General features: G+C 43.5%; 1 protein-coding gene across 1 annotated transcript; it reads right to left on the bottom strand.

Moving 5' to 3' along the window:
- Positions 1–15,478: 15,478 nt before the first annotated feature.
- LOC144682966 (palmitoyl-protein thioesterase ABHD10, mitochondrial-like) lies at positions 15,479–81,150 on the bottom strand. The gene is made up of 5 exons (XM_078545899.1): positions 80,894–81,150; positions 67,435–67,615; positions 57,082–57,193; positions 25,148–25,285; positions 15,479–17,084 (listed from the first exon to the last, which is right to left on the bottom strand). Exons 1-5 carry the CDS (start codon positions 80,985–80,987, stop codon positions 16,743–16,745), a joined length of 867 nt encoding a protein of 288 aa, XP_078402025.1. The 5' UTR covers positions 80,988–81,150; the 3' UTR covers positions 15,479–16,742.
- Positions 81,151–135,238: the final 54,088 nt, after the last annotated feature.

Genomic DNA, 135,238 nt, shown 5'->3' with positions numbered 1-135,238 from the left:
AGGACTGAAGTGCTGATGACTATAGCATTTGGTTACGGCTGAGCTGTAGGTGAAGCGTTATGAGTCTTTCATTTATACAATTGGGGAGTTCCGGGACCACATCCAAGATCCTATCCTGGATGGCAAAGCCAACTCTGTGGACACGAGGGTTGTAGTCAGATTTTCCTTTGCAATACATGGTGTATTCTCCTGCCTTTTTTTTTCAGCTGCCTCACCTCAGGGTGGCAGGTCTCACCCCGTTTTTCCCAATCGTTCCATTCCAAACATCAGGGTGGCAGGTCTCACTGAGGTTGGTGAAGTCAATTTGGAGTCTTGATAGCTCACATGGTGCAATGGCAAGACCAACTGTGTTCTTTCCAGACAGACACTCTTCATATTATCCATGATTGTTCTAACGTTCCAAATGATAAAGTTTTCTTTCTTTGACCATAAAGATAGTGATTCTGCTGGATGTGGTTTCCCAGCTGGCAGAAGGTGGGGCAACTTATTTTTAGGGTCTTTTCTAGCCCCCTCCCCGTTTGGGGTGAGCAGAGAGTATCCTGAAAAAGACTGCTCAGTCACAAATGCTGCTGTCCAAAGACGCCTCTACCCTAACACAGGTGCCTAATGAGCTTCATGCATCTGTCACCTATGTACAGATTCTTGACTAGAGATGCCCATGATCACAGCCCTGTCCCCATTGCCAGTCTTTCATTGTCATAAGACTTGGTTGATGGACTGTGGTGGAATCCTGGACATGATTTCATTTAGCATGGGAACCTTGGAGCACCGCCATTGTACCCACAATCTTGATAGGTTGATGGTCAAATTTTGGTAATGTGTCAAACCATGATGACTGGGACGTTTTTGCTGCTGCAGCCTTCTTCCACCTTCGCAGCTAGTGAGACACATGGTCTTTCTTTGCGTGTTCTGCAGTTGAGGACTTTTGTACTGCACTTTGTCTGTCACCTCCCCCGATCTTGTTGCCATGGATGGCCCTATCATGAGCAAGGAGCTCAAGGGATCGTCAGAAAGCATGAGCATCTCCACTATGTCAAGGTGGCAATACATAAAGAAGGATCAGTAAGGGTATTAGGGATATTGAACAAAGCTAGATGAATGAAGTTGAGGTAAGGATCAACCATTATCTAACTGAATGGTGCAACAGGCTTGATTAATTGTATGAACTTTTCTTGTTGTTTTATTACACAGAAGAATATTATGGTCATCTGAATAAAGCTATTCATTCCTGTATGTGTGGAACTACTCCATAGCTGTTCAGATCAGAGTGGACTCCTCTGCATTGGTTGCAAGATCTTGCAATGTCTTCTCCATGGAGATAGGGGCCAAAACCCACTGGTGGGATCTTCCGGTCCCACCGAAGGCAACAGACATTTGAATAACTCGCCGCATTTTCCGGCCCTGCCCCACCCTCCTGTAACATGGTAGGAAAATTCTACCTAAGGTAACTTTTCCAGGTCATGGAACAGAGGGCTAAGGTATATGGCAGAGAGGTACCCTGCAGTCTTCCTGGCTCTCTCTCCAGAAGAACTTGGGCTGACAGACATGAAAATTTGTCAAAAAAGTGAATTGAGTCTCCAAAAACTTGAAAGACAAGAATGCAAGAAAGATTTTTTTTAATATGTCCTTCCACAGGATGTGGGCATTGCTGACAAGGCCAGTATTTACTGTAACAAAAACAGAATTACCTGGAAAAACTCAGCAGGTCTGGCAGCATCGGGAGTCATGAGGACTCGAAACATCAACTCTTTTCTTCTCGGCCGATGCTGCCAGACCTGCTGAGTTTTTCCAGGTAATTCTGTTTTTGTTTTGGATTTCCAGCATCCGCAGTAGTTTTTTGTTTTTATCTCAGTATTTACTGTGAATCCCTAATTGCCCTTGAGAAGGTGGTGAGCCACCTTCTTGAACCGCTGCAGTCCACGTGGTGTATGTACACCTGCAATGCTGTTAGGAAAAGAGTTCCAAGGTTTTGACTGAGCGACAGTGAAGGGATAGCGATATATTTACAAGTCAGTATGGTGTGTAGCTTCGAGGGGAACTTGCAGTTGGTGGTGTCTGCTGCCCTTGTCCTTCTGGGTGGTAGAGGTCGTGAGTATGGAAGGTGCTGTTGAAAGACCCTTGATGGGTTGCTGCAGTGCATCTTGTAGATGTTGCACACCGCTGCCGCTGTGCATCTGTGGTAGACAAAGCGAATACTGAAGGTGGTGGATGGGGTGCCAGTCAAGTAGGCTGTTTTGTCCTGGACAATGTCAAGTTCCTTGAGTGCTGTTTGAGGTGCACTCATCCAGGCAAGTGCAGAGTATCCCATCACACTCTTGACTTGTGCCTTGTTGATGGCAGTCAGACTTTGGGGAATCAGGAGGTAAGTTACTCTGCAAAATTCCCAGCCTCTGACCTGCTTTTGTAGCTGCAGTATTTATATGGCTGATGCAGTTCGGTTTCTGGTCAATGATAACCACCAGAGTGTTGATAATGGGGGATTCAGTGATGGTAATACCATTCCTTGGGGTAGTGTTGCAGGCTCAACCTTCTTCAGCTGCTTCATCAATGACCTTCTCTCCATCATAAGGTCAGAACTGGTAATACCATTGAATGTGAAGGGGAGATGGTTGGATTCTCTCTTGTTGGAGATGGTCATTTCCTGTGTGGCGCAAATGTTACTTGTTACTTATCAGCCCAAGCCTGGATATTGTCCAGGTCTTACCGCATTTGGAAATGGGCTGCTTCAGCATCTGGGAGTCATGAATTGTGCTGAACATTGTGCAATCATCACCAGTTCTGACCTTATGATGGAGGGAATATCATTGATGAAGCAGCTGAAGATGGTTGAGCCTGCGACACTACCCCGAGGAACTCCTGCAGTGATATCCTGGGACTGAGATGGTCGACCTCCAACAACAATCATCTTCCTTTGTGTTGGGTATGACATCAACCAATGGAGAGCTTTACCCCAGATTCCCATTGAGTCCAATTTTACTAGGGCTCCTTGATGCCACACTTGGTCAAATATTGCCTTGATGTGAAAGGGAGTCACTCTTACCTCACCTCTTGAGTTCAGCTTTTTTGTCCATGTTTAGATCAAGGCTGTAATGAAATTGGGAGCTGAGTGGGCCAGGCAGAACCCAAATTGAATGTCAGTGAGCAGGCTATTGCTGAGTAAGTGCCGCTTGATAGCACTGTAGATGATCCCTTCCATCACTTTGCTGATGATCGAGAGTAGACTAATTGGGGCTGTAGTTGGCTGGGTTAGATTTGTCCTGCTTTTCTGGACATAGCTGGGCAATTTTCCCATTGCTGGGTAGATGCCAGTGTTGTAGTTGTACTGGAACAGCTTGGTTAGGGTCTTGGCTAGTTCTAGAGCACAAACCTTCAGTACTATCACCAGAATTTTGTCAGGGCATATAGCCTTTGCTGTATCTAGTGCCTTCAGCCATTTTAAATAACTCAGCTTCAAATAAATCAGCAAAAGGTACTAGCTGTGTCCTGGGCACAGTGTGAATCTCGCTTAGATCACATTCTCTCTAATTGAGAATGTCATGTAAGAATTACATCCACAGGTAGTACTATAGCATGACCAGATCCCATCCTCAGCTTACAGATGACCTGAGCCAGCCAATATCACTCGCACATTTTCACTCATGCTTTGTGACACCCTGAGCTGCAAAGAATGGTTAGAGTTAACATTAATCTATGCTTTAGCAGCCCAGGACACAGATAGTATACTGTGGACCTATTTTTGCTGATTTGTTTAAATCTGTCATTTCTTTCTTGCATTCTTGTCTTACAGGTTTTGAAGACTCAATTCACCTTTTTGACAAATTACAGATGGGAATTGTGGGCATTGGGTTGAGGGTCCTGCTTTTCTGGACATAGCTGGGCAATTTTCCCATTGCTGGGTAGATGCCAGTGTTGGGTTGAGGGTGGGGGGGGGATAATTGTTTAACTGTGCAAGTGGCCTCAAGATGGGGAGGGGTGAGGTCCACATGAGGCACAGGCACGGGTCTATCAAACGGATATCCACCACAATCATGATGGGATCAAGGAATATAGGGGAAAATTGAGGTGAAGATTGAGAGGTCTTGGAGGGAGGGAAACCTGAACATTAAGTGCCTTCAGGATGATGGGAGGGATTTCCACACACACACAGCAAGGGTCCAAGCTAGTCTGGCACTGAGATCTTAGTATCAGCATCTCCCAAACTGCAGCCATGGCGTGGTATAAAATTAAAACAAGGAGAAACTCTGCTGGTGAGGGCCCTGAGGGCAGATTCGAGGGCAGGAGCATGCACTGGGGCCAATTAAAAGAGCACCCAACTGAACATTTCCAAATGAGGAGAGATGCATAGCTGAGATATTATAGGGGCCTTTCAATGACAATGCATGGAATCAGGAACGTGAAGCAATGATGCACATTTCACGCAAGACTAACCCACAGTAGCACTAATCGATCTCCTTGTATTAACCCCTTGTTCGCAGCATGGAAATTCCCCAGACCGATAGCGAACTCCAGGGTAATTGGGCGATTGGACGAGCTTCAGATGCATGTTAGAACCATGGTGGTGGCAGGTTCACAGAAGAGAAGCCTCATGGCCCCCTCAAATAATCTCATTTCCTGACTAGACATTTTCCCTCATGTGAATTCCAAAGACTGTAGTACTAGAGTGCAGTAAATGAGGATCCCAGCACGTGGGCTGAAAGCAGCACATCCAAGCACCTGGCCAGAGCAATCTCATATTATGGATCATGTAAAGGTGGGGGGTGGTTGGTAGGGAGGAGCACCTTGAAAAGCACCTGCGCTAGCCAGCATTTCCATGGCGAATAGTTGCCGACACTGGAACAAAGCTCTTGGACGCATATTCACTGATGAGTCATTGACAGGATGCTAACGCTGACTTGTCTGTTTCTCATTGATACTGCAGGGAGGAGACTATCAGGAAGATAGAGCCTGGATTTATTGCTGCCTGCATAATCGTATACAGGCAGGAGAATCAGGAGAAGATTGCAACAGAGGTGCCTGGCTCGCCAAAGGGAGGAGCAAAACCCTGAAGACCAAGGGGCAGCAGAGCCCCTTCCAGATGCAGAGCATGAGGCTCACAGCAATGTTGTGTGTGGGCGGCTTGCAAGACCAAGGGTGTACAGAACTCACCTGTCTTATCTGCAGATGAGTGAGAGATGTTGTCGCCAATGCCTCCGCACGTCCAGGGATCTGGTGAATCACATTCATCACATTCTCCAGGAATTGGCACCATGGAGACTGGGAAGGCATCCATTGCCACTTGCTGTGAAAGTAACCGATGCACTCAACTTCCACATGAATGGTTCCATCCAGGCTCCACTGGAGGCCTCTGTGGGATCTCTCAAGCGTCCGTTCACAAATGCCTACATGAGGTGACAGATGCCCCTTTTTGCCAAGGCCCACAATTATGTCAATTTTGACAGAGATCAAGCAAGCCAGGACACCAGAGCACTGGGCTCTGCTGAGATTTCCGGATTCCCACAGGTGCAGGGTGCCATAGACTGCACTCGTGTGGCTATAAAAGCTCCCTGGCAACAGGCACTCCAATACATAAACAGGAAAGGCTTCCATACACTCAACCTGCAGCTGGTCTGTGACCATAAGAAACTGAACATGCAGGTTTGCGCCAGAAACCCAGGAAGTGTCCACAACTCGAGTGCATCGCAGATCCTGGACATCTTCAAGGGACCACACAGGATTCAGGGCTGGCTCCTCAGTGACAAAGGGCACCTGCAAAGGACGTGGCTGATTGTGTCTGTGCGGAGGCCACAGGATCCTGCAGAGAGAAGATACAATGAAGCTCATGGCGCTACCTGAACATCGGTGAAGCACACCATAGGCAATCTTAAAAATGTGATTCTGATGCCTGGACAGATCTGGCGGAGCACTCCAGTACACTCCCCAGAAGGTCTCACAGGTCACTGTGGCTTGCTGTGTGCAGCACAACTTGGTGCTGCAAAGTGGGGAAGACTTTCCAGATGCTAACATGGAGGAGCTGCACATCTCCTCTAATGAGGAGGACATCGAAGGGGATGAGGGCGTTGAGGAAGCCAAGGCTGCAGGGGAAGAAGCCATAGCATGGGACAGATGAGGCAGACATGTGCATGAGGCCCTCATAGCCACCAGATTCCACTAGGAGGATGACAAGTTGCAGTGAGTACCCTCTTGGACAAGTGCCCTCCATCATGGGCCAACATGGACACCTATGTTCCTATTCCTCTCATTTCAACTATGCATTTCAATATGAGAGTGAATACTTACACATCAGGCTCACATTGTCCTGATCCTTTGAAAGATGAAGCAGCCTTGGGAGCATGTGTCCTTGTGAAGGTGAGGTGCTAAGTGGAGAAGGGAGTCCGGCACCAGGCATCAGAAGGTGCTGCCTGTTAAAGCATCTCTCCAGCATTACAGCTGCAACGACAGCATAAAAGAGACAGGAGCTGTTCCACAACCCTCAGTGGGCTTGTAGCTGTATGCCTTCAATGAGACCATAAGACGTAGGAGCAGAAGTGGGTCATTCGGCCCATCGAGTCTACTCCACCATTCACTGAGATCATGGCAGATCTGATAATCCTCAACTCACTTTCCTGCCTTTTCCCCATAACCCTTGATTCCCTTACTGATTAAAAATCTGTCCATCTCAGCCTTGAATATACTTAATGACCCAGCCTCTGCGGTAAAGAATTCCACAGATTCACCACCCTCTGAGAGAAGAAATTCTTCATCATCTCTGTCTTAAATGGGCAACCCCTTACTTTGAGATTATGCTCTCTGGTCCTGGACTATCCCACAAGGGGAAACAACCTCTCAGCATCTACCCTGTCAAGTGAAATCTGACAAAGCTCCTCAAGGAGATCCATCTCCAGCAACGGGACAACGCATTCTCTGACCTGATGATGAAACTGCTAGGTGATACTCAGACCAAGGCTGCTGAAGGCGTTCTGCAAGTATGCATCTAATCAGAGAAGACTCAGTCTCAGTTTACCTTCTTCTCTATCACATTAACGTCCGGCACTCTCAGTTAAGGATGTTGGCCTGCTTTTATCCTCACCTCACTAAGCACCTGAAGATGACAACATTCAACCACTTGCATGCCAGATAGTAAAATGCCTCCTCTTTAAGACACAAATTTTGCCGATGGCCAGCCCTGTTCCTTGAGAACTCCAAAATTCTCAGACACCTTGAGGCATTCAAGGTGACAAATCGTTGCTAATAAAGAGCAGGCTTCAGCTTCAGTACATCCTTGCTCCTATCCCATTGCTCCCCTCAACATTGTCTAAAGCTATGATGTGTGCTTCCAGATCATGCTCAAAGGCTCTATTGACCACCAACATTCAGTTTTTGCAATTAGCATCACACGTCTCGGCAAACGTTTAGGCAATGGGACACACCGTGCTGCATTCCCAACATTGTGACAAGAGCCTTTTGACCGCAGTACGGACAATTACAGGTTGAGAAACGCTCAAGGTTGTAGGTTGGAGCGCCAGGGCAATAATGTGGCTGAAAGTCGCAGCGCTTTAGCACCTTAAAGTGGCTAGCTGCTCCCACTATTTGGTGGGCTTAGCTGATGTACACTCGGAAAGTCGGAAACACGGCTGGCAGACAGGAGCGCACATGAGCTCAGAGTATGGGCTCATAACATGAAAACTCTGCCGGATGACAGGGAGCACATGAATTTGCACGATTTCTGACCCTTCTCCATGCGCTAACATATCTCTCCTTGTACGCTACACCTTCACCTTTCAAGAATGCAGAGATATTGGAGAACACCTCTGTCTCAATCTTACACAGCCAAAACAAACATGACATGACCCTGTAAAGCACGTGAACAAGGTTCCTTCCAATGACATGAAAAAGGGGCACACGCTGTGGTAATATGGAGGCACACTACATTGACAAGAGGTCCATGATAGGGACATCAGCAATGAGTGGGGGGAGGGACCATGGTTTCCCACCTGACTGACAACAATAAAGTTCATCACAAAAAGGAGGAATACACAAGAGGAGATGTGAAATTGGTGCGATTCTATTTATAGTTGTGAACATTATATATATGTTGTGAACACCAGTGCCACCGTTGTGCTCCTAATTTTTTTTAAACTTTCTTAGCCCTACCATTTAGGCCTGGGTGCATCCCTGACATTCTCAGCGGAGGTGGAAGCAGCCTGCTGACTGCTACACCCTGCTGTTTATGACTTTGGCAGCCATCCTCTGGATGGTCGCAACTTGGAAGGCCCCGGACTGCTTTGGGCGTCCTGCTATGGGAGTGGTGCACCCTCCTCGGCCTGTGGAGCTGAAGGTGATGGGGTCACAGGAAGAGAGGATTGGGGTCAGCTGGACAGTCCCCAATTCACCTGGGTGAATAGTCCCAGGGTGTCCAGATGCTGGTCCTCTTCCCCATGGGTGTCCGAGGGCCCCTGGCTGACTCTTTCAGGAGAAGGGCCAACTAGAGTGAGATCCAGGTGCCCACCCCCTCTCTCAAGTATCCATTGATGGATGCCACCAGTAGCTACAGCAATGCAGTGCAGGACCGATGTCCTGGACCAAGGTCTACATGTCAGCCACCTTCCTATCAGTGTTCATCTCGGTGCGTTGACATACCGGCACTATCACCTCCGATCTAACGCAGATGGACTCCTACATCGTCTGCTGCAATCTGAGGAATGCAGTTGAAATCCCTTCCTGATATTCCTGTGACTGTCGTGGCAGCTCTAGCAACTGATTTAGGACTGTGTCCAGAGGCTCGTCACCTGACTCAGTGTCTGCAGATTCTGGCCTTCAACAGTCCTTTGAGTGCCAGCGACCTCAGATATCCATGCTTCCACTTGCTGTGGACCAGATTCTGTGCTGTGCTCACCTGATTGTGACCCCAAGACTGCTCTAGAACTAGGACCCACTGAGGTACGAGTCTCTGTGCTGGTGGAGGGTGTAGGTCAGCGCTGTGATGGATGTCCAACAGAGCTGTCCTCAGGTTCCTCATCTGAGGTATTGTTGAGGCTTCAGCTAAGGTCTGACTGGCTGGGGGCCTCGGGTGCTTGGCAGAGGTGCCTAGGTAAGTAAGTAAAGATAATTAGTGCATGACAGGCAACTGTAAAACAGGACAATGCAGTTTGGTTGTCAGAGGGATGAGCTGGTGCAAGATCCTCATGTGGGTGTGTGCCGCTGACCTTGCCGTAGGCATGGTCCAGATCTCTCCAACCAGCTCAATGTCTCTGTTCTCAAAACCAGCCAGGACCTTGAGTTCCGGCATTCCAACTCCTGTCTGGGGCCTATTCCTCTGATTGTGTGCGAGTTTGTCCTGCATAAGGACAGATAGAGAGTGTGAGGAGGATGCATGCCAGGGTAGATGATAAGGATGCCTGGCATGTGTGGGTGGTGAGTGGAGCCATGGACGGAATGAGGAGGCAGTCTCCAGAGGAGATGAGCCTAGATGGAGGTGTGAAAATCTGCGAGAGAGTGAGTGGCGATGTCCCTTGAGCTGGCAGCATGTGAGGTGCCAGTGAATGTGTGATGGCCTTGTCAGCGTGAGAGTTCAGAGTGATGAGATGGTTGACTTACCCTGGTGGCATGGGTGAGATCATTCATCCTCCTTCTGCTGGATGACTGACCTCTTCTGTGCTGCATTGGCACTGATCACCACTGCCACTGCCTGCAAAACTTGAGTGGCAAGGATGGTGGCCCTCCTCCGGCCATCGCAGGGGTAGAGGACATTGCGGCAGATCACAATTGCGTCCCAGAAGGTGTTTCAGTGAGGCGCCACTAAATTTTAGAGCAGCACGTTTCTTCCCTTTGGGAGCCATGTCTTCCATGGAGCAGTCCTGGGCTGTAAACATTAAAGAAAGCTCTGCATGGGTGTCATTTAAATATGGCATCCAGAATGAGGAAGCGGTGAACTAATGGTGGGATGGGCGAATCAGAGGCCGCCAGCCCATGATCCGGCATGTTTCCCGTGCGTGCATAATTAATGTGGCGGAAAGTGGATGAGATGGTGCGAAAACTTGCCATTGCGGCCAGCAGGTAAAATGCTCTTTTTCACAGCCACCACCACACTTAGTGCACTGAGGGGAAAATCCTGCCCAGTGTTTGAGAGAGTGAAAGAGAGAGAGCTTGTGTGTGTGAGAGAGCGTGTTGGGTGTTTGTGAAAGAGCATGTTGTATGTGTGTGTGTGCGTGAAAGAGAGGAGGAAGTGCGTGAGAGAGAGAGATGGGGACGAGACTGTGTGTAAGTCTGGCTCATTCCTAGTCTCAGGGTTCTCATGCACGTTCACCACCACCACCCCCTCCCTCCACATCAACACACACTCGCACCCACTTTCACAGTGGGTGAAGGTGAGTGAGTGAGCATCCTGAGATTGGAGTTAGCTGGATACACACCCTCTCACCCACTAATGGTCATGTTTATTTATTACTCATGTTTATTTAAATTATCAATTCATTGCTTTGATTTTTTTTGCTCAGCAAGTTGTTTCTTTTCATACTTTTCTTTTGAAATTCACGTTTAATGTTGTGCCAAACCTTATCTTTCCGAATTTACTTATCAGCCCCTTGAGTGAGAAAAAAATTGAAATGTAGCTCCCTACACGAAAAGGTTGAATAAACCTATCTTAGAGAGTAATGAGGAAGAATCCCTTGCAGTACTGAGTGATCTCTTGGAGCTTGAGGTCCTAGAGAATGATTCATCTTTTCATTGATGGATGCAACCTATGAAGTCTTTGTTACCTTTCTAGAAGAATCAGGAGCCACATTAATTTTGTTGAAAAAATGTTTGACTTGGTAACTTTTTGGGCCGTGGTTAAATGGCAGCGAATGAGCAGGAAATGGTGACCTAGGCCCTGTTCAAAGCCTGGGCCTTTCCCCCGACTGTATCCGTCGTTAAAGTTCAAGTGCATTTCCTCAACCCTAAAGAGACACTGGACAGGAGTGTCGCCAATTTTTCACACAGTTTTGTTTTATTTGTTTCTTTCTAATCTTGAGACATTGAATACAACTTGTGTTGGAATAGAATTAGACATTTAAAAGTCCCCAAAGTGGTTGTTGTGGGATAAAGGAGAAACCAAAAAAAGAAATAAATGTCAAAAAACATAGTCTGGGAGAACGGCCAAGGGAAGTGGGGTGAGATGGTGGGGTGGATAAGAAATTACACCAGCGAAGAAATTTACCTGCTCGCACCAAGCCCTGACTTTCCATGATGTCACTTCCACTGGTGTCTCCAGGAATATGTCCAGCCAGAGTTGGCAACCCTATCTGTTCCATCACCTGCAAAAGTGCCCTCAGAACATATTAGCCTTAAAAGCTCTTTCTCCATTTTCTGCTCTCCCTGGGGTGATTTTGCAATCGGGCACTCATATTTTGTACAATTGGGGCTTGCAGCTTGTAACGTTCTATCCATTAAAATCAATGGGTAGAAAACCATAAGCCATATGTCTTCAGTTTTACCAGCTGTGTTCTCCATGAATTACACTCCCCATTGGGAATACCAAATCTCAGTAATTATCCCTCATGCACTTCAAAATTGCTAACCGTAATCAAGTGTTGTTAGCGCCTGCATCTTAAATAGACTGAAGATGTCTGTTAAGCTCCTTGAACTGCTGATGAAACACAAATTACAGCCACCATCTAAGTGGCTGCCTTGTGAAAGCACTAAAGTGCAGGCACTATTGAGCAGAAACAAATGGGCAGAACATGGGCTCAGGTGCTTAATACAGCTCATTACAAACAAACAATGTATCATTAGTTCCTCATTTGTGTACAGACAGGAATTATCAGCCTACAATGTCAAAAATAATGATAAATAACAAAATGGCATTCAACCGCCAAGCACAGTGAGAGACTCTCAAGCAAGCATGGCACAAAGCCAATGCCTCCATCCATCCCTCCAACACTGACTTAATATGCAGTATTTGCAATCGGCTGTGCAAATTGAGACTTAGACTAACGTCACACGAGATGACATCAACCTAGACTGTAAACCGATCTATTTTTGCTGAACATTCATCTGTAAAAGCGATGGGAGAATCCATCATAGATCCTCCCCAATTTTCCTTTCCATGAGAATCAGACAAGTTCAATAATAGTTGCCCCATGCATCAGCTTACTGCTCAAGTGGTGAAGGCAAATAATGGCCCCCTGCTACCTGTACCCTGAATTAAAATAGTTCCAGCTCTGTGTCAGCCATGGCTCAGTGATAGCTGAAATTGTGGGTTAAAAGATTGAGAGTTCAAGTTCCACACCAGAGAAATGAACACAAAATCTAGGCTGACACTTGAGCACTGAGGGAGTGCTGCACATTCTAAGGTGTTATCTTTTGGATGAGATGTTAAACCATGGCTCTATCTGCCTTCTCAGTTGAACATAAATGATACTGTGGGATTATTTGAAGAAGGGTCCTGGCCAATATCTATCCCTCAATCAACCTTGGAAAAACAGATAATCACAGACAGATCTTTTGTTGTATAAAGATTATGGAATAAATTATTAAATTGCACAGAAACTTAGGCCAGAATTTTAGGGTTATGATCCTTGGCCAGATCTCAGGTCATTGGGAGAGATCCGGTTAGGGACCAGTTACACTTTGTTTCAAGTAAATAAAGGTTGAGATTCCAGACACCAGCTTTTGGAATAAAGCCACAAGATTCCACAGATTTTGAACAAACCAAAACAAAATTTACTATACAAGTTCAGAAAGATAAAATAATTTACAGTATCTATCTTATACTCTCAACATTCAGGGTAAGTATGAGGCAACTGTGAATTACTAGACAAACTGTGGTCGAACACAACACTGTAAATGACAGATGCAACCAATGCATTTCTCAAGAACCCACCCAGACGTTAGCATTCACTGAGAGTTGCACAATCTCTTTAAACTCTGTCTTCTTCACAAGCGATTCCAATCCTGTACTTTCAAAGATCTAGCCTCAGAAGTCCCTCAAAGCCACTCCAACTTCGACAACCTCAACTACTGCCTACATCCCAGGGTTTCAATCTCATCTCCCGAGACTACATTCCTCCAGATTCTCGAGTCTACACTCGAGCCTTTAATTACTGGTGTAATTTCAGCTGTCCAGGGATTCTCCCAAACCCTCTCTGCCTGGAACCTGCTAACTCAGCTTCTCAGAGCTAACAACAGCACTTCAGCTGTGTGAAGCTAGCCATCTTCTTTTCTGAACTGTTCCTGGCTCACTCTGATTGACTAAAATTGACTGACCCCTGAACTGATCTGGGTGGCCACATTCCCATAGAATCCCATCCTTGTTACTAGGCAGAAACCACTGTAATAGCATTGTAACTTTTATGATACAGGATGTTCCAATGTCCACAGGGACATACAGATCAATGGATTTCCTAACAACAGGCTCTTTTGGAAAAGGAATCGGAGACAGCAATGACAGGTATAAAATCAGGACAGAAGCCACTGCATTGTAAGATTGATGTCTTAGTTTCTGCATTCTCCCAATGCAACCAGCATAGAGAGCGGACTTTGCACATGGGCATGGCGATGAGGATCTGGAAGAGGCTCCTAACCAGGCAATGCACACTGCAGGATCACAGGTAAGAGGCAATGAGACATGTGCAAGGGAGCCTTGGGACATGTTAATACACGGATATTTTATATAATGCTATCTGCTGCATGTATACCATTAAAGCCTTACCTTGCTGCTCCCTCCTTCACTTTCCAATCTATTGCCCTGAGCCAAGGCACAAGGGTGAAGCATTGACCGTACAAGGCATGGACTCTCGAAACCAGCCCCTTGAAGGAGCCAGGGTATAACTGAAATCCCAATGGGCATCAAGAATTGGAAGTAGACTTAACACAAAACATGTTAATCCTTTATTTTACAGTGCAACAGATGCAAGGCTTAACATTTACTCAATTCACCTGTGAACCCCAATTGCAGCCATATATTCTTAAATTTCTTACGCATGCTCTTCTAGAATTCCCCTGTGCCTGCAGCTGAGGTGGAGGCAGGCTACTGACCTCGCTGCCTGTGGCTTGGGATGATATTGGTGGTCCTCCTCTGACGCCCCCCCCACCCCCCACCCAGGTCTGGAGGGCCTAGGCACATTGAGGTTGTTGTTGTGGCTACGAGAAGATGTCACTGACAGGTGGGCTGAGCAGCCGCTGTCCACACCAGGAACACCCTGAGAAGAGCCCACAGATGCAGAAGGCAGCTACTCCTCCTCCCTTCCAAGGCACACTTGTACTTCCCTGCTGACCTGATAAATGAAAGGACCTGCTGGAGACTCCAGGCACATCATGCCTCTCACCTTGCTACTGCTTCCGTTTTTGGAGCACCCAAAGGAACTGGCATTTGACCGTGCATCTGGAACTTGCTTCGATCAGAGGGTCTGAAGGGACCAGGCTACAAAGCTGCCCACCCTTCTTTTCTAGCCTCTCATGGATTTTGGCCCTGGGGGCTCTCTACGTTCTGTTCTCGAAAAGTCAAGGACAAAAGGCCTGGGGGAAACCTGCAGCTTTCCTCTTTGTTCCCTCCTTATTTTTCAGCCAAGGCACTGCCAGGAACTGGCCCATGCCTTTCATGGGCAGTGGTATTGTTTGGCGTGCTAGGACCAACCAGATAGACTGCAGCGGTGTTTTCCATTCAGATATGCCCTTGTCCCACATGTTTACTCAGTTTGCATGTGTTGTCTGATGTTTTTAGGAACAGGATCAAGGTTATCTGGATATAAATGGGCAAAGGTCATTGAATCTTCCATTTGATCCATTAAATGCTTGACTGTTCATTTTTAATTAAAATAATATATTACAACAATTTCGCCTTGAAAGCATCACCAACAGTAAAATTACCCGAGTTGCTGTATTGCACAATGGTGGATGTTAGGATTCTAATTTTCTTAAATTAACATTTCAAAGGCAGAATACATAATTGTGCTGCAGTTTCCATTAACAAATGGAATTCCAATGTTATCACAGGTGGTGTCTCAAAACCAGCAACCTCAGGACTGAGTCCCTGCCAGATTTTGGATCCTGGATGGTTTGGGCCAGGTCGGGTCGGATCGGATCAAGGGTTGCTCGGACCATTCGTAGCATGGGGAACGACAAGTGTGCGAAGTTGGCGTGCCACCGTGCCAATGTAGCACCTAGCCCATCAAGCTGGTGAGTTATTTTTCTTATCCAATAATAATAATAAATCATGCATGGCAGCTTAAAAAAAAAATCTGGTTTTCAGGCATTGCCGGTTTTTGTATAGCTGGTTTTGAGACACTGCAGTGTTTTCTTTTTGTAATTTTAGCTTTCTTATCACTTGCTGTTCTCTGCACAACTAAAACTACAATTGTTGACTTTTTCCCTGTAGCTTGTCCAAATTTTGTCCTGGTGTAAAACATTTTAAAATAGGACACACTCTTCTCAGATTGATCACGTGAAGGCATACTTCATTCCTGAACCAATAAAAATCAATGCGCTACAAGGCAAACTGACCACAGCAGAAAACAAAAACAGCATCAGTGCAACTCAGAGGTCTCTCCTCCAGTTTAATTATTTGAAAATAGTAGCAAAACATCACAATTACCAGGGAGATGTAACAATAAACTTGCTAAATCTAAACTATAAACAAATTGAATTATTATTTTGACAATGTGCTTAAAATGGCATTGATTACTATCTATTAAGTTATGAAACAAGAGGTCCTTGAAAAATACACAGAGGAAAAAAATACTTGCATTCAGGACTGACCTGACAGTTTTACAACGAAGACTATTCAATCAAAGTGAAACAATGGGTAACCCTTGAGTTGTTTATTTACCTGTACTCGGGTGAAAAACAGAATCTAAGCCTCTGAATACAAGCGATATGTTATGCTGCAATATTTGATGTTACACGAGAGTTTTCATAAAACTATCAAATAAATTATGAAACAGAGAATCCATTAGGATAAAATATTTCCTCTCAATTCAGTAGTTCCTCAATATACTCCTGATGAGGCACCAACCTAATGTGAAAATAGGGGCACATTTCCAATAAAGAATTTATGAAATACTGAGTGTTTTTCAGACAACTTCTAAAATCAGTTTTACAGGATACCAGCATTACCAGTTTATTTTTTCATGGGTGTTCCTAGCATACTGTAGCAGAAAACACAACTATTATACAATGCAAATTTTGAAATTTACAGCATAGATATTATAGAAGTCAGTCACATAAGATTACTTTATCAAAATATTATATGTACACAAGATCAGAGAAATATAATACTGAACTGTAATTGGCAAACATGTCTGGCAATAGTAAGGAGCCTTTTGATTGAGACTACTAGCATACCTAACATTATCTATGTACAAATACAGCGTTTTGAGACATATCCTATTAATCACATGTGAGGCATACAGTTCAGGCACACACATTTAAATGACCAGAAAATGGAAAATTAAAATCGTTGTACAGCAGCAAGTCTTAGTACAGCTGTAAAAAGGAGCAGGTTTATCAGTACATCTTTACTAACTGGTTAAATGTTACACAGTGTTTACTGCTCAAATTGCATGTGATCATTCAATGCCTCATGTTGGACATTCACCAAAATGTTGGCATCATTTTCTGTTGATGATAACAGATTTTTTTGCTCTAAGGTACATTATCCAAAAACACCTGTTCAAAATGATTCAGCGTAGAGTACTGACATCACAGGAAATGGCGATGTAAACGGCTTCCATTGGTTCAGTGTACTGTTAATTATATACATCTATGTCACCAATTCTAACTCTAGCCATTTATGCCATTGTCGTAAGTTTGTCTATTAGATCGTCGATTGTGTTTACTAATAATTTGATATCGTCTTTCTCATTCATTTGATGCTGACTATCTTTGCGAAGGATAATGTCAACGTCCTTCGCAAGAACAACTTCGGCCACATTCAGCGAGACCTGCCAAGGAATATGATCATCCTTCAAACCATGAATAAGCCTCACAGGACAGATTATTGGAATGGCACTATGCAACACACAGTGATTTTCAGCATCTTTAATAAAGCTGTAAGGGATCTTGTGAAATCCTGCATCCTTGTGGCTGTTTGGCATATACCATTCACCTTTTGTTTCGATTTCTTTCTGTGTCTATGAGAAACAACAAACAATTTAGAAACTGCAGCAAAATATCACAACGGATTATCACAATAGATTGCCATCAGTCATGATTCTCATAATTTGATAATTGTCTATGTCACATAACATAAATACCTACAGTCTATTGGTATCTATCTATCCATCTTTATATAACTACCTGGAGTACTTAAACATCTACAGGACAGGAAACCCTCAACAAAAACAGAAATACCTGGAAAAACTCAGCAGGTCTGGCAGCATCGGCGGAGAAGAACAAAGTTGACGTTTCGAGTCCTCATGACCCTTCAACAGAACTAAGTAGAAATAGGAAAGGGGTGAAATATAAGCTGGTTTAAGGGGGCGGGGAGGAGAAGGGTTGTTGGGACAAGCAAGCAGTGCTAGGAGCAGATAACCAAAAGATGTCACAGACAAAAGAACAAAGAGGTGTTGAAGGTGGTGATATTATCTAAAAGAATGTACTAATTAAGATTGGAGAGCAGGACGAGCAAGGTAGCTCTAGTGGGTGTGGGGTGAAATAAACCATGGGTGGAATACATTTAAAAATAATGGAAATAGGTGGGAAAAGAAAAATCTATATAAATTATTGGAAAAAACAAAAGGGAGGGGGAAGAAACGGAAAGGGGGTGGGGATGGAGTAACCCTCATTATTTGCTGACTGGAATTAACTAGCCAAGACAGCTCTACATTATTGCATTAGCTCCTTACATGGTATTTCTAGCCAGAAAGTATCCAAAGCAAGTATTTAATACAGACAAACATCCATTTTTTGTCAATCAGCTTTTGCCAGTTTTCTAGGTTAGCATACGTGAATTAGTAGGGATATTCCAGACCTCTTACTGTCCCAAGTTGAACACAAGTTAACTGGATACAATCACTGATTCATTCTAATTACACAAGGGTCATTTTTTTTCTCTTTCAAAGAAACAGTATATCCCAGGATCACCCTCATATTTAATGGATTAATTTTAAGCACATCTTTTCAGAGACCACATTCTCTTCTGTGTATTATTGCTGTCCCTCAATAAATGTCTTTCAAACCATATCAGCCTTCTCCCTCCCAGTATCCTCTCTAAGCCAGTCTCTGAATAAAATAGCATGAGAAAGTCTATCCATCATCTTCCACTTTGATTACCTAAATTGGCAATCTGGGAATTCAAACTGAACAAACACAGAAGGTTTTTGGTAATAATTTGAAATGAACAACTTATATAAACAAGAGGTATTGATCCATTGTGATTTTTTTCTCTCAATATTACTGTATATCCCAGGGTCGCTCTCATATTTAATGGATCAATTTTAAGCACACCTTTTGAGACCACATTCCCTTCTGTACATTGGTGCTCATCAGAAGTGATGAAAGGTCATTGACGTGAAACATTGGGGAGAATCTTCGGCTCAGTGAGCGGGGGCTCACCGAGGCGTAAAATGACGCGGGATGACGTTGGGAGTGCGTCCTGACCACTCGTCATTTAGATTTTCAGTTCGGCAGGCGCACAGCCGAGTTGACCGTGCGTCTGCCGAACTGTCAAAGTCCTATTAAGGCCATTTAGCTAACAATTAAAATAATTAACAGAGTTGTCCATCCAACCCTAAGGTTGCTGGGCAGGCGAAGAGCCCAGTCGGCCTTCGCATTTTTCATGGAATCTCATCCACGGGCGGGATGAGGTTTCATGAATGATTTTAAATTTTCTCAAAAATTTTTATTGAAATTAATGCACATGTCCCAGCTCAAGTGACAGTTTCACATGAGGGGACATGTCATAAAAAAATTTTCAACACTTTATTGAACTGTTGAAACTTAAAATTAATCTCCCTGAGGCACCTCTGTACCTTAATTGGTCCACCCACGTAAAATGGCGGCACGGACCCGATCAGGGGCTCCAATTGGGTCCGCACCCGCCCGCACCCACCCCCGCACAAACCCCCCAACGGGGGGAAAATTCTACCCGTTAACTCTGCTCCTCATGCAACAGATGCTGTCTGACCTGCTGAGTACTTCCAGCATTTTCTGTTCCTAGTTCAGATATATATCCTTGTTCTGCTTTGCAATGCAGTTACATGTTGTGTTTCATGGAAACATAGAAAATTGGAGCAGGGGTAAGACTTTCAGCCCTTGGAGCCTGCTCCACCATTCAATATGATCATGGTTGATCCTATCTCAATGCCATACTCCCGTGCTCTCCCCATACCGCTTAACGACTTTAGAGTCTAGCAATCTATCTATTTCCTTTTTAAATATATTCAGTGACTTGGTCTCCATAGCCTTCTGTGGTAGAGAATTCCACAGGTTCACCACCCCTTGAGTGAAGAGGTTTCTCCTCCTCTCAGCCCTAAATGGTCTAGCCCGTATCCTGAGACCTCTTGTTCTAGACCCAACAGCCCAAGAAATATCATCTGTCCATCCCTGTCAGAATTTTATATTTTTCAATCAGGTCTCCTCTCATTCTTCTAAACTCCAGTGAACACAGGCCTAGTTGGCCAAATCTCTCCTCATACGACAATCCTGCCATTCCAGGAATCAGTCTGGCAAGTTTATCCTTTCTTAGGTAAGGAGATCAAAACTGGACACTACTCCAAGTGTTTTTTTTTTATCCGTTCATGAGATGTGAGCGTCGCTGGCTAGGTCAGCATTTATTGCCCCTGTTCAGAGGGCATTTAAGAGTCTGGAGTCACATGTAGGCCAAGCCAGGCCCTAAAGGACATAGTGAACCAGATGGGTTTTTACAACAATCGACAATGGTTTCAAGGTCATCATTAGACTTTGAATTCCATATTTTTATTGAACTCCATGGTGGGATTTGATCCCGGGTCCCCAGAGCATTACCCTGGGTGTCTGGATTATTAGTCCAGCGACAATACCACTACGCCATTGCCTCCCCTATAGGTGTGGTCACACCAAGGCCCTGTACAGCTCCAGTAAGACATCCTTACTCCTATTAGCATTTAAATAACACTCTGCCATTCTGTTTTTCCCACCGAAGTGGATAACTTCACACTTATCCATGTTATACTGCATCTGCCATGTATTTTCCCACTCACTCAACCTATCTAAATCACCTTGAAGCTTTGTAACACCCACCTCATCGCTCACATTCCCAGCAAGTTTCGTATCGTCAGCAAACTTGGAAATATTACATTTGGTTCCCTCATCAAAATCATTGATATATATTGTGAATAGCTGGGACCCAAGCAATGATCCCTGCGGTACCCCACTAGTCACCGCCTGCCACTCTGAAAAAGACCCATTTATTCCTACTTTCTGTTTCCTGTCTGCTAACCAATTCTCAATCCATGCCAATCTATTACTCCCAACCCCATGTGCTTTAGGTTTACACACTAACCTCTTATGTGGGACTTAATCAAAAGATTTCTGAAATCACATCCACTGGTTCTCCCTTATCTATTCTGCTAGTTACGTTGACAAAATACTCCAGTAGGTTTGTCAAACATGATTTCCCTTTCATAAATCCATGTTGACTTTGTCTAAACCCATTGATATTTTCTAAATGTTCTATTACCATGTCTTTTATAATACACTCTAGCATTTTCCCTACTACTGATGTTAGGCTAACCGGTCTGTAGTTCCCTGTTTTCTCCTTCCCTCTTTTTTTAAAAAGCAGGGTCACATCTGCCACCCTCCAATCTCCTGAGACTGTTCCAGAATCTACAGAATTTTGGAAGATGACGACCAACACATCCACTATTTCCATGACCACCTCCTTTTGTGCCCTGGGATGTAGATGATCGGGCCCTGGGATTTATTGGCTTTCAGTCCCATTAATTTCTCCAACATTATTGTTTCAGTAATACTAATTTCTGTTAATTTCTCCTCCTCACCAAGCCCTTGGTTTGCTAAGATTTCTGGGATGTTTTTAAGTGCCTTTCTCTGTAAAGGCAGAACTGAAGTAGTTGTTTAATTGCGTTGCCATTTTCTTGTTCTCTAATATAAATTCTCCTGTTTCAGATTGTAAGGGACCTACATTTGGCTTCACTAATTTTTTTCTTTTTACATGCTTACAGAAGCTTTTATAGTCCACTTTTATGTTCCTTGCAAGTTTACTATCATGCTCTATTTTTCCCCTCTTAATCAATTGCTTGGTCCTCCTTTGAATTCTAAACTGCTCCCAATCCTCAGGCTTGCTACTTTTTTTTTTAACAACTTCATATGACTCCTCTTTGGATCTAATACTATCCTTAATTTATTTTGTTAGCCACGGTTGGGCTGCTTCTCCTGTTGTGTTTTTGAGCCAGAAAGGAATGTATAATTGTTGCAATGCATACATTCATTCCTTAAATATTAGTCATTGTCTATCCAACATCATGCCTTTTAATGAAGCTCCCCAATCTATCCTAGTCAACTCACACCTCACACCTTTGTAGTTTCCTTTGTTAAGATTTAGGACCCTAGTTTCAGGTCGGACTATTTCACTTTCCGTCCTAATGAAGAACTCTAGCATGTTATGGTCACTGTTCCCTAAAGGACCCTGCACAACAAGATTATGAATGAAACCCTTCTCATCGCGCAATGCCAAATCTAGGGAAGCCTGTTCCCAAGTCCGTTCCTCGACATAGTAGTCTAAAAAACCCATCTTGTACAGACTCCAGGAACCTCCACAGTTTTATTGCTAACTTGGTTTGCCCAGTTTCTTCCTGTCGGGTGGGATGGTCTGAAGCAGGCGCGGGTGGGCACACAGCTGATCACCGCCTGAGATTGGCCCGCCCAGCGTGACGCGCACCCGGAAGCGGTCAGCGCTATTTGTACAGGCAGGGGGAGGAGGGAGAGTCAGGGCCTGCACTCATTCGCGTGCATCTCTGAGGCATGGAGCTGCCTCAGGGGGATTAAGGAAAGCCATAAAAATTTGATAAATAAAATAAAATTATTCAAACATGTCCCCTCATGTGACATTGGGACATGTTTATTAATTCACATGAAACAATTTATTAAATTAATAAAGCCTTTGTGAAACCTCGTCCTGCCCGTGGATGAGGTTTCTTGAAAAATGAGAAGACTGTCTGGGCTCTTCGCCTGCTCGCCAACCTTAAAGTTGGACGGGCAGCCCTGACAAGTGCCTCAATTAGTTGATTAATGGCCTTAGGAGGCCTTTCACAATTTGGTGGGCACACAGCCGACTCCAGTGCGCGCCCGCCGAACTGACGATCGGAATGATGTGCAGTGACGTTGGGACGCACATCCGACATCACCGCACGTCATTTTATGCGTCGGTGTGTGGGGCCCACCCCTGCATGCCGACCAAAAGATTCAGGCCTATATATAGATTAAAGTCACCCAAGATTACTGTAGCACCCTTGTTACAAGCATCTCTAATTTCCTGCTTAATGCTGTCCCCAACTGTTTGGAGGCTATAGACAACTCCTGCTAATATTGTCTGCCCTTGTTGCTTCTCAGCTCCGTCCAGACTGATTCGCTGAGCCAATATCCTCTCTCACTATTGCACTGATTTCACCCCTAACTAACAATGCCACGCCACCTCCTTTTCCTTTTTGCCTGTCTGTCCTAAATATCAAGTACCCTTGGATATTCAGTTCCCAGCCTTGGTCACCCTTCAGCCATGTCTCCATAATCGTAATCATATCGTACCCGTTTACATTTATTTGCTCTGTTAATTTGTCTGCCTTATTGCGAATGCTCCATGCATTCAGATACAGTGCCTTTAGACTTGTCTTTTTAACATTTTTATACATTTTTTTTGTATAACGGCTCTATTTGTTGCTAACTCTTCTTTCCTCTGCCTTCCAGTTTTGCTTTCTACTTTTCTGTCTTTCATTCCTATCTTTGTTTCCCTCTCTTGTGTTTCCCTGCTCAGGTTCCCAACCCCTTGCCATTCTAGTTTAAACCCTCTCCCACATTACTAGCAAATACCCCTGCAAGGATATTGGTCCTGGTCCTGCTGGGGTGCAACCTGTCCAGCTTGTACAAGTCCCATCTTCCCCAGAATCAGTCCCAATGCCTCAGGAATGTAAATCACTCCCTCCTACACCATCTCTCCAGCTACACATTCATCTGGTCTATTCTCCTATTCCTGATCTCGCAATCACGTGGCACTGGGAATAATCCTGAGATTACTACCTTTGAGGTCCTGCTTTTTAATTTATTTCCTAGCTCTCTATATTCTGCTTTCAGGACCCCATTGCTCTTTTTAGCCATGTCGTTGGTACCGATATGGGCCATATCCTCTGGCTGTTCACCCTCCCCCTTCAGAGTGTCCTGCAGCTGCTCACTGCTTTAGAATGCGCTATATAACATGATTATCTGAATGTTCTCTTTATCTTTGTGAATTTATGATAACATTTTCAAAATATAAAGCTTAATTAATGAATATCCTTTTCTGTCTTTCTTTTGAGTTTTCAAAGAAAGAAAAACAATATTTTACTAACAATGAGAGCCAGCCACAACTCATGACTGTCTGGGAGAAGTTATTGATGTGCCCAGTGGAAAGGAGCTTGAAGTTCCTTGGGATTCCAATGGGATATTTTAGTCTTTTTGATCTGTTTATTTCTGTTGTATATTGTGTTGAGACTCTACCTGAAAGAGCAAATATCAAACAGGCTGGTGTGTTGTACACATGCTTAGGAGCTTGTCATTGCTATGACCCAGCAGTTGGTAAAGCTGAGTTATTTAAAAATCCCAGAGGGAAACTTTAACTGTCATAACCTATATTTTAAGTGGTATGTTTGAGATGCAGCTCTAAATTCAGGAATCAGACCACCAGTTCTCGAGAGGTTTTTATATTAAACTAAATGAAACATGTTATTAAGTTACAATACATTAAACACACAGACATGGCTACAAATTACTATCATAACTTTTAACAAATTCCCAGACTAATCTCCACTAAGGCAACAGCAATCCATAGATTTTTAAGCAGATGCCAGGCAAAGCATTTTCACCTTACAAATTCAAAATGAGGTTCATTTCACTTTGGTTCCTTGCAGACACAGTGGTAGGCTTACAGACTTTGATGTTACATGCCTCTGCCCTTCACACACAAAACTTCCCTCTGATATGCCTAGCACATCTCATTGAATGTAAATTTTCATTGTATCACCAGCCGCTTTGAATTCCACCTCAACTGACAATAAAACTCCTTTCATAGTACCAATTTTATTAGCAATATAAACATATTGCTTAGTCTCTGATAGCGAGGTGCCAGATTTCACCCCACTTCTTTAATGCTGTATTCAAAAAAATGCAAATGCACCTCTACTTCTCTTACATCTCAAAACTAATACCTATCAAAGCACCTAGACCAGCTGGCTTTAATCCAATTAAGACACCACAAGCTAACCCTCTATTTATAAAAAAAAATTCCAATAACGTTACATACATTAATAGCTTCCTGACAGTCATCGGCCGAGATTTTCCGGCCCCATTGTGGGCGGGACCCGCCGCGAGCGAGGCAGCGTCCAGCCAGAATCCATTGACTTGCGGCGGGACCGGAAGATTGCAACGGCGGGTGGGTGCGGAAAATCCCGTCCATCGTGTTTGACGCTAGCCAGTTAAGCAAGGGAGCCAGTTTCAGGCAGCTTTATGTAGAAATACTTTACACACTCAAGTATTTCTATAATTCAGTTTCCCCTGTGTCAACATTCTTAATTTTTAACTGCTTTATGGATCTAAAAAGTAAGTTTTCAAAGACTTATTTTCTTTAAAAAAGTGTACAGATGGCGAATCAATTCTGAAAATAAGATTAAATTATTTGTTTTTTAAAATGAGACACAAAAACATAGAAGATAGAATTACAGATGCTTGCAGATTTCTCACCAGTAGAATTCACATTAGCAGCTATCCCCATCAACAGTTCCCTATTTTGAATGAATGATTGTTATAGTAGAAGGTTACAGATTATTCAGACTTCTTCATTTTGAAAAACCAACGATTAAGTTGGGTGATTTGGGTGAAGTGGGTGGTATGGAAGAAGAAAAAAGGATAAAGACAAATTGTTAAGGTTAAAGCATATTACAGTTTATGGATTTCAAATAATCACATGAATTAAAAATAATTATAGGACAAATTAAGAATGCAGTGCACTTACCTCCAAAGGAAGCTGTTTGAAAGCACTGACCAAATAATCAGCCCCTGTGGCTATGCCAACTAGCGCAGCTATCTTATCTGGGCGTGCTAATGCAGCTAGGAGCATCAGCCATCCACCTATACTGGAACCCACCACAACCTTAAAAAAAAGAAATATATTTACTATTCAGAATGAATGGGACACGTTGACATTTTCCCCCCAACTGCCCAATTACCAAAGAGAGTATTTAAGGGGGTTATTTTGAGAAAGAATGTAAAGGACTGCTTAAGGGGATGCTATATTAATAAATCACGTCTGTTTAAAAGTCTGGTTTTAGCTTGCAATTTGAGGGATAATTAGCGATTACCGCAAGCAAGGAGGCCATACAGGTAAATAATGCAGTAGAATGGTTGGGGGGGTGGGGGGGGGGGGGGGGGGGGGAAGAGGTCACTGAGGAGGTGACAGCGGGAGCCCTGCCCCCAGGGTCCATTCTCATGTTGCAGAAAAATTGAATCATTTGTCACAAGTGGTCAAGGGAAGATCCCATCTTAAACACACTGCTCAATAAATGCACCATCAACAGCATCACAATCTCAACACGCTTCTTCTACCACCTAAGGATGCATTAACATTCACACACACAATAGTATTATATCCTTCACAGGTTTTACTCATACTTCAAATGCATCTCAAGGCTCTTCAACCATGTGAGACATCACAGACAAAACACACACCTGTCAATACTTATTAACAATCACTACCCTCTCTTCCAGGATAAGATAGCTCATAACAGGCAGCAGCAGGAACTGACTCAAAAAGGAGAATAGTATTTGCCATGGCCACAGGCACAGCATCTTACCTAGAGGAATGTGGTCACTCCTATTTCCTCACTTATTCACAACTATTCCTAATTCTCAAACCTATCCTCACTCACAAGCTCCATAAGGTCTCATCATACAAATCCTCCTACAGTGGCCACACGCACCACATCCTAACCCTTCCAGATTTATCATTGGAGACTCCCAGGAGCAATATCCACTTTGACCACCCCCACTTCCCAGAATAACTGGAGGTGGAAGAAAAGCCACTTCAACCCCTAGGAATAAGATGAGGACAGCAAGATAGAAGATACTGTGTCAATCACTACCACTGTCACAGGGAACAGCTCAGAGGCCAGCACCATGCTGAGACAGAGAGGTTAGAATAGAACAGGAATCCTCACAATGAGATGCACTGTGCACCAGCAGCCACACTAGGTGGAAGGGACACCATAACTGCCAGCATGCCAAGGCAAACGATCATATATTAGTCCTGATGTAGAGGAGTCAGATGCGGACCTTGCAAAGCTAGGATTCAGAAGACGGCTGATGTTTTAGCAAACCAAATGTTTGGAGCAATGGACAGCTTCTCCTTATGCTTATCGGCTATGGCTAGCAGTATGAAGAAATATGCCGTCAGCTGGACCTGTGGCTCAATGGAAAGCCTTGAACCCACTTTCTCCAGCGTGGAAAAGCTGGCCATTTCCATCCAGTGAACTGTGGAGCCCAACATCTTGCAGCATCTGATGGCGGAGGCCACAGCTTCCACTGCAGTTATAGCAGTTTCCATGGAATGCCACATAGCTTTCCAAAATGCTGCAATAGAAGCCCAAACAGCTTCCACTACACTACTAGCATCTTTCACGGAACAATGAAGTGCTACAATGGAAATTCAGGCAACTTCCACAGTGGCTCTGGGCTCCTTAGTTGAAAGCGGTGTGCAGTGTCTCAGCGGTTGAGAGATTTGTTCCGCACCAAATCACTGGGCAGGCTGAACAGGCACTCCAAGGTAGTGGTGCAGGAATCACAGAATAGGAACCAACTAGCCTCTCAGATGGCAGCATTTCTGCTCAATCTCCTGATACTCCACCACTGTCCTTGAAGTTGCCAATCAGCCAGGTGGCCCAGACTGCTCAAGCCAATGCTGAGATGGTGCAGCCTGAGGCAGGGTGGGCATCATATCCTACAGTCTCTTTGTGTTCTTCATGGGGAAGAGGTTGAAAGGATTGAAAGTAGATAGTGGACTTTTTGATGGATCCTCAGATGTGGAAAGTAAGCTATATAACAGCAGTGCACCAAAGTCTGATGGTGGGTATGTCTCTCAAAAGTGGTCTTCAATTCGATGGTTCTGAGTGTCTTTCTTAGGTGTGCTCTGGAACCCTCTGCTGCTACCCCTGGTCACCCTCATCTTCCTTTTCCTCCTCTTGTGGCTTCTGAGCTTGACTCTCTGGCACAATTGCTGGTGGTGACATTGATCTCTCACAATCACTCAGATTGTGAAACATGCCGAAAAAATCTGTAAAGCTAAAAGTTGAACAGGGACTAAAAGCGAACAAGTTCCAATCCCCTACACTTGATGGCTTACATTCTTGGGTTCTAAAAGAAATGGCCACAAAAATAATGGATGCATTGGTTGTGATCTTCCAAATTTCCTAGATTTTGGAATAAGCCTAGTGAATTAGAAGGTGGCAAAGGTAACACCAGTACTCAAGAAAGGAACGGAAAGAAAACAGTGAACAGTTAACCAGACATTGATTGTCATGAAAATCTTGGTAACAGTGATCTTAGATAATCATAATATGATTCGGCAAAGTCAACATGGGCATTGAAACATTGACAGGTTAGAGACAGAGAAGTTGATTCTCCAATCAGGGAACAGAACTGGGCAGCACAGTCTCAGGATAAGCTATCAGTCACTTAGGACTGAGATCAGGAGACATTTCTTCACTCAGAGGGTTGTGAATCTTTGGAATTCTATATCCCAGAGAGCTGTGAATACTCAATTGGTATATTCAACAGCGGCTTGTATTTGTACAGTGCATTGAACATCAAGGTTCTTAACAAAAGCAGAAAATGGTAAACTATAGGCCAGTTAGCTTGACGTCTGTCGTGGGGAAGGTGTTAGAATAGTTCATTAAGGAGGTTGAAGCTGGGCACTTAGAGAAACACAAGGTAATCAGGAAGAGTAAGCATGATTTTGTGAAAGAAATATCAAGCTTAACCAATTTATTGGAATTCTTTGAAGGAGCAACATGTGTTGTGCATAGAGGGGAGCCTATAAATGTGCTGTACTTGGATTTCCAGAAAGCAATTGATAAGGTGCCATGACAAAGGTTATTGTGGAAAATAAAAGCTCATGGTCGAGGGTGTAACATATTAACATGGATGGAAGATTGGCTAGCTGGCAGCATAAATGGCTCTGAAGAAGTCATACGGACTCGAAATGTTAACTCTTGTTTTTCTTTTTTCTAGCATTTTCTGTTTTTGTTTCAGATTTCCAGTATCCGCAGTATTTTTCTTTTATCTTATGCATAAATGGCTCTTTTTCTAATTGGCAGGATGTAATGAGTGGAGTCCCACAGGGGTCTGTACTGGGGCCTCAACTTTTTACAATTTATAACAATGACTTAGATGACGGGAGTGAAGGCATGGTAGCTAAATTTGCAGGTAGGTAGGAAAGCATGTTAAAAAGAGGTTGTGGACGGATATAGATAGGTTGAATGAGTGGGCAAAAATCTGGCAGATGGGAGTATAATGTAAGAAAATGTGAAGGTGTTCACTTTAGCAGGAAGAATAAAAAAGCAGAGTATTACTTAAACGGAGGATGACTGCAGAATTCCAAGGTGTAGAGGAGTCTAGGTGTTCTAGTGCATGAGTCACAAAAGTTAGTATGCAGGTACAGCAAGTAATTATGAAGGCTAATGAAATTTTACCTTTTAATACGAGAGGAAATGAACATAAAAGGAAGATATACTTCAGTTATACAAAGCATTGGTGAGACCACATCTTGAGTAGTGTGTGCAGTTTTGGTCTCCTTATTTAAAAAAGGGTATAAATGCGTTGGTGGCGGTTGACTAGATTGATACCTGGAGTGAGCAGGTTAAGAACATAAGAACTAGGAGCAGGAGTAGGCAATTCAACCCCTCGAGTCTGCCCTGCCATTCAATACAATCATGGCTGATCTCATTTCAGCCTCAACTCCAATTTCCTGCCCTCTCCCCATAACCTTTCAACCCGTTACTAATTAAAAACCTGTCTATCGCTTCTTCAAATTTATTCAGCGTCCCGGCATCCACTTCACTCTGAGGGTAGTGAATTCCACAGTTTCACGATCCTTTAAGAAAAGTAATTCCTCCTCATCTCTGATTTAAATCTATCAACCCTTTGCCTAAAATTATGGCCTCTCGTTCTAGAATGTGCCACAAGGGGAAACATCCACTCCACATCTACTTTGTCTATCCCCTCTAGCATCTTATATACTTCAATTAGATCTCCTCTCATCCTTCTAAACTCCAGCGAGTATAGGTGTAAACTGCTCAATCCCTCCTCCTAAGACAAGCCCCGCATATCTGGAATCAATCTAGTGAACCTCCTCGGAACCACCTCCAATGCAACTATATCCTTCCTCAAGTAAGGGGACCAAAACTGTGCACAGTAACTCCAGGTGCGGTCTCACCAATGCCTTGTACAGTTGCAACAACACTTCCCTATTTTTATACTCTATTCCTTTAGCAATAAATGCTAAAATTCCATTTGCCTTCCTTATTACCTGCTGTACCTGTATACTAGCTTTCAGCGATTCATGCACGAGGACGCCCAAATCCCTCTGCACTGAAGCATTCTGAAGTTTCTCTCCATTTAAATAATAAGTCGCTTTTTTATTCTTCTGACCAAATTGGATAACCTCACACTAATCCACGTTAAACTCCATCTGCCAAATTTTGGCCCATATCTATTTGTAAATTTCTTATTTCTTTATTACAACTTACTTTCCCACCTATTTTGATGTCATCTGCAAATTTAGCTATAGTACCTTCTATCCCTGAATCCAAGTCATTAATATAGATTGTAAATAGTTGGCGTCGAAGGACCGAACCCTGTGGCACCCCACTAGTTATAGCTTGCCATCCAGAAAAAGACACATTTATCCTGACTCTCTGCTTTCTGTTGGTTAGCCAATCCTCTATCCAAGCTAATATATTACTGCTAACTCCGTGTGATCTCATCTTGTGTATTAATCTTTTGTGCGGCAACTTACCAAAGGCCTCCTGGAAGCCCAGATATACTACATCTACAGGATCCCATTATCCACTTTGCTTTTCACATCTTCAAAGAAGTCTAGTAAATTAGTCAAACACGATTTACTCTTTATAAAACCATGCTGACTCTGATGGATTGCATTTTGACTTTCCAAATGCCCCATTACTACTTCCTTAATAATGGATTCCAACAATTTCCCAACGACAGATGTTAAACTAACTGGTCTATAGTTTCCTACTTTCTGCCCTCCCCACCCGCCTCCCCCTCACCTTTTTGAATAAGGGTGTCATATTAGTATTTTTCCAATCCACTGGGACCTTTCCAGAATCCAAGGAATTTTGGAATATAATTACCAATGCATCCACTATCTCCGCTGCCACTTCCTTCAAGACCCTGGGATGTAGGCCATCAGGTCCTGGGGTCTTGTCACCCTTTAATCCTAATAGTTTGCTCAGTACTTTTTCTCTAGTGATGGTGATTATTCTAAGTTCTTCCTTCCCTATACCCTCTGCACTACCTGTTACTATTGGGGTGGTACTAGTGTCCGACACCATGAAAACTGAGGCAAAATATTGATTAAGCGTCTCTGCCATTTCTGCGTTCCCCACTATTAACTCCCCAGTCTCATCCTCCAAGGAGCCAACATTCACTTTAGCTACTCTCTTTCCTTTTATATACTTGTAGAAGCTTTTGCTATCAGTTTTTACATTTTGTGCTAGTTTTCTTTCATAATTTACCTTTGCTCTTTTTATTATTTTTTTAGTAACCCTTTGTTGATCGTTAAAAGTCTCCCAATCTTCCAGCCTGCCACTGACCTTTGCAATTTGGTATGCCTTAGTTTTTGCCTTTATGTTATCTTTAACTTCCTTGCTTAGCCATGGATACTTTTTCCCCCGCTTACCATCTTTCTTCCTCTTTGGAATATATTTTGCTTGGGAGGAATTGAATATCTCCTTAAATATCTGCCACTGTTCATCAACTGTCTGATCTTGTAGTCTTCCTGCCCAGTCCACTAGGGCCAAATCTGCCCGCAATCCTATGTAGTTACCTTTGTTTAACTCCAGAACACTAGTGTGGGACTCAAGTTTCTCGCTCTCAAACTGAACTTGAAATTCTAGCATGCTATGATCACTCTTCCCTAGAGGATCCTTTACTCTGATCTCATTAATTAATCCCATCTCGTTACACAAAACCAAACCCAGAATAGCCTGCTTCCTGATTGGTTCCGCAACATATTGCTTCAAGAAACAATCTCTAATACACTCTATGAACTCTCCCTCGAGGCTACCCATACCAATTTGATTAGTCCAGTCTATATGCATATTAAAATCACCCATGATTATTGCCATGTCTTTCTTACATGCTCCCAGTATTTCCTAGTTTATACTGTGCCCTACTGCTGAGCTACTGTTTGGGGACCTATAGATTACTCCCACCAGGGACATCTTGCCCTTGCTATTTCTTATTTCTAACCAGACTGACTCTACGTCTTGCTCTCCAGTGCCTATATCATTCCTCACTATAGCAGTAATCTCTTCTTTTACTAACAAAGCTACACCACCTCCTTTTCCTTCCTGCCTATCCTTCCGAAACACTGAGTACTCTTGGATTTCAACTCCCATACCTGTTCTCCCTGTAACGTCTCAGTAATCGCCACCAAATCATACCTATTTATCTATATTTGCGCTGTTAATTCATTTGTTTTATTCCGAATGCTACGCGCATTCAGATACAAAGCCTTTAAGTTTGCCCCATTGTCAAATTCCCCATCTCTTATATGATTCTTTGGTGCAATATGGCGTTCACATACTCTGTCCCTTTCTTTCACTTTTTGGTAACAATCAGCCTTGTCACTAACCTGCACTCTTACCCTCTCCTTAAACTTTGATTTTTTATATTTCCATGCAACTGAACCCTCCCTCCACTATTTAGTTTAAAGCCCTATCTACAACCTCAGTTCTGCGATTTGCCAGGACACCGGTCCCAGCCTGATTCAAGTGCAGCCCATCCAAACAGCATAGCTCCCTCTTTCCCCAGTACTGGTGCCAATGTCCCATGAATTCAAACCCATTTCTCCCACACCAATCTTTGAGCCACGCATTTACCTCTTTAATCTTATTGACCCTGTGCCAATTAGCTCATGGCTCAGGTAGTAATCCGGAGATTATTACCTTTTTGGTTCTGTTTTTTAATTTAGCCCCTAGCTGCTCGTATTCCCTCAGCAGAATCTCTTTCCTCGTTCTACCTATATTGTTGGTATCTACGTGGACCATGACAACTGGATTTTTTCCCCCCATTCCAAGTTCCTCTGCAGTCCAGATGAGATATCCTTAACCCTGGCTCCAGGTCGGCAACACAGCCTTTGGGACTCTCGATCCTGGCTACAGAGAACAGTATCTATTCCCCTAACTATACCATCCCCAATTACAACTACATTTCTCTTTTCTCCCCCGCTTAAATGGCTCCCTGTACCATGGGGCTATGGTCAGTTTGCTCATCCTCCCTACAGTCCCCGCTCTCGTCCACACAGGGAGCAAGAATCTCAAATCTGTTGGATAAGGGCAAGAGCTGAGGCTCCTGTAGTGCCACTTCCTTGATCCCTCTACCTGCCTCACTCATAGTCACACCCTCCTGTCCCTGACCAGTGGCCGAATTTAAGGTAGTTAATCTAAGGGATGTGAGTGTCTCCTGAAACACAGCGTCCAGGTAACTCTCCCCCTCCATGATGTGTTGCAGTGTTCGAAGCTCAGGCTTTAGCTCATCAACTCTGAGCTGGAGTTCCTCAAGCAACAAACATTTGCTACCGATATGGTCACTAGGAACCACAATGGGGTCCACCAGCTCCCACGTCATGCAGCTACAACACATTGCCTGGCCCTGCATCTCTATTTTATTTAATTAGTTTTCAATTTGTTTTTAAATTTCATACTGGTCTTTAATTTATCAATATGTAAAAAAATTCTCCTATTTACCTTTAATCTGAAAGCAAGTTAGAATAGAGATTCAAAATAAACTTTTTTAAAATCAACTGGAACTCGCTCTCTCTGCTGAGTTGAAGGTGAAGTGTTAGGCCTCCGATCCTGGGTCCCAGTAGTCACCTTTAATCTGAAATCAACTTAGAATAGGTAGTTCAAACTAGCAGTTACTTACCAATCAATGAACTTTTATGGTTTTCCTGTGATGTCACTCTTTGTGCTTTTTCACTCGGTGACAACGACTGCAGAGGACACTATTTCCAGACTGCTTCCCGGCGATGGTGACTGCAGAGGGCACTCTACCCAGACTACTTCACGGCAATGGTGAATGCAGAGGGCACTCTACCCAGACTGCTTCATGGCGACGGTGACTGCAGAGGGCACTCTTCCCAGACTGCTTCACGGTGATGGTGAATGCAGAGGGCACTCTTCCCAGACTGCTTCACGGCAAAGGGACTGCAGGGGGCACTCTTCCCAGACTGCTTCACGTCTTATGAGCAATAGTTAGACAGACTGGGCTTGTTTCCACTGGAGTTTAGAAGAATGAGGGTGACTTGATTGAAGTATATAAGATCCTGAACAGTATTGACAAGGTGGACATGGAAGAGATGTTATCCCTTGTGGGTGAGTCCAGACTGGGGGCACTGTTTTAAAATTAGGGGTCACCCTTAGAGGACAGAGATGAGGAGAATTTTTTTCTCTGAGGGTTGTGCGACTTTGGAACTCTCTGCCAGTGAAGGCGGTGGACCAGGGTCATTGAGTATTTTTAAGGCAGAGGTAGACAGATTGTTGTTAGGCAAGGGAATCAAAGGTTGTCAGAGGTAGATGGGAATGTGGAATTCAAAACATAAACATATCAGCCATGATCCTATTGAATGGGAGAGCAGGTTCAAGAAGCCGAATGGCTTACTTCTGCTCCTATTTTGTACGCCCATTAAGATAAAATTATGACACTGAGCCACATAAACAGATATGAAGCAGATGACCAAAAGTTTGGTCAAATAGGTAGGTTTTAAGGAATGTCTTAAAGGTACAGAGGTGGACAGGTTTAGGAAGGCAACTCGTGTTCAGGGCTTAGGCAATTGAAAACACAGCCACCAGTGCTGAAGCAATTAAAATTAGGGGTGCTCAATAGACTGGACTTAGAGGAGCACAGATATCTTAGAGTATTGTACCCTAGAGGAAATTTCAGAAATAGAGAGGCTGTAGACCATGGTGGAGGGGGGGTATTTGAAACGAGGTGAGAGTTTTAAAAACAAGGTGTTAACCTAGGAGCCATTGTAGGTCAGTGAACACAGGGGCGATGGGGGAATAGAATTTGGTTCGAGTTAGGACACCAGAGTTATGGATGACCTCAAGATTACGGAGGGTAGAATGTGGGAGGCTGACCGGAATTGCATTGGAATGGTCGAGTCCAGATTTCAATAAGGCATGGATGAGGAATTCAGCAGCAGTAAAGCTTAGGCAGGGATGGAGTTGGGCGATGTTAAGAAGGTGCAAATGAACGGTCTTAGTGACAGCATGGATGTCTGGTTGAAAGCTCATCTCCAGTTCAAATATGACACCAAGGTTGCAAACAATCTGATTAGCCTCAAGACAGTTGTCAGGGAGAAGAAGGGACTCAGTGGCGAGGGAGCAGAATTTGTGGCAGGGTCAAAAGACAATGGTTTCAGTCTTCCCAATATTTAATTGGAGAAAATTTTAGTTCTTCCAATACTGGGTGCTGCAAAAGTAGTCTGACAATTTAGAGACAATGTAAGAGTCAAGAGAGGTGGTGGCATGGTAGAGCTCAGTGTCATCAGCACACATGGAAACTGATGTGTTTTTGGATGATGCCGCTATGGGATAACATGTCGATGAGAAGTAGGAGGAGTGTAAGGATAGATCCTTAGGGGACACTGAGATAATTACAGGAATGGGAAGAGGAGCCATTGATGGTGATTTTCTAGCTATGATTAGATAGATAAGAATATAACCAGGGTGAGTGCAGTCTGACCCAGCTGGAGAATGGAATATAAGCATTGGAGGAGCATGGTGTCAGCAACTGTGTCAAACGTTGCAGACAGGATGAGAAGGGACAGTGTGCCTTTGTCACAGTAGCATTAAAGTCACAAATGACATTGTATTGGAGCAGTTTCATTACTGCAGCAGGGGTGAAAACCTAGTTGGAGGAATTCACACCTGAAGTTCCGGGAAAGATAGGCAAGAATTTGGCAGGCAACATGTTCAAGAAGTTTGGAGAGGAAAGGGAGATTGGAGGTGGATTAGTGGTTTGCAAGGATGGAGGGATAAAATGTGGTCAGTAGTTTAGTGGGAGAGAATAGAAAGTCAGTCTCATGGACAAGATGAGCCCAGAAACGGCAGGAGAGAAGATAGCAGAAAATCTATAGAAGGAAACAAGTTCAGAGCGGGAGCAGAGGGCAATCTTAGAGGAAGTTTGACACAATAGTCGAGAGAAAGGGAGCCAAGTCACACAGTAGATAATCAAATAGTCTCAATCTTGGTGACGGTGGAGGTAACAGAGGAAAGGACATAGGTTCCTTTTCCTTGAGGAATCATGTCCTAATAGGGCATTAGCGACGTTGAACTTCCAATGGATTGGTCCATGATTATGTTTGGTGGACTGTTGTGTTTACTGCAGTGGTTTGTCGTTGAGGAAATAGGCTGCAGTAGAAAAAAGGCAGGAGTTATGTTTGTATTCCTGGAATAGTAAACAGTTTTTGCAGGTGAAAGCAACGCTAAGGTCCATCAATTTTTGGTGAATCATGGAATTTAGGAAATCAGAGTTGATGTCGGACATCGGCCATGATCCTACTTAATGGCGCAGCAGGCCCAAGGGAGCATCTGGCCCAGTGTTGCTTCTATTTCTTATGTTCTGTAGTCCTCCTCATTTTCTCACAAATAGTCCTGCTCTGCCAGGCCTCATCATCTCCTCCAGATGAAGGGGGCTCCCAATAATATCCCCAATGCCAACCACTCATTCCACCAATCACTCACTTTCCCTTGGTGACTCCTACAAGGTCTCCAATAAGGTACATTAGCATAGCACTCAGTATCTTTAGATGAAGTCCTCAGGGTTTTCACAATAAATACGGATAGAGTGTTGGTCTTAACATATTCCAGGTTTCCCAACGTGTACCAGAGGTCTTCTTCAAACACAGTGGGCGGAATCGTCCCAGGTTTGCACTAAGTCCGGTAGCGGGTGAGAAAAACGTTTTGCGCGCCAGATGTAGTGGCAGCTTCTCACACCGTATCGTTCCAATCCCACCACATTAATTATGTATTCCCGGCAAACACACCATTTTGATGGCGGGTGGGCTCTGATTTGCCCGCCACGCCATCACCTCGCTGCTTCATCACACCAGGCACCACATTTGAAGTATAACCGCGCATACACCTCTCAGGGCCTCCAGTCTAGGACTGCTGCAAAGAAGACATGGCCCCAAAGGCAAGAAGACTGCAGCCCTCCAGGTTTAGTGATGCATCCCTCAAGAGCCTTTTGCATGCTGTGGAGGCCCGCTGTTGTGTCCTCTAACCCTGCTCTGGCCACAGGAGGGGCAGCAACATTACCACTCCGGCTTGGTAGGCGAGGGCAGTGGTGATCAGTGCCAATGCTGCACAGAAAAGGTTGGCCATCCAATGCAGATAGAGGATAAACGATCTCATCCATGCCGCCACATTAAGGTAACCATTTCATTACTCTAAATTCGCACACTCAAGCCCATCACACATTCACTGGCATCTCACACACTGCCAGCTCAAGGGACAGCACCACCAATTCTCTCGCACATACCCCCATATCCATCAGCCTCATCTCCTCTAGAGAATGCCTCCTCAGCCCTCACCACTTGCACAGATTAATACGTGTCCCCACACATACCCTGGGATAGCCTCCTTCCCCACTACAGCCCTCGTCCTGCAGCCTCTTCCCTTACCTGAGGCCACTTCTCCCCCTTCCCCAAGCAAGCCCTAGCCCTTGCAGCCCTTGAAATGCCACCCACGCCTTATGGCTAGTCTGGTAGATAGATGTGCCCGTGAGCACCCCTAAAAGTGATGTGGTACTGTCTGCGAAGCCTGGTGCTGATGACTGCGAGTGCTGCCCAAAGCAAAGTAGGTGAACCAACCTTGAAGCCCTGAGCGAAATGCAGCCTGCCAAGTGCATGCCTTATATATGTGAAACAGTACTTGGATGATCCAGCATGGGGGGGATGATTCTGGCGAGCTAGGCTTATAATAATATGCAGATACATTACAATGAGGTTCCTGAAGCCTGACGGCAGGAAATGCAGCACGTCATTGATGGGCAGAGCAGATGATTACAAACTGGTTTCACGATGTTGTGAAACCGATTTTTGGCCTTCTTGCCATATTGTCCGCTCACGCCGCTGAACACGCCCAACGCCAGAGTGCATGGAAAATTCCACCCAGTGTAGTTAGTTGACCTCCATCGCCAAACCCTCAAACTGTAATGTGCATGTCCGGGTCCAAATGCAGGTGCTCCAGAATTTCCTGTCCCAAGCCAACAACATAGTCTGGAGGAACCTCTGATACATCCCCCTAGCAGACTCTACTGCCAGCAACAGGAAAATTAAATTTGAGTGTGGCTGTGTTCCTGGCTCTCTGACAATTGCTGCTGTCCCCCACTTCAAATGTTTTGGTCTGAGGATATGTGCCAGCACAAGACCAATTCCAGCTTGATGGAGCACTTATATTTGGGTACCCTGCTGCCACAGCAGGAGAAAGAGCTGGGAAATTGAAAATGCCATCTCAGATTGGAGGGGGCAATGATGTCCCTATGCTTATTTCAATCATAGGTCCAGTTCCATACACAACCCCCTCTGCTCTGTAGCCTCAGAAAGCTCAGGACAATGTAACAGAGTATAGATCAGGTATATGTCCCATTTTTCTTATCTTAGCACCCAGAGAATTAACATTCTCCAAGGCAAATATCAGGAAAATTGGCTCTGGGGTACAGTCCCTAGTCTTGTGCTTCAACATGGTAGAGACTGAAAGAAAGGGAATCATCTTTCATTCAGTTTGCTGTAAAAGATCCATTGCACAATTATATGGGACAGTTTTGACAGTTTCAGTGAACCTTGGCTTTATACAACCTGCACATCTCTCAAAACCATCTGAAATCTCTATTCCTTCATTCAAATTATTTATATATATGATGAAAAACTAAAACCACTGTACAGATCCCTATGATTGACATAGAAATGCCTAAGGCTGACTCTAGGGGCCGGATTTTTAAAGTGGGGTCAGGAACCCGACGCCCCGATAATTTTCGGATCCTAACCTTGTGCCTCAGCTGCGCCATTCTCGCAACGCTATTTTTAAATTCACATGTCCTAATTGGCCAGAAGGCGAGTTTGATGCCTAATTAGTGATGCTGCCTGCCTGGTGCTGCGGCAGAGGCACCTATGTTGGCGGTTGCCGCTGCCTTGCTGAAGAGCATAGGCAGCTCCCTACAGGACAAGCAATGTTGATGAGGATGAAAGAGGCCATGCAGGAAAAAGGAAGACCCGACGCTAGCACCGGCGCAAGTAGATTCATTAAAAAAGTTTTAAGACAGAGACAAATTAACTTTGTTTGGCCCCACAGTGAACCCGACAGCTATGCAGTAATGTACAGTGACTGCTCAGATTCCCTGAAATAAAGCTTGAAAATTCAATTTTGCATCACCAGGCCACTTAGCAGTCTCCTTAAGGAGCTTAAGGTTGTTAGTTGTTGGTAAGCAGTCTTCTCGATCCCCGCCCCCCCCCTTACCGCTGGCCCATGGAAAATTATAAACAGTCCCAGAGGCTTCGGGATTCTGAGACAACCTCAGGGGCTATGATTTTGAAAGGGTGACCACATTAGGTCCCACCCCCGCTGTCCTTGGAAAATCCAGTCCTGGGTGTTGAAAGTTTCATTCCCCAAAGCCAGCAAACTAGTTTTAGAAGTTTTTTAATAAATCACCAGCTTATAAACATACTTAATTACATATTATCTGTGTTCAGCAAATAGAATCATTAATTTGAGCTGAAGTAATGGGCAAAACCTCCTGCACTGAAGAACTCTTTCAAGTCAAGCGCATTAAAATGAATTTGCAATTACTAAACAGGACAGTAGGCTCACGGATGATTAGAGCAAAATCAGAGAGGCTGGTGAATAGTTTGTATGACGTTATTTCAGCTTTCCCAAGCATCCTTCAATGCAAATTACGAAACTAATCACTCAATAACCTTGCATTGTATTATGGCAAGTTACTTCCTACTGAATATCTTCTACTAAACCATTATCCTTTTTTTATGGACACACACCATTTGGCCCTTCGAGCCCGCTCTGCCGTTCAACGTGATCATGGCTGATCCTCAATCTCAACGCCATATTCCTGCTTTCTCTCAATACCCCTTGATGCCACTAATATCTAAAAATTTATCAATTTATCGCTTGAATATACTCAATGACCCAGCCTCCAAAGCCTCCTATGATAGAGAATTCCACAGATTGACCACCCTCTGAGTGAAGAAATTTTTCCTCATCTCAGTCCTAAATGGCATGCCCTGTATCCTGAGACTGTGGCCCCTGGTTCTAGACTCTCCAACCAGGGGAAATATCCTCCCTGTTTCCAGTCTGTCTAGCCCTGATAGAATTTTATACGTTTCAATCAGATCCCCTCTCATTCTTCTAAACTCTAGTGAATACAGGCCCAGTCGAACCAATCTCCCCTCATACTACATCCTGCAATCCCCAGTATCAGCTGAGTGAACCTTTGCTGCACTCCCTCTATGGAAAGTATATCCTTTCTTAGGTAGGGAGACCAAAACTGCAAGCAATACTCCAGGTGTGGTCTCACCAAGGGCCTTTATAACTGCAGTAAAATATCCCTACTTTTGAACTCAAATCCTCTTGCAATGAAGGCCAACATACCATTTGTCTTCCTAATTGCTTGCTGCACCTGCCTATTTACTTTCATCGACTGGTGTACAAGGACACCCAGACCCCTTTGTACGTCCACATTTCCCAATATAACACCATTTAAATAATACTCTGCCTTTCTCTTTTTCACACTGGAGCATATAACTTCACATTTACCCACGTTATACTGCATCTGCCATGTGTTTGCCCACACACATAACTTGTTTAAATCGCCCAGAAGCCTCCTTGCATCCTCCTCACAACCCCGCCCAGTTTTGTGTCATCAGCAAACTTGGAAATATTGCATTTGGTTCCCTCACCCAAGTCATTTAAATATATAGTGAATAGCTGGGGCCCAAACACTGATCCCTGCGGTGCATAACTAGTCACCGCCTGCCACCCGGAAAAAGACCCATTTATCCCCATTCCAAAGAATGTCTGGTCTATCAACCAATTCTCAATCCCTGCCAGTATATTACCCAAAATCCCATGTGCTTTAATTTTGCCTACTTATCTCTACTTGGGACCTTATCAAAACCCTTCTTGAAATCCAAATACACTACATCTACTGGTTCTCCCTCATCTATTCTGCTAGTTACATCCTCAAAAAACTCCAGTAGATTAGTTAAGCATGATGTCCCTTTCATGAACCCATGCTGACTTTGTCTAATCCCTTTACTGCTTTCCAAGTATTCTGTTACCACGTCTTTTATAATGGACTCCAGCATTTTCCCCACTACTGATGTTAGGCTAACTAGTCTGTAATTCTCTGTTTTTTACTTTCCCTCTTTTTAAAATAATGTCGGTACATTTGCCACCCTCCAATCTCGAGGAACTGCTCCAGAGTCTATAGAATTTCAGAAGATGACCACCAATCCATCCAATATTTTCAGGGCCACTTCCTTTAGTACTCTGGGATGTAGATTATCAGGCCCTGGGGATTTTTCAGCCTTTAACCCCATTAATTTCGCTAGCACCATTTTTTTACTATACTGATTTTCTTCAATTCCTCTCTCTCTCACTAGACCCTTGATTCCCTAACATTTCTGGGAAATTATTTGTGTCCTCTTTTGTGAAGACAGAACCAAAATATGTGTTCAATTCTTCTGCCATTTCTTTGTTCCCCATTATAATTTCCCCCATTTCTGACTGTAAGGGACCTACATTTGTCTTTGTTAATCTTATTCTGTTCACATATTTATAGAAGCTTTTACAGTCAGTTTTTATGTTCCTTGCAAGTTTACTCTCATGCTCCATTTTCCCCTCCTTGATCAATTTTTTTGCCCACTTTTGCTGAATTCTAAACTGCTCCCAATCCTCAGGTTTGCTGCTTTTTCTGGCAATTTTATATGTTTCCTCATTGGATCTAATACTATCCCTAATTTCTTTTGTAAGCCATGGTTGAGCCACCTTTCCTGTTTTATCTTTACGCCAGACAGGAATGAATAATTGTTGTAATGCATGCATATGTTCCTTAAATATTAGCCATTGCCTATCCACTGCAAGGTTCCCCAATCCATCATTGCCAACTCACGCCTCATACCCTTGTAGTTCTCTTTATTTAGATTCAGGATCCTAGTTTCAGATTCAACTTTTTCACTCTCCTTCCTGAGAGTGTTGGGTTGGGAGAGGGGCTTCACCAAGTCTTCTGTCATCAAGGAAAATGGAGATCTTGGCTGAAGCCTCAGTGGCCAGTAACTGTTGCACATTGAGCTCTAGGCCTGTTCAGAAGCACTCCAATTTACCCCGATGCTGCCAGACCTGCTGAGTTTTTCCAGGTAATTCTGCTTTTGTTTTGGATTTCCAGCATCCGCAGTTTTTTGTTTTTATCTCTGTGGTTAATTGACTGCCACTCCTCTTCAAGAAATGCCTACCTTGAAGAAGTACTGCTCTGCTCTCTGACAGGATTTCGGTATCTCTCTTCTGCTTTGTTCACCAGCTTATATTTCACCCCTCTCCTAATATTACTCAGTTCTGTTGAAGGGTCATGAGGACTTGAAACATCAACTCTTTTCTTCTCCGCCGATGCTGTCAGACCTGCTGAGTTTTTCCAGGTAATTCTGTTTTTGTTTCCAATTTATACTTTCCCTGGGTTGGGAGAAGCACAGCTCCACATTCAGATAAGTTACTTACCTTGTGAACTAAATCCATTTTATTTTAAAGCTGTATTGTGTGTGACAGAATCCACAAAATTAAAAGTTTATTTGACTCATCCCACATTAAAATCAATAATTTCAGGATGGCCTTTAGGGAACCGTGGTGTGATACTGTAAAGATCTGTAATGCAAACAATTGTATATGCTGTTTTTAAAGGGCTCCTGAGTCATCCTGGCCTGAGAGTCTGTACACAGCAAGACCAGCTACCTCTTCCTTTGTGTCCAAGTGTTAAAACTTGCACCTTACTTTCAATAAGTTTTGACCTGGGCTCCTGTCCTCATGGCAACCAGGTCACATGGACTTGTCTCTTGGCAGATTTCGCAGGAGGTCACATCCCCCTCCCCAAACTACGAATTAAAAGGAGACAGTTTTAAATATTTAAATCAGTCTTATAAAGTTCAGCAGTCATAACGATGTATTATAAAGATCTATAATATGCACATTTTAATAATTATATAATGAATGCTACTGTGCTGCTTTAGTGTTTTGTTTTTGCTGGCATCTGGGGTCATGTTAATTTTCAAGTATTAAATGGGGTCACATTAGAAAAAAGTTTGGAAAACACTGGTCTAACATATGCAATAAAATGCATACGTGTAGAGAACCATCTATTTAAAGGGAAAACAGCAGAGAAGATTGCTTGATTGTTACTCTTGCAAGTAAACTCAATACCCACTCCCTCAACCATAAGCACTTTGTAATTCCAGTATAATCTACAAAACACGCTGCAAAAACTCACCATATTGACAGCAACTCCATCCCAAATGATCTCTACAAACACAAACCACAAGAAGCTTTATGGAAGCACCATGATCTGCAAGCCCTCTAGCATCCTGACCTAGATGTTCATTGTTGCTGGGTCACTCTCCTGGAATTTCTTATCTACCACATATTATTGGAGCACCATGAGGATTGTAGTAGCACCCATAGAGAAGGCCTATGACAATCTGGAGCAACTATGGATGGACAATACATTGTCAAAACCATTCACATTCCATTAATAAATATAACAGGCAACCTAGCTATCTAGACCATTTGCCTAAACTGCACCAACAAAGAATACAAAAGTTCTAGGAAACTCTTTCAATAAGACCCTGAAGATCTATATATTCAAGCCAGCTTGGATCATAGCAGCGAATATTCACCACTACAGGCAAATTAGGACAGCAATCCTTAGTGTCAATATGCATTGTGCACCAGGTTACTACCTTCCAGTAGTTTAAAGGGTTTCACTGCAAGTTGGCCATAGTGGATACTATTGCATGAATAAGATGAACTTAAATGGTGTACTTACTTTACAAAGGTAATTTCAGTGTATCACAATTTCACACCAGCGGTGGATCTGAAGTGAATATGGTTTTATTTTGCACTGATAGAATCATAGAACAGTACAGGAGCAGGCCAATTGGCCTCAAATCTACACCAGCGCTGTGATTATACAGTAAATGCAGCCTAAGCCTGGAATCAGAGTTTAATTTAATGCTGGAATAAAGCGCAGCAAAACTCCCCAGACAAGAGCATTTTAGCTGCTTCACTTTGGCAGTATCGGCCTCAATATCCATGTTAAACAATACATTTTTAATATTAGTGCCAAGTGAAAATCACTTCTCAACGGTGGCAATTTTTGCAGTGTGAACGCACCATTAATTTCCTTGTTAAGTCCCACTCCACTGTGTAATTACTGAACTTCTGTTCTCGGATAGATTTATAATATCTTGTTCCCACATAAAGCAAACGTTGAGATTGAGGATATTTTGCCAATCTACATTGACATAAAATGATAATTTTCTGAGGGCAAAGAAAATTGCTTCCAAAACCTCCACCCAAAATTCAAATAGGACAAACCAGCAGTTAATAATAAAAGTGTGATTCTGCAATCCAGTGCCAAACAGTTACGGCACTGCACGCATGATACTGCAATTTTCTGCCTATTAATTTTATTTGATAGAAAAATGACTGACTCTGCCTTGATATATGGGCTGGATATGAGAAACTGTAATTTGGACATTCCAATATAGAATTTAAACTTTTCAGTAAAGCCTCAACCAAGATGTTAGAATCTTCTCTTCATTTGCGTTGATTTTACTTTTAAAGAGCTGGATGAATATTGGTTTATGGACAGGTTAACTGGACTACATGCTATAAGTACAGATACTAATGACTATGAAAGGGGTTACTGCAAGTTTTACTAAATTATATGCACTTCAAGGTACTTTGATTCAAAATACATTCCACTGCTAGATTATGTAGGTGTACATGAACAAAAATTTCATTTAGTGATTAAATAGAGTAAACACTTCTGCAGCAACTTGTGGGAAATGCAGCAAGTATGATATACCTAAGATGGTCAAGGATGAACACTAATATGGAAAATGAAAGAAATTCATTATTTCATTTCTTAATTTACCTTTGGGGATCAAAAGGACATATTGCCTTACTCAAGGAGATGAAATAGATTGGACAAAGTATGTGGGAGAGTACATTGTTCCTTTCATGGATCATGCAAGATTTAGATGGTCAAAACTTGCATTTCCTCATTCCATGTTTACATTCTTACTTCCTATAGAAAACCATAATCCTGAAATGGAATTATGCATCTCTTGGGTCAGCTATGGCAAACCAGTTCTGAAACATACGGCTACTATATTCTACTGTTTAAAATCTTTCAGGAGCCTCCTCTGCACACACCAAGCTCCCTGTTAAACTGAGACAGAATTGCCAGTGAAAAGTCTGCCTTTAGTGTGGGGTACATGACTACGTTCAGTGACTAGTAGATTGAGAAGAGATTAACATTTTTCTTACTGAGACCTTAACTGACCTATTTAGTTACGAATGAATTTTCCCTTAATTTGTAAAAAAGCTGTTCTGCTGTGCCCTATAAAACAATTTAGATAACTTTGACAGTGACAATGGAATTATACCTTGGCCAAGGAGACTTGTATATTTTCTCTGTACTTGGGGGCAAGTTGGTAAGTGAGTATGCAAACTGATACAACTTAGAAGCTAGGGGAATTAAATACAGCCCATTAGGACTAGGGTGCACTGAAAGGTTTCTTGGAAAAATTGTTTATGCCACAATCCACATTAGGGGTTAGAATTAATCTCTGCCAACGTGCATCTAGATGAAATATCCACCAAGTCTTGTTCTTAGGTGTGTTTGGGCACCCAAATGAGAAACCATCTTTTTAAGTTCAAAAACATACTTGAGGAATCAACACCACAATCGGTCCCAAAAGTCGATCCTGGAATGGGAATCTTTCTCCAATTATAGGGCACCTTAGGTTAGTTTAGAGCTGCAGTCAAGAAGAGAGGAACAGATTCCATCTTACAGCTGGTGACATTGCATTAAGAGCCCTTAAAAAGTCTTCAAGGTGGGATCTTTTCAGTGAAGTCCTATTTCTTCTCAGGAATCACTTCTAAATAAAGGTCTGATTATTACAGTTAAAGCTAAGATGATCTTTTCAGATGGCACTGAAGCCTGTGGGCAGCTTGTGGGTAAAGGGGTCAGGGCAGGGGCAGGTTGTGTTAGAGGGCTGATGAGATCATGCAATTTCCAGTTACATATTTGGAAACATGTGAAATGAGCTAATAAATGAACTGAATAACTTGGATGATACATGACTGATGCTGGGGAAATGCAAGAGAATGTTTACAGGAATGGTGGCATAGTGGTAATGTTATTGAACTAATAATCCAGAGACCTGACCTGACTTGTGATCTGGAGTCAAATCACACCAAGTGGAATTTAAAATTAATTAAATAAGACTGGAAGGAAAAGCTAGTCTTCGTAATGGTGCATGTGTAACTACTGGATCATCATGAAAACTCATCTGGTTTACTGATGTCTTTTAGGGAAGATATCTGCCTCTTTACCTGGTCTGGCCTTCATGTGTCTTCAGGCCCACAGCAATGTGGTTCTTTCTCAACTGCCTCTGAAATGGCCTAGCAAGTATTAAACTGCTACACAAAGTCAAATAAGCACCACCTGGCATCAACCGAGGCACTGGGTATGAGACACATTCTGCTCAGTCAACCCTGCAAAGTCCTCCTCACTAGCATCTGGAGACATAAGCCAAAATTGGGAGAGTTGTCCCACAGACTAGTTGTGCAACAGCCATACTTACAGAATCATACCTTACAGCCAATGTCTCAGACACCATCACCACCATCCCTAGGCTTGCCCTTCCCACTGGCAGCAGAGTGATATACAGTCAGGAGGAATTGGTCCTGGAACTCCTCAACATTGATTCCAAACCACTTGAAGCCTCATGGCATGAGGTAAAACATAGGCAAGGGAACTTGCTGATTACCACCCACTGCCTTCCCTCAACCCATAAATCATTACTCCTCCATATTGAACACACCTTGGAAGAAGCATTGAGGATAGCAAGGGCACACAATGTACTCTGGGTGGTGGATTTCAATGTCCCTCACCAAGAGTGGCTTGGTAGTACCATTACCGAACAAGCTGGTTGAATGCTATGGGACATATCTGCTAGACTGGGCCTGCACCAGGTGGTGAGGGAATCAACAAAAGAGAAAAGCTACATGACCTCATCCACATCAATTTACATGTTGCAGATTTATCTATCAATGACAGCACTGATAGGAGTGACCATTGCACAGCCCTTGTGGCTGCAAAGTCTCTTCTTCACACTGCCCTCCAATGTGTTGTGTAGCACAAAAGCTCAAAACTGGACATCCATGAGACATTGTGGACCATCAGGAGCAGCAGAATTATATTTAACCACAGTCTGTAACCTCATGGCCCGGTATGTCACTCACTTTACAATTACCATCAAGGCAGAGAAACAACCCTTGTTCAATAAGTGTGGGAAAACATGCTAGCAGCAGCACTAGGCATAGCCAAAAATTAAGTACCAACCAGGTAAAGCTACAACACAGGACTACATGTATGCCAAACAGCAAAAACAACATGCTATAGACAGAGCTAAGTGATCCCACAACCAACAGAGCAAATCAAAACTCTGCAGTCCTGGCACACCCAATTGTGAAAGACGGTGGACAATTTAACAATTAACCGGAGGGGGCTCCACAAATATCACCATCAGAGCCCAGCACATCAGTCCAAAGACAAGGTTGAAACGTTTTAAATCACCTTCAGCTAGAAGTGCAAGTGAATGGTCCATTTCAGCCTCCTTTGGAGGTCCCCAGCATCACAGGTGCTAGTCTTTAGCCAATTTGATTAATTCCACATAATATCAAGAAATGGCTAAAGGCACAAGATATAGCAAAGGCTCTGGGACCTGACAACATCTCGAGACTGTAGTACGGAAGGCACGAGCTCGAGAACTAGCAGTGCCCCAGCCAAGCTGTTCCACTGCAGCTACAACACTGGCAACTACCCCACAATTTAGAAAACTGTCCAGGTATAGCCTGTCCACAAAAAGCAGGACAAATCCAATTTGGCCAATTACCACTTCATAAGCCTACTCTCTATCATCAGCAGAGTGATGGGAGGCGTGATTGACAATTTTATCAAGTGAAAATTTATTCAGGAATAACCTGCTCACCAATATTCAGCTTGGGTTCTGCCAGAACCACTTAGCTCCAGACCTCATTAAGCCCTGGTTTGGAGCAGAATTCAATAGGTGAGGTGAGAATGACTGCCCTTGACATCAAGGCAGCATTTATCAGAGTGACAGGCAGGACAGAGACAGGCAAACCGTACTTCTTTCCTCTCACCTGTAAGCAGAAGGTGTTTTGAATTATTTTTAAAGCGTGCTGTGTTTTCCCAAAGCCGCGGTTTATGTGATCCAATGTACTAATAACTCGCAGCAAACTTGTTATGATTAACTCAAAAAGTTAGTTTATTTCACATTCAAAACCCAGGGAAGAAGTTTTGCAACTTCTCACCACACACACAACACACAGACACAGTAAGGGGGGAGTAGAAAAAAAGAGTTTTACAACTATGGATAGTAACAGGTAATAGGGAAGGCAAATGGAATGTTGGCCTTTATTTCAAAGGGAATGGAGTATAAAAACAGGGAAGGCTTGCTAAAACTATACAAGGCACTAGTTAGGCCACACCTAGAATACTTTGAACAATTTTGGTCCCCTTATCTAAGGAAAGATATACTGGTATTGGAGGCAGCCCAGAAAAGGTTCACTAGGTTGATCCTGGGTATGGAGGGATTTTCTTATGAGGAGAGGTCGAGTAGGTTGGGCCTGTACTCATTGGAGTTTAGAAGAGCAAGAGGTGACCTTATTGAAACATATAAGATTCTTAGGGGGCTTGACAGGGTACAGGGTTGTTTCCCCTTGTGGGAGAGTCTAGGACCAGAGGGTGTAATCTCAGAGTAAGGGGGCACCCATTTAAGACAGAGATGAGGAGGAATTTCTTCTCTCAGAGGGTAGTCAATCTATGGAATTTTTTACATCAGAGTGCTGTAGAGGCTGGGTTGTTAAGTGTATTTAAGGCTGAGATAGACAGATTTTTAATCAGTAAGGGAATCAAGGATTATGGAGAAAAGGCAGGAAAGTGGATTGAGGATTACCAGAGCAGCCATGATTTCACTGAATGGCGGAGCAGACTCGATGGCCTACTTCTGCTTCTACATCTTATGGTCTTATAACAGTACTAGAAGTACAGAAATGAATAAGTTCACATGATTTCCAGAGTCCAGAGTCCAATGAGGAGTTCTTTCACGTAGGAAAACAGAATTGTAGAGTTCTCTTTACAGTTGATGTTGATGCCGCAAGATGAAGTTGGTACCACAGAGACTGCGTCAGTTCTGCAGGTGATGGTAGGAAATCTTACAGCAGAGACAGGCTTCGAGGGGCAGGCTGTTGCTCAGCCTGGAGTTCTACTGCTTGGTGTTCACAAATTGGATATCAAAAAGCAGACTGCCTGTGAGGCCAAAGATGTAATGTTAAAACTGTCCAAAAGGCCAGAGGCTTGGGTCATGTGACATGGCCCATTAATGGGTAAATTGCAGCTTAATAATCAGTTTCCATGCTTCTTGCGAGAATCATTAGGAAAGAAACGAGGTGGCTATTAGCATCTCTTCTGGTACAATGACTTTCAATCTCTTTCTTCTGTGATAGTTCAGGTTGGGGAGCCAGTTCATCTGCACTTCCTCTACTTTCATTGATTACAAGGGATCTGTGCAAAGAGGTGTCGGATTCCACTGGATGAGAGGAGAATTCTTTTGTTTTTGTACCTCCTGCTGGTAGCTTCCAGAACAAAGGCCAATCATGTGGTCATGTGACTCATAGCAGCCATCTTTTCAGTTCAGCAAAGGGTCCATTTTTTAAAAAATGGCAAAAGAATAAAGTTTTGGATTTCTTTTCGTGTCATATTGACCTAACAACATCCAATTACGCTACACCTCCTTCCCCCACCAGGGCGGTCTCAGAGCTCTCCACGTCTTCCTCAAATGGAAGCTCAACTGGACCCAACCACCACACTCTCTCCACCTGGCTAAGCTTGTTCTCACTGAAGAATTTCTCCTTCAACTCCACTCACTTCCTCCAAATAAAAGGTGTTGCTATGGATACCCACATGGCTCCCAGCTACGTCTATCTTTTTGTGGGATATGTGGAACATTCCTTATTCCTGTTCTACTTAGGCCCCCTCCCTCATCTCTTTCTACGGTACAAAGATGAACTTATCAATTGCTGCCTCCTGCTCTTGCCATGAACTGGAAAATTTAATTGACTTTATTTCCAATTTTGACCATTCCCTCATCTGGTCCATCTTTGACAATTCCCTTCCTTTCCTCAATTTCTGTCTCTATTTCTGAAAGTAAGATATCCGCTAATGTTCACTACAAGCCCATGGGCTCCCACAGCAACCCCAACAACACTTCTCACACCCTGCTTCCCTGCTTCCTGTAAGGACTCCATTCCATTCTTATAGGTCCGATGATGCAACCTTCCACACCAGCACTTCCGACATGTCTTTCTTTTTCCCTCAACCAAGGATTCCCACCCAGCGTGGTTGAAAGGACGCTCCAACGTGTCCAATCCATTTCATGCACCTCTGCTCTCACCTTCCACCCCAACAGCCTCTGTATTCAACAGATCATCCTCCACCATTTCTGCCAGCTCCAGTGTGATGCAACCATCAAACACTTCTCTCCCTGCCCTTGCTTTTCAGCTTTCTGGAGGGGCTGTCCCCTCTGCGACGCCCTAGTCTACTCCTCAGTCATCCCTAATAACTGCTCCCTTCCCCACCACACCTTTCTGTGTAAGTATGGGAGATTGAACACCTGCCATTTCACCTCTTCTCTTCTCACTGTCGAAGACCCCAAACACTCCAAGTGAATCAGTGATTTGCTTGTGCTTCTTTGAATTTAGTATACTGCATTCACTGTTCACAAGGTGGACTCCTCTATATTGGGGAGGCCAAACATAGACTAGATGTTCATTTATTCTGCAAGCACAACCTCGAACTTCTGGTTGCTTGTCATTTTATTTTTCCACCTTGCTCCCATGCTTTCTGCCCATGGCCTGCCACAGTGTTCCAGTGAAGCTCAATGTAAGCTTGAGGAACAGCACCTTATCTTTCGAATCAGCACTCTACTCAACAACTATAGATCATAACCTTTTCCTCAACTTTGCCTGTGTTTTTTTTTTCTTTTTTTTGTTTTGCTGGGTTGGTGTGGTTTTGTATCTTTCTTTATCCCTTCATATGGTTTTCATGTAGCAATTCACACCTTATTTTCACAAAATCACACAGTGCAGAAGAGGACCTTCGGCCCATTGAGTCTGCACCAACACATGAGAAACACCTGACCTACCTACTTAATCCCAGTTACCAGCACTTGGCCTATAGCCTTGAATGTTATGACGTGCCAAGTGCTCATCCAGGTACTTTTTAAAGGATGTGAGGCAACCCGCCTCCACCACCCTCCCAGGCAGCGTATTCCAGACTGTTTTTCCTCACATCCCCCCTAAACCTCCTGCCCATCTTGAACTTGTGTCCCCTCGTGACTGACCCTTCAAATAAGGGGAACAGCTGCTCCCTATCCACCCTGTCCATGCCCCTCATAATCTTGTACAGCTCAATCAGGTCACCCCTCAGTCTTCTCTGCTCCAACGAAAACAACCCAAGTCTATCCAACCTCTCTTCATAACTTAAATGTTTCATCTCAGGCAACATCCTGGTGAATCTCCTCTGCACCCCCTCCAGTGCAATCACATCCTTCCTATAATGTGGCAACCAGAACTGCACACAGTACTCCAGCTGTGGCCTCACCAAGGTTCTATACAACTCCAACATGACCTCTCTACTTTTGTAATCTATTTTGACACAAGCTTTTTGTCATTACTATATCCAATACCATGAAATCTTTTGTTATTTAACCTCCCCTGCCATCCACCATATCATAGACCTTTCTCCTTTGTTCTTTCTGCCCCCTTCTCTCTTCTACTGGCTTAAAAACTCTTATGTTTCCATCTTTCTTCAGTTCTGATGAATGGTCACGACCTGAAATGTTGGCCTGGATTTTCATCCTCTAGGCAGGTAAGGGGAAATCGGGAAAATTATCAGGTAGGCCCGCAGCCTTAAGAGAAAGCTTTTGCTAAGGTGGGACCTTCATTGCTGGGGCAGGTGTGAGCTGGAGTCAGGCCAGCCAAACTGGGAAGAAATGCAGAGGCAGCCACAGGGGCTGCCAGGTGCTGAAGTGGGCTGTTTAAAAGGCCCACCTCGGTGTCATGGGACTTTGTCTCCATGACAAAAAAAACGAAACTCCAGCTCTGTCCCCTCACACCCCCTTCACCCTCCAAACACTCCCAATGCCCCTATGTCCCGTTATGCCTCTTATGCCAGGCTCTACCCTTCCACCCATCTCCTCAGGCTCCTCATGTCCCCTATGCCAAGCTCTGTCCTTTCACCCACTGCATGTCCCCCCATGCCAAGCTCTGCCTTTCCACCCACCCCATTTCCCTTCATGGCCCTTATGCCAGGATCTGGCATTGGTTCTAAAAAGGTGTCCAGTGGATCAATGAACATAGTAGTGTAAAGCAGAATGAGTAAAAAAAAAAATCTTTGAAAAAATGTAATCCATTGATCATTTTATCATGTGAAAGAAAAAGTCTGGATATGATAATAAAAGTGTCAATCAGCCAGGCCTATTGAAGTTTCAAAAATCCACAAACCATAAACATGTAAATCCATCTGAGTTATGTCATCAAACATTGTGGAATTGACCACAGAGATCAGAGAGCCTGAGTTGTGAATCAAACAATTGCTCCTCAGAGGAAAGAGTGTTCTGTTATGCTAACAGATGGCTTGGCTCTCAGCCAAATGTACATAATGAGGCTTGGCTGAGAGCTCAGATATCTTTTAGAATAACAGAAACCTGCACCCCCCCCAGAAAACACTGTTTGATTGACAGCACAAGTTCTCTGATCTCTGCGGTCAATTTCACAGTGTTTGCTGACCTAACTCAAGTGGTTTCATGTGTTTATGGTTTTTGAAACTCGAAAGAGCCTGGACGATTGACACTTTTATTAACTTGCCGTCCAGACTTTTCTTTATAGGAGAAAGTGATCAATGGATTACATTGTTTCAAAGCTTTTTTACACATCCCACTTTAGACTGTGGTATTCATTGACCCACTGTACACTTTCTAGAACCAATGCGTATGAAAGTGCCAGGGTCTGGCATAGGTGACATGAGGAGACATAGGGGGTGGGTAGAAGGGCAGAGCTTGGCACAGAGGGCATGAGGCGTTTGAGGGGGTGAGTGGAAGGGTGGAGCTTGGTATGTGGGGGGTGACGAGATGTAGGGGGTGGGTTGAAGGGCCAAACCTGGTACTGGGGCATGAGGAGACGTAGGGAGAGCATCAGAGGGACCTTTAAACTTATCTTTTAAAAGATCCCCACTAGAGTTCACGACTCCCTGAACCATGGCTCTTTAAAAACCAGGCCCAACTCCATGGAAATTGTGGAGGAGGAGATACCTATCATCACAATGGAGCTGGCCAAGTCAGGGGTGCATCCTTTAAAGACACTCTCGAAAGTCATACAACCCAGGAGTGGGGTTGAGAATCCCGGAATCGGGACTGTCTGCCATTTTTAAAGGGGTTCCGAGTCAAACCGACAATCCAGGCCGTTAATCCAGATGAAAATCCAGACCGTTAACTCTGTTTCTCCCCACAGATGATACCTGACCTGCTGAGTTTTTCCAGCCTTTTTGTTCTTACTACAGATTTCCAAAACTTTTGCAAAAAAAATTTTGCAAAATTCCTCACTGTCTTGGATCATATTTAAAACAAAGGAGGCCCAATAACCATCTTCAGCTGCTTCAATGACATTCCCTCCCCATTAAGGTCAGAAGTGAAGATGTTTATGTAAAGTGTTCCATTCCATTCGTAACTCCTCAGATAATGAATCAGTTCATGTCTGCATGCAGCAAGATCTAACAATATTCAAGTTGGTTGATAAGTGGCAAGTAAACATTTGTGCCACAGAAGTGCGAGGCAATTACCATCTCCTACAAGACAGAATCCAACCATCTCCATCTGACAATCAATGGTATTACCATTGCCGAATATCATTTACATTCTTGCATGTACCATTCACCTACTGGGAATTCTGCGGAGAGTAACCTACCTCCTGACTCCCCAAAGCCTGTCCACCATTTTCAAGCACAAGTCAAGAGTGCGATGGAATACTCTCCAGTTAGCTAGATGAGTACAGTTAAGGTAAATCACTGAATGCGTCCCACGGCAATGACAAAGGGGAGATTCAAGGGATTCAGGGTAAACATGTTCCCACAAAGAAAAAGGGTGGGTTAGCCAAATCTAGAGCCCCTTGAATGTCAAGGAGCTTGCAGAGTAGGATAAGGTAGAAAAGGAAAGCTTATGTCAGACACTGAGAACTCAATACTACGGAAAGCTGAGAGGAGTATAGAAAGAGGAGGGATGAAATCAAAAATGAAATTAGGAAAGCCGAGGGCATGAAAGAATATTGGCAACCAATATTAAGGATAACTCAAAAATGATTTATCAATGCATTAAGAGTAAGAAGATAACAAAGGAAAGAGTAGGGCCCATAAAAGAACAAAAAGGTAACCTATGTATGGAGCTGGAGAATGTAGGTATGGTTCTGAATGAATACTTTACATCTGCCTTCACAAAAGAGGGGGACAAGGCAGACATTGTAGTTAAGGAGTAGGGGTGTGAAGAATTGTATGTGGTAAACATAGAGAGGAAGTATTAAGGGGCTTAGCATCCTTGAAAGTGGATAAATCACCAGGGCCAGATGTTAAAAGAAGCCAAGGAGGAAATAGCAGAGGTTCATTTTCAAATCATTACTGGATACAGGTGTGGTGCCGGAGGACTGAAGGTCTGGTAACGTACCTTTGTTTACAAAGGGAGCAAGGGACAGACCAAATGATTACAGGCCTGTCAGTCTGATCTTGGTGGTGGGCTAATTATTGGAATCAATTCTAAGGGACAACATAAACTGTCACTTAGAAAGGCATGGATTAATCAAGGACAGCCAGCATGGATTGTTCAGGGAAGATCATGTCTGACTAATTTGGTTGAATATTTTGAGAAGTAACAATGAGGATTGATGAGGGTAGTATAGTTAATGTGGTCTACATAGATCTTAGCTAGACTTTTGACAAGGTGCAGCATGGAAGACCGGTTAAAAAAATAAATGCCCATGGGATCCAGGGGAATGTAGCAAGGTGGATACAAGGTTGAATACAAGGTTGACTCTGTGGCAGGAAACAAAGGATAAATTGTTGATGGGTATTTTTATGACTGGAAGGCTGTTTCCAGTGGGGTTCCACAGGGATCAGTACCAGATTCCCTACTTTTTGTGGTATATATTAAGGATTTGGATGTAAATGTAGAGGGAATGATCAAGAACTTTGCAGATGACACAAAAGTTGGCTGCAGGGTTGATAGCGAGGAGGACAGTTGTAGACTTCAGGAAGATATCAATGGACTGGTCAGGTGAGCAGAAAAGTGGCAAACGGAATTCAACCCAGAGACGTATAAGTGATGCATTTGGGGAGGTCAAACAAGGCAAGGGAATACACAATAGATGGGAGGATACAGAGAGGTGTAGAGGAAGTGAGGGACCTTGGAGTGAATGTCCACTGATTCCTGAAGGTAGCAGGACAGTTTGTTAACGTGGTTAAGAAAGCATATGGAATCCTTTCATTTATTAGCCACAACTTGAGCACCGTGTGTAGTTCCTGTAACTTCATTACAGAAAGTATGTGATTGCACTAGAGAGGATACATAGGAGATTTATGAGGATGTTGCCAGGACTGGAAAATTGCAGCTATGAGGAAAGATTAGATAGATTGGGGTTGTTCTCCTTGGAATAGAGAAGGCTGAAAGAAGATTTGTTTGAGATATACAAAATTGTGAAGGACCTGTATGCAGTGGATGGGAAGGGCCTATTTACTTTAGCAAAGATCTCAGTGACGAGGGGGCATATATTTAAAATGATTGGTAGAAGCATTAGAGGGGAGATGAGGAAAAGAAAATTCTCCCAGAGGGTTGCAGGGGTCTGAAACTCATTGTCTAGAAGGACAGTAAGGGCAGAAAGCCTCAACTAAAACAAAATGTCTGGATATGCCCCTGCAGTACCGTAATCTGCAGCTCTATGAACCAAATGCTGGAAAGTGGAATTAGGCTGGGTGGCTCATTTTTCAGCTGGTGCAGATGCTACGGGCTAAATGGCCTCTTTCTGTGTGGTAAACTTTATATGATTCTAAGGCAGAGATGAAGACTGAGTGGGAATTGGTATAGGTTGAAATAGAGTTATGACTCAGTTGATAGCTATCTCACCTCAGTCAGAAGGTTGTGCATTCAAGTACCACTCCAGCACCTGGACACAATGATCTAGACTGATACTCTAGTGCAAAATTGAGGGAGTGCTGCACTGTAGGAGGTGCTGTCCTTTAGATGAGAAGTTAAACTGTTGCCCTGTCTACTTTTTCAGATGGACATAAAATATCCCAAGATACTATTTCGAAGAAGAGCAGAGAAATTATCCCTGGTATAAAAACACAAAATGTTGGAAATACTCAGTAGGTCTGGCAGGATCTGTGGAGAAAATAAACAGTTAACATTTCAAGTCTGAAAGCATTCATAAAAACTCCTTATCCCGAGTTATCCCTGGTATCCTGGCCAATATTTATTCCTCAATCAATACAGGTATCACACTCCTGCTTATGCGAGTTTGGTGTGTGCAAATTGGCTGCCATGTTTTCTACATTACAAAAGTGACTACACTTCAAAAGTACTCATTGGCTGTAAGTGCTTTGGGGTGCCTGATGGTCGCGAGAAGCACTGTATCAATGCAAGTCTTTATTTTTATACATGTAGTAGAGTATTGCATGAGCTGAACTTAACAGGATGGGAGGCAAGCCACAAAGGCTAGAGATGTCAAAGGCATGGATGGGGGTTTCAGCAGCAGATGGTCTGAAGTAGAAACAGGCGATCTGAGAGATGGAGAGGATATGCGGGTCAGGAAACGCACCTTGGGGTTCAATAGGACATCAAGTTGCAAATCGTCTAGTTTAACATGTGTTGAGAAGAACAACATATTTCAGCATATGGTACAGGGAAACTACATCAATGAACAGTAGCGATCATCCAAGGCAGGGATTAAACCCCTAATTTTCTCCACAACAGATGAAGTTTTTACAGTTTTCCTAGGTATCATCCCAAAAGCACAAGTGAAGTTGGCCAATATTTTTTCTGTATCCCCAATTTGACTGTATTTGGTTGGCAATATGAACATTTTCCCTTTACAGGCAATGGTAGTTCTCCTATATATCTCTGAATTTACTTGAAAGAAAGTCTGTTCCCAATAATTTACTTAGGCCATAAAATCTTACTTGTGGTCCTTCTGTGAGCTCATCAAGTACAGCCAAAACATCCTTCTTCCATTGTCCTACTGTACTCTCAACGAACCTTCCTTCAGAAGCACCACATCCTGTATAATCAAACCTTGTAGAGGCAAAGCAAATGTTGTAAAACGCAACGATTCAAACTACCAGGTTAATGAATCACTTTAAGAGACAAAGTTAGAGGAAGTTATAGCCACAAGAAATGCCAACTCCACCGCCTCCTAAATCATCAAACTCTTAAAATCAAGAGATTGGCATAAAGGTCATAAGTTGCTATTTTTTTCTTCAAACGTAAATAGATTGACAACTGATTTAAAAATCTCGATAGTGGCTCATTTAATCTTTAAGAGGCCAGAGCTCTTTACAAAACTATATTAATGCATTTTAAAACATTTTACAAAAAAAGTTTTCTAAATCCTACCCATTAGACCTGAATAGCCCAATCAGAGGAGAGGTTCAGTGTTATGTTTTCTTGTTCGAGGCCAATGAGCCAGAAGTAAAGGCACCGGATGCATAACTCAGGCCTCATAGCATGGCCTGGGAGAGGAAAGGGGTCAAAAATAAAATGCTGGAAATATTCAGCAGGTCAGGGAGCATCTGTGGAGAGAGAAACATTTAACATTTCAGGTCTGTGACCGTTCAACAAAAAATCTGGGGAAAGGTCACAGATTTGAAACGTTAACTCTGTTTCTCTCTCCACAGATGCTGCCAATCCTGTTAAGTATTTCCAGCATTGTCTGTTTTTATTTCAGATTTCTAGCATTCACAGTATTTTGCTGTTTTTGTACTGAAGGAAGGAAGAGGGTTCATTATCATATCTATGCATTTTTATATATTAATCTGTTAGATTGATGTATCTTTTACGTTTAGATGAACTGGGCTGCAAGTCTTAATTTTTAATGTCTTTCTGAGCATTTGTGTTAATTAACAATGTACTTATATTTGTGTTATTTATAAATGCATGCGTGTGTGTCTATTTATTCACTAAGATATCTGACTTGACCCGTGTGTGCGTTGTTTATAAATGCATTTATCTGTGTGTCATTAATCAGTGCATTTATGTATCTCTATCAGCTGTAATTACGTGAAGCTTCATTCCTTAATCATGTCCAGTTTAAACAGCTCTCATTGTTTGTGCACTGTCCTTTTTACCATTTTTTTCTTTCCAAGATAACTGGTCTACTACCCTATTTAGCATGTGGAACTTGGCACCAGTAAAGTACATTTATTGTTGACTGCTCCCTTTCCTTTTCAGCTTTTATTTCAAAACTAATAAGGTTCTGGCCATTGTGCCCTGGATGCACTGCTACAGAAAGCTGCAAATTCTCATTCCTCAAAGACATTTGGCACCAATGCTGTGTGTACAGTTGGTCATCAGGTATTTAAACAAGAAAGATCTAGTAGATCCCTGTCCAACAGCACCAAATTCCGGATCACTACCTACCCCCAACTTCCCATCATTCAGATGGTCACACAAAGTATGTCAACAGTAAACTTGCTCCAGCTTCAGTATTCACAATGGGCCCTGACAACATCTCAGCAGTAGTACTAAAGACTTGTGCTCCAGAACTACCTATGCCCCTAGCCAAGCTGTTCCAGCACAGCTACAACACTGGCATCTACCCAACATTGTGGAAAACTGCCCATGTAGGTCCTGCCCACAAAAAGCAAGCCAAATCCAATCCAGCCAATCCAGCCCCATCAGTCTTCTCTTGATTGTCAGCTAAGTGACAGTGGTGTCATCAACAATGCTACCAAGCAGCACACGCACGGCAATAACCAGGCTTTGATGCTCAGTTTGGGTTCCACCAGGGTCACTCTGCTCCTGACCTCATTACAGTCTTGGTCTAAAAATAGTGACTGCCCTTGACATCAAGGCAGTCAATCACCTCAGTCTGAGGACATCACTGCCTGGAAAAAAATCTCAATATTTTAGAGCCATCTCGTGAGATTGTAAGTGAAGCTCAATTTTACTGAGAAATTGCGGCCTTCAGGATAAATTTGCATCTAAAATATGAATGACCTACACTATCTAATTTCTGTTTGCTATTGGTTTAATTGAATCAATGTTCAAATTGCACAGAACATTAGGCTGCTTTGGTTTGTTGATTTTTGTTGTAGATAATTTTTCAGATTTTCAAAAGTCGGGTTTTCCCATTGAGAACTCACTTGTTCCACTGTAAAAATCTTTATGTCTAACCCACACATGCAAAGCATCTCACGGTCAACCTCCTGTCAATTAAGATTTCGATGGAGTAATTTTCTTTGTTTAAAAGGAAATAAAACAAATCCAAGGAACCATAGACCATGCTGGTGATAAGAAAGATAATGAAACTTTCACTCAAAAATGCAATAGCAAATACCTAGAAATCAAAAACTTAATAATGAATAGTCAGCATGGATTTCAAAAGGGAAGGTCATGCTTGACCAACTTTATTTGATCTTTTGAAGAACTATAGATAAGGGTAATGCAATAGATGTAATATACTTGGATTATCAAAGGCTTTGAGTAGACACATGAGTAAGGTCAGAACATTTAGAGTGTAGGGGGCAAGTAGTTGAATGGATAGCAAGCAGGCTACAAAACAGAACAGGTAGAGGTTAAATGTAAATATTCATATTAGCAGTAGTGCAAAGTCAGGTTCTACAGGAATTCACATTGAGACCACGGTTGTTTAGTAGCATTTATATAAAATGGCTTGGTCTCAGGAATCAGAGTATAATTTCAAAATTTATAAATTATACCAAATAAGTTAATAATAATGGCATAATCGGAACTTCTGGATTCAGGGTGGCATCTTTGCCAGCTCTTTGGTATTGATGAAGGTTACTAATGGCTTATGATCCATCTGTATGGTGAATTTGAGTCAGAGGACATAATCAGAGAACTTTTCATAGGTCCACGTGAATACTTTCTTGATGACAGCGTTCAGTATCCATTAACGCCCTGGAGGCCTAGTAGACTGGCTGTTGGGAGCCATTGCGCTGGGTTTGAAAAAAAACTGATCTTAAGCCAATGGAAGTGGCGTCGGCTGAAACATTGTCGGGAATTCCATGGGCCAGGGCTTTGGTAGAGATGAGCATGTGCTTGATTGTATCAAAGGCCCATCGTTGGTGTGTCCCAATACCAAGCCTGGCCCTGTTTAAAAATTTATCTCAGAGGTCCGTTGATGTGTGTCAGTTGGGCAGAAACTTGCCATTCCCATAAAGCGTTGGAGTTTGGTCAAATTAAGGTGTGGCAGAAAATTCTTTTCGGCCGCTGTCTTTTGGGGATCTACCTTGACTCCTGAGGCAGCGACAATATGGCCCAGGAAGTTGATGGTGAGTTTGGAAAACTCACACTTGTGGTTTAGTGAGGGACCTGCAGATGTGACAGTACTGCCCGTATTCTGGTATCATGTTCCATCGCGGTGGAGCCATGGATGAGAATTTCATCCATATGATAAATGACATCTTCAACGCCCTCTAAGCATTGGAAGCTTTCAGATGCTGAGGTGATTCCAGACGGAAGGTGATTAAAACCTAAAGGGAGTGATAAACGTAATTAAGAGTTCGGAATCTTCATCCAGTGGAAGTTGCCAAAAGCCACAGCTGGCATCTAATCTTATGAAGACTGAGTTGCCCATGAGCTTCGCCAAACTCACATTCACAGATGCCACTGGGGTGAATTTCTTTTTCTACCACCTTATTCAATTGCATAATGTCAACACAAATATACAAAGAGTTACTGGCACCAATACCGAAGCAGCAAGTAATGGGCTGGACGACAGGTGATATCACTCCCTGGTGTAGCATGACATCTATCTCCCTCCTGACCTTTCATAAGAGAGGGTGCGGAACCTTCCGCAGGGCAAATAGCACACTGGCTTAGCAGTTGGTTTCAAGGTGATATGGTATGTTATTTGTATCTTCCTCAGTCTAGTGAACAATTTAGAGATTTCTCTCCTGAACTCGTCAGATCTATCGTGAATGCCTAGCCAATCTATCTTGCAAATAAGGCAAGTCAGTGCAAGCTCCACGGCTCAGTAGGGAGTACTCCCGATTTTCGATGATGTAAAGGACTTTAGTAATTTTTCTTCCTTTATATCAAAGAGTGGCAGTCATCTGGCCTGGACCTTCAGTGGAGTGCCCCCTGGGCCATGGAGTCAGATGGTGGATGGCTGGAGGAAACCAGGTTTCAGGCAGGTGTGTTATCAGAGAGAATGGACAATCCCACTCCTGTATCCAATCTAAAAGTTGTCTTGTGGCAATTTACCATTATGTCGGTGTCCAAACATGCCCTTTGGATTCTGTGAACTTAGCTAAAAAAAAGGGGTTGATATTCACGAGGATTCTCTAGTGCTTTACAAGCTGTTGAGTGTAGCGTGCCTTTAAGTTTTTGACCTGAAGCTGAATGCGTTCCATCACAGCAGACTGTTTGTTGATGCCTACCCCTGTGTCAGGAGTGGCACTCTGCATCGGCTAGACAGGTGTGGCAGTGAGGTGGTCGCTTCACGCCACAACAGAAGTACCTAACAATGGCTGCAACCATGCCTAGTTTCTTCCTGCATCATCTGCCTCAGCCGCCTTCCACCCTTCCCAGCCCACCTGGCCAAACTTCCTCCAAGGTTCTCTGGCCTAGCCCAGAACTTGCATCTTTCTCTGCTTTCCTCCTATGTCCGCTCTAGCGCTCTCTGAACTCATCTTGTCTAAAAAACCCACCTAAAGCTCGCTCGATACTATTCTCGTTAAATGGAGGACCAGATAACCTCCCTAGCTGGCTCTCACGTTAGTTGCTATTGTTAACAGCTCACTCTCCACCCAGGTACAGTCTCCCACTCGTGCAAATCAGCTGTCATCGTCTCTCTCCTCAAAAGTCAGCCTTATCTCCTCCATTCTTGCAAGCCAAAGCAAATCTCCAACTTCCCTTCCTCCCCAAAGTTCCTGAATGTGTTGTTGCCCCTCAAATCTGTGCCATTCTTTCCCAGAACTCTATGTCTGAATGCTTCCAATCAGGCTTCTGCCCTTGTCACAGTACTGAAATGACTCTTCTCAAAGTCGCGTGTGATTGTGACAAAGGTAAACTGCCTCTCGCAATTCACAACTTGTTAGTATCTCTTGATATGGCTGACCACACCATCCTGCTCTAAAGTCTCTCCACTGTGGTTCAGCCGGGATGAACTGTACTCGCCAGGCTCCAATCTTTTCTTTCTAACCATAGTCAGAAAATTGTCTGCAATGGCTTTCCTTCCCATTACTTAGGGGTCCCCCATGATTTATCCTTGCCCTCCTTCTATTCCTCATCAACCTGCTGTCCTTGACAACATCTGAAACACAAGTTTCCATATGTATGCTGAAGGCACCCAGTTCTACCTCACCACCACCGTTCTCGACCCCTCAATCGTCTCCAAACTTAGTCCTATATCCAGTACTAGGTGAGCAGAAATATCCTCCAGTTAAATAGCCAAAGTCATTGCTCCCCCTCCACAAACTCCGTTCCCTAGCCACCGATTCCATCTCTCTCGCTAGCAACTGTCTGAGGGTGAACCAAACTGTTTGCAATCTTGTATCATATTTCTCCCCAAGATGAGCTGTCAACCACATATCATGCCATCACTAAGTCCACCCATTTCCACCTTTACAACAGTACCCAACTCAACCTCCACCTCAGTTCATCTGCTGCTGAAGCCCTCAAGTTACCACTAGAGTTTGTTATTCCAATACAATCCTTGCCAGCCTTGGATGTGCTACCCACTGCAAACTTGAAGTCATACAAAATTCTGTCGCCCACGATCTAACTCACGAAGCCCCATTCACCGATCACTCCAGTACTACAATGGCTCCCAGTTAAGCGATGCTTCGATTTTAAAATTCTGACCTTGTTTTCAAATTTACTTTTTAATTCATTCATAGGATGTGGGCGTCACTGGCTAGGCCAACATGTATTACCCTAATTGCCCTTCAGAAGGCGATGGTGAGCAACCATCTTGAACCACTGCAGTCCATGTGGTCTAGGTACACCCGTTAGGAATGGAGTTCCAAGATTTGACCCAGAAACGGTGATGTATTTCCAAGTCAGGATGGTATATGGCTTGGAGAAGAACTTCCAGGCGGTGTTCCTATGCATTTGCTGTCCTTGTCCTTCTAGATGGTGGCAGCCGTGAGTTTGGAAGTTGCTGTCTAAAGAAACTAAGTGAGCTCCTGCAATGCATCTTATAGGTGATACACACTGCTGCCACTGTGCGTCGGTGGTGGAGGGAGTGAATGTTTGTGGATGGGGTGCCAATCAAGTGGGCTGTTTTGACCTTGACGGTGTCAAGCTTCTTGAGTGTTGTTGGAGCTGCACTGATTTGGGCAAGTGGATCACACTCATGACTTGTGCCTTGCAGATGGTGGACAGGCTTTGGGGAGACAGGGGATGAGTTACTCGCCACAGGATTGCTAGCCTCTGCACTACTCTTGTAGCCACAGTATTTAAATGGCTAGTCCAGTTCAGTTTCTGGTCAATGGTAACTCCCAAGATGTTGATAGCGGGGGATTCATTGATGGTAATGCCACTGAAAGTCAAGGGGTGATGGTTAGATTCTCTCTTGTCGGAGATGATCATTGCCTGGCATGAATGTAACTTGCCACTTGTGAGCCGAAGCCCAGTTATTGTCCAGATCTTTCTGCATTTAAACATGGACTGCTTCAGTATCTGAGGAGTCATGAATGGTGCTGAACATTGTGCAATCATCAGTGAATATCCCCACTTCTGACCTTATGGTGGAAGGAAGGTCATTGATGAAACAGCTGAAGATGGTTGGGCCTAGGACACTAGCCCGAGAAACTCCTGCAGTGATGTCCTGGAACTGAGATGATTGACCTCCAACAACCACAACCATCTTCCTTTGTGCTAAGTATGACTCCAACCAGCAGGGAGTTTCCCCCGATTCCCATTGGCTCCAGTTTTGCTGGGGCTCCCTGATGCCACACTCGGTCAAATGCTGCCTTGATATCAGGGGCAGTCACTCCCAACTCACCTTGGGAAGTTCAGCTCTTTTGTCCATGTTTGAACCAAAGCTATAATGAGGTCAGGTGCTGAGTGGCCCTGGCAGAACCCAAACTGGGCGTCAGTGAGCAGGTTATTGCTAAGCAAACACTGCTTGATAACACTGTTGATGACCCATTCCATCGCTTCACTGATGATCGAGAGTACACAGACGGGGCGCTAATTGGCCGAGTTGGATTTGTCCTATTTTTTGTGGACAGGAGATACCTGGGCAATTTTCTACATTGCCGGGTAGATGCCAGTGTTGTCAATGTATTGGAACTGCTTGGCTAGGGGCACGGCAAGTTCAGGAGCATAAGTCTTCAGTACTATTGCCAGAATATTGTGAGGGCCCATAGCATTTGCAGTATCCAGTGCCTTCAGCCGTTTTTGATATCACATGAAGTGAATCGAATTGACTGAAGACTGATATCAATAATGCTGGGGGCCTCCGGAGGAGGCCAAGATGGATCATCCACTCAGCACTTCTGGCCTTACCTTTTGAACTGATATGTTGGGCTCCCCCGTCATTGAAGATGGGGACATTTGCGGAGCCTCCTCCTCCAGTGAGTTGCTTAATTGTTCACCACCATTCATGACTTGGTGTGGCAGGACTGCAGAGCTTAGATCTGATCCGTTGTTTGTGGGATCGCTTAGCTCTGTCTACGGCATGCAGCTTATGCTGTTTGGCACGCAAGTGGTAAAGTGGTCTTATGTTGTAGTTTCACCATGACACATGGGTTTCACCAGGTGGACCACATGGGTTTTTATGGCAATCGACAATGGTTTCATGGTCATATCAGACTTTTAATTCCAGATCTTTATTAAATTCAAATTCCACCATCTGCCATGGTAGGAAACGAACCCGGTTCCCCAGAACATTAATCTGAGTCTCTGAATTACTAGTGCAGTGATAATACCACCATGCAACCACCTCTCCCAAATATGCGAGGGGCAGCAGGTTAGGTGTCATTCCATCAAAGACACATTTCTCAGGTAACCCAACAAAGATGTTTGCAAAAGCTGGGCCTACGGGGATCCCATGGCAACACTATCTATTTGGGCATACATGGTGTCATTAAATCTGAACTCAACTGCGCAAGTTGCCGACTTCATAAGTTTAATGAATACGGATTCACGCAATGGTGGCGGGTCTAGATCACCATGATATAGTGAAGAAGCACATATACCTATGGCTTCCTTAAGTGGAACATTGGTGAACAGACTAGCAATGTCAACTGAACACATGGACATAGCATTGCCATTGATATGCAAGTCCTGTGTGGCCTTCGCAAATGTGAAGGAGTCCTTCACCGTGTATGTGGAAAGCTTGGTCAAAACTGGTTGTAACAATTCACCCAACAATTTGGCCAATTCATGTTATGCAGAACTGGTCAAAGTTAAGATGAGGCATAAAGGGACATCACCTTTGTTGCCTTGGGCAGCCCATACATATGCAGTAGCTCATCGCTCTTACACGTGACCAGCAAGCTCCAACAACCTCCTAGCCTCACATATTTCCAATTTGTGGATGATACGTTTGCTATATTTAAATCTGCAGCTCCATGTAACAATTTCCTTACATATCTTAATGGTTCCATCCTGCGCTCAAATTCATTATGAAATGGAACAGTCAAATGAACTCCCCTTCTTTGACGTACTAGTTGAGAAATCTGCCAGGGAATTCTCTATCACAGTCTACTGCAAGCCTACCTTTGTTGGTCAATATATGTGTTGGATTCTTACAGTTCCACACGCTATAAGTTTGGTCTTATCAGCAACCTCATAAATAGGGCCCGAGTCATTTGCTCACCATGCAAGCTTGATGTTAAAATAGGGTGCATCAAAGGCATCCTGCAGGATAATGGCTACCCTGATCAGATCATTTTGCGCTGTATATCGTGCAAACTCATAAACGGGCCTAAGGCCATCACTTTCGGCCCTGAAAAGTGTCTAGTCTACCTCAGATTACCCTGGAAGGGCAAGGTATCTCAAAAATTTGAGCAACAGGTAAAGCTAGCTGTTGTTAAACAGTTGCAACACAAGTGGTATTCGCCACTAACAGGATGCTGCCGCCAAGCCAAAAAGACGATCTGCCTATCACATAAATGAATAAGGTGGTGTGAATTCCAGTGTGATGCTAGGTATGTAGGCCGTATGCCCCTAAGACTGGCGGATCGTATCAAACAGCATGTTCAAGCCGCTGATCGCAATGGGCAGGGTACAGGCCATATCCAACCAGCCCGTGCTTGCAAAAGCCAAACACATTGTCAACATTAGATGTGATTCCGCGATTGGGCAACATTTGCTAAATAATCCTTAATGTGCTAAGAATTATGCTGACAACCAATTTAACATTGCCAGTCGGGCTCGCGGTATGGCGCATTTATGTGTACTGGAAGCTACCTATATTAATACACAGGGTCCTGTTCTTTGCAGACAGAAAGAACATGTATACACATTGCACCTGTTTCAGCTAAACAAAATAGCCACTTGCTGACTTAATCCTCAGGGCAATGCCTTGACCAATCAGGGTCAAGCTGCCTGGTTTAAATTTTAAATAATGCTTGCCAGTTAACTAACAGACACCATCAGTGGTGCATTCTCCATGGCAACAACACTTGCCAGCCAATCAGCACTCTCTTCACATACAGTATAAATTGTTGTTTTCCCATTACGTTGGTATTTTTGCGAGTGTCCTGATGAGTGCAAGACGTCAAGTTTAGACATGTCTCTTTTTTCAGCAATACTCAAGTTCTGTACTACCAAATGACTAAGTAATAGACTTGGATATTATTACTGTTTCTATGATACCCATTAAAAATAAGATTGCACTCTATGTTTGTAAATGGAATGATAATCTTAAACAAAAGAAAAAAATGCATTTATGTTTTAGAGGTATACAGGAAATTGGCTTGCACACACAATTGAAGTATAGCAACAAGTGATCTTTATATTTTTTGTAGTGGGATTGAAAAAAGCAGAATCCTGAATTATTCAGAAAGGAGGCTAGAACAGCTGACATCTTGTTGCATTCATATTGTTTCTGACACACTGCTTCCAGTTGGCAAAAAAATGCAAATGAAATCACGACTATACTGTAAAACATTGATTTTATTTCACATTTGAGACATTATTTCTAAATTAAATCACTGCAACAAGGTATAGAGGGAAAGATACAACCCAGAGGTGAAAATATATTGTATCCAAATAGTAAATTGAGATTAGTTAAGCGTCCATTTTGGAATAACGTGCATTCAATGTAAACAAACATTGTGCTTAAAAAAAAAAGCAGCAGTAAGAGATTCCATTGTAATTTTTCCATACAGTACCTTACAAATGAATGCCCAAGTGATTTACAGAAATCCTCAAGTGCCATCGCTTTCTGTGCCTTCATTGTTGAGGCAAAACTAGGCAGGAAAAGGACTCCAGGGCTTTTGCCTTTTATTTTCTGATATGCTAATTTAGGTTGATCTGGACGAGTTAGGTATTTGGTCGATTTCTTACGGCATCCTAGAACAGCAAAACATGAATCAACATACGCAGGCAATCTTTACACTAGTTAGGCACAAATCAGCTCAAATACATTGATAAGCAACATAGGACAGGATTTAACCAGACACCGGGGTCACCACTTCCTGGCAAAAAACATTGTGAGCACACCCCAGCTTTGGCAGATCACCCCACAGCTGAGCTAGACAGGGGATCTAGGAAGGAGGTAACCTGGGGAAGCCTCCAATGGGCCCAAGAGACCCATGGACCCATTTATGGAGGCTTCCCCCCCCACCCCCACATCCGACCCTGTCCCTTGCCCACCACCAGCCTGCACAGTGAAAGCTGCCCGGCTGGACTCTTGGTGTGAGCCTCTCCTGACCCTGGTTTAATCACAGCAGCAGGAGATGAGGACCTTAAGCGGCCATTAATCACCACTGGAGAATTCTCCACATTTATTACTACTTGTTAGCCCATTACACATGCACAAAATGGAGGAGGAAAATATTTATTTCCCCTTAAAGTTTCCTTCCTTCTTGGCTTTTGTTTGTATTCTAAGTCTTCTTTCTTTCCATCTTTCACATATTTTCTCCCATTGTTCTCTCTGTGACTATCTCCAACTTCTAATACCCACTTCCTCTCTTCCTAGTCTCTCCTTCTCTCATTGTACTGAACATAAAGGCCTGGACTTTGCAGTCAGTGGCCCAAGGGACAATGCTCACCGTGAAACCCAAGAAAACTTCCCACACAACTCTACCGTGTTAATTTCCTCTACTTCAACATGACTTGAATTTGACATCACCTGTGGCATCTAGCAACAATGCAAGCAGCAGGCAGGCTGCTGAGTCAATCAGATTCAAGAGTTCTCACAGGGCAGGAGTAAACAGAGAGGGAGGAAGGAGGGAGTAAAAAAAACAGGGCTATAATTCACATTTTAATCATTTTACAGAAAGCAAAATAAAAACTGGGGCAAATATATGGGTTAAGGAAGAAGCTGAATTATCACAAACATTAAGAAAATTATTTTAAAATTAATGGAAGCTTTTAATGTTCTTGAAGGAGTTACACACATGTGTAAAATTAACTTTTTCAGGGCTAGAGAGGTTGTTCAAAAGAAATTATGACTTAGAATGCCATTTAAAACTCAGTCACCCCTCACTCAACAAGCTTTAGCATTTTACATGTTTTTTGCAGTGACAATAGTGTGTAAAAAGCTGGTGATCACATTAATTCACTGATTCTGTGTTGATTGCATCTGCAATGACTGCAACAATGCATCCTCTATGGAGTAGCACAGTATCATTGGCAGCAATTCGGACTTTCACATTTAAAATGCAAGTGCTGTCACCAGAAATTGCTGTCAGTTTAACACAGTTATGCCAACAAATGCTGATAGTTTCACTGTCTTTACAGCTGCAAATTCCAGGCCCTGTATTTATACACACACGTTGCTATGGTATTGCTTCTAGGTAAATGTGCTCTGTGCAATGATAACTAGCATTTGCTGTGGTCCTGCTGCAAGCTAATCAAGCACGTTAATATAGCAAATGTACTCAAGCAATATTTAACATATCTGCTTCAAACTTACCGATAGATACTAAAATAAATAAACATGTCTATGCATCCGTAACATTATATAGAAATTTACAAAACTAGCTTAAAATGTAAGAAATTCTGTTTACCTCTCGCTAAAACCTGCTATTCCTAGTAATTTACATCATGGGTCTAGAAATTCAACTGTTCAGCACCTGTATTGAATGTTACCCATCTCCAATATGGCTGTTAGGCAGCACCCACAAAGTGAGTCAGCGCTGTATTGGCTAGTGTTTATGTTAGCATTATGAATGCAGGTCCAGAACATTCAAAAGCGTAAATAATAACTTAAAATGAAGGATCTACACAAATTGAATGCCCCAGAGCTTCACTCGCCATGCGCTGTACAGCACAATGTGGTGCCAACTGACTCCACATAAGAATGCAGGTCGCTCCCCATAATTCGACTATTAATCAGCCCCACCTAACCACTGATCTACCTTCCACCTTGCAAACACCCACCGCCCTAGTCATCAACTGGCCCCATTTTCTGACTTATTTGATGTTAGCAGTTGCCCAATCTTGAGCATCATTTCGCTGGTTAGCTGCTTCTTACACTCCTTGTTTCACCCACTTCATTGAAATTAGGCTAAAGGTCCAAAATCAGACAAGCCTCAGGCTTCACCATTGAGACACAGGGGTTATACCTTGCTCCAGTTTATGTTGCTTGGCTCAGTTGGAAGCACTCTTACCTCAGCATCAAACACTTGTGGGTTTAAGGACTTATCCAGGATTTGAGCACACAATCTAGACTTCAATGCATAGCGTGTGAGCTATCCTTGTAGTTACAGACACCCTCCAAGGGATTCTTTGGCCTTCTCAAAGGAAAACAGTGTTTCCATGGCAGAAAATTTTCATTAGTATACAACAGCAAAAATAATGGCCTTGCTATGAACTCCCCACTCCCAACAGGAATGGGAGGGTTGGGGGTGAGGGGTTTAAAAGGTCAAATATGCATAACCCATGCCATATCGGGCACATCTAAGTGTCCTGTCAAAGAGAGACAGGAATCTTATTAACATATTTAAATCGGGATCCTATAGCGTAATTGGGAACTCAATTCAAAATAACTGGTGCTTTATGGCTTTCCTGAGGGCTCAGAAAACTCGCCAGTGAAATGTAAGGTAACTGGTTCTTATAATACTGTTTATGGGCCAGGAGCTAGATCGCTTCCCCTGGATCCCTCTAGGAAGCCTACAGCAATTGCCAGCCCTGAACTTCAACAGCCAGCTCACTTCCCCCACCAACTCCTCAAGCCCTTCTAATCACAGGCCTCCTCCTTCCAGTCTACCAGAAGCAAATGAGATGTTAGCTTAGATTATTGCTCAAGTTTCAAAATAGCACTTGAACCCAAGGCCTTCTGACTCAGGGGAGAATACTACCACTGAGCCACAGTTGGTACCAGACATTCTGTATTTGTTTAACTGCTGGGACTTCAAATACAGTTTCTACAAGAACAGAAGGACTTCCTCTCAGAAACCTGACACTGCATGCTAGAATTTAGGATAGTGTAACAATACTTGATGTGAATCACCAGGGTCTTATTCACGTTTGCTCAGGTACCAGAATAAAAAAAGATTTAGAAAACATTGCTGTTAAAGAAAGGTTGCAATTGTTGTTTAGGCAAAACCACGTATTGGCACATTTCAAACAGATCCAATCATTATATATCTATTAGGTATGTATTATATTTTAATGTGCAATTTTCCTTCATTGATAAAAGTGGGAGAGTCACAAGGTGCCAGGCTTGAAGGAATGGTGAGCTCTAGAAGGGTTGTAAGGGTAGAGAGAGGGAATGGTGAGGCCATGGACGGATTTGAGCAAAAAGATTAAAATTTTAAATCCAGGCATGGTGAACTATGGGGGAGCTAATGTAGGTCAATGAGCACAGGATGATAGGTGAGTGGAACTTGGTGTGTGTTATAATATGAACAGAAGAATTTTGGATGAGCTCAGGTTTATGGAAGGTGGAAGATGACAGGCTAGTGCTGAATCTTCAACATCTGTTTGAACAGGAAGATAGGACCCTGGTTTAATGTCTCATCTGAAAAACAGAAACTGTGACATTGCAGCATTCCTTTAGTATTGTACTGAAGAGTCAGGCTAAATTAAGTTCTCAAATATTTAGTGAGACTTGAATCACAAACTTGCAGATTCCAAGGGAAGAATATATCAGAAACAACAAGTCCTCTTCACAGCATTAGGACTATATTCTTGGCAAATGTATGTTATTCTTGGCAACTGTATGTTATTTAAAACGCAGTGCAACCTTGATTATTTGCAACAATGGAGAGGCCTCCTTGGTGGTTAATGAAAATTGGCTGATTAACACAAGTTTCCATCAGCTGCCTTTGTTCCTACAGCACAGAAACACTCGAAACATAGTAATCTGGTTTATGAAATACAAACAATAAAAACAGATTGTGCAGTGAGGTGAACATTTTCTATGGAAATTCAGATGGATAAAGCAGAAAAAGTGAATTAAAGCGTAGAGAATGGCAATTCATCATCCACATGAATTAAAGTTCTGTTGAATAATAGTTTTGATGAAAAAGCAATATTCAAAAATTACAGCAAGAGCCACCTCAAATTATCAGATTAACAGTGTGCTGACTGGTTATAAAGGCAGTCAACATTCATATTTCCTCAATTTATTCAAGTATGTTAAAAAAAATTAATTTTCCAAGAGTAGAAATTCTTGTTCTTACCTCTTGGGGGTGGATCGGAACTTCCACACACCTCAGATGTATCCTTGATATCCCCAAACCTCAACTATCCCCAGCCACCGCAGCACCCACCCCCACCCCCTTCAAAATCTGCAGGCAGAGCACAATGTACAAACATGCCTGCATTACTTTAAAAGATGAGTGAGGGGTGGAAGAAGGTTGGTATGAAGCGTAATTTTTTTTCACTGCTGCGCTTTGCCACAGCTCAGATGAGTGACTATGTTGGCTGAAGATGTGTATATTTTTGTACTGTCAGATTCTGAATTTGCTAGTTTCCGCGCAAGCCTTCCACAATCAATCGGGATAGGGAAATTGGCCTTCTAAATTACAAGCAGCCCCACTTCTGCCAGATGTGCCATAGGGTACAACTAAGTAAAATAGAACTGCAGGAAATTCCCATGGATAGTGTCACCAGACCAGGTCAGACCAATGTCTTTCAATAATGTATTTTTGAAGAGAAAGGTTTGGGAAGGGGAAAAATAAAGTAGAAATCTAGCATATCCAGATTATCTGAAATCAAAATTTCAGCCCCTGCCCCCTGCACCCCGTAATGGTCTTACTGATGTCTCCTCATTTGGCTTTCTTCAACCACTTGCACTGCTTTAATCACCACTTTATCTTACCACTGGCTCTCCTTTATTTTTCTAGCTCCTTCACTTCATTCAGGCACCTTACACTTTTCTGTTCTTCATGTCTTATTCAAAGTCATCGCAATTTAATGTTCTCCCAAATCAAATGTCATCCTCTTTCCCAAAATGTTCTTGATCTCTCCTTCTTCAGCCTCTTTTCCCCTTTGATTTTAACCTACACCTTAATTCCTCCAGGCCTCTCTCCTCAGATTTCACCACTCATGTTCTTCTCAACCTCACCCTTCACATCCACTCTCTGAACATAACCTTGGCAGGTCCTAGTTATCCTCCAGGGTTTCTCTGGATTTGCAGTTGAATTATTGACAAAGTGGCCTCTAACCTCTTCCTGCCTCTTTTGTTTTTATGAACAACCCTCTCTCTCCCATCATCCCTATTGCCTTCATTGTCCAAAGCAACTCTGTTAGTTCTCTCAAACTCTAACTCCCAACTTCCCTGCCTTTGGCCCTCCAGCCACCTTGATATCTCTGATTTGCTTAACTGTTCCTTCAACTTAGATATTGATGTCATTGTTCCTATCATGCCAATCACTGTTCCCTATCTCAGTGCGCCCCACAGTATGGCTTTCTCAAGAAAAAGGGGCACAAATGTGGTTTGGCACAAATGGTGCACAATCAGCCCTAATCATCAATCACCAAATATGGCTTGCCTGAGCACATCAAGAAATACAATGCCCCATTCTGCACCTGTTATTTCAGGACCATTCTAAGTGGACCTGGTGTTAAAGGCAAAAATAATTATATAATCAGACTGAGAAGCTACAGAAATCAAAGCTGCCTTGACCAATACAATATTAATGCAAACAATTTCAGATGCTACCACATGAATAGCAAGCATAAAGATGTGAGGAAATATGTAGTTGTTCTGAACAAATAAGCACGTGCAACTTGGTGTCGTAGCCGCTTATACAGGAATATCTGGCCAATACTCAACCACGACAACACAGGACATTCTAAAAACACATTCTGATGCCCACAACTGGATTGGAGTATCTGCTGTCAGAAAGCAGTGATGTATCACAATCCATCTGATGTGGTGACTTTCTCCAAAGGTACAGTGCTACTGTGAGCAAAGTAAAAACTGTTACACAACTAAAACAGGGTGTCAGCTAGAGCCCTCAACTAACTAGTATGGGTCAGCACTCCACTTTCTCAGTTACAGAGCTTTCTCTGCCAAGGAGTTGGGATCTAAGTAAGCAGTGTTTGCTTTTTCCACCAACAACTGGCCTGTAACAAAGTTGTCTTACCAGGTGGTGCAGTATTGTGCAATAAAATGCTAACAAGGCAGGTTTGCAAGGAGTGCTGTCTTGGGCTGCATTTGAGTGCTTCAGTTGAAGTTTGGTGAATGAGGGAGTTCAGTGAAGAGGGAAGGTGATCCTTTCGTTTTCTGCCTTTCCTCAGAAAGAAGAGCAGCTGCCTTGGTAAGTAGGACTTGGTGAGTATTTCTACTTTCCTTAATATTCTCTAAGCTGGAAGAACGCGAGGAGCATTCGCAATAAAGTGGATGAATTAACCGTGCAAATAGATGTAAACAGGTATGACATAGTCAGTATTACGGAGACATGGCTGCAGGGTGACCAGGGATGGGAACTGAACATCCAGGGGTATTCAATATTTAGGAAGGACAAACAGAAAGGAAAAGGCGGCGGAGTTGCATTGCTGGTTAAAGAGGAAATTAACGCAACGGTGAGGAAAGATATTAGCTCCGACGATGAGGAACCTGTATGGGTAGAGCTAAGAAACACTATGCGGCAAAAATCATTAGTGGGTGTTGTATATCAGCCCCCAAACTGTAGTGGTGATGTTGGGAATGGCATTAAACAGGAAATTAGAGACGCATGTAAGAAAGGAACATCTGGAATTATGAGTGACTTTAATATGCGTATAAATTGGGCAAATCGTAACAATACCGTAGAGGAGGAATTCCTGGAATGTATACAGGATTTTTTTTGGGCCAATACATTGAGGAACCAACGAAAGAACAGGCCATCCTCAACTGGGTATTGTGTAATGAGAAAGGAATAATTGGCAATCTAGTTGCGCGATGCCCCTTGGGGATGAGTGACCATAATATGATAGAATTCTTCATCAAGATGGAGTGTGACTTAGTTGATTCTGAGACTTCAGTCCTGAATCTTAATAAAGGAAACTACGATGGTGTGAGGTGCGAGTTGGCTACGATGGATTGGGAAACGTTACTTAAAGGGATGACAGTGGATAGGAAATGGAAAACATTCAAAGAGCGCAATTGTTTATTCCTGTCTGGCGCAAAAGTAAAACAGGAAAGGTGGCCAAACCATGGCTTACAAGGGAAATTAGAGATAGGGTTAGATGCAAGGAAGAGGCATACAAATTGGCCAGAAAAAAACAACAGACCTGAGGGTTGGAAGCAGTTTAGAATTCAGCAAAGGAGGACCAAGGGATTGATTAAGAAGGGGAAAATAGAGTACCAAAGTAAGCTTGCCGGGAACATAAAAACTGACTATAAAAGTTTCTATAGGTATGTGAAGAGAAAAAGATTGGTAGTTCCTTACAGTCTGAAACAGGGGAATTTATAATGGGGAACAAAGAAATGGCTGACCAACTAAATACATACTTTGGTTCTGTCTTCACAAAGGAGGACACTAATAACATACTAGAAATGTTGGGGAACACAGGGTTTAGTGAGAGGGAGGAACTGAAAGAAATCAGTATTAGTAGGGAAATGGTGTTGGGGAAATTGATGGGATTGAAGCTCGATAAATCCCCGGTGCCTGATAGCCTACATCCCAGAGTACTTAAGGAAGTGGCCCTAGAAATAGTGGATGCATTGGTGGTCATCTTCCGAGATTCTAAAGACTCTGGAACAGTTCTTACAGATTGGAGGGTAGCTAACATAACCCCACTATTTAAAAAGGGAGGTGGAGAGAAAACAGGGAATTATAGACCAGTCAGCCTGACGTCGGTAGTGGGGAAAATTCTAGAGTCCATTATAAAAGATTTAATAGCTGAGCTCGTGGAAAACAGTGGCAGCATCAGACTGAGTCAGCATGGATTTATGAAAGGGAAATCATGCTTGACAAATCTACTGGAATTTTTCGAGGATGTAACTAGTAGAGTTGATGAGGGGGAGCCAGCGGATGTGGTTTATTTGGACTTTCAGAAGGCTTTCGACAAAGTCCCACATAAGAGATTGGAGTGTAAAATTAAAGCTCATGGGATTGGGGGTAGTGTATTGAGGTGGTTAGACAACTGGTTGGCAGGCAGGAAACAAAGAGTAGGAATAAACGGGTCTTTTTCCGAATGGCAGGCAGTGACTAGTGGGGTACCGCAGGGATCGGTGCTGGGACCCCAGTTATTCACAATATATATTAATGATTTAGATGAGGGAATTAAATGTTATATCTCCAAATTTGCAGATGACACAAAGCTGGGTGGGAGGGTGAGTTGTGAGGAGGATGCAGAGATGCTTCAGTGTGATTTGGACAAGCTGAGTGAGTGGGCAAATGCATGGCAGATGCAGTATAATATGGATAAATGTGAGGTTATCCATTTTGGTAGCAAAAACAGGAAGGCAGATTATTATCTGAATGGCTATAAATTGAGAGAGGGGAATGTGCAACGAGACCTGGGTGTCCTTGTACACCAGTCGCTGAAGGTAAGCATGCAGGTGCAGCAGGTGGTAAAGAAGGCAAATGGTATGTTGGCCTTCATAGCCAGAGAATTCGAGTACAGGAACAGGGATGTCTTGCTGCAATTGTACAAGGCCTTGGTGAGACCACACCTGGAATATTGTGTGCAGTTTTGGTCTCCTTATCGGAGGAAGGATGTACTTGCTATAGAGGGAGTGCAGCGAAGGTTTACCCGACTGATTCCTGGGATGGCAGGACTGACGTATGAGGAGAGATTGAGTTGATTAGGATTATATTCACTGGAGTTCAGAAGAATGACGGGGGATCTCATAGAAACCTATAAAATTCTAACAGGACTAGACAGGGTAGATGCAGGAAGGATGTTCTCGATGGTGGGGGAGTCCAGGACCAGGGGTCACAGTCTGAGGATATGGGGTAGACCATTTAGAACTGAGATGAGGAGAAATTTCTTCACCCAGAGAGTGGTGAGTGGAATTTGTTACCACAGAAAATAGTTGAGACCAAAACATTGTCTGCTTTTAAGAAGGAGTTAGATATAGCTCTTGGGGCAAAAGGGATCAAAGGATATGGGGAGAAAGCGGGAGCAGGCTATTGAGTTGGATGATCAGCCATGATCATAATGAATGGCAGAGCAGAGTCGAAGGGCCGAATGGTCTACTCCCGCTCCTAGTTTCTATGTAAAGGGAGTAATTTAAGGTTAAGTCATGGCAGGGCAGCTCGGTCACGTGGAAAGGTCCTCTTGTATTCAGGGACACTTCCAGTGACCACGAGTGCAATAAGTGTCTCCAGCTGCAGCTATTTGAAATCCGCTTTTCAGATCTGGAGCAGCAGCTGGAGTCACTGTCGAGCATCCGCAAAGTTGACATCTTCGTGGATAGCACATACAGTGAGGTGGTCACACAACAGGTAAAGAGTGCACAAGCAGAAAGCGAATGGGTGACTGCCAGAAAGAGTAAAGGCACTAGTTAAGTAGGGCAGGAGTCCCCTGGGTCCATCTCCCTCTCCAACAGATTTTCCGTTTTGGATACCGCTGGGGGAGATGGGATCTCAGGGAAATGCAGCGAGAGCAAAGTCCGTGGCACCACGAGTGGCTCAGCTGCAGAGAGGAGGGAAAAAAGAGTGGGAGCGCAATAGTGATAGGGGATTCCGTCGTAAGGGGAACAGATAGACCTTTCTGCAGCTGAAGACATGACACCAGGATCATTTGTTGCCTCCCTGGTGCCAAGGTCAAGGATATCACGGATGAAAGGCTACAGGACATTCTGAAGGGGGAGGGTGAACAGACAGAGGTCATGGTCCATATCGGTACCAACAACATAGGTAAAAAGGATGAGGTCCTGCAGGCAGAGTGTAGGGAGCAAGGAAATAAATTAAAAATCAGGACCTCAAAGGTAGTAATCTCAGGGTTACTCTCAGTGCCACGCGCTAGTGAAATCAGGAATAAGAGAATAGACCAGATGAATGCATGGCTGGAAAGATGGTGTAGGAGGGAGGGATTTAGATTCTTGAGGCATTGGGACTGATTCAGGGGAAGATGGGACCTGCACAAGCTGGACGGGTTTCACCTCAGCAGGACCGGGACCAATATCCTTGCAGGGGTATTTGCTAGTTCTGTGGGGGAAGGTTTAAACTAGATTGGCAGGGGGATGGGAACCTCGGGAGACACAAGAGAGGGAAACAAAGATAGGAATGAAAGACAGAAAAGTACAAAGCAAAAGTGCAAGGCAAAAGAAATGGGGGCTAGCAGCAAATAGGGTCATACTACAAAAAAAATGTGTAAAAAGACAAGTCTAAAGGCACTGTATCTGAATGTACAGAGAATTCACAATAAGATAGATCAATTAACAGTGCAAATCGATGATTACAGAGTCATGGCTGCAGGGTGACCAAGGCTGGGAGCTGAATATCCAAGGGTAATGGTGGCATGGAGTTGTTAGTTAAGGATGAAATCAGCAGAATAGTGAGAGGGGATATTGGATCAGAAAATCTAGATGTAGAATCAGTCTGGGTGGAGCTGAGAAACAACAAGGGGAAGAAAACATTAGTGGGAGTTGTCTATAGGCTTCCAAACAGTAATGGCAAGGTAGGGGATGGTATTAGACAAGAAATTAGACACGCATGTAACAAGGGTGCTTTAGTAATCATGGGTGACTTTAATCTACATATAGACTGGGCAAACCAAATTAGCAATAATACAGTGGCGGATGAATTCCTGGAGCGTATACGAGATGGTTTTTTAGATCAGTACGTTGAGGAACCAACTAGGGAACAGGCTGTCCTAGATTTGGTTTTGTGCAATGAGAAGGGTTAACTCATAATCTTGTTGTGCGGGGTCCTTTAGGGAAGAATGACCATAACATGATAGAATTCTTCCTTAGGTTGGAAAGTGAAGTAGTCCAATCCGAAACTAAGGTCCTAAACATAAAAGGAAACTTAGAAGGTATGAGGTGCCAGTTGGCCAAGATAGATTGGGGATAGGCAATGGCTAATAATTAAGGATGTCTGCATTGCAATAGTTATATATTCCTTTCTGGTGCAAAAACACAACAGAAAAAGAAGCCCAACAATGGTTAACAAAAGAAATTAAGGATAGTATTAGATCCAAAGAGGAGTTATATAAAGTTGCTAGAAAAAATAGCAAGCCTGAGGATTGGGAGGAGTTTAGGGTTCAGCAAAGGAGGACCAAATGATTGATTATGAGGGGAAAAATAGAGTACGAGAGTAAACTTGTATACTTCTATAAGTATGTAAGAAGAAAAAGATTGGTGAAGACAAATGTAGGTCCCTTACAGTCTGAAACCAAAGAATTTATAATAGAGAACAAGGAAATGGCAGAGCAATTAAACAACTACTTTAATTCTGTCTTCATGGAGGAAGACAGATAACTTTCCAGAAATGCTAGGGAATCGAGGGTCTAATGAGAAGGAGGAATTGAAGGAAATTAGTATTACTAAAAAAAAAGTGCTGGAGAAATTGATGGGACTGAAAGCTGATAAATCCCGAGGGGAGCCTGATAATCAACATCCCAGGGTACTAGAGGTGGCCATGGAAATAGTGGATGTGTTGGTTGTCATCTTCCAAAATTCTGTAGATTCTGGAACAGTCCCAGCAGATTGGAGGGTGGTAAACGTAACTCCACTATATAAAAAAGGAGGGAGAAACCAGTGAATTACAGACCGGTTAGCCTAACATCAGTGGTAGGGAAAATGTTAGCGTCTATTATAAAGGATGTGATAACAGGACACTTAGAAAATATCAACTGGATTAGACAAAGTCAACATGGATTTATAAAAGGGAAATCATGTTTGAAAAACCTACTGGAGTTTTTTGAGGTCATAACTAGCCGGATAGATAAGGGAGAACCAGTGAATGTGGTGTATTTGGATTTTCAGAAGGCTTTTGATAAAGTCCCACATAAGAGGTTAGTGTGCAAAATTAAAGCACATGGGATTGGGGGTAATATATTGGCATGGATTGAGAATTGGTTAGCAGACAGAAAACAGAAAGTAGGAATAAATGGGTCTTTTTCCGAGTGACGGGGTGACTAGTGGGGTACCGCAGGGATCAGTGCTTGGGCCCAAGCTGTTCACAACATATATCAATTATTTGGATGAGGAAACCAAATGTAGTCTTTCCAAGTTCAGTTATTATATGAAACTAGGTGGGAATGTGAGTGGTGAGGAGGATGTTAAGAGGCTTCAAGACAATTTAGACAAGTTAAGTGAGTGGGCAAATACATGGCAGATGCAGTATAACGTAAATAAGTGTGAAGTTATCCACTTCGGTGGGAAAAACAGAATGGCAGAGTATTATTTAAATTGTGATAGATTGGGAAATGTTGATGTACAAAGGGACCTGGGTGTCCTTGTACACCAATCATTGAAAGCAAGCACGCAGGTGCAGCAAGCAGTTAAGACGACAAATAGTATGTTGGCCTTCATTGCCAGAGGACTTGAGTACAGGATCAAGGATGTCTTACTGCAGCCGTACAAGGCTTTGGTGAGACCACAACTGGAGTATTGTGTGCGGTTTTGGTCTCCTTACCTAAGAAAGGATATACTTGCCATAGAGGGAGTGCCAGCAAAGATTCACCAGACTGATTCCTGAGATGGCAGGATTATCGTATGAGGAGAGATTGGGCCAAAAGGGCTGTCTTCACTAGAGTTTAGAAGAATGAAAGGGGATCTCATTGAAACATATAAAATTCTGACAGGGCTGGACAGACTGGATGCAGGGACGATATTTCCTCCGGCTGGGGTGGGGTCCAGAACAAGAGTCTCAGGATATGGGGTGGACCATTTAGGACTGAGATGAGGGGAAACTTCTTCACTCATAGGGTGGTGAACCTGTGGAATTCTCTACCACAGAAGGGTGTGGAGACCAAGTCACTGAATAGATTTAAGAAGGAAATAGATTTCTAGACTCTGAAGGGGTATGGGGTGAGAGCGGGAGTATGGCGTTGAAATAGAGGATCAGCTATGACCATACTGAATGGCGCAGCAGGTTCAAGGACCCAATGACCTACTCCTGCTCCCTTGTTTCTATCTCAGGGCAACAAATCCTCCCCAGATTTGTTTGGGTATGCTCCTGAACAACATTCACTGTATGGGGAGCAAACCCAGCACAAACTCTCAACCCTGCTGTGCCGCCTGTCACAGTCGAACAGCTCCAAGCCCAACCACAGGAACCTTCATCAACTCACCCACAGAATGAAGAGACCAGGATACCTGCCGCCATAAGGCGGCGCTTCCCACACCGGCCAGGCCCCGCAATCGACTCAGCACAGATGCCGCCATGACAGAGAGTGGGGCGGGAGTGGAGGTGTGGGGAAGGATATTAATAAACAGGGGGCGGAGCCTGAGCTGAATATTAATAAATGCGAGAACGGAGCCTGAGCTGAATATTAGTAGGACCGAGCGCGCACCAACAAACAAGTTGTCATTTCACAATTACATCCGGGTATGCATTGTCGACCTCTGACCCGCTGTCACGGGGTGCGGCTAAAGGTTGTCTCCATGGATATTTCAGCAGCTGATGTGTTTTTATGGGGTGTGAACAGCTGGATGTGGAGCTGTCTAGGACTGGCTGTGGTGATTTGTTGGGGTTGGAGGGATTACTGGAGGTTTCCTCTTGTGCTAATCACATTCTACAAATGTTATTATATTGACCTTATCAAGGTTGGGTACATGTAGTTCATTGTCTTTACTGATATAATCAAAGTTTTTCCACTCTTAGAGCTATCAGTAACTATTGCTAGCTTACTGAAATTCCACAGATCGGTAAAATACTGGTAACATGCAGATTTGTATTATAGCTGACAGTATTATAATAACTGAAACATTATGGGCCAAAACTTCTGGTCTCCGGATCATCAGACACCAAGTTGCGCATCAGGATCCTGTGGAAGTCCAGCTACATGGACCGCCATGGGAATTGCCCAGGAAGTTTCAATTTGCAATGGGCAATTCCCCAGTACGTCTGGGTTAGAGTCGGAGGCTTCAGACAGTTCCATGGTATTTACCTGAATAGTTATCCAGGAAACGTTAGGCAGGTTAAAACCTACTCTGACATCTGGGCACCTAGAAAACTAACTATCCTCTTCCCCAAACTGACAACCCAACCTGACGAGGCACCTAACCCAACCTGACTACCCTTCTGACCCAACCTAACTACCCCTTGAACCAACCTGATTACCTCCCAACCTGAATATCCCATGATCCAATCCATCAAGCTACCCCCCTGATCCGACTACCCCAATCTGGCATAAGAAGGGCAGAGCGCCAAGTAACGGAAGGTCAGAACGGAAGGATGGGGAGCATGAAGGAGAACAAGACACTACCCTGACCACAGGACCTAGAGGTAGAGGCAAAGAGACTTTAGATGGCTAAGAACCAGTGCCGAAGGAGACTGCAACTCTCTAGGCTGATGGTCACCTCTGCCCTTGTCAGTGTGGTCCTCAGGAATCTCACTGGTGGCTGCACAACATGCATCATCCAGATGACATGGCCTTTTCATCAAGGATGGACAATACATCCGATTTACAATTGATGGTCCAATGCGTGCTCAGAAGACACAGGGGCCAGTGCCTAGTGTGGTCTGGTAGTGCCTGGCAATACCATCCTGTAAGAGTCTCGGTCATTGAAGTGGTCTACTGCGCTCCATAGCATGACCCTCCAGAGACATATGGACCTTGAGTACAGTGAGGACTTAGAAGGTAACAGCTCATCAGAAAAGCAATAGGAGGTAAGAGGGGAGGAATTGGAGGTAGAGGGAGATGACACTGATCTGAAAGGTGCCTCTGCTGCTTGACATGGTAGCCTTCCCCTGCCACCCCCTGTGTCGAGGGCCTCCCTCATTAGTGTCAGTCCTCTGGTTCCCCTGTGTCACTTCAGGTCCCTGGGATGCAGTGCAGGCTTTGGCACAAACTCCCTCCCTGAGGACAACCAGTAGCCTCTGATGGTTGCCTTGGGTGTCTGAAACCCTCCTTCATTCCTGTACTCACTTGCTTCAATTGGACAGGAAATCTGTCTCCACATTAATTAAGGGTTCACCTCTGGGAAAATCTGAAACTCAGCCACTTTTCCATAGGAGGTAGGTTTCTGACATAGGGAAACTGGACTTGGCTCTGTTTTCATCTTCAAGGGGAAAATCTAGCCCCTGGTCTTTTTACAGCTACAAGCTTTTAATTATGGTAATACAGATTACATATCATTTCCGTCCAATCCAACAACCACATTTTCAGCCTGCGTTTTAGAGTGCGGGAGAATCCCCAGCTAATGATCATCACCTGAATACAAATAAAAGCCCAATGAATTAACAGGTGTTGCCACAGATCTAGGGAAGTGTGAGGACAACTGCAGCTGAAATTTAAAGCTAACATCTTGGGCTACTAGACGAATTGAGAATGCAGTCAAGGATTTTGAGAATCCCACGCCAAAAATGGGAAGGTTGGGATACATTCTTGGAGGTGCTGCTTTTCAGATAAGGTGCTGCCTTTTGCAAGCAGATTTAAAGATCCATGCAAAGTATTGGAAGAGCGGTGAGTTTGCCTGCTGCCCTGGGCCATCACTCCTCCCTGAGCCAACACATTAACTGGGCTTTCATCTTACTTCCTGATGTGGAACTTTGTACGCGAAATGGCCTTCCCGATTATGGTAGAATTTTACAGCAGAGCTGGAGGCCTCTCTGCCCATCATATTGGTACCAGCTCTCTCACAGCCATATCCATCTAATCTTGTTCTCCTGCCCTTTCCCCATGTCCTGTTAAGTCTATCTTCCAAATAAGTGGCTTAAGAATCTCATCTGTGAGACCTGATTTAGGACCTACCCTAGGACAGAACACAATAGACAAACTGATTGGATATCCAATTAAAATAAAAATAAAATATTGCAGATGCTGAAAATCTGAAATAAAAACAAAGTGCTGGAATAACTCAGCAGGTCTGGCAGCATCTGTGGAGAGAGATAGAGTTAACATTTTGAGTCCAATATGACTCCTTCAGAACTGCTGAAGAAGAAGAGTCATATGAAACTCAAAATGTTAACTCTGTTTCTCTGTCCACAGGTGCTACCAGACCTGTTGAGTTTTTCCAGCACTTTCTGTAGATATCCAATCAACCTTCTTTGTTGAAATGAAAAAAAGCTCCAGTTTCTCTCCTCATAACTAAAGCCTCTCAACACTGTTAGTGAACCTTTTCTGTAACTTGCTTTTACTTGCACTTCAAAAGTTGTTTTCTGTGTGAAGTGCTTTGAAATAGTTCTGAAAATGGTATTGCGAGTGTCACTCAACAACTTGTATGTCTTTAATGCAGTAAACATATTTAAATATTCATCCACAAAAGACCCAAACCATTTCAAAGCTAAAACTTACTTTTGAAGTGCAATTTCTGTCACGTGGCAAATTTGACAGACCATTTTATGCACAGAAAATAAATTACATAATTATCACTGTTAGAATATATATTTTAACATTGGTTTAAATCTAAAAATAATTAAACATCCCAGTATGTGTGTCTGTGAAGTAAAAACAGTTTGGGAACTCAAAGACAAAGAATTGATTAAGAGAGTTAGTTGCTAAGAGACCCAGATACCTTTAAGGCTGGGAACTAAAACTTGGAGGCAGGATGCGAGGCCAGTATTCTGATAACAGAAGCTCACACATTCCAGAAAGGAACAAACTGTCATACAATTATGTAGAAGATGAAGCAGCCACAGCACGTGTCCCCTGTGAAATCAGCTAACAAAGTCAACATGGGGATATATTTAATGACCAAGAAATAAGAACAGAGATGCAGCACACAAGCTAATCTAATAGTATATATATAAAGGTGAAATACTGCTGATGCTGGAAATCTGAAATGAAAACAGAAAATTCTGGAGTTACTCAGTAGGTTAGGCAGCATCTGTGGAGAGAAGCAGAGTTAGTTAATGTTTCCGATCAGTAATAATGATCATGAAATACTGGACTGTCATAAAAACCCATCTGGTTCACCAATGTCCTTCAGGGAAGGAACTTGGCACCCATACCTGATCTGGTGTGCATGTGACTCCAGACACACAGCAATGTGGTTGATACCTAACGGATATGGCCTAGCAAGTAACTCAGTTGTAGCAGAAAAGTCAAACAAGAACAAAACTAGATAGACCACCCTGCATCAACTTAGGCACCAGAAACGACAAAGGTACACCCTGCAGTGTTGACTGTGCCAAATTCTCCCCGTGAAAATCTGGGGACTTGCACCAAAATTGGTAGACCTGTCCTATAGGCTACTCAAGCAACAGCGTGACATAGTCATATTCCATGTATGTACCTTACGGGCAATGTCCCAGAATCCTCCATCACTATCCCTGGGCCTGTCCAGTCCCACTAGCAGGACAGATCCACCAGATTGATATACCAATGAGGAGGAACTGCTGCCACCCTCAGCTGATGAATCCTCCATGTTGAACACAACTTGGACACAGAATATACTCCGGTTGGATGACTTCAATGACCATCACCATGAGTGGTTCAGTAGCTCCATTACTGATTGAGCTGGCGGAGTCCTGAAGGACACACCTGGCAGACTGGACATCATGAGGGAACGAACAAGAGGGGAAATCCTCATCCTCACCAATCTACCTGTTGTTGGGGATTTGTCCATGCCAGTATTGGTAAGAGTGACCACTCCACAGTCCTTGTGGGACCAAATCCTATCTTCACAACGAGGACGTGCTTCATTGTATTGTGTGCAGTAATTGGATAGATTCTGAATACATCTAGCAGCTCAAAACTCAGCATCCATGTGGCACTGTCAGCCATCAGCAGCAAAGAATTGTGTTCAACCACAGGCTTATCCCTTACCCTACCATGACCATAAAACCAAGGGACCAACCGCGATTCAATGCAGAGTGCGGGAGAGCATGCCAAGAGCAACACCAGGAATACTTAAAAATGAGGTGTCAACTTGGCAAAGTTAAAACGCAGGACTACATGCATCCCAAACAGTAGAAGCAGCATACAATAAGCAGAGCTATGTGATCCCACAACCAACAGGTTAGGAACATAGGAAATAGAAGGAGAGGTAGGCCGTTCGGCCCCTCAAGCCTACTCTGTCATTCAACTAAATCGTGGCCGACCTTCTTTCTTAATGCCATTTTCCCACACTATCCCTTTATCATCTGCAGTAAGTGTCTGAGGCCAGATGAACTTCGGCTCAGAGTCATTGAGCTGGAGGCCAAGCTGCAGACACTGCGTTACACCAGGGAAGGATAAAGTTACCTGGACACTTTGTTCTAGGAGACATAGTATCAGAATAAGAAGTAGTCCTTTTAAGACTGAGATGAGGAGGAATCCCTTCACTCTGAGGGTGGTGAATCTACCCCAGAGGGCTGTGGAAGCTGTGGAGTCATTGAGTATGTTCAAGATAGAGATTGATAGATTTCCAGATATCAAGGATATCACGGGATATGGGGATAGTGTAGGAATATGACATTAGAACCATAGAGCCACAGAAAAGTTACAGCACAGAAGGCGGCCATTCATCCCTTCTTGTCCATGCCAGTCCGAAGACACCCAGGTGCCCTTTCTAATCCCACCTTCCTGCACCCAGCCCATAGCCATGCAGCTTACAGCACTTAAGGTGCAGATCTAGGTACTTTTTAAAAGAGTTTAGAGTTTCTGCCTCTACCACCAACTTGGGCAGCGAATTCCAGACACCCACGACCCTCTGCGTAAAAAAGTTCTTCCTTGTGTCCCCCCTACACCTTCTGCCACTTATCTTGAATCTATGTCCTTTGGTTCTAGAATTCTCCACCAAGGGAAACAATTTTATCCTGTCCACTCTATCTATTCCCCTCATAATTTTGCAGTAGAAGATCAGCCATGATCTAACTAAATGGTGGAGCAAGATTGAGGGGCTGAATGGCCTGCTCGTGCTCCTATTTCCTATGTTCTTATGTTTAAACCTCTCCTTTCCTGAATATATTTGCCACTTTCCAATCCTTTGGCATCTCCCCTTTAGCTAGCAAAGATTAGAAGTTTATGGCAGGCCAGTCTGCTATAACTCCCCTGTTCTTCTTCGAAATATTGCCATGAGATCTATTACATCTACCCGAGTAGGCAGGTGGAGCCCTTGGTTTAATGACTCACCCAGAAGACGGAACGTCAGTACTGCACTAGATTGTCAGCTTTGATTTTTGCACTCAAGCCTAGAGTAGGACTTGAACATGGAACTTTGTGATTCAGAGGCGAGGCTGTTAAGAACATGGATGACATTGCACACAACTAAGTAACCAAAGAACACAAATTTAAAATGAGAACCAGAGGCGAGATAAGGAATGACTTTTTTTATACAGCGAGCATTTGAGGTCTGTAGTGCACTACCTGAAAAGGTAGTGGAAGCAGTTCAATTGTAACATTTGAAAAAATATCAAATAAAAAATGGAAGGGGAAAACATAACCAGGCTATGAGGAAAGAGCAGGAGATTGGGATTACTTGGATGACTCTATCAAAGCATTGGCACAGGTGCAATAGACAAAAGTAGCTTCCTGTGTTATATCATTCTATGCTTCCATGATTTACAGAATCACAGGATCTATACAGTGCAGAAGGAGGCTATTCAGCCCATCGAGTCTGCACTGGCTCTCTGAAAGAGCATTCTACCTATTTCCATTCCCCTGCCTTATCCCCGTAACTTTGCACATTCTTTCTTTTCAGATAGCAATCCAATTCCCTTTCAAATACCTCGATTGAACTTGCCTCTACCGCCCTTTCAGGAAGTTTCTTCCAGGCTCCAACCGCACTGCAGTCAATTGTTTAATTGTCCACCACCATTTATGACTAGATATGGCAGCTCTGCATTCCTGCCACTTTTAGTTGTGAATGGTGTGGACAATTAAACAACTTACTGGAGGAGGAGGCTCCACAATTATCCCCATACTCAATAATGGGGGAGCCCTGCACATCAGTGCAAGAGATAAGACTGAAGCATTTGTTACAATCTTCAGCCAGAAGTGCCAAATGAACGATCCATCTCGGCCTTCTCGGAGGCCCCCAGCATCACAGATGCCAGTCTTCAGCCAATTCAGTTCAATCCACGTGATATCAAGAAATGGCTGAAACCACTGGATAGTGCAAAGGCTATGGACCCTGACAATATTCCAGAAAATCACTGAACTTGTGCTCCAGAACTTGCTGCGCCCCTAGCCAAGCTGTTCCAGTGTGGCTACAATACTGCATCTACCTGGCTATGTGGAAAATTGCCCAGATATGTCCTCTGCACGCAAAGCAGGACAAATCCTACCCGGCCAATTACTGCCCCATCAGTCTACTCTCGATAATCAGTAAAGTAGTGAAAAGGGTCAACAACAGTGCTCTCAAGTGGCACTTGCTCAGTAATAACCTGCTCACTGATGCCCAGTTTGGGTTCCACCAGGGCCACTCAGCTCCTGACCTCATTACAGCCTTGGTTCAAATGTGGACAAAAGAGCTGAACTCCTGAAGTGAGGTGAGAATGACTGCCTTTGACATCGAGGCCACATTTGACCGAGTGTGGCATCAAGGAGCCCTAGAAAAACTGGAGTCAATGAAAATTAGCGGAAAACTCTCCGCAGATTGGCGTCATACCTAGCACAAAGGAAGATGGTTGTGGTTGTTGGAGGTCAGCCATCTCAGCTCCAGGACATCTCTGCAGGCGTTCCTCAGGGTAGTGTCCTCAGCCCAACCATCTTCAACTGCTTCATCAATGACCTTCCTTCCATTATAAGGTCAGAAGTGGGGATGTTCACTGATGATTGCACAATGTTCAGCACCATTCGTGCCTCTTCATATACTGAAGCAATCCATGTGCAAATGCAACAAGACCTGGACAATATGCAGGCTTGAGCTGACAAATGGCAAGTAACATTCCCGCCACACAAGTGCCAGGCAATGACCATCTCCAACAAGAGAGAATCTAACCATCACCCCTTGAAGTTTAATGACATTACCATCATTGAATCTCCCCACTATCAACATCCTGGGGTTTACCATTGACCAGAAACTGAACTGGACTAGCCATATAAATACTGTGGCTACAAGAGCAGGTCAGAGGCTAGGAATTCTGTAGCGAGTAACTAGTCTCCTGACTCCCCAAAGCCTGTCCCCCATCTACAAGGCACAAGTCAGGAGTGTGATAGAATACTCCCCACTTGCGTTGATGAGTGCAGTTCCCACAACACTCAAGAAGCTGGATACCCTCCAGAACAAAGCAGCTCACTTGATTGGCACCAAATCCACAAACATTCACTCCCTCCCCCACCGATACACAGTAGCAGCAATGTGTACCATTTACAAGATGCACTGCAGGAATTCCCCAAGGCCCCTTAGCAGCACCTTCCAAACCCACGGCCACTACCGTCTAGAAGGACAAGGGCGGCAAATAGATGGGAACACCATCACCTGGAAGTTCCCCTCCAAGTCATTCACCATTTGACTTGGAAATATATCGCCATTTCTTCAGGGTCAAAATCCTGGAACTCCCTCCCTAACAGCACTGTGGGTGTACCTACATCACATGGACTGCAGCAGTTCAAGAAGGCAGCTCACCACCACCTTCTCGAGGGCAACTAAGGATGGGCAATAAATGCTGGCCCAGCCAGCGAAGCCCACATTCATGAATGAGTTTTAAAAAACCCTCTCAGTGAAAAAGCTTTTTCTCACATCACATTTACTCCTTTTGCCAATTATTTAGAATCTGTGCCCTCTAGTTCTTGATGCTCCCTTCTCACTATTTACCCTATCCATATCCCTCAGGATTTTGAATACCTTTATCAAGTCTCCTCTCAACCTTCTTTTCTCTGAGGAAAACAGTTCCAATCTCTCCAATCTATCCTCATGGCTACAGTTCTCCATCCCTGGAATCATTCTTGTGAATATCCTCTGTACTCTCTTCAATGCCTTCACACCCTTCCTCAAGTATGGCACCCAGAACTGGATGCAGTACTCCATATGAGGCCTAACTAGTGCCTTATACAAGTTCAACATGACATACTTACTCTTATATTCAATGCCCCTATTAATAAAGCCTAAAATACTATATGCTTTATTAACTGCCCTCTCAACATGCCCTGCCATCTTCAATGACTTATGTACATATACACTGAGGTCCCTCTGTTCCTGCACTGCCTTTCGAGTTTCTCCCTTTATTTCATATTGTCTCATCATATTTTTAAGCTGAGATTTGGCAGATGGATTTTGATGTGGAGAAATCTAAGCTAATGCGTTTAGAAATAAGTAAGAGTAAAGTTATGTATAACATGAAAAGGCCTTCGTTGGCAGATGTTGAATAGGGAAAATTAATTTTGGGAGTAATGTATGAATTCTCAAAACACCTGGGCCTGAATTTTCCCCTGGCAATTTGGGGGCAGGGCCCGCTTGCCAACGGGAATGACGCGGGATGATGTTGGGAGGAACTCCCGACGTCATCCTGGTCCCTTTAAATTTTTAGGAAGGCGGGCAGACGGCGAAATTAGCTGTCCGCCCGCCGACCTGTCAATGGCCAATTAAGGCCATTGACAGGCTAATTAAGATAATTAAAGACCTGCCCGTCCAACCTTAAGGCTAGTGGGCAGGCCAGGAGCCCCAGCGGGCTTCTGATAGTACATGAAACCTCATCCGCTGGCGGGATGAGGTTTCATGTCCGTTTTTAAAAAGTTTAATAAAGTTTATGTCATTTTTATTAACATGTCCCATCTCGTGTGACATTGTCACATGAGGGGGACATGTTAATAATTTTTTAATTTTTCTATTTTTTGACTTTTCTTACCTGTCAGTAATCTCCCCGAGACAGGACTTTGCCTCAGGGAGCAGTGCGTTCTTTCATGTGCATGCGCGAAAAAGCGCACTTTGATAGATGGGGAATCCCTCCCCACCCCGCACAGGAAGCGCATAACTTGATTGGCCCGCCCACTCAAAATGGTGGCAGGCCCCGTTTTGGTGGTGGGGATCAGCTGTCCGCCCGCCGCCGAGTCGGTGGGGCCCGCCCGCCATCCGAGGCCAAAATTCTGCCCCTGTTCAGCATGATGCAGTTGTTAATAAAGCAAATTGAGTAGTGGGATGCATCTGTAAGGTATTAGTCTGTAAGTCAGTACAAATTATGCTGATACCATACAGATGGTGAAGTCAAATTTAGAGTATGGTATACAGTTTTATTGACCATTAAAGGAAGGCTAAATTATGAAGAAAGGGTCAAGTTGCTAAAATAAAAGCAAAAAACTGCGGATGCTGGAAATCCAAAACAAAAACAAAGGGTCATTCGGACTTGAAACATTGACTGTGTTCCTTTCCGCAGGTGCTGCCAGACCTGCTGAGTTTTTCCAGGTATTTTTGTTTTTGTCAAGTTGCTAAACTTACTTTTACTTTCAGGAAAAACTACAGAGAGATATCATGCAGATCTTTAAAATAATGAAACTGGGGAATGCTCAGATGGTTAAAACTAATGGAATGAACAATAACATGCTAGACTAGAGTGGAACAGAAATGTTAAATTCATTTGAGTGGACCTGGATAGAGTTTACTTCAGTTTAACATAGTTGGAGTGACCAAATTATTTTTCTTTTGGCACTAATGTTTCATTCCAGGCACTATGAATGAAGGAAGGGGAAACCTTTTGGAAGAGATTACTGAAAATACTAATTGAAGCATGTATTGAACGTGACAGAACACTGATGAGCCAAGGATAATGAGGTTATAACTGAGTTAATAAATAAGTCACTGGTGTTGAAGTTGACAGAGGCAGAATTGATAGAGATTTGCAGGAAAGGGCACAGAATCAGTGGCTGGGATATATTGGAAATTTAAATAAAATAAGCTAAAACTTGATGACGTTAAATACTATTTGGATTTGTTAGGGCAACAGTGGCATCAGCAGGAATCCTGTGGTTGAATTAGAATTGGTTTATGAAAGTTCACTGGCTATTAGCTATACGAGTATAGGAAGGGGCTAATTCTCTACACCAGCCTGTCAACATGATAGTGTAACATCCATATCAAAGAAGACCAGAACAAAGAGTCACTTGCATAGTGTGGGAAATGGGAATATTTGAAACAGTTAGCTTTCTGACCGAGAGAAGAGATAAAATGTAGAATGCAAACAAGCCTGTTAATTGTCTTTACACAGCATCGTGAGAACATCAAGCTGGAAACAGAAAAAGGAACACAAAGGAGATTATGTAAATAAGGAAGGGATTTCAGAGCTGCCAAGTTCCCCATGATAGATGATTGGCCATAGAATCACAGAATTGTTACAGCACAGAAGGAGGCCATTTGATGAGTCGTGTCTGCACTGGCTCTTTGATTGAGCAATTCACCTAATCACATTCTGCCAATTTTTCCCCGTAACCCTTCACATTCTTCTTTTTCAGATAATAATCCAACTGTCTCTTGAATGCCTTGATTTAACCTGCCTCCACCATTCACTCAGGCAGCGCATTCCAGATCTTAACCACTCGCTGCATGAAAAAGTTTCTCCTCATGCCTCCATTGCTTCTTTTGCCTATTACCTTAAATCTGGGTCCTCAGCATTGTACCTGATTTCATTAGTTTCCCAATGGCTGGTTAAGTTAAAATTAACCCCGACATTTATATAAATTAAATGTCATTTGCCATTGTGTGGCCCACTCCTTTAACACCTCTAGATCTCATTGCATTTGATCACGCCCTCCTATCATGCTAATCATTGTACAGATTTTGTTGTTTTCTGGAAACTCACTGACCATACTCCCAATACCATTGTCTGGGCAACTAATAAAGACAATACACAATAGCAGATGTATTGCTGAGAAAAGAGAAATAATTTTTTTTTGAAAAATATACTTTATTCATAAAATATCTGGAAGAACATTACAAAACATTTCAAAATCGCCATCAAAAAAAGAACAATCGGTTTCAACTTTTACACATGGATCACAAGGTGCATCAATACAATCAATGAATATTACAATCATTTCAATATGGTCATTACAGACAATCAGACAATGGTATTGGAGTTATCAACATACATCATGTTGCACTCTGAGGTGCTTTAATACAGTTATAATACAATTAGTATTCAATGCAGACATTCATTGTGAGCTGTACAGCCCGAGGGGCTCTGAACAATTCCCAGCCTCTCGGTGCACTATGGCAGAAAGGTCTTAGACAGCGACCTTTCTCCATTGCGCCTTCTGCGCTGAGAAAAGAGAAATAATATTGAAGCTTTTCGCCTTCATCAGGACTGCTATGCAAGGTAAAGAGCAGTAAAGGGATCCAACTTATACTCAGAGATAAAAACAAAAAACTGCGGATGCTGGAAATCCAAAACAAAAACAGAATTACCTGGAAAAACTCAGCAGGTCTGGCAGCATCGGCGGAGAAGAACAAAGTTGACGTTTCGAGTCCTCATGACCCTTTAACACAACAGTTCTGTTGAAGGGTCATGAGGACTCGAAACGTCAACTTTGTTCTTCTCCGCCGATGCTGCCAGACCTGCTGAGTTTTTCCAGGTATTTCTGATTTTGTATCCAATTTATACTGCTTGAGAAGAGAGTGCTGATTGGTTGGCAAGTGGACTCTGATTGGTAGAGACGTTGCCATGGAGAATGCAGCAGAGAACAGTTAACAGTTCACTGCCAAGCTTTTGTTTCAAATCTGGACCAGGCAGATTGGCTCTGATTGGCCAAGGCATTGGCAATGAACCAGGGATTGGCTGTCCCCAAGCTTTTGTTTAGTTAGTAAAAGCATAATGCGTGGATGTGCTTCTTTTGTCTGCAAAGGACAGGCCCAGTGTGTGAATATATGTGCCTTCTAGCATGCGTCAATGAGCCCGATTGATAATCTTAATAGTTGTTTGGTAGTACAGAACTTGAGTATTGGTGAAAAAAGAGACATGTCAACGTTTTTTTCTTGCATTCATCAAGACACTTCACAACAATTTATACTGTATGTCAAGAGAACACTGATTGGTTGGCAAGTGGGCTCTGACAGAAGAGGCATTGTCATGGAGAATGCACCAATGATGGTGACTGACAGTTAATTCAGGCCTTGACCAATCAAGGTCAAGCTGCCTGGTTTAAATTTCAAACAATGCTTGGCAGTTAACTGGAAGAAGTAAAAGGCTATGAGGGGAGTTGAAGAGAAATGTTTTCACCCAGAGGGTGGTAGGAATCTGGAACTCATTGCCTGAAAGGGCGATTGAGTCAGAAACTCTCGTAACATTTAAGAAGTATTTAGATATTCACTTGCATTGCCATAGCCTCCAGGGCTATGGGACAAGCGCTGGAGAATGGGATTAGTGTGGTCAGATCTTTGTTGACCAGCTTGGACACGATGGGCCGAATGGCCTCCTCCTGGCCGTAGACATCTATGAGTCTATGAGCCTATGAATGCAAGATGAAAAGCTTTGACGTCTTTTTTCAGCAATACTGATAATCTTAAATTGGTTATCAGTGTAATTCTTAGTACAATTAGGTTTGTTTAACAAGTGTTATGCAATCACAGAATCACATCTAATGTTGGACACTATGTTTTGAATTTTGCAAACTGGTTGGGTACAGTCTGTTGCCTGTTGCGAACAGCTGCGCAGATGAATAGCAGGGCTCTTGATGGCTCTTGGGGGAAGGAAGCATTCCGGGAGAGCAGACCTTGGGTGGGGGAGGGGGGCAATTGGGAAAGGGGCCTGTAAGGGAGGCAACACCAACCACCCCCCCGCCCCCTTCCTGTCCGAGGCTCAAGCAGGGTAACCTGCTGGACTTCCTGCCCTCCCCTGTCCTTGACTCCTCCTGACAGCGTCAAAAATTAAGCCTTTAAATAGTCATAAATTGGCCACTTAAGGCCCTCAATTGGATATAGAGCAGGTGAGCTGCCCTAGGCCTCACCCACTCCCTGTAAAATTGCAGACAGGTCAGGGGTGGACGGGCGGGCAGCAGAATGGAGAATTTTATGGGTCTCAAGTCTGCAAAACTGATGGTGGGGGCCCGTAAAATTCTGCCCCACGATCTTAAGGGAACTGATCCTCACTCTGAAGATGCAGGATAGGGGGTTGCAGAGCACCTGTCCCATTTCATAAATATGTGTAGGAGAGTTTAAATGAAGGGACAGATTTAGGGAGTGCAGGAGAAAGTGAAATCAGAAGAGGGAAAGAACTATGTGAGTTGAGATGAAGGTTAAAATCACTGAGGATAAGAAGGAAGGAATGAGAATATCCTGTTAAGAAACTTGGGATTGTGCTGCAGAGATGAGAGTAAACAGGATTGTAAAGGAGAGACAAGACGGATAGAATAAGGTGACCTGTTCAAAGAAGAAGGTGGCAGTAAAATAGGGAGAGAGATCAGTAGATTATTTGGTGAACAAAGTCACACTAGCTCAGGGATTTGGGCAGGGCAGGCAGTGAATAGCATAACCAGGCAAAAAGAAATTGGTAAAAGGCAATGTGCTCTGCCATCAGTGAGGCAAGTTTCAGTCAAAGCCCTGATGTCAGTTGTCTGCAATAGGGTTGTGGATGGCAAGAGTGTTGTTCACAATTGAATGGATATTCTGGAGGGAAAGCTGACAGAGGGGTGGTGATAGTTGTTCCCCTGCCAGAGTTCAAGGGACAGTGGTACAGAGGTTGGCAGGCGGAAAGATGTTGGTGAGACTTGCCCCAGGAGGAATATTGAACAGTAAAATCTGTGGCAGAAGAGAAGATGAGGGGTTAGGACAAGGGCTGGAAGACAAAGTAGCTGAAAGGAAAAATTGAAATGTGGCATGTCTGTGTGAAAAGAAGAGGAGAGAAGGAGAAAAGGGCCCCAGAGAGGCCAAGAAGAGTGATTATGGTATTTCGTAAGAAGTCGCCAGCACACAGGCTGAGATTTTCTGTCCATTAAAATTATTTTACTCACAATTTACTGCCTGTAATATCATCCTGTGCTAGGGGCACTAGGTCACGGCAACTCTGCTTTAATGACAACTTTAAATGGAAGAAATTAACACAGTATGGGAATGCAGTAAATCCGGAGTAAAGCTTAACATTCCACTTTAATTGGTGATTATAGCTAACACGCTAAACAGTATTAACATCTGTGCTAATATGCATTGGAAATAGCTACCCTAAGAAGAATGGGCAAAAGTTGCCACCTATTGAATTAAAGCCATATCTCAAGATCACTACACTTTAATGTACTTGCCTGCATCAAATTTCAGATACAGAGCAAATAAAACCTCCAAACAGTGTCAGAGTGCACATAAGTTTAGAAAATTTAAGGGCCAGAATTTTTCGGTCGGCGAGTTGGGGGCGGGGCCCACTCGCTGACGTGAAAATGATGCGGGATGACGTTGGGGGGAACCCCTGACATCATCCCGCCCCATTTAAATATTGAGGAAGGCGGGGGCACAGCGAAATCAGCTGTCCACCTGCCGACCTGTCAATGGCCAACTGAGGCCATTGACAGGATCATCGAAACAAAGAAAGGACCTGCCCCTCCAACCTTAAGGTTGGTGGGCAGGCCAGGAGCCCCAGCGGGCTTCTGAAAAAACATGAAACCTCATCCACCGGCGGGATGAGGTTTCATGTCTGTTTTAAAAAAACTTTAATAAACTTTATGTGATATTTATTAACATGTCCCATCTCGTGTGACATTGTCACATGAGGGGGACATGTTAATAATTTTTTTATTTCTCTATTGTTTAAGTTTATAATGCTTTCAGCGCTCTCTCTGAGACAGCACTTAGTCTCAGGGAGCAGTGCACTCTTTCGCGCGCTTGTGTGAAAGAGCGCACTTTAACAGCTGGGGAATCCCTCCCCCCCCGCACAGGAAGCACATAGCGCTTCCCGTCGGGCAGCCCGCTGGGCAGGCCTTAATAGGCTCGTCCACTCAAAATGGCGGCGGGGCCTGTTTCGGCAGCAGTGATTGGCTGCCCGCCCACCGCCAAGCCAGTGGGGCCCGCCTATTGAGGGCAAAATTCTGCCCAAGGAGTATTGTGCCATTTGTTTGCGATCTTTAAATGATTCAGTGCGGATTATGTTTAAATAAGGCCAAAATATAGAATCAGAATAATAATGTATTGGCACTGAGTAATAACAATTATCATGTCATATTTAATGCTACTTAGATTTATTTTTGCATAGTTGTTAATGAAACATCTTTGATTCAAGTCAAACAACACAAGTGCCACAATGGGTAGGATTTAGTTAAGGCGACTGTTTGGAGAACAGGTGGGACCACCTTGTCACCTTTCTACAGGAGGCCCACGCTATTTAAGTCCAAACAGGCATTTACATGGACAGTTTCAGGCCTCCCACTGAATTAAGGCCCCAGTAGGGTGGAAATCCTATCCCGGAGAGCTGTCGGCTAATCAGTGGTCACTGCCAGGAATGCGCTAAGGCCTTCTCCAGGGATCGTCACTGGATTCCTGGAGAGAGGGAAGTCATGAGGCGGAGGTCACCATTGAGGAGTGGAGGGGCATGTCCTGGCCAGAAGACAGGAAGGAAAAGAAATATATAAATAAAATCAATGTCAACCTGGCCACTTTATAAAAATTATTATTTTTATTTTTAAAATGGACCTTGACTAGCCATGATTCATGCCAGAGGAATTTCTAACCCTCAAAAACCAGCAGGGACCTCATTATCTTTAAAGAGGTACTAATGCCCTCTGTGACTGTCGACAAATTGCAAAGAAATGCACCAACCCCCTTTACATTTCTAAGGCAGAACCCTGGCTAATGGCAATGGTATGTCCGCAGAGGACAAAAGGGACCCTGACTCCTCTATTAAACACCTCAAGACTCCAGACCTGGGAAAATACATGTTTTGTCCAACACGTAGGAGAAGAAGTGGGAGCTATGTCACATGACTTGCCCCAAGCTGCTAGAAACTGTCATATTTCTGTGTGGAACTGAACCCAGGCAGTCCACCATTTAACATCCAACAGGTAGCAGCAGAAAGAACTATGTTCAGGTGAAGTGCCCGGCCCTCATCTACACTGTGAACTTCTGGAACATTGGACCTTCTGAATCTGTGCCTTCAAGACTACTTCATCTCTACATGCCTTCTCCCATTGTGGAAGTCCTCAGTTCTAGAAAGTTGGATTACCCTGCAACAGTTTCAGCCTGTTAACCACTGAAGGAAGATGCCACTGGACTTTTGATTCTGGACTCTGGGTTCAGCACGACTCTTATTTTTATGGCCCTGTACCTCTTTCTTTGCTTTAGCCCTGTAAAATTGTATGAGTGCAAAAGGGGCGAACGTTGCGAAACCCCTTTCCCGCGTTTTGTGCGTTTGTAAAATAAACCAACCCTCTTATTTTACCTTATCTTGAGTTTGCTGTGGGGTTATTAATAGAAGATTGGATAACTCCAAATCTGAAGGGTTGGGGGAAAACACACCACCACTTATAAAAGGGAAAATCAAAAATAAAAAACACCTTTCTGTTTTTGGACAGGTAGTGAGAGGAGAAATCAGGGCTGTTCAAATCCGTAACAGAATTTGGGAGCTCAAGTCCAGGAAAACCCAATTTGAATTTGGCCAGAGTCCAAAATTTTAAAACAAGTCTGAATTGGAAGCTGTAAGAAACCAATTGGAAGTCAAAGAGGGAAGTATCAGTGGCTGGAACTAATTTTAAGACAAATAACTTTCCACAGCAAATTCCTCATCCTAACACTAAGAAATTGGCAACATTTGATGCCCAAATGTTTGTTCAGCAAGCGGGTCTAAGTGGGGAAGGTTTGGAGACCCTTACCACAGATCAACTGAAAGCTGTAGCTAGGGAGATACAGTTCAAATTGCTCAGCAAAATCAAAAGAGAGGAACTAATCCTGGCATTGTTAGAATGTCTGGATCTGATGTTATCAGTAGAGCAGTTAGATGAAGAGCTCAATCATGACTCTGAATCCCCTCCACTAGCCAATTTCAAGCTGGGAAAACTTAAATTGGAGCTAGAATTTGAGGAAAGAGAGAAAGAGAGAGCAAGAGAACAAGAAAAGAAAAGAGAATTCCAGGTCCGAAAATTGGAAATGGAGTTAGCAGCTCAAAGGGAGAACAGGCAGCTAACCGTTGCAAGGGAAAACCTCTCTCTACCCGGCAGCATCCCCTATCCCCCAACCTGGAACCACTCTCTGAGGCCCTAAAGTATGTGAGATTCCTTCCCAGATTTGAGGAGAGTGATGTGGAGTCAATTTTAACCACTTTTGAGAAAATAGCAGGGCAGCTAAAATAGTCCTTAGAGATTTGGACATTTTTAATTCAAGGGCAGCTGTCAGGGAGAACCCAAGAGGTCTACTCCATGCTGCCTTCAGAGGCATCCTTAAATTATGAGTAGACTAAGGCTGCCATCATAAGTACCTACAAGTTAGTCCCAGTTCTGCCAGCAATTCTGGAACGCTCATAAGAAGCCAACCCAAACCTACATCAAGTTTGAACAGCCGAAACAAATCAACTTCAACCGATGGGTATGATCCATAAAAATCCCACATACCTGTGAGGAGCTGCGTGAACTAGTACTGTTAGAGGAATTCAAAAATTGCCTACCCTCCAACCTACAAATGCACCTAGAGGAGCAGAGAATCCTCACAGCCATGGGTGCAGCAGCCAGAGCAGACAGCTATGACCCCACCCATAGGCCTGTAAACTCATGCAGACCGTTTCCAAACCACATCCATGAATATTGGACAGAAAAGCAGGGCCCCCACCCAGAAAAGAAAACACAAAAGAGGATGTGAGAAGCCCCCCTCTCGCTACCCGGCAGCATCCCCTATCCCCCAACCTGGAACCACTTTCTGAGGCCCTAAAGTATGTGAGATTCCTTCCCAAATTTGAGGAGAGTGATTTGGAGTCAATTTTAACCACTTTTGAGAAAATAGCAAAAGGAGAATTCCCGGAGGCTGGTGTGTTCTCATTGCAACAAAATAGGCCATTCCAGACCCGAATTCTGGAGACTGCGAGGCAAGCCAGTTGGCCTTGTAGGGCTTCACGTGTATATCCCCCTGAAAAACGGCCCAATGGGGAGTGCAGCAGAGCAGGCAGAGCCTCTCGCTACAGAAACTTACCCTTCGGAGGGTACGGCGCTGTGTCTGAGCCGGACAAACTCCCAGAGAGTTTGCGTAGTTTTGTCCATTCAGGAATAGTGCCCCCTACCAATCCCAAAATGTGAACAAATCCGTGGTACTGGTCTGGGACACAGAAGCCACTCAGTCCTTAATGTTGGAGGGTAGCTTAAACCTACCCCCTGAGTCCTCCCTGAAGGCCAAAGCACTGATCAGCGGAGTTGGAGGAGGATCTGTGATTGCACCCCTCCATAAGGTCCATCTAGTGTGTGACATTGTTTCAGGCCCTGTTACAGTCAGAGTTGTCCCTATGCTATCAGTAGCAGGAATTGATTTCCTCCTTGGGAACAATTTCATCAGGTACTAACCAGCGAAAGAAAAGAGCCTAAGACCAAGCAGCGGAAATCTGCAGAAAGCTGGAGAAGGTCCAGAAGTCCAAAAGGGTGGAATAGCAGGCACGGATCTTGAACAAGAGCTGCTTGAAGGTAGCAAGGATGAGGCCAGGCCAGTAGAGTTAAACGGGGTCCAGAGAAGGCCCCTAGAATCTGAAATAGATTCCCCAAATTAAATAGGGGCAGAAAATTCCTGAAGCAGGGAAAGAAGTAGTGAGGGAAGTGCCCCATGTAGCCAAAAAGCCTGAAAGAAGACAGGTTATTAAGCCCGGAAAGGAAAAGGTTATGGACTTGCCTGAAGTATAGTTGGCAGAAACCTTTCCAGCATTAAATAAGGACAAAGAGAATTCCCAAACCAATAAGCAGATAGGGAGGGAGATGCCTCCCCAACTCAAAAAACCACCAGAGAGGGTAGTTGGAGCTGCACCTCCACTTGAGGGCAGTGAGGTTCCAGAGGACATGGAGCATGTTAGGATAGTACCCTCCACAAAGTCAAAGGTCCTGACCAGGAAGCCAATGATTGATTTCGCTGACAACTTTAAGGTAAATTTGAATGTGGAGCAGAGAAGTTCCCAAAATGGCCCAGAAAGCATGAGGGTGATGCCTCACCCAGTTGATAAGCACCTGGTGGTACAGAAAGAGCTAACCATTTCCCAGTGGGCAGTTGTGTCCCAAAAGACACAACCTATCACGCAACTAACCAGCAAAGGGACCCCAACCAGATTGAGCCCCATGCTCACCCACCATCATGCAGAATTGCAAGAGAACCAGACAGAGTTAACCGCCCCCTTTAAAATGTTCCACAGCCACCTACAGGCTACAGCCCTGTAGCCATATCCGGTATAGGCGTGGGAGAGGCCCCAGTCAGAAGGCCATCTTCCCGTCATCCGGCCCTGAAAGGCTGACCCAAGCTCAGGGGCCAACTATCCTCCTGTTTCTGTGCCAACCAAAAGCACCCAGCGCCGGAAGCTGGAACTCTGCAGTTCTGCGAGCACTCAAACCAGAATCCCCTAAAGAGGCCAAGATCTTTTTCAAACACCCCACTATCCTGACCCTCAGCCGAACCCCAGACTCTGCATCCGAACAGCTGAGCCCACAGCTTACCAAAGTGGACAGGCAGGAGCTAGGCTGGACAAAAGCAGCTCAGCCCTATGATCACAGGGCCTGGCAACCACAGAATGAGATATCCAGCACTCCCCTGCGGATCACTCAGAGTAGCTTGACCATCACTTGGCCCGTGAGTGCTAACCACCCTGTAAAATCTCCAGACTTTTCTTGAGGATGCTTAATCAGGAGGTTGGAATGCCTGGCCTCTGACAGAGGGAAGTCAGAACTCTAGCACTGAACAGACTTCCACATGCAGCAGGAACTGTCACTTCCCCTCCTAACTGGGTGTCTGATGTGCCATTATGAATGACAGAGTGCCTGCATACTCCTGCACTTCCAATTCTTCCTTCCCTAAGACCACATCGGAAAAAGTAAAATGAAATGGAATTCATTTCATTTTTCTGCAACGGGGGGAGACATGTCCCAGCCAGAAGACAGGAAGGAAAATATACATATATATATATCAATGTCAACCTGGCAACTTCATAAAATTATTATTTTTATTCTAAAAATGGACAAGGCTTTACCCTGACTAGCCATGACTCATACCAGAAGAATATGTAACCTTCAGGAGCCAGCAGGGACCTCGTTCCCTTTAAAGAGCTGCTAACGCCCTCTGTGACTGCCGACAATCAAACTCCAAAGAAATGCACCAAACCCCTTTGCATTTCTAAGACAGAGCTCCGGCCAACTGAGACACTTTGTCTGCAAAGGACAAAAGGGACGCTGACTCCTCTATTAAAAACCTCAAGATTCCAAGTCTGGAAAAATACATCTTTTGTTCAACACCTAGGAGAAGTGGTGGGAGGTTTGTCACATGACCTCTCCCAAGCTGCTAGAACCTGTAATATTGCTGTATGGAACTGAACCCATGAAGCCTGCCATTTTATCATCTAACAGGTAGCAGCAGAAAGAGCTTGTTCCAGGTGAAGTGCCTGGCCCTTACCTACACTTTGAACCACTGGAACATTGGAACTCTGTATCTGTGCCTTCAAGAGTAATTCACCTCTAAACACCTTCTCCCATTGTGGAAGTCCTCGTTTCTGGAAAGTCGGATCACCCTGCAACAGCTTCAGCCTGGTTAACCTATGAAGGAAGACGCCACTGGACTTTTGATTCTGGACTCTGGACTCACACAAAATCATAACTCTTTTTTTTATCGTGGCCTTGCCCTGTACCCCTCCCTTTCCCTTATCCCTCTTTTATTGTATGAGTGTAAATGGGGTGTGTGTTGCGGAACCCCTTTCCCGTGTTTTGTGTGTGTGTATAATAATCCAGCCCTCTTATTTTACCTCATCTTGAGTTTGCTGTGGGTTATTAATAGAGGATTGGATGACTCCAAACTGAAGAGTTGGGGAAAACACACCACCACTTATAAAGGGGGAAATCAAAAATAAAGAACACCTGTTTACAGTCAGGCAGTGAGAGGAGAAATCCGGGTTCTTTAAATTAATCCCCCAGGAGTTGAACAGGGGTCAGATGCAAGGGCAGGCGGGTAGCTTTCAGTGTACCACCTCTCCCCCCCCCACCAACACCACCTCCTAATGGGTCCCTTGACCTGGCACTGAGATGCCTGTGAACAAGGAATTCCCCCTACCAGGCTGTAGTCAAACCTGACAGGAAATTTCTGCCCATCCACTTCTTGATGTCTTGCAAGCAATCAGATAATTTAGCAGCTGCGGAGAGAGTTGGTGGTGGGGGAGAGCTGGGTATCGTCAATGTACATGTGAAAACAGCACTGTCTTTTTGAATGATGGGAGGAGGCTAGGGATAGATCCTTGCAAGGCACATTGTGGGAGTGGGAAGAGAAGACATTCAAAAACATGTCTGAAAAGAGACATATTTAAAGTAAGCTCCAAAAGGAATGTTATTATTTAAAGTATCAGTCTGGTATTCATTCTGCCTATAAAGTCATACTTTAACTTTATATTGCCCACTGCTGCCAATTGTTATTGTTATTGGTTATTGTTACACATGATTTTTTCCAGTCATTTCCCACTGAAGTTCAAATTCTGAAAATAGCCTATGTGATTACCTTATAGGAAATCATTCTTTTATATTTACTCTTACCAGAAGAAAGGTATATAAATGCAAATTGTTGTTATTGACAGCTGTATTTATGTTGCCATTTTCATTTCAAAGTAAATGCTCTAGGGTGCACAACAGGGTGGAAATGATTGAAAAACTCAGGAGATAGCCAAGTGATTTATAATTGTCCCACTCCAGGAGGCAATCTGTGCAGGGTGCAATTAGCAGCTTTTATAATGGTGTGAGGGTGTTTGCACCACTAGCTCCCTAAGAGCGCTCGTGCAGCCCCCATCTTAACCTAACGGAAGGCTTAAGGCTAGATCCAAAGGCTCACTTCCCAATCCAGGCTCCTGGAGTTGAATGTTAAAACGTGGATGCTAAAGGAAACAAATCACTGACCCAAGACAGCCTTACCAGTGACCAAATAGATGGTGAGATTTTGCAAGATTGCTGTAAATAAAGAAATTGATGGACAAGGCAATGTTGACTGAGGACAGGAAGGAAGAAAATCTGCAGCAGAGCAGCAGTGAGAGTAAGGAAAGATTGAAACTGTTGAGGTGGAGCATTCGCTTTGTGCTTGAATAAGGTAAAATTGCCAGAGTAAGGGAAAAGGCTCAGAAGGAAGCTGCCAATAATGGTGGTTTGGGAATGGGTCATTGTGCAACATACGGATGGAGGGACTCAGCAGGTCTGGCAGCATCGGCGGAGAAGAATAAAGTTGATGTTTCGAGTCCTCATGACCCTTCAACAGAACTGAGTAATATTAGGAGAGGGGTGAAATATAAGCTGGTTTAAGGTGGGGGGGTGGGTGGAGAGAAGTGGAGGGGGTGGGGGGGGGGGAGTGGGGGGGTTTGTAGGGACAAGCAAGCAGTGATAGGAGCAGATAATCAAAAGATGTCACAGACAAAAGAACAAAGAGATGTTGAAGGTGGTGATATTATCTAAGAGAATGTGCTAATTAAGAATGGATGGCAGGACACTCAAGGTACAGCTCTAGTGGGGGTGGGGTGGAAAGACTTGACAGGGTATTACAGCTATAGATTTAAAAATAATGGAAATAGGTGGGAAAAGAAAAATCTATATAAATTATTGGAAAAAACAAAAGGGAGGGAGAAGAAAAGAAAGGGGGTGGGGGTGGGGATGGGGGAGGGAGTTCAAGATCTAAAGTTGTTGAATTCAATATTCAGTCCGGAAGGCTGTAAAGTGCCTAGTCGGAAGATGAGGTGCTGTTCCCTCAGTTTGCGTTGGGCTTCACTGGAACAATGCAGCAAGACAAGGACAGACATGTGGGCAAGAGAGCAGGGTGGAGTGTTAAAATGGCAAGCGACAGGGAGGTTTGGGTCATTCTTGCGGACAGACCGCAGGTGTTCTGCAAAGCGGTCGCCCAGTTTGCATTTGGTCTCTTCAATGTAGAGGAGACCGCATTGGGAGCAACGAATGCAGTAGACTAACTAAGAGATCCTTCCCTTCCTTGACCTCTCTGTCTCAATTTCTGGTGATAGACTGTCCACCAATATCCATTACAAGCCTACCGACTGCCACAGCTACCTCGACTACAACTCCTCACACCCCGCTTCCTGTAAGGACTCCATCCCATTCTCTCAGTTCCTTCGCCTCCGTCGCATCTGTTCTGATGATGCTACCTTCAAAAACAGTTCCTCTGACATGTCCTCCTTCTTCCTTAACCGAGGTTTTCCACCCACGGTCGTTGACAGGGCCCTCAACCGTGTCCGGCCCATCTCCCGCGCATCCACGCTCACGCCTTCTCCTCCCTCTCAGAAACATGATAGGGTCCTAGGGTCCCCCTTGTCCTCACTTATCACCCCACCAGCCTCCGCATTCAAAGGATCATCCTCCGCCATTTCCGCCAACTCCAGCATGATGCCACCACCAAACACATCTTCCCTTCAACCCCCCTGGCGGCATTCCGTAGGGATCATTCCCTCCGGGACACGCTGGTCCACTCCTCCATCACCCCCTACTCCTGAACCCCCACCTACAGCACCTCCCCATGCATACGCAAAAGATGCAACACCTGCCCCTTCACTTCCTCTCTCCTCACCATCCAAGGGCCCAAACACTCCTTTCAAGTGAAGCAGCATTTCACTTGCATTTCCCCCAACTTAGTCTACTGCATTCGTTGCTCCCAATGCGGTCTCCTCTACACTGGAGAGACCAAACGCAAACTGGGTGACCGCTTTGCAGAACACCTGCAGTCTGTCCGCAAGAATGACCCAAACCTCCCTGTCGCTTGCCATTTTAACACTCCACCCTGCTCTCTTGCCCACATGCCTGTCCTTGGCTTGCTGCATTGTTCCAGTGAAGCTCAACGCAAACTAGAGGAACAGCACCTCATCTTCCGACTAGGCACTTTACAGCCTTCCAGACTGAATATTGAATTCAACAACTTTAGATCTTGAACTCTCTCCTCCATCCCCACCCCCTTTCTGTTTCTTCCCCCTCCCTTTTGTTTTTTCCAATAATTTATATAGATTTTTCTTTTCCCACCTATTTCCATTATTTTAAATTTATACCTTTTATGCCCTGTTAGTCTTATTTCACCCCACCCCCATTAGAGCTGTACCTCGTGTGTCCTGCCATCCATTCTTAATTAGCACATTCGCTTAGGTAATATCACCACCTTCAACACCTCTTTGTTCTTTTGTCTGTGACATCTTTTGATTATCTGCTCCTATCACTGCTTGCTTGTCCCTACAACCACCCCCCACCCCCCAACAACTTCTCTCCACCCACCCCCACCTTAAACCAGCTTATATTTCACCCCTCTCCTAATTTTACTCAGTTCTGTTGAAGGGTCATGAGGACTCGAAACGTCAACTTCATTCTTCTCCGCCGATGCTGCCAGACCTGCTGGGTTTTTCCAGGTAATTCTGTTTTTGTTTTGGATTTCCAGCATCCACAGTTTTTTGTTTTTATACGGATGGAGGGATTGACTTGGGAGAGGGAGAAGGAGCCACTGTCCATAGACATATTTTCAATCACATCCAGTGGCGATAGGCTAATCATGATGAAGTTTTTAATGGCATGGCCATTAGTGAGTGAATATTCTGGAAGGAAATCCAAAGACTGAGATGACAGCATCTAAGAATCCTGACCTGCCTTGAAATTAGGGTCCAAACTGATGTAATGATCAGCAACTCACATCCATTTGGTGGCCAGATGATGAGTGTTTAGTGTTGTTTCACCAAAAATAAAAGTTGCTGGTCTTCTATCTCATGCCTAAATAATATTAGTGACCACATTTCAAAAGCAACAAATTGGCAGCAAAGTTCTTTGAGGTGTCATGAATACAGGGTTTTTTCCCCTTTTGGTCTGGTGCTGTCCAGTGGTCAGTGGTACAAAGATGCTTGTAATGAATCTGGTTGGTAGGCGGCGGGGTATTGAACCTCCAGGCAAGCAGAGCCATCCAGAAGGAAATACCAGTTAAATTTTCAAAATGGCTGGTACTGGTCTGAACAGGTCTTGGCTCCCTTAAAATGGAACTCCAGTTCGGATCAGTACCAATCGTTTCCAAGTTTTACTGGTTTTTCCTTCTGGGAAGTTGTCTAATGCACCAGGTCTGCGAGGAAATGCTGAGTACATGGTGGTCCCTCAGGTGTCTGCCGAGTGATGGTTGATGCTTAGGCCAATGCTGCTGTGATGTCACAACATTATGCCAATAAGCATCCTTCACAAGACCCTGCAAACATCTCTGACAGAGCCCTGGAATAATCCAGTGGCAAAACAAGCTGAGGGCAATGATTACTTTGGTAAAGTATGACCAGCAGGTCCATGTCTTGTTCCTGACAGCTGCAAAAGTCTGCCATGCGCCCTCACGCCCCCACCCCCCCTCCGCACCACCGCCCCCCCCCACCAACGGCACCACCCCCGACCCCCCCACACCTCACCGTCCAAGGGCTCAAACACTCCTTTCAAGTGAAGCAGCATTTCACTTGCGCTTCCCTCAATTTAGTCTACTGCATTCGTTGCTCCCTATGCGGTTTCCTCTACATTGGAGAGACCAAACGCAGACTGGGTGACCGCTTTGTGGAACACCTGCAGTCTGTCCGCAAGCATGACCCAGACCTCCCTGTCGCTTGCCATTTCAACACACCACCCTGCTCTCATGCCCACATGTCCGTCCTTGGCCTGCTGCATTGTTCCAGTGAAGCTCAACGCAAATTGGAGGAACATCAATTCATCTTCTGACTAGGCACTTTACAGCCTTCCGGACTTAACATTGAGTTCAACAACTTGAGATCATGAGCTCTCTACTCTCTCCTCCATCCTCACCCCTTTTTGATACCTTTTTATCAAATATTTATTTTAAAATTTTTATATATACATTTTTTCCCACTTATTTCTTTTAGTATTTTAAAAATTTATTTCCATTCATTGTTTTATCCCTACCTTTTAGCCCATTTTGATCCTTGCTGCCTCACTGTCCCCTCTCCCAACTCCACCCCCACTAAGGCCATCTGTCACTTGCTCATCCTGCTTTCTACTCTTAATATCACCATTAGCACCTCCTTTAGCCAGTATCATCACCATCAACGCCCCTTCAACCTTTTGTTTGACATCTTTTGCAATCTCTCCTTTGCCTCCATCTATCACTGGCTTTCTATCCAGCTTCATCTGTCCCACCTCCCCTATACAGTTAAAATTTCACCACATTTCTACTTCTCTTTAGTTCTGAAGAAGAGTCATCTGGACTCGAACCGTTAGCTCTGTCTTTCTCTCCACAGATGCTGTCAGACCTGCTGAGTTTCTCCAGCAATTTTTGTTTTTGTTTCAAAAGTCTGTCATCACCTGGCATGATACCCTTATCCTCCTGAGACACCAGCGTTCAGACATGAAGAAGTTTATCCTTTGCCTGGAGACCTTGTGAACCAGATACAGCCTCCTGCAAGCTGAACATCTCTGCTACCCCCATTGTCTTGAGAAGCTGCATGTCTGTGGGCAGCTAGTTGTTCCTGCTCGTGCCAGTGCTGCAGGTACTGCTGATGCTATTGCTGGTAATCTTCATCCTCATTTGAAGTTCAATTTAAGACTGCATAAGTGCCACCAATGCTGATCTGATAAATCAGAACTTCAAAGTGCAGATCTGAAATCCACACCTCCAAAATGTAGATGACAACTTCAAAGTGTTGTAGTAGCTTCCAAAATGTGTAGAGCTACCTCTCAGCATAGAGAACAAACCCTTTCACACACCAGCCAAGAAAGCAGCTGCGAGTATTGAGTACTTAGTCACGTTTTTCTGAGCCATGGCTTTAGTCCCCTCAGCTGCTGTATTCTCCTTTGCGAATTCACTGGTAAGTTCCAGGAAACCTATGCACACAAAGTTAATGTAGAAAATCCACGTTAAGATTGTCCTCATTGAGCAATTTGTTGGGAGGGTGTTGGGGCAGAATCTTCGGGTTGGCGAGCGGGGGTCGGGCCCCGCACGCCATCGCATAAAATGACGCGCGGTGACATCGGGCGTGCGTCCCAACGTCACCGCACATCATTCAGATATGTCAAAGGCCTATTGAGGACATTTAAATATCAATTAAAGTCCTTAACTGAGCTGCCCGTCCAACCTTAAGGTTGGCGGGCAGACAAAGAGCCCAAGCGGCCTTCGCATTTATCATGAAACCTCATCCATGGGCGGGATGAGGTTTCATGAATGTTTTTAAGTTCAATCAATTTTTTTCATATAACTCATTGATACATCCCAGCTCATGTGACACTGTCACATGAGGGGACATGTCTTAAAATTTTTTTTTTGTCTTTATTAAAAATTTAAAAAATCAAACTGATCTCCCTGAGGCAGCTCCTTGCCTCAGGGAGATTCCTGTGCTCTTTCGCGCGCATGTGCAAAAGAGCGCAGGCCCTGACTCAGCCTCCTCCCCCCCACCCACACAGGTAGCGCTGAGCGCTTCCGGGTGCATGTCACGCTGGACGGACAAAATGGCGGCGCACAGCCGATTGCTGCCCAACCACACCACACCTCCCCCCCCTCCCCCCCCACACCCCGATGGGAAGAAAATTCTCCCCTTGGTTACAGAACAGTGTCGCTTATATAACTCTTTTTAGTCTTCAGTAGATTAACTGTAAGCCTTTATTAACAGGTTTTTTTATTCATTCATGGGATGGGGGAGTTGTTGGCTAGGCCAGCATTTATTGCCCATCCCTAATTACCCTTGAGAAGGTGATGGTGAACTTGAACTGCTGCAGTCCATGTTGTGTCAGTATACCCACAAGTAGAACTATTTACACATGTACAGTAAAGGGTACAGGCTAGGAGCTATCTCTATGCTTAGGTCTTTGCCAGTCTCTGCTCAATACCACACTGACCCCTGGGTCATGTGCCTTCATAAATCACTGTGTGGGTGATGCTGTACTACTGCACTCAGTCCCACATTAACCATGTATGTGCCAGACCATTATGCTACACTTTCCCCAAGACTTTATCCAATGTACATGGAGTTACACTTGGGTTGAGATAGACTTGGGTTGTTTTCATTGGAGCAGAGAAGACTGAGGGGCGACCTGATCGAGGTGTACAAGATTATGAGGGGCATGGACAGGGTGGATAGGGAGCAGCTGTTCCCCTTAGTTGAAGGGTCAGTCATGAGGGGACATACGTTCAAGGTGAGGGGCAGGAGGTTTTGGGGGGATGTGAGGAAAAACTTTTTTACCCAGAGGGTGGTGATGGTCTGGAATGTGCTGCCTGGGAGGGTGGTGGAGGCGGATTGCCTCACATCCTTTAAAAAGTACCTGGATGAGCACTTGGCACGTCATAACATTCAAGGCTATAGGCCAAGTGCTGGTAAGTGGGATTAGGTAGGTAGGTCAGGCGTTTGTCACGTGTCAGTTCAGACTTGATGGGCCGAAGGGCCTCTTCTGCACTGTGTGATTCTGTGATTCTGTGAAAAGGCTAGTATGCAGGTACAGCAAATAATTAGGAAAACTAGTAGAATGTTATCATTATTGCAAGGGCTACTGAATACAAAAGTAGCAAGGTTATGCTTCAGTTAAACAGAGCACTAGTGAGACCACATCTGAAGTACTGTGTGCAGTATTGGTCATCTTATTTAAGGAAGGATGTAAATGCATTGGAAGTAGCCAGGTTTACCAGACTAATACCTGGAATGTGCGGGTTGTCTTATGAGGAAAGGTTGAACAGGCTAGGCTTGTATCCACTGAAATTTAGAAAAGTAAGAGGCGACTTGATTGAAACGTATAAGATCCTGAGGGGACTCGATAGAGTGGATTTGGAGAGGAAGTTTCCTCTTGACGGAGAATCTAGACCTAGGGGTCACTTTTTAAAAATAAGAGGTCACCCATTTAAAATGGAGATGAGGTGAAATTTTTTTCTCTCAGAGGGTTGCGAGTCTTTGGAATTCTTTTCCTGTAAATGTGGTGAAAGCAAAGTCTTTGAATATTTTTAAGGCAGAGGTCAATAGATTCTTGATAAGCAAGGGGGTGATAGGTTATTGGTGGTAGGGGCTTGCAGATTTGAGGTTACTATCAAATCAGCCATGATCTTATGGTGGAGCAGGGTCGAGGGGCCGAATGGCCTACTCCTGCTCCTTGTTCATATGTTTATATGTTCATATGTGTGTCTTCTGGGTTATTGGTCTCGACCTTGTGGATTACTTTTGGGCCTTCTGTGCGTTTCTTGGGTTTTGACTTTCACAGTTTGCAATGTGTCCCATCCTGTTGTAGTGGAAGCGTTGAGCTGTATTCAGAGGACATTGATCTCTCCTGTGAGGGCGTTTCGCAGAGTTGGCAAGATCGCTCTGCTGCCAGTTTCAGGAATTGCTTTCCCTGACTTCGATTGTCCTTGCATCTTTGTGGCCTGAAAAGCTGGACTGAGGGTTGGCTTCTGTTCTATGTTATATTCTATCCCTTTAAGATTGTCCTGTGCTGCCCGTGGAGCTCAGACATTCTAGCTATCTGGATTGCCTTGTACAGGATTGGATTTTCTTTAGCTTGAAGGAGGTCAGAGAGTGTTGTCTGTTACACCCACCACTATTCTGTATCTGAGAAGTTCAGGCTTTAAATCTCCATGTTCACACCCCTCTGCCATCCTGTAGAGATCATTTATGAAAGAATTGACGTGGTCTTCAGGTATTTGGACTCTCTTATTGAATTTAGCTCTCTCCAGTATTTTATTATTTCAGAAGTTAAAATAAATGTCGAAAGGTTTGGCAGATGACTCATTAATACCCTGTCTTACAATGATGTTGTCTGCAATTGGGCCTATAGAGTAAAGCAGTGTGTTCACCTGCTCTTCTTATGATTTTTTATTTAAACCAGAATTGATGTTGTATCTTAAAAGTCTTTTCCTCCAAAGACCCCAATTTTGTGACTGGCCTGGGCCTTGGGTTAATCCAAACTGAGTTGGGAGTATTGAATTTTGATCCATGTTACGTGCAGCTGTAAGAACTTGCAGGCTTTCAAGAAGATGTCATCACTGATTCCAAAACAAAGGGCTTACCTGCCCATGCCAGGTTTTGCAGGCTCCGTAAAAGGGCAATGGCACGCTTCCTGAAGAAGACTCTTAGCAATGGCTGCCTGGATTGGTTGTGTGCAGGCTTGTTTCATTCCACCGTTTGCTATGACAATTAATGAGTCGTTTGAATTTAAAGTTATGCTTCCTGTTTTGTGAGCTGGACAGTTGCGATGTCCCCAAGAGATTTAAAAAATTATTTTTCTGATCTTATGGGCAGAATTTTGCCGTCGGCGAGCAGGAGGCGGGGCCCGCTCGCCGATGCGTAAAAGGACGCGGGATGAGGTTGGGCGAAACCCCCGATGTCATCCCAGCCCATTTAAATTTTCAGGAAGGCGGGCCCGCAGCAAAATCAGTTGTGCGCCCGCCGACCTATCAATGGCCAATTGAGACCATTGACAGGATCAATTATACAATTAAAGGACCTGCCCGTCTAACCTTAAGGTTAGTGGGCAGGCCAGGAGCCCCGGCGGCAAATAGATAAAACATGAAACCTCATCCACCGGCGGGATGAGGTTTCATGTAGGGGTTTAAAAAGTTTAATAAACTTATTTTGTAAATTATGTCACATGAGGGGGACATGTTAGGGAATTTTTTTTTCTCTTTTCATATTTTTAAAAGTGTCAGCGATCTCCCTGAGGCAGCACTTAGCCTCAGGGAGATGTGCGCTCTTTCGTGCCCATGCGGAGAAGAGCAAACTCTCACTTTTGGGGAATCCCCCCGCCCGCACAGGAAACGCATAGCGCTTCCCGCCGGACGTCACGCTGGGCGGGCCTTAATTGACCCTCCCACGTAAAATGGCGATGGGGCCTGCTTCTCCGGTGAGGATCGGCTCCCTGCCCCCCCGGAGATTGGGTCGGGCCCGCCCGCCCGACAGGCAGAATATTCTGCCCTATGAGTTTGGAGGCCACATGTTAGGGCTCTGACTGGGGAATCGGATTTTAGCGATAAGCTTTCCTTCAACGGGCTTCCTCTGACACTGAATTAGGGAAAAGGTTTGCAGGGCTAGCTACAGCCTTCTAAGATTTAGCTCACTCTTGCAGGCTCTGAGGACTCTGCACTCTGAAGCTGGACTTCCAAGGGCGATTCATTGAAGTCTTCTGCTGCAGTAAAAATATCTGGCTTTAGCTTCTAGGCCTTTTCACTGGAGTGTTTTCTGGTGATTTTTCCCTTTACCTTAAGCTTCTGATGGGAACTTCTCTCTGGTCAGAATTTTCGTTGAAGTCTTTTTCTTAGTCTTTCAGCATCTCGGCTAGTTTCAGCATTTTAGCAAGGTTGAGGAATTTTAGTCCCCAGCTGCCACCATGTTGGGAGGGTCTTGGTTACAGAACGGTGTCTCTTTAAGAAGTCTTCCTAGTTTTCAGTAGGTTAACAGTCATTTTTTTTTAACATGTAGAATTATTTAGCCATATACAGTAAAAGATACAGGCTAGGAGCTATGTCCATGCTAATGTATTTACCAGTCTCTGCTCAACACCATACTGGCCCCTGTGTCTAGATCATGTGCCTTCTTGCATCATTGTGTAGTAGTATTGTACGCAGTCTCACATTAACCCTGTATGTGCCAGATCCTTATACTACACAATTAACATATCCCCTGAAGCCTAACATGTCGCAATGAAATTTGGTAGGAGGCAGATCGGTTTCGCTGGTTTTAAACTTCCACTTGTACCCAAACTCGTGCTCCTGCACATTAAAACTCAACCCATTGTTCCTGACTAGGAAATAGCATTTAATGCATGTTGTGGTAGTTTTGAGATACAACAGTGTGCTTCACAAATTAGCTGCAATTATTTATACATCAAAGCTCCTCAAACTTTTGTGAAGAATTCCGGAGGTCCGCTGAGTGTTGCTTTAAAGCAACATTGCTGTGAATGATAAAAACAAAAAGCTAAAAGCTACTGCGGATGCTGGAAATCCAAAACAAAACAAAAACAGAATTACCTGGAAAAACTCAGCAAGTCTGGCAGCATCGGCGGAGAAGAAATCAGTCAACGTTTGAACGAAAATCAGTCAAACGTTGACTGATTTCTTCTCCGCCGATGCTGCCAGACTTGCTGAGTTTTTCCAGGTAATTCTGTTATTGCTGTGAATGAGTTATTTACATGACATCTTCTGTAGATGTTATCTAAATAGTATGCTAAATACAGGTCATTAACTCATCTATGACCAGTGAATGCAAAAGACCTATTAGCTTCTTCACAACAATATTTTCAAGATTTTTTGGTGACGTAGAAGCACATTTCAATTAAATACCTCTAGAGGGCAGTAAAAGATCACATTCAGCCTAATACATGTTGCTCAAGCAAAATAGCTTCAGTTTCTGGAAAATGTATTTTTTATATTGTTTAAACAATTTAAATTCCAACATTTTACAATTTTGAAAATTAATTCCAAATTATTAATTTCAAATGATTAGTTCTTTAAGAAAAATCTTGGGACAATATTTATTCTATTTTCAAATAAAGGAATAAGTGCCCAATTTTTGTTATAATTTATGAGCCATGAACAAAACTGCAGCACATGGTTTAAAACATGATAATGTGACATTGTGAGTGGCAAAAAAGTGGCCCATTATGATGTATCTGTGCCAATGGTCTTTAACTTCTCAAACAGCTAACCAGCTACTTAACTGGCATTTATGTCAAAACATTTATTAATGAAACCACAAACTGCACAAAAAAGGTGGAAGAACCTGATTTATTAGCCAGAGCTTAATGTATGAGCTGCCTGTGTAATGGAGGATTGTGGTAGGGGAGGTTGGCTGCAAAGAAAATAAAGATTTGCATTTATTTGGCACATTTAATATCTTCAAAACATGTCTAAGTGCCCCGTAGCCAATTTATTTTGTAGGCATATGTGGCAGCCATTTTATGTAGAACAAGGTCCCATAAGCAGTAAGTAAAATAAATGAGTTACACAATTTATGTGGTGCTGGTTGGGGGGTCAACCTGATAGGTTAGATGACTGGGACAACTTCTTGCTTTTCTTTAAATAATGCCACAGGGATATCCCACCGGCATTGAAATTTAAACACATTGCTCAATTGTGTGCTAGGCAAAACATCCTTTTGGACTGATGGCAGCATCCAGTTAGTGAAAAATACCACTCACATAACCACTGCATAGTAGCAGCGTGAAATGGCTTTCATAACCTGTGTGATGCCTGGTACACAGGCCGGATGTCCAAACGACAGGCTGATCGAATCAAACAACACGTTCCTTCAATTGTTCATAATAGGCAGAGTAAGACCAAACTCAACCAGTGCGCACTTGCAAAACCCAAAACAAGATATCTACTGTTAGATGTGATTCTGCAATTGGACAGTACTTGCTGAACAATCCCGAGTTTGCTAAAAAAAAACCTACACTAACAACCAATTTAAGATAAATCAGTTGAGCTCATAACACGTCATTTACACTTGCTAGAAGCGGCATGCATTCATATGCAGGGACTCATTCTCTGCAAACAGAAGGAATATGTTCAAACCTTGCACATTTTTTGAATAACCCTGAAGTATGGGGAGCCCAAAGTTCCCTGTTGCTTTCTCCATGACAACACCCTAATCAATCAGAGTCAACTTGCCAACCAATAAGCACCCTTTACTCCTGTGGTGTAAGTTGTCGTGACTATTTAAAATTTAGCATTCATGTGTTTGTCCTGATGAGTGCAAGATGAAAAGCTCCAGCAATGTGTTTCTCTTTTCAGCAATATTAAAGTTGTAATTGTGAAAATTGTAGGAAAAGAATGTTGAACTTACATGGAGTAAGCATCACTAGAAAGGCCAACATTTATTGTAAGTCCCTAATTGCCATTAAAAAAGTAATGACAAACCACCATCTTGGCCCACTGCTATCTATGTGGTGTAGATGTACCCAGAGTAGTGTTAGGGTGGGAGTTCTGGGATTTTAACCCAGCAACAAAGGAACAGTGATGTAGTTCCATGTCAGGATGATGAGTCACTTGAAAGGGAACCTGTAGGTGATGGAGTTCCCATACATTTACTGCCCTTGTCCTTCTAGGTGGCAGAGTTGTGGGTTTGGAAGGTACTGTCAAATTAGCTTTGGCGAGTGCTTCTGTGCATCTTGTAGATGATGCTGCTACTGTGTCGGTGATGCAGGGAATGAATGTTTAAGGGTTGTGTCATTGATTATATTAGGTGGGGTATAGTCAAAATTTGGTAGTAGTTGGTGGAGTATCTGTCTTCCTTAAGCTGATGGTTAGCCCATGGATGTCAGCTGCTTTTGAAAAACAGTCCAAGATCTGTTTGAAGGCCATGTTCACTGTGTGACATGAGGGCACAATCAAGCAAACAGCAATTCCTGTACCATCATCCCTGATATCTTAGTTGACTATTTCAGTCATCTCAGGTTGAAGAGATTGCCATCTGTTCTAAATTGGATGTATATTCCATCAATATTTCCAAACACTCCAGAAAGCATGGCAGCAAAGAATATACCGAAGAGCACAGGGGCCATGACATAAGCCTGCTTCACACCACTTGTTACGTCAAAGGGGTCAGTGTATTCACCAAAGTCAGTGACTCTGGCCGTCATTCTATCATGAAATTATTGACTGAGATTTACAGCTCCATCAGGACATCTTAGTTTGGCTAAGACTTTCCACAAGGCCTCTATATTAACCATTTCAAAGGTCTTTGCCTGGTCAAAAACATAGTAGAATCCCATCTGTTGTTTGTGGCAGTTTCTTGTATTTCCTGACGGGTGAAGATCATGTCATAAATGCCCCTGCCTTTCCTGAACCCACTTTGACTTTTTGGCAGTACACATTCTGCTCTGTGGCATACCAGACTGTTGAGTAGGACTTTTGCTAGAATCTTGCCAGTTTTCACAAGCAGTAAGATTCCTCTGTGGTTGTCACGCACATATTTTTGTCCTTTTCCTTTGTACATGTGAAGAATCACGGTATCCTTGAACTCCTGAGGAATGGTTTGTTGGTGCCACATTCTGTGATATAATTGTGTCAGTTTGATGGCCAGCTGGGATCTCCAGATTTGTAAATGTTTCTTGGGATCCCACCTGAGCTTAAGCTTTCCTTCAGGGTAGAGATCTGATGGCTTTGTCAACTTCCACAACAGAAGATTTGCTGTCTAGGTTTTAACACTTGGGACAGTTTGGAAGCTTGCTTATAGTTGCCCCATTTATGGTAGATGGGTGGTTAAGCATACCCTAAAGTGCTCAGCCCAGTGCTCTTTGACAACTGTTATGTCTATCAGGACAGGTTCCCCATCAGCACTGAGAAGAGTTGAATGGCCATGTGCGGGAGGACCATGCACGGTCTTCAGGATTTTATAGAAATTTCTCATCTCATGCTGCTCACAATAGACTTGAAACTCTGTGGCTTATTTCACTCCCCAAACATCTTGCATCCTACACAGCTTCTGTTTCAGGTTCCTTTTGCTCCCCTGGAGTAATTTCTGAGCAGCGGATGGATCTTTGTTTCCCAACCATGATCCATATGCTGCATTTTCCTCCTGCAGCATCTCTCACGCCCCATCATACTTTTGAGTGATGCCTTGTAGATGGCAGATAGACTTTGATGCGTCAGGGCTCAAGTTACTTGCTGCAGAATTGTCAGCCTCTGACTTGCTCTTCTAGCCACAATATTTTTATGTCTACCCTCAGTGTTTCTTCCAAGTGGTGTTCAACATGGTGGAGCACTAACCCATCAGCTGAGGACGGTGGTAGGTGATAATCAGCGGGAAGTTTCCTTGCCAGAGTTTGACCTGAAGCAATGAGGCTTCATGGAATGGGAGTCAATGTTGAGGACTCCCAGGGCCATTCCACACCAACTTTATACTACTATGCTGCCACATCTGGTGGGTCTGTCCTGCTGGTGGGATAGGACATACCCAGGAATGGTGATAGAGAAGTCTGAGACATTGACTGTAAGGTATGATCTGGTGAATGTGACTATGTCAGGCTAATGTTTGACTAGTGGGATAGCTCTTCCAATTTTGACACAAGTCCCCAGATGTGGGTGAGAGGGACTTTGCAGGATGCAATGACTTTGTCGTTTCCTGTGCCTAGGTGGGTGGTCAATGTGTTTTTTTTTTTATTCAACTTTTCTGTAGTGGTTTGATAAACTGAGTGGCTTGTTGGAGCCATTTCAGAGGACAGTTAAGAGTCAATCATATTGCAGTGGTCTGGAGCCATATGTAGACCAGGCCAGATAAGGACAGCAGATTTCTTGCTGTGAAGGAAGGACATTAGTAAACAAGATGAGTTTTTAATGATAATCTGAGACCAGTAAATCTAGATTCCAGATTTATTGATGAACTGACTTTAAATTTCCCCAGCGGCCAAAGTGTGATTGAACTCATGTCTCTGGTGGATTAATCCAGGTTTACTAATCCAGTAATATTATCACTATGCCACATAGAGCTGCATGTTGTATGATTCACCCTATATTCCCTCCTTAAACTCACTGTTAACTTTGGGCATGTGACTTCAGGCTGCTTGATTTATTAGCATTGTCACAGCGTCCAATGCTACAATGATTTCTCCAGCGAAACCAGGTTAAACTCCATTGAGTTCTAGTAGTTCTATGAAAAGATAACATTTCACCTTCTAAGTATTGTTACTCATATTATGTGAACAATGCTGCTATTCATTATGTTCTCTAGTGGTATTAAACTACTGTGTGTTGTTCTCAATGTTATGCTGTGGTGTAAATATTATACTGTACTGTCCATTTTATAACTTAGTGCCCCTGGTGCATTGTTTTGAACAATAAGACTTATCAGCAATTCAGATGCGCTGGTTAGGGCATCCCACCAATTCCTGTATTAACGTTTAATGGGCAGAAAATTGAACGGAGTGCCTCACCTCCATGCCTGAGTTATTGATCTGCACTCTAGTCAAGTGAGTCCTCATGGTGAATGTACCAATTTGTAAAAAACAAACTGAATATGAATTCAGTGGTAAAAATCAAGAGCTCAGTTGAGTTTTCCAGCTTTGCCAACTCTAATGCCTTCCAAAGCAGCGACCCAATGGATTTATTAATCAATTGACTTTAAACTTTCCCCGGTGCTGTGGTGGGGTTTGAACTCATGTCATCAGGAGATTAGTCCAGGTCTCTTGTTTAGTAGTGTAATATTATTATCACTTTGATACTGTTTGCTATTCAATGTGATTGTGGCTGATTTGAACCTCAAATCAATTTTATACATCTTTGTTCCATATCCCTTGTTACCCTTACCCAACAAAATGAATCCAAATCAGTCTTGAAAATGTTAATTAATCCAGCATCCACAGCCTTTTGGAAGCCATTGTTTCTGATTTCTACTACCCTTTGTGTGAAAAAGTTCTTCCTAGTTTCACTTCTTAATGACCTAGCTCTAATTTGAAGATGATGCCCTCTTGTCTTGAATTCACCCACTGAAGGAAAGCATTTCCTCACTTATAAGGTGGGTGTCTGTGGAGAGCTGCTGGGTGGAGTCTGGATTGATAAGTCTCTGAAATTTGGGGAGTTGGAAATCAGAGGTTTTAGAAATTTGCGGTCGCTGCAATCAGGGAATCTTGGAAATCAGGGAGGATTCCTGGGGGTATATGTGCACAAATTATTCAAGACGGCAGGACAGGTTGAGAAAATGGTTAAAAAGACACATGGGATCCTGGGCTTTATAAATAGAGGCATAGGCTAGAAAAGCAAGGAAGTTATGATGAACCTTTATAAAACATTGTTCAGCCTCAACTCGAGTCTTGTGTCCAATTCTGGACACCACACTTTAGCAAGGATATGAAGGCTTTAGAAACAGTGCAGAAAAGATTTATGAGCATGGTTCCCATTCAAAAGTCAACAGGATTTTAAATAGAGGTGTTGAAAATCACAAGGGTCTAAAGTAGATAGAGAAAAACTGTTCCCATTGATGGAAAGGTCGAGAACCAGAGGACAGTGATTTAGGGTGATTGCCATGTGCTGGGAGCAAATGCTACTGTCAGCCTGCTCTTTCTAAAGGCAGTCTGTCCCCCTTAAAGGGGAGTGTGCTGAATCACAGGAACTACTATTACTGTAGTTCTAATCCAGGAAAATGGAACATTAGGTCAGATAGGATCACCCTCAAACAGGAATGGGAATAGGTGCAAAGAATCTGGCTCAGAGGACCTGGAAACAGTGCCATAAGAAGTTTAATGACTTCATGTGGGTGGTCAAGGTCAGTGAATGCATCTTCACATGGCATTTACCCACCATTCCAATAACCCCTCATACTGTTCAATCTAACACAATCCCATCATTCACCCAGTACCAGTCCCTGGCACTCAGAACTCATGCTGAACATCTGACACTGTACCTTATCCTCACACAACTACCAAATCTGCCACCCTCACACCCATCTCTCACTGCCTTCACATGCTATTGCAGGCACATCATCCAAACAAAGTACCATATAAACACCAACATCCTACCTTCTCTTTTTCAGGATAAAGTCACCACAATAGAAAAGCAGAACCAACGGAGCACAGGGACACATGCATCTCAATTTCAAAATTTGCAGATGATACAAAGATTGGAAATGTTGTCAATTGTGATGGGGATAGTCTTGAACTTCAAAAAGACATTGGCATGTTGGTGGATTGGGCAGACAAGTGGCAGATGAAGTTCAATGCAGAGAGGCTTGAGGTGATTCATTTTGGCAGGAAAGATATGGTGAGATAGTGTAAAATAAAGGGAGAGCCTCTAAAGGTCATTGAAGATGGCAGGGCATGTTGCAAGAGCAGTTAATAAAGCATACAGTATCTTAGGCTTTATTAATAGGGACATTGAGTACAAGAGTAAGGAGGTCATGTTGAACTTGTACGAGACACTATTTAGACCTCGTCTGGAGTACTGCGTCCAGTTCTGGGCACCATACTTGAGGAAGGATGTGAAGGCATTTGGAGAGAGTACAGAGGAGACTCACAAGAATGATTCCCGGGATGAAGAACTGTAACTAGGAAGATAGATTGGAGAGGTTGGGACTATTTTCCTTGGAGAAAAGAAGGCGGAGAAGAGACTTGATGGAGGCATTCAAGATCCATTCAAGATTCAAGAGGGGTATGGACAGGGTAAATAGTGAGAAACTGTTCCCGCTCAGGAGAACATCAAGAACTAGAGGGCACAGATTCAAAATAATTAGCAAAAGGAGTAAATGTGATATTAGGAAAAAGGTTTTCACCCAGAGGGTGGTTGGAGTCTGGAACAAATTTCCTGAGAGGGTGGCGGAGGCAGGTTCGATTGAGGTATTCAAAAGGGAATTGGATTGCTACCTGAAAAGAGAGAATGTGCAAAGTTACGGGGATAAGGCAGGGGAGTGGGACTAGGTGGAATGCTCTTTCAGAGAGCCAGTCAGTGCAGACTCGATCAGCCAAATGGCCTCCTTCTGCACCGTAAAGATACTATGATGCTGTGATCTCCTGATCTCAACAGAGTACATGGCTCTCCACGTCATGATGCCGGCTGTGACAGAGCCTGTGGCATCCGGTGTCACTGAGAATGTTGAGGATGACTGTATGTTCCTGCCCTTTTTCAACTCCCAGATCATCCTTATCCTGCTCTCTGGCATAAAATGCAAGCTGCTATCAGTGCAATCATTGATCTTTTGCCTTCTACCCACCCCTCCTTCCCTCACTACAAAATTTTCTTTCAACCTTTTTGCCACTGGATCCTTTCATGGCTCTGCCAGAGACATTTGCAGGATCTTGCAGTAGGCACTCGATAAATAAATAAGACAGAATGGTGATTGGCTATTTGCCAGAGATTGCTATTTCGTCTGTGATGACGCCAGCCAGAATGAGTAAGTGTTCGAATTTGCATCTCAGGCTGGCTTTCCACAGGCATAAGACATTAACAACTGTTACAAACCTGTCATTTAAAGTGCCCTTAGATAAATCAGGAGTATTCATGAATCACAGGGGCTTGCGCAGATGATGTACAATAAAAACAACATATTTATACAGCACCTTTAACATGGAACATCCCAAGGTGCTTCACAGGAGCATAATAAAAAAAGTCTGACACTGAGCCACATAAGATGATATTAGGTAAGATGAAAGAGGTAGGCTTTAAGAAGTGTCTTAAAGGAGCAAAGCAATATATAGAGGTGGGCAGTTATAGCAGGGTATTCCAGAGCTCAAGGCTGAGGCAACTGAAGACACGGCCACCAATGGTGGAGCAATTAAAATCGGGGATGCGTAAAAGGCTGGAATTGGAGCAGAGCAGCACAGGTATCTCAAGGGTGTGGGGCTGGAGGACATTACAGAGATGGAGAAGGGAGAGGCCGTTGAGGGATTTGGAAATAAGGATGATAATTTTCAAATCAAGGCAATGCTTGACCAGGAACAAGCACAGTGGTGATGGGGAATAGGACTTGCTGAGAGTTGCTGCAGAATTTTGGATGACTTCAAGATTATGAAGGGTAGAATGTGAATGACCAGCCGGGATTGCAGTAGAATATTTGGATCTAAAGGTAATGAAGGTTGCAGCAACAGTTGAGTTGAGACGGAGGCGATGTCGTGCGATGCTGCAAAGGTGGAAATAGGTGGCCTTAGTAATGGCATGAATAGGAGGTCAGAAGCTCATCTTGGGATCAAATGTGACACAAAGATTGTGAATAGACTGGCTTAATCTCAGACTGTTGCCAGGGAGAGGGATGGTATTGGTAGCTAGAGAACAGAGTTTGGAACAGGGACTGAAAGCAATGGTTTCAGTCTTCCCAATATTTAATTTGAGGAAATTCTTGCACTTCCATTACAGAAAGAGTCTGTAACAGAAAGATTTATCTCCTGCTTTAACAAAATTTCCAGCAGGCTGTCATAATGCTGAAGGGCCATGAGGGCTCGAAACGTTGACTGATTTCTTCTCCGCCGATGCTGCCAGACTTGCTGAGTTTTTCCAGGTAATTCTGTTTTTATTTTGTCATAATGCTTGTCTTGCAGCATTCAGCTTCCTGAACTCTGGACCTGCAAACACACTTAAGGGGTGATTGCTAGGAGATGAAGGAGACCAACTTCAAAATTGGCTGATGAAATCCACCAGAAAGCTGAAAATAAAGCTTAACAGAACTACAGTGGATACCATATGACCATCAGGTATATGATCAAACAAGCCATCAGCATGCTGAAGATGTGCTTCAGGTGCCTAAGACAGATCTGGACATGTCTTTCAGTATGCACAAGGCAGTGTCTCAAGAATGGTCGTGGTGTGCTATGCCCTGCAGAACATTACACAGCAATGACGTTTGGACCTACAGGAGGAACAAGGCACAGAGCATCTTGATTGACTCTTAACTGACTTCTGAAATGGCCTAACAGATACTCAGTTCAGGGGCAATTTGGGATGGGCAACAAATTATGGCCTTTCAGCGACAGCCACATTCCATAAAAGAATTTTTAACAATTCTCTCTGGACAATTTTGAAGAGGGGGAAGTTGAGGAGAAAGTTGATGAAGGCAGTGCATCACCAGCTGCTCATATTTCTGCCCAGGCTGCCAGGAATGCCCTTAATTATTAATATAAGGCTCCCTTAGGTTGTACCAGTGAACCAATGTTAGAAACACAAACGATGGGCACTTTTCTCATCCCATCCTCCCAATACCACTGACACAAAATAATCCTACAAACAACCAATTGCTCCTTATACATCCCCCCATTGGTTCCCATTAATTCCTGTTTTCATATTCAACATTAAGCAAATTAAAAGGCCACTTACCATCCAGCAACCGAGAATAGACAAGATGGGAGAGTGGTGTAAAAATATATTTATGTATTTGAAATAAAGAAGAGGTATGTCACAATATATCATTTACTAATACATCCATGCTTATGCAAATACTGTGGGGATACAACTGAATTCCGATTGGATACAATGATGCTTTATTTAAGATTTGCAAAACTTAATGCATTGCAATGCATGAGGGATAGTTTACAGAATCAAGCAGAAAACATCACCCACTACATCCTAAATGTGTCTCTTGATGTTACACGATAGATCTATTCCCTTCCTTCTGGATGTTTCACCTTACACCTTGAAACTCTTCTCCTCTAATTAACAGCCTGAGCGCTCATCCTTTACACACCAGAAAATGGAACTGCACACAACTTAATCCAATCAGCATCTACCACACTCACTTCCCTTAATATTCTTGCTCTGATCACATGACCACGATGCCTGCAAAAATCAGATTCCTGATCATGTCCTGTCTTACAGCAATGTAGCTGAGGTTTGTGCTGGCTTCAGTAATAGGATACAGTTTACTGATGCTGGCCTCTGCACAATAGCTGCTAACTATTTTAGTTAAGTTATAACTGCTTTTGCCAAACCTTTGAGAAAATTAACCCTTTCCCTACACTTCAAGGTTTTACACTTTCTTTTCCTATCACTCCTATGTGGTGCTACCTCTGGGGCTAAAGGCTAGTCAGATCCCTCCTCTGACTTCTGAGATGCTCTTGGGTGACATCCTTTGTGTTTTGGAGCCCATGAGGATCACGGCATAAACTGTTTCACTAGCAACTGTGCAGGGGCAGACTCAGCTATCAGGGCGTGAGGCAGCAGGTTAGGTACTAAGTGAGGCAGTGGAAGGAGGCAATAGGTGTAAGTGGAAGCATTTTGAGTAGAGTTTTCACTTCCGTGATCCTGAGGGCTCCCTTTCATGGCCCAGCATTACCACTTAGGTTATGGTGGCCATTGTGACTTATTTAGTATTCAGGGTGGTAGCTAGTGACATTGCTAATTCAGTGGATCTCACACCCTGTCTTAAATTCTTCTTTTTCTACAAAGCTGGATCCATCCACATAAAATGTCTCATCCCTCTTAAATCTGCCAACCATTTCCAATACCCTCTTCAACTGTACAAGTTTGGGACTTTCTCTGGTAAGCAAGATTGTCCACGAGCTTCAGATCCCCTATTACCTGTATGTGAGAATGGATGTTATTATTTTTAATATTTTGGGGAATATTTGTTATTCTGCCAAGAAGGCTGTGTGTGTGTGTGTGTGTGTGTGTGATTTAATTAAGCTGGGCAAGAGTTTGATAGGAGTCAGGTTATCTGGGAATTTGGAAACATGATAAGGATAGAGGTGTTAAGTTGAGGTACAAGTAAATAGGTTAGATCTAACATTTGCATTTTAGATAAGTTGAGAGGTTGTTTGAATATCAAAGGGGAGTCAGAGGTGTCAAGAAAAATGCTTGCGCCTTGTAGGAGTTCGTAGGTAAACAAGTAGTGGGGATATGATATTTTATTCACCCAAAAGCAAAGACAAGGTGTAAATATGAAAGATCTTATATTTGGAAGGGTTTGAGTTTCAAAAGGGTGTGAGAACAATGGAGCAGAGATGAAAGGGGAAAAAGGTATATTAGAGATGGCTAGAGATAGCTGTTCAGCTGGATAGCTGCTGAGCTAGAGATGGCTGGAGATAGCTGGAGCTGTTTGAGCTGTTGAGAGAGCCGGAGCTATGGGTTGGGAGAAGATGTAGTTTGAATTAACCACCCAGTCAAGCTAGAAAAGTCTTTGGCTGTAGTACCAGTTTTATTCTGAAGCAAATTCCACTGCAGAGTGGAAGAGGGTAAAGGTCATGTGGTACACCTTTATTGAAGCCACAGCAGTTTGTCTTGTGTAATATTACTGGAGTTCATGTTTAAGCATCTATAAGGGACTGTTGCCTTGAAAGTAGTTTCTTGTGGGTTTGACCAATTAAAGAGTTTTTGGGGGGATGTTTTGTAGGACTAATCTTAATTGTGTAACTGTAATCTTGTTGCTTAAATTTTCTTTTACTTTTTGTTAATAAATTTTTACTTTTAATTAAAAAGAACCCAAAAGTGTTACTGAACCTCTTACTGCTGAGATTGGTATATCACCTTCTTGTTATCAGAATACAAAAAAAGGTTGTAGCCCGTAAGCCTAGTTTCCCTCTGGGATTTGGTCTGCACAGTAAATAACACCGGCTGTGGTCAGAACACTCTACTTTTAGGTTTATCCCTCTAATTAGAGCATCAGTCTAGCAATGCAAGCACTAGAGACGGCCCCTTTCTTAATTCAAAAGGAGAGGGGCTGGCGTCTGATGGGTGAAGAGTGTAATAGGCTGTATTCTTGTGAAGTGCTTCAGTGCTTCACTGCCCATAAGGTGACAAACAAGTGTCATTAACAAGTAGAATAGCCTTTTTCTACTTCAGATAATATCTTATGTAAGCTACCTGTCTCAAATACCCATGGGTTTCTGCATGAAGACTGCACTCAATTTGGTCTCTGTCGCTGCTACTTCGAAACAACAACCTTTCCTAGGGTCAGAGCTATTTGTAAATCCCTTTTTTTGCAGAAATGCCTCTTCATACTTCTTATCCCATTCCCATTCTACTCTCTTACTCTACATTCTCAAGAGAGGAGCTACCATGTAATTTTCTATGAATTTCCCAGAATTGCCTGTCAAGCCAAAAATGACTTAAGGATAGTTATTGAGCTGGTTGGTGTAACTTCTGGATGGCCCTATGCTTTGTTTCACCTATCACATACTCTTCCAATCAAATAGTTAGTCCAAGAAATTAAATATCCTCTTGTCCTATCTGTGCACTTTTTAGGGTTAACCTTAAAAGCTACTGAGGAAAAATCAGTTCAAGGCTGGTTCAAGGTTGAACTGGCCTGAACTGATTTTGAACTGGTCTCAGCTGGATTCTTCTGAAGACTATTGGTTAACTGATAATTCCACTGGAATCAGCAGAAATCCAGTTGGGTTTCCCAGTGCTGAATTGGCACCAGTACTTTTCAGCTGACTTCAGCTGGAAACAGTTCACCTGTATAACTTTACTGATACCAGTACACCAGTGAAAACCTCTCTCTCATTTCTCCCTCTCTCTCTCTCGTTATCTCTTCCTTCCTCAGTCATCCCCCCGTCCCCCACTTCCCAGTCTCCACCCTTCCTACTCTTACATCCATTAACCTTTATTTTATACTGTTTCTTCCTGATTGGATGTGTTCTCTTCATAAAAATGCATTTGAGGGGCATGTTCGTTGTCTCATTTTTAAATTTTTTTGTGTGCAGAAGCAAAGTTTCAAGAATTACATAAGTGACAATTTCAGTGGAGATTCTCATTTATATCTGTTCTTAATTGGCTCTTGAGAATAAATTCAGTATTTATGTGAACTAATGCATTGCCAAGATTCCATGTCACAAAAACAATAAAAGGATTATTTATGACCTCAATGACATAATTTGTTATTGATTTTTATTCCATTATTATTCCTTAGGATTGGATTTCCTCTTGCACACTCAAGATGTTTTGTAAATTTCTCTGGGCTATACAGCCTGGCCAACCAGGTGTGCCAACTCTCCCTTCTCCTCACCCAAGCTTGCAGCAAGTTTGCCTCACCCCCTCCCTCCACCCCTCCCCCCCGCCGACCCCCCGTCCCCCCCTCCTGATTTTAAAATCCCCACTCCCCCATGTTTCATTAAACTTATATTGCATTTATTAATTTTTTTTAAAAGTGCTTCAATCTCCCTGAGGCAGCACTGTGCCTCCGGGAGATTGAAGCGCTCTTTCTGCGCACGAGTCCCGGCTGCCCTTCCTCCACCCGCCCGCACGGGTAGTGCTCAGCGCTGCCGCTCGTGATCCATGCTGGGCAAGCCTTAATTGGTCCACCTGTGTGAAATCACGGTACGGAGCCAATTGCAGGCGGTGATCATCCCCGTCCACTCCTGCCGAGCCCGCCTGACCGGGGAAAAATTCTGGCCTTGGTGCAGAGCTTCCCCAGTCCAATTGTCTCTGTCTTGTGTTCCAGAATCTACTGAGAGTGCATGAAATTTGCAACAAAATCTAGCCTCAGGTTTTTGTTTCTTGAAGTGGAGCAGGAGTTTTCACAATGGTGACAGCTTTCATCTCTCACCAGTGCTTCACTTTTGGAGCAGGGCTCTGAAAAAACTTACTGACCCTGAAATTTTGCAGGCTTACCGCCAGACTTGAGGGAGACTGGGGAACTGAAAGGGAACCGTGACAATGGTCATCGTCAGCTGTTTACACTGTTTCTTTGAGCTTGAGAAATTGTTAGAACTCCCGGGGTACTTTCCAATTTACTCAGCATTAACAAATTGGCCACGCATTTACCAAATTATGTCAGCATTACTTTCATGTCAGCTCCCTCTGGTGGAAACATATGGAATTATAAAATATTGTTTTGATAGTTATCGTAAAGGAAATGGAGAAGGAAATTTATATAAGCATCTTTCATGACCTCAGGATGTCCCAAAACATTTTCAGTCAATATCTAGATTACTTTTAAATACAGCTATAGTATTCATCTCAACCACTCCCTGTGCTAGATAGCTGCAAAATTCTCATCACTCTCTGGGTAAGGGAATTCCTTCTAAATTTCCTATTGGATTTCTTGGTGGATATCTTATATTAATTGCTCTTCCAAAAAAGTGGGAATACACTTTTTGGAGGGAGAAAGGGCGAGTGGGCTCTGCTGAATCTATACTTTTTTTAAGCAACATGGTGAAAAATGTACACTTTATACAACAAGGGCAATTAGGGATGGGCAATAAATGTTGGCTTAGCCAGTGACACTCACATCCCATGAATAAATAAAAAAAATATAAAATAGGAGGTGAAATTTTGAAGGGGGTGCAGGAGCAGAAAGACATGGGTGTATGTGTTAATAGATCATTGAAGGTGGCAGGACAGGTGGAGAGAATAGTTAATAAAGCATAAAGTATCCTGGGCTTTATTAATAGGGCATAGAATACAAGAGCAAGAAGGTTATGCTGAATTTATATAAGACACTGTTAGACCTCAGCTGGAGTATTGTGTACAGTTCTGGGCGCCACATTATAGGAAGGATGTGAACACATTGGAGAGAGTGCAGAAGAGGTTTACGAGAATGGTTTCAGGGATGAGAAACTTCAGCTATGAGGATAGATTGGAGACGTTGGGATTGTTCTCCTTGGAGAGAAGAAGGCTAAGAGAAGATTTGATAGAGATGTTCAAAATCACGAGGGGGCTGGACAGAGTAGGTAGCGAGAAGTTGTTCCTGCTCCTTGAAGGATCATGAATGAGGGGGAACAGATTTAAAGTGATTTGCAAAAGATGCAAATGTGACGTGAGAAAAAACTTTTTCACACAACGAATGGTTCAGGCCTGTAATGCACTGCCTGGAAGTGTGGTGGAGGCAGGTTCAATCGAGGCATTCAAGAGGGCATTAGAATTTGAATAGAAACAATGTGCAGGGGCACGGGGAAAAGGCAGGGCAGAGGCACTAGGTCATAATGCTCATTTGGAGAGCTGGTGCAGACATGATGGGTTGAATGGGCTCCTTCTGTGCTGTTAAAATTCTGTGATTCTGTGATTTTTTATTTAAAGAATAATGGAGGCTACTTCACACCATTCTTCCCTATTCAACACCAGTGTGGGAACAGCACTGCCACAAGGAATATAGCACTTTATTCAGAAGGGACGCTGACACATTCACAGGGGCAACTAGATATGTGCAGTCTAGCCAGAGTCACCTCAAGAAAAAATCACAGAAATGTGGATAAATGGACATTAGTCTCCCGTGTGATTTCTAATTGCTGTCCGTCCAACATCAACAAAGATTGACAGTCTCAGTGCTGACTTTAGGCCATTTTAAACAGTAAAAATCCAGCTTTAGTGTTAGCCACTAGTGCAAATTAACAGACCAGCTAACTGCAAAAGGATTACCATAGGGGGAATAAAACTGGTTAACATACAGGAGACAGAGAGTCGGGATCAATGGGTCTTTTTCAGGTTGGAAAGACGTAACTAGTGGAGTGCCACAAGGATCAGTCCTAGGGCCTCAATTATTTACTATCTATATTAATGACTTGGAGGAGGGGGCAGAGTGTAATGTATCCAAATTTGCTCAAGATACAAAAATAGGTGGGAGGGCATGTTGTGATGAGGACATAAAGAATCTGCAAGGGGATATAGGTAGGTTGAGTGAGTGGGCAAACATTTGGCAGATGGAGTTTAATGTAGGAAAATGTGAGGTCATGCATTTTGGTGGGAAGAATCAAAAGGCAGGCTATTATTTAAATGGAGAGACACTCCAAAAAGTGGAGCACAGAGGGATCTGGGTGTTCTTGTGCATGAAACACAAAAAGTTAGCATGTAGGTGCAGCAAGTTATTAAGAAGGCAAATGGAATTTTGGCCTGTATTGCTAGGGAGTTGGAGTTTAAAAATAGTGAACTCTTGTTACAACTGTACAGGGTGTTGGTGAGGCTGCACCTGGAGTACTGTGTATAGTTTTGATCCCTGTATTTAAGAAAGGATATACTGGCATTGGAGGCAGTTCAGAAGAGATTCACTAGGCTGATTCCTGGGACGAAGGGGTTGACTTATCAAGAATGGCTAAACAGGCTAGGCCTTTATTCATTAGAGTTTATAAGAATGAGGGGTGATCTTATTGAAACGTACAAGATTCTGAGGAGGCTTGACAGGGTAGATGCTGAAAAGGTGTTTCCACTAGTGGGGGAATCTTGAACTAGGGGACATAGTTACAGAATAAAGGGGACACTCATTTAAAACTGAGATGCAAAGGAAGTTCTTCTCTCAGAGGGCAATGAATGTCTGGAATTTGGTACACCAGAGAGTTGTAAAGGCTAGATTACAAAGTATTTAAAGAGGAGGTAGGTAGATTTTTGAAACATCGGGGAGTTGAGGGCTATGAGGAACTGGCATGAAAGAGGAATTTAGGCCTGGGGCAGATCAGCCATGATCTTATTGAATGGCGGGGCAGGCTTGAGGAGCAGAATGCCCGACTCCTGCTCCTATTTCATATATCCTTATGTTGAAAACAGCTGGTATGGACAAACATTGTGAGCTATGATAATTCTGAAGCAATCTCAGTGAAGGCACAATACTTGAGCTTCTGTTCATTTATTGTTTTGTGTATCTTCTCAAAGCCTGAAAAAAATCATAATCAGCTGACCAGATATATTTATTGTACACTAAGATTTCTAACACTCTCCTGCTAACAGGGTGTTGTTCCAATTACACATTGTTTTCAAAACAGATGAGTACTAGAAATGGGTGGTAAAGATAATGCATGTTGATTCTTGTTTGCCTGAGGTGCAAATAACACAGAAGGTGTAAAGTAATTCATAGTAAAAAACATATGAAGGTAAATTTTCAGAGATTCCATTTCAGGCTTGCTGGACAGGAGCATGAATTAGAGACTAATTAGGCATTAAGCTCAGTGAGCTTGATTGGGATTACTCTTGATTTACTGCCATTAATTTTAAAGACCAGAAAAATCAGGAGTACCACAAACTTGAGTGTGGAAGCTGAGTAAAATTCCACAGAACCTACGGAAGTCTCTCTCAATTCTCATGGACATAATGCACAGTTGTTTGGATCACATTATTATGTCTAAGTTAAACAGAGAAATGGGATAAAGTTTTGATTTTACAGTCCTATTCCTCCAATTCTCTTCCTTCTTTTGAAGGAGTTGAATGTTCTGGGATTCAGCTTTGTTTGGGTTTTGAAATGCAACAGTACTATATGTCCTAACTGGCTTGCTGTACTCATGTGACCTCTACCATTAGGCAGTCTCTCTGTAAGCAGACATTTTACATCAGTTCAATAAAGACATACTATGAGAAAGTACTGCTGTCTTTGAATAGAGTTTTTAGATCCTAGAGCAGTTGCAAAGAAGCCACAGTGCAGAAAGGCACACACAAATGTTCAAATCTGCTAAAAGCTACTGAAAATGGATAAGAAAAAGCAAAGATACAAACCAAAGGCTGCAAGTAAAATACTGGTGCATTAATATGGCTGTAAACATTCCACTTTCCACTCCCTTCTCTAGTAGAAATGAAAGGCGATATATGCAGAATTGGCAGATCTTCCACTTGCAATGGCGAAGCTACGAGCTGGCAATAGATTTAATTAATAAGCCGGAGCAGATAAGAGTTGCAACACTTCTAACACTGCTGGGGAGGGACTGCTACAAATTGCATTCCAACCTGAATCTATCTGATGAATAAAGATGACAGAGACTTTGAACACCTTGAATGCACATTTTGAACCCCGAGTGAACGGTACCTATATATTCAACACTAGAGCTCAAGGTGCGAATGAGCCCATTGAAGAGTATGTGACTGCAGTAATGCAGCTTTCCGAATCATGTGGATTTGGGCAGCTAAACGATAATCTAATTAAAGATACAATTCTCTTAGGCCTCCAAGACCCCACAGTGAGAGCAAGTCTACTGAAAAAGGAGAAGCTTACACTCAGGAAAATGATAGACATATGTAGAAATGGAGAGCTTGTAAAACATCAGTTGGAGCACATGTATGGCAGAGCAGACCAGAAGATACATTATGCTGAGAAACATTCCTGGCCTAAAGAGCAGAACAATCGTGGACTAAGGGCAGGATGCAAATACTGCAGAGATCATACAAAGGAACAGAAGGATTGCCCAGTGTGGGGGAAACAGTGTTTTGACTACAAAAAGACAAATCATTTCACACACAAGTATTTGGCTAGAAAGAAGCTAAACAAGCCTATCCAGATGGCCACCGGAGAGGTTTCAGCAGAGAGTCTGATGAAGCAGTATACGTGATACAACAGGTTGGTTCTATCGGTTCTATAGTCTATAGGTAATAAATGATTTGTGATTATTACAATGATGACTGCAGAAGGAGAGTATCAAGCAAACAAGAAGTGTCAGATAGGCACTGGTGCATCGTGCAACATCATGACCTTCATAGATCTATGCAAAGTGGCTCAACATGGCGCTTCAAAAATGAAACCCTTGAAAGTACGTTTGAGGCTATATGATGGCACGATACTCACACCGAGAGGACAAATTATTCTGAGAGCCCAATGCAATGGCAAGAAGGGAGATTTAGAGTTCTAGATCATAGATGGGGCACAATGGCCACTCATCTTTGCTGGGGCAAGTCTAAAACTTGGACTGGTTATCCTGAATATGCCAACAGAGACTTACAATATGTTGCAGCACACGAAACCATTGACTGCTGAACAGGTCCTAAAGGAGTACAAAGATGTTTTTACAGGGTTTGAATAGCTACTTGGGGAATATAGTCTCCAAGTAGATGACAGTGTAAGACCAATTGACCAAATCTGCCAAGAAGAGTTCCAGCTGCCCTGAAGTCAACCCCAAAAGACAAGATAGAAGAGCTGGAGAAGAAGGGAGTAAACAAGAAAGTGACAACTCCTACAGACTGGATTAGCAGCATGGCAGCAGTGAAACAACCTGGAAAGCTGTGAGCATGCTTAGACCCAAAGGATCTAAATAACATGCTGAAGCGATCTCACTACCCATGACAACAATTGAAGGGATCTCACTGCAACTTGCCAAGACAAAGATATTCACTACCCTAGATGCGAAGGATGGTTACTGGCAAGTGAAGGTGGATGAAAACAGTAGCTTTCTAGCTACCTTCTGGATGCCGTTTGGGAAATAGAGATGGTTGCATATGCTGTTTAGAATTTTCATGACGCCGGAACAGTATCAACGCAGACAGCATGAGATATTTAGTGATCTTCCTGGAGTGGAAGCCATAGTGGATGATCTACTAGTCTATGGATGTGGAGCCACAATCAAGAAACCATAGCTGACCATGATCAGAATTTAATATGACTGCTAGAGAGGGCTCGCCAGATGAACCTGAAGTGGAACAAAAAGAAATTGCAACTGAAGATGCCTGAAGACAAGTACATAGGTCACATTTTGACAGTAAAAGGCCTTCGCCCAGATCCTGATGAGGTGAGAGCTGTAGCAGTGATGCAGATGTGAAAGCAGTGCACCGATTTTTGAATTTGTGAGCTACTTAGCAAAATTTTTGTCTAATTTGTCATTAGAGCATGAACTATTATGCAAGCTCCCTGCTAAGGATATGCAGTGGTATTGGGAACAGAACAAGGAGCAGCGTTCACCAAAATAAAAAACTAGTGATGAGAACACCAGTGCCAGAGTACTATGATGTCAATGATCAGGCCACGTTGCAGACTGACACCGGCGAGACAGGTCTTGGAGCAACCCTAATGCAGCGAGGACAACCAGTTGCATTTACTTCCAGGGCACTAACGCAAATGGAACTATGCTACGCTTATATCGAGGAAGACAGTCTGGCTGCTCTTTTTGCTTGTAAGCATTTTTGTCAATACCTGCTTAGGAGAGACAAAGTAACAGTGGAGTCCGGCCACAAACCACTTCAAAGCATTTTTCTCAAACCGCTACTATTTGCTCCAAAGCATCTGCAAAGAATGTTACTTGTTTACAGTGATATAATCGGGATGTGACATACAAGCAAGGGAAACAGATATATATCGTTGATGATAGCAGCGATCCCCATGAATAAAGTAGAGGATGCTACAACAGAATGTGAAATCTTCCAGATTCAATGTGAGGCTGCAGCTCAACATGATCTGGAAGTCATCAACCCAACAGAGACATTGAATCTGACAGACAAGTGCCTTGCTCAAATCAAGCAAACTATCCAACAGGATGGAACTCTCCAGGTGCTACAAGAAGTAGTGATGACAGGATGGCCTCAGAGCATCAAGGACACACCTGTGGTCACAAGAGCATATTGAATGTACCAAGATGAATTGACAGTTCAAGATGGCATCTTGTACAAAGGAAATAGAGCCATCATCCCTAAGGAGATGAGAGGAGAGATAGTGAAGTGCATCTGTGCAAGCCTTCAAGGAATTGAATGGAGTCTGAGAAAGGTAAGAGAAGTGCTCTACTGGCCAAACACAGGCAATAACATTAAAGACCGCCTACTGGCCAAACACAGGCAATAACATTAAAGACCGCATTGGCCAGTGCAGGGCTTGTAACACGTACCAAGCTAAATAAGCTAGAGAGCTATTGATGAAACATAACATTCCAGACAGACCATGGATGAAGCTGGGAGTAGACCTCTTCACTATAGTAGGAACAAATTATCTTGTCGCTATAGATTACTATTTTGACTACTGGGAGTTAGACCAGCTGACTTCAATGATGACAGGAGAAGTAATGGAATGCCTGAAAGCACACTTTGTCATTACAGCATTCCAGGCATTGTGATTAGTGGCAATGGCCCTCAGTTGACAAGTGAAGAATTCAGCCATTTCACAAAGGATTGGGAAATTCAACACTATACATCAACTCCACACTATCCCCAGTCAAATGGAAAGACTGAGGAAGCAGTGAAAAAAGTCAAAGGAATCATCAAGAAATCAAGCAAATCTAGCACAGATGTATGCAAGACAATCCTCGAATGGAGAAACACACCAACTGAAGGCATGGAAAGTAGTCCAGTCCAAAGACTAATGTCATGCCACACCCAAACTACTCTTCCAATAGCAAAAAAGCTACTGAAACCAGAAAAAGTAATAGACATGTGTGAAAAAATTAAGATGAAATGGCAGAAAGCCAAATTTAATTTTGACAAGACTGCCAAACCATTGCCAGAACTGAGTGTTGGAGATCCAGTCAGGGTACAAATCTTCAACACTCCCAACAGGAGTCAGCCCATGTGGC

This window comes from Cetorhinus maximus, chromosome 7, assembly GCF_964194155.1.
Source record: "Cetorhinus maximus chromosome 7, sCetMax3.hap1.1, whole genome shotgun sequence".
Taxonomy (NCBI): domain Eukaryota; kingdom Metazoa; phylum Chordata; class Chondrichthyes; order Lamniformes; family Cetorhinidae; genus Cetorhinus; species Cetorhinus maximus.
Note: the sequence above shows the minus strand (reverse complement) of the source record. Positions and strands in the feature narration are given on the sequence as shown.

What these genes read in the sequence shown, in the direction of transcription:
- LOC144682966 (XM_078545899.1), bottom strand. Translation starts at nt 80,987, where the DNA reads ATGGCGGCATCTGTGCTGAGTCGATTGCGGGGCCTGGCCGGTGTGGGA. An exon ending in CTGGTCTCTTCATTCTGTGG is followed by an intron (nt 67,616 to 80,893) that starts GTGAGTTGATGA and finishes TTGCTGTTCTAG; the next exon opens with GATGCCGTAAGAAATCGACC. An exon ending in CTTGGGCATTCATTTGTAAG is followed by an intron (nt 57,194 to 67,434) that starts GTACTGTATGGA and finishes TGCCTCTACAAG; the next exon opens with GTTTGATTATACAGGATGTG.